Source organism: Daphnia pulex, chromosome 12, assembly GCF_021134715.1.
Source record: "Daphnia pulex isolate KAP4 chromosome 12, ASM2113471v1".
NCBI classification, from domain to species: domain Eukaryota; kingdom Metazoa; phylum Arthropoda; class Branchiopoda; order Diplostraca; family Daphniidae; genus Daphnia; species Daphnia pulex.
In genome coordinates, this window is record NC_060028.1 from 6841918 (window position 1) to 6979304 (window position 137387).

General features: G+C 38.3%; 15 protein-coding genes and 2 long non-coding RNA genes across 24 annotated transcripts; 6 read left to right on the plus strand and 11 right to left on the minus strand.

The window, feature by feature from the left end:
* Positions 1–21938: 21938 nt before the first annotated feature.
* Positions 21939–22710, minus strand: LOC124209878. The gene is made up of 3 exons (XM_046608110.1): positions 22604–22710; positions 22371–22542; positions 21939–22297 (listed from the first exon to the last, which is right to left on the minus strand). Exons 1-3 carry the CDS (start codon positions 22673–22675, stop codon positions 22083–22085), a joined length of 459 nt encoding a protein of 152 aa, XP_046464066.1. The 5' UTR covers positions 22676–22710; the 3' UTR covers positions 21939–22082.
* Positions 22707–23754, minus strand: LOC124209879. Its single transcript, XR_006881094.1, has 4 exons — positions 23647–23754; positions 23202–23560; positions 23010–23136; positions 22707–22852 (listed from the first exon to the last, which is right to left on the minus strand). It is a non-coding gene; the product is annotated as an uncharacterized LOC124209879 (long non-coding RNA).
* A 1057-nt stretch (positions 23755–24811) lies between these two features.
* On the plus strand, positions 24812–25466 carry LOC124209880. The gene is made up of 4 exons (XR_006881095.1): positions 24812–24964; positions 25046–25138; positions 25227–25343; positions 25416–25466. It is a non-coding gene; the product is annotated as an uncharacterized LOC124209880 (long non-coding RNA).
* Positions 25467–33681: 8215 nt separating this feature from the next.
* LOC124209881 lies at positions 33682–37538 on the minus strand. Of its 4 annotated transcripts, XR_006881097.1 has the most exons (6): positions 36759–37538; positions 35066–35278; positions 34819–34995; positions 34378–34751; positions 34049–34312; positions 33682–33987 (listed from the first exon to the last, which is right to left on the minus strand). XR_006881097.1 is itself a non-coding variant. In XM_046608113.1 (5 exons), exons 2-5 carry the CDS (start codon positions 35804–35806, stop codon positions 34660–34662), a joined length of 501 nt encoding a protein of 166 aa, XP_046464069.1. In that variant the 5' UTR covers positions 35807–36699; positions 36759–37538; the 3' UTR covers positions 34596–34659. The 4 variants fall into 4 exon arrangements, 2 of the variants coding, with proteins under 2 accessions (XP_046464069.1, XP_046464068.1); XR_006881096.1 differs by having other exon boundaries at positions 35066–37538; XM_046608113.1 differs by lacking the exons at positions 33682–33987; positions 34049–34312 and adding an exon at positions 35788–36699 and having other exon boundaries at positions 34596–34751.
* Positions 37539–40015: 2477 nt separating this feature from the next.
* LOC124209883 lies at positions 40016–42355 on the minus strand. The gene is made up of 7 exons (XM_046608116.1): positions 42253–42355; positions 41848–42187; positions 41421–41774; positions 41211–41357; positions 40800–41119; positions 40553–40733; positions 40016–40488 (listed from the first exon to the last, which is right to left on the minus strand). The coding sequence occupies exons 1-7, from the start codon at positions 42340–42342 to the stop codon at positions 40247–40249; spliced, it is 1674 nt and encodes a 557-aa protein (XP_046464072.1). The 5' UTR covers positions 42343–42355; the 3' UTR covers positions 40016–40246.
* Positions 42356–42580: 225 nt separating this feature from the next.
* On the plus strand, positions 42581–46029 carry LOC124209882. The gene is made up of 6 exons (XM_046608115.1): positions 42581–42737; positions 42809–43161; positions 43229–43334; positions 43424–43718; positions 43777–43984; positions 44127–46029. The coding sequence occupies exons 1-6, from the start codon at positions 42596–42598 to the stop codon at positions 45924–45926; spliced, it is 2904 nt and encodes a 967-aa protein (XP_046464071.1). The 5' UTR covers positions 42581–42595; the 3' UTR covers positions 45927–46029.
* An 11742-nt stretch (positions 46030–57771) lies between these two features.
* LOC124209885 (transmembrane protein 223-like) lies at positions 57772–58875 on the plus strand. The gene is made up of 3 exons (XM_046608118.1): positions 57772–58350; positions 58408–58549; positions 58640–58875. The coding sequence occupies exons 1-3, from the start codon at positions 57960–57962 to the stop codon at positions 58641–58643; spliced, it is 537 nt and encodes a 178-aa protein (XP_046464074.1). The 5' UTR covers positions 57772–57959; the 3' UTR covers positions 58644–58875.
* A 236-nt stretch (positions 58876–59111) lies between these two features.
* LOC124209887 (helix-loop-helix protein 1-like) lies at positions 59112–60922 on the minus strand. Of its 2 annotated transcripts, XM_046608120.1 has the most exons (3): positions 60715–60922; positions 59544–59719; positions 59112–59474 (listed from the first exon to the last, which is right to left on the minus strand). In XM_046608120.1, the coding sequence occupies exons 2-3, from the start codon at positions 59684–59686 to the stop codon at positions 59225–59227; spliced, it is 393 nt and encodes a 130-aa protein (XP_046464076.1). In that variant the 5' UTR covers positions 59687–59719; positions 60715–60922; the 3' UTR covers positions 59112–59224. The 2 variants fall into 2 exon arrangements, with proteins under 2 accessions (XP_046464076.1, XP_046464077.1); XM_046608121.1 differs by lacking the exon at positions 60715–60922 and having other exon boundaries at positions 59544–60468.
* A 41-nt stretch (positions 60923–60963) lies between these two features.
* Positions 60964–64145, minus strand: LOC124209884. The gene is made up of 3 exons (XM_046608117.1): positions 63959–64145; positions 63200–63379; positions 60964–63131 (listed from the first exon to the last, which is right to left on the minus strand). The coding sequence occupies exons 1-3, from the start codon at positions 63983–63985 to the stop codon at positions 61347–61349; spliced, it is 1992 nt and encodes a 663-aa protein (XP_046464073.1). The 5' UTR covers positions 63986–64145; the 3' UTR covers positions 60964–61346.
* Positions 64146–64293: 148 nt separating this feature from the next.
* LOC124209886 (ubiquitin-fold modifier-conjugating enzyme 1) lies at positions 64294–66341 on the minus strand. The gene is made up of 4 exons (XM_046608119.1): positions 66199–66341; positions 64884–66135; positions 64601–64768; positions 64294–64513 (listed from the first exon to the last, which is right to left on the minus strand). Exons 2-4 carry the CDS (start codon positions 65136–65138, stop codon positions 64430–64432), a joined length of 507 nt encoding a protein of 168 aa, XP_046464075.1. The 5' UTR covers positions 65139–66135; positions 66199–66341; the 3' UTR covers positions 64294–64429.
* Positions 66342–67354: 1013 nt separating this feature from the next.
* On the plus strand, positions 67355–70436 carry LOC124209888 (kynurenine 3-monooxygenase-like). Of its 2 annotated transcripts, none has more exons than XM_046608123.1 (13): positions 67355–67488; positions 67566–67650; positions 68217–68286; positions 68372–68562; positions 68639–68687; positions 68758–68845; positions 68915–69026; positions 69091–69147; positions 69224–69475; positions 69554–69640; positions 69717–69860; positions 69949–70110; positions 70190–70436. In XM_046608123.1, the coding sequence occupies exons 2-13, from the start codon at positions 67594–67596 to the stop codon at positions 70286–70288; spliced, it is 1368 nt and encodes a 455-aa protein (XP_046464079.1). In that variant the 5' UTR covers positions 67355–67488; positions 67566–67593; the 3' UTR covers positions 70289–70436. The 2 variants fall into 2 exon arrangements, with proteins under 2 accessions (XP_046464079.1, XP_046464080.1); XM_046608124.1 differs by having other exon boundaries at positions 67392–67488; positions 67580–67650.
* LOC124209889 (battenin-like) lies at positions 70330–72887 on the minus strand. Of its 3 annotated transcripts, none has more exons than XM_046608125.1 (11): positions 72424–72887; positions 72166–72326; positions 71964–72103; positions 71738–71896; positions 71467–71661; positions 71242–71407; positions 71020–71169; positions 70865–70947; positions 70738–70795; positions 70473–70651; positions 70330–70403 (listed from the first exon to the last, which is right to left on the minus strand). In XM_046608125.1, exons 1-10 carry the CDS (start codon positions 72470–72472, stop codon positions 70508–70510), a joined length of 1305 nt encoding a protein of 434 aa, XP_046464081.1. In that variant the 5' UTR covers positions 72473–72887; the 3' UTR covers positions 70330–70403; positions 70473–70507. The 3 variants fall into 3 exon arrangements, with proteins under 3 accessions (XP_046464081.1, XP_046464083.1, XP_046464082.1); XM_046608127.1 differs by having other exon boundaries at positions 72166–72305; positions 72424–72885; XM_046608126.1 differs by having other exon boundaries at positions 70330–70651; positions 72166–72305; positions 72424–72885.
* A 2344-nt stretch (positions 72888–75231) lies between these two features.
* On the minus strand, positions 75232–77333 carry LOC124209890. Its single transcript, XM_046608128.1, has 4 exons — positions 77138–77333; positions 76542–76690; positions 76282–76457; positions 75232–76185 (listed from the first exon to the last, which is right to left on the minus strand). Exons 1-4 carry the CDS (start codon positions 77234–77236, stop codon positions 75791–75793), a joined length of 819 nt encoding a protein of 272 aa, XP_046464084.1. The 5' UTR covers positions 77237–77333; the 3' UTR covers positions 75232–75790.
* A 352-nt stretch (positions 77334–77685) lies between these two features.
* On the plus strand, positions 77686–81336 carry LOC124209891. Its single transcript, XM_046608129.1, has 7 exons — positions 77686–78000; positions 78530–78615; positions 78807–79110; positions 79182–79899; positions 79965–80334; positions 80423–80617; positions 80746–81336. The coding sequence occupies exons 1-7, from the start codon at positions 77807–77809 to the stop codon at positions 81090–81092; spliced, it is 2214 nt and encodes a 737-aa protein (XP_046464085.1). The 5' UTR covers positions 77686–77806; the 3' UTR covers positions 81093–81336.
* A 29368-nt stretch (positions 81337–110704) lies between these two features.
* On the minus strand, positions 110705–112399 carry LOC124209893 (2-acylglycerol O-acyltransferase 2-A-like). Its single transcript, XM_046608132.1, has 4 exons — positions 111873–112399; positions 111353–111799; positions 111080–111279; positions 110705–111018 (listed from the first exon to the last, which is right to left on the minus strand). The coding sequence occupies exons 1-4, from the start codon at positions 112094–112096 to the stop codon at positions 110867–110869; spliced, it is 1023 nt and encodes a 340-aa protein (XP_046464088.1). The 5' UTR covers positions 112097–112399; the 3' UTR covers positions 110705–110866.
* Positions 112400–113213: 814 nt separating this feature from the next.
* Positions 113214–125583, plus strand: LOC124209892 (neurofibromin-like). Its single transcript, XM_046608130.1, has 31 exons — positions 113214–113374; positions 113621–113764; positions 113848–114007; positions 114071–114182; positions 114249–114355; positions 114429–114547; positions 114609–114816; positions 114900–115063; positions 115121–115311; positions 115369–115513; positions 115789–115923; positions 115984–116177; positions 116270–116453; positions 116519–116705; positions 116844–116885; positions 117037–117110; positions 117170–117325; positions 117388–117525; positions 117589–117968; positions 118055–118270; positions 118366–118654; positions 118725–118991; positions 119049–119189; positions 119251–119593; positions 119669–119819; positions 119885–120151; positions 120221–120651; positions 120718–122330; positions 122403–122744; positions 122818–122922; positions 122991–125583. Exons 1-31 carry the CDS (start codon positions 113315–113317, stop codon positions 124581–124583), a joined length of 8658 nt encoding a protein of 2885 aa, XP_046464086.1. The 5' UTR covers positions 113214–113314; the 3' UTR covers positions 124584–125583.
* A 76-nt stretch (positions 125584–125659) lies between these two features.
* On the minus strand, positions 125660–126778 carry LOC124209978 (zinc finger protein 90 homolog). The gene has a single exon (XM_046608230.1). The coding sequence runs from the start codon at positions 126776–126778 to the stop codon at positions 125660–125662; it is 1119 nt and encodes a 372-aa protein (XP_046464186.1).
* Between the last annotated feature and the right edge of the window lie 10609 nt (positions 126779–137387).

Below are 137387 nucleotides of genomic sequence, written 5' to 3' on the forward strand. Positions count from 1 at the left end.
TTGGTGTGATCGAAGTAATTTTCATCCCATCTGGAAAAAAGCCACTAAAAAGAGACAGGTTGATGATTCGTGATTGAAAAAGCCAGGAATTCAACAAATTCCTTGAGGGGGGGAGTTCGAAGTGGGTTAAGTGGTGATGACTTAGCAGGAAATAAAATATTCAGAGCTACTGTCTGACTAACTGCAATGGGTAGGAACAGAGAAAAATCACTTTTTGAATTTACAGTTTTATCATTACTAGGAAATTCATCATTTAAAGGCCTTGTAAGACCCCTAGCACGATATTTTTGTTCCCAACTCCTAAGCTCCACCGGCAGGCACCTTTATCTTCATAGTCCAAGGGATTGTAAGGTTTTACTGTAAGAAGCTTACTGATCAGGAGAGATCAGAATGAGCAACCTCATATCCCCATACATAGGTTGCTCTTAAAATAAAACTTATTTTAAAATTGTAAATTGTTGGAGCAACTCAAGGATGTAGTTGCTATGGACAACAGCCATTCTATCAAGTACATGAAGGTATGCATTCATTCTAGTTTTATTTTAACTAGAATAGAAATAATATTAAATGGTTTGTTAATTTCTAGGTTGTAAGTTTGTAACATGGAGGGTTCAGTAGCCCCAACACCTGCATTGCCGGTCGAGCATGTTCCATATCCTGTTATGTTTGGATTTGACCCAGAGATAATCATTTTTCCACCAAATTTGAGCTGGTACCCAGTTTTAATGTTTTTGGGTTTTCAGACTGACCCCATACTATTGTCACAAGGAATGGAATGGTGCGATTATCGCTTATTTTCGTTGATTTTAGCTTTGTTACTTTAATGTGAAATTGTCAACGAGTGTTTGTGAAAAGCAACTGGCTTTGAAATATTTCAAAGGTAATTCCTCGATAATTCAATACTATTACTTGTTCTATTCTGTTAAGTTTTCTCTTCCCTTTGTCTTGAAGAAAGAAAAACCACAAGGAAACACAGACCTGAGGTCGACAAGTTTATAGCGAATGTTCTCGATGGTAGTCATCACCAAAGTATTCAATACCTCCTCCTTATATTTAAAATGGTGCACTCATTCTCTCATGCATCGACATTTTTATCAATGTGTAAGAAATTTTGATTTCATTAACGTTTCAGAACGGTGTATTATATGTCCTCCCTCCAACACGAGCAATTCCATTGGCTCAGTGGGGTATGGTGCTTACTCACTCTCAGCTGCCAACAAGTCGGCTCCAGCCAGTAAGCAGCTGTTGACTAGCCATCATCAACCAATCAATGCAACATTTATGTAATGAATTACATGTAATTATTTATATTTAAATTTAATTTAAATTAATTTTGTTGAATTATATGTAATGAATTATTATGTAATGATGACATCGCATCAATCGTTGGTTTTCTGTGCCTGTATTTATATGGGCAATTCGCCATCACAGCTTCGGACAACGGAGAATTACACATATACGATTTAAAATACAACACAATCTGCTTATCAATAACTGGTCATCCCAAGTCCATTACTTGGCTGTTTTTAATCCCCTCTGAAAAGACTACCAATGCCACTGGAATTTCGCTTATACACCTTTGCCTTTTGCTGGTGGATTAGACTTGTGTAAATGACATTATGGTTTTCGAAACCTTGAGTTACTGCGACAACAAACGAAATGTGATCACATTTTGTCGTGTGTGGCTGGGTAGCTCGACGAAAACCCTCCAATCTTGTACGTTGGTACTGCAAGTGGATATGTTTTGTCACATGGCCTATCTACTGTATCTCACATCTACTGTAAAACATTTCGAAGTTAGTTTATTCATTTTGATTTATGTGTCGCTAAAAATAAATTCACTCTTAATCATAGTCGCGTAGTGAAGTTCTTTTTTGGATCTTATTTTGTATTGCTTGGAGACCAAAGCTGTACTTTTCAATTCCAAACTCTCCAAGTTTTCCATTGTACCAAATGGAGCATAACCCGTTAGATTTGTTGACTGTACTTCACTGGTTTTACTGCGATGACTACTAGTATGTGTCCAAAATCGATATCAGAAGTGATCTGTTTATTATTACGATCGTAATAAATGTTTTAATAAATTGCATTGACTATATTTTTTAAAAGATTTTTCTCTTTCAGTTCCTTCGTCATCGGTTAGATGTGTTGTGTACGGTGACTGCTACTTAGTTCTTAACTGTGAAGATGGCCTGGTACGTGTGTTGGACGCTTCCCGAAAACGTACATTCCCCATCCACACTTGCAAAAATTTAGATCGTTAAGCACCGATTTCAGTGCTATTCATTTCAGTTGAGTAAAGGTAATACATTTAAAGAGTCTTTTCACCAGATATAAATATAAGTAAGTTCCCTTTTCTTTCTAGGTTCTTTTCGGATTAAGCAACGGTGCTGTGACACTGTTTCGATTTCCAAATTTGTATGATCTGATTCACCTTTCCCATAAATGTGCCTAGTACGATCTGTTTGCTACGTGTTGTTAAAGGTATTTTAAGGTTTTGTGGACCCTTTCCTGTTTCGTCCCAGTCGATGGCATATAAGTTGAAATTTGAAATTTGAAAAGGAGATATATTATAAGTAAATTATTATTTTTTTTTCGTAAAACGCTGTTATTTAACATTTTGGATCGTAATTTCATTGTGAAATGACTACCTTAACAATTTAATTAAAGAATGCATTGCATAAGAATTGATTTTATTTGCCTTTTTTATTATTATTAAAATAAAAAAAAACGTTAGGGCACACTTAAACTTGTTTTATTTTCATGGTCAGTACCAGTAGTGTTCGTCTTGACTTCCTTTAGTCTTCGAAGATCTGCGCTTTCCTAAGCTGCTGTACCGAAGTTCCTTAATACCATGCTGATTCTACGTTTCACAGCATGATTATACCCTCAGTTTGACACTTAGTCCATACACCTTTACAGTTTATCCATGGCTTCCTTACATAAAATTTTTTCTTTACGTACTTTTTTATAATTTTTTTTTGCAGATATTACATATTAATACGAAAATGGTTGTCAAAGAAGAGATTAACAGTAGAAAATTATTGTTAAAATTCAAAATTTGCATTGAGGTTTTGGTTTTGTAATTACATCTGGGCAAGAAGTAGCTATGGTTTGAAATTAAACTGGCTTAGTTTAGTTTGTTATTCTGCTGGTACACTAGCTTTAAAAGATCAAAATTTCCATTTGACTCGTTTTAACGCTGCACTCGTTTCTACTCGCCAGTTACTAATTTAATAGTTCTCATTTCTTCGTTTGAGATGGCCATAGTCAAGTTTTTGCCACTACATGAATATAACCTATGCTTGCTTGTAGGTTTTTTGAATCCTGGTGAAGAAAGAAAAAGTAGACTTCCATTATTTTTTAGACCTATTCTATTGACAAATAGGTCAACTTCGACTTGGCTTTCTTTTGAGTACTTTTTTCTGTATTTAGCATTTATTTAAAAAGCCAAGTTGAATCGTTCAATATTACCGCCTTGGCATCTGGAGTCTTTAAGTCGGCATATCTTTGGCCAAATGCCAATAATGACGATGGTTTGCCTGATAATAAAAGTCGCCTGTGCAGTGTAGCCGGAATCATAGATCAACTTAAAGATCTGTTATCCTGATGGCGAGCATTTATGTCTTTATTATTAGTTTAAGTTTTTCTTTACAACATTTCAATAGTTTGAAATTTAGGGCACTCTTTTATGGCCATGAACCAAATTTGAGAGGTTAAAGGAAATTCGCTTAAAAAACATGCCTTTCACTTGTCATGAATGCCCAAAACAATGGTTGGCTGATTTTCCAGTTCAGGTAGAAAACATTCAATTAAGTCTCCTTGTTTATATTTAATAGAACACTGTTTTAGATGACTGGGTTATTCATGAAAAAAAATATCTATTCTTGTAGGGCATGTTTATTCCGGCACAATATGGAAAGGTGTTCTTATTATTGGATCTTTTAAATTGCAAAGTCCAGCCCATGCCAATCAGTGAGGGAAAATAGAGAAGTTCTGTAAGATAACTGTAAAACAGTTGTTGGTCGGCAACAGAACAATCTGAAAGCTGCCATGTTTTAGAATTGGGCTAATAAAGTTATCCTAAACCACAAGTTTATTTTTAAACAGCTTCCTGGACATTCTGATTTATATGTTGAAGAGTTGGTCACCAAAATATATTACCAGAGCTGCTCAGCCTTCTTTGTCAGCAGAAAAAACAGCACGAATAACGACATCAGAGCAGTGTCGGCCACTACGACGGCCAAATTCGTCGACCAGTATGATTCAATTGATTCAAATATTATACACCACAGTCAGAGTATTTTGATTTAGTCGCTCGTTTTCTATTGCCGATGATCAAACGATTGCTACTATTACGAGATGAATTCTATCTCTTGAATTTTGATAGCCGGCGATATCAACAAAACGGCAGACTTGGAGAAGAGATTGCCAAGTGTTGGCTCTTTCGTCGTCGTCAGACGGGAGGATTCCCTGTCGGACTAGTATGGGCATGCGTGTCAAGATCACCAGGACATCAGTGTTTTTTTTGTGAGTAAACTCGTAGCGTGATTCGTCTTTGGTGAATAAAGGAGAAGCAAGAAGATTGAAGACGAAGGCTTTATGGACAATGATCTTTAACCTCCTTAAAAGGCATTTGATTTTTGTTTAACTCAGATGAACACACGTCGTCGTATGTGTGGATGAAAAACTTATATATGTAAGTATCGCTGCGATGGAGTAAACAAACGAAATAAAAATGAAGGACTGGATGAGAACGAAAATATTTTATATCAGTTGTTTTTGGATGCAAGTATAAAATATCCTTTTCGTTTCTAGCTTTATCGAAAAAAAATGGGGCAGTTGACAGAATGATTTGCCGGGAAATCTTAGACTACAAATAACAAACAATTTGATTATGAAAACGGTCAATCAAGTAGGCAAACAATATATTCTTAATTTTTTTTGTGACGATTTTGGATTTAGAAAAGGTAACTCTGCTTCGGTCGGTGATATAGCTTTCATGCGTGGCTGGACGATCCACTTCATCCGTAAGACGTTCCAGCACGCATCCAGCTAAAAGAAGTAAGCGCTGTACATTGGAAATTTTCAATTGCATTTCAATTCACGCGCAACACCGTCTATTGGGCTTGTTTCTCAATAAAAATTTGATATTATGAATTTTCCACAAAAATGGGTTTTCGCATTTTTGTGTGATTCATTTCGAGCAAAGTATCGAATTATGTTCCCATTAGCCTAATTTACTAGTACCTATTCTAACGTTAAATAAATTGCAGCAGTTCAATCCTTCATGGTTCTGGAGTGGGGCCACAAAAAGAATATTTGTCAAAAAAAAAAGAAAATAAGCTAAAAAGGGTGCAAAAAGGCCACAAGAACGCCAGCTGTTTTGGCCGGAATGGTTGTAAAGTCTTGCGCAAGTGATTTGGATGGACTCCTAAACCTAGGTAATTTTCTCTAATTTCACAATATAATATCATAATATAAATAAATTAAACATTTGTTTTTGGCAATAAAAATCGCAAATTTGTACATGCCGTCTTTGTATGCTACTTTCCGTGATTTTAAAAATTTTTTTCAACTTCATTGAAAAAGCGTACAAGTACGTATCTTCCATAAAAATCCGACCACCCTTTTCTAAAAGAAATGCCGCCTATCGTTTCGCGGAGGAACTAAGTTCCCAAACAGTGGAGAAACCAGACAGTAAGTTTTCCGCGGTTTTTCGAAGATTTTCTAGGGCTGAATTGTCATAGTTACGAGACAGCCCTTAAGGTATCAAACTCAGCCTTTTTGAGAAGAGGTTAGGTAACGTTGCCGCAAGTAATCGAAAACAATTTTCAACTAGACTGCCCTTTTCTCTCAAACATGACGAAAAGAAGGTGGGGTGGTTGCTATAGCAACTTAGCACCATAACACGTCTTTGATTTATTCGCGCTCGTTAGTTGGATTGTTTTTTAACATTAAAGGGAATAGGCTGACATAAATATTATAAAGTCTCAATATTTCGTCAGAATTTTTTGAAAAATGAATGCTGGTGAAAAAGGTGTGGTCGTCGTATTATGTTTTTCAGGACACATTCAATCAACCTGTGTGGCAATTTAGCTGCAACAGATATTATCTGTCTAATTAATTTTTTCAGTTACTATAACTTTATAAATTGCCGCTTGATTATTAAAATTTGTCAGTTGCCATAGCAACCGGCCCTTCCTCATTTTCAGTCGGGTTGAGCGAAAAGGGAATTCTCATTGAAATTTTGTGTCGATGGCTTGCGGCAACGAGACCCAACCTCTCCTTAGTATAGGCAATGAGATTAAGAGTTAAATGCCTTAAAGGCTGTCTCGTTGCCATGACAATTAAGCATTTGAAAATCAATAAAAAAACTACCCCCCACCCTAACTGTCTGGTTATGGAGTTAGATGGAAGAGTTATGGAATTCTTCTACGTGGTTGTTTGTTTTGCGCATTTGCATAAATATAGACGAGTTTTTTAGTCCAAATAGAGCTATTAACCCAGGTGTTTTCTACATAAATGCAAAAGGATAAAAGATCAGAATCCTCTTCCATCTCAATTTGCTCTTTAATTTTATAGAAACACTTTCTGATTTTCACAGCAGGGAGCAAATTTAAAGATAATAGTTGACGGCAGCATGTCTTAACACGAGAATCAGTTCGATAAGAAGGCCCTAATCTAAGTTCTTACAAATGTTTAAACTTAGCTTGTCGATATGAAAAGCACATACCATAAGCTTGACATTATGCATTGAGGCATTATGCTTTTAAAACCTTGCCATACAGCCGCTTCAAAGTCAATGACAAATTCTTCAACCGCAGAAAATTGTTGCCCTTCGACCATCAGTAAATCCAAAATGTGTATGAACATAACTCGATAATCGCAAGCCCTTTTTCGTGCCATAAGAAGAAAAACAAGGGGGACTTGGGTATCTAAATTGTCATGTCAAATGAATGCATGGATAGAATAAACTTAATACCAATAAGGTGATGGCGTAATGCCAAGTAGCGCCGTACCATCTTTTTGCATTGCGGAACAACTCTCGTTGAAGATCTGTTGCGAATATCAGATAGCTTGCGTAAGTACACTGAGTCTCCACCACGACATCACCACGATAGAATCCCGGTACGATGAATTCACTGTAGGTTTCTATTCTGTAGGCGGACTCTTGCAGCTATGAAAATGTCTCTCTTCTACAAAGTCTTTGAAGAAGAAGCTCTGACATTGGAAAACAACTCAACCACATCAACACTCTCTTCGACGTTTGGATCGATTTTCAGTGTTGATGGGTTTATCTTTAAGGAATCTATAGAGAAAGGGCCGATAACAAAGCATTGCCACTCGTTGAAACATCGTGTTTTCAGAGCATCAGCTCAGAATTTCTCATTTTGATGAAGAAGGTATTCAAATCTCCTATGGTCATGGACGTCTTGTGCATTCCCGGCGTCCAGTGTTCTCTTGAGTGCCTTGCAGACCTATGATGTTTAGTCACAATTTGTGAACCAATTTGAATTGTGTAAGGTGAAATTTTTCTTTTTTTCTTTAAAATGTCTCGTGACGTGGCTCGTGTCGTGGCCCGAAGTTTGGAGGAAGAACTACACAACTTTCGAACAATCAAGTCTGGTGATGATTTGCAGAAGCGTGAACTCCAAGATCAGTTGGAAGCCGAGCAATATTTCTCGACAATATACGCAAGTGACCAAGCTGCGCGAGGTGGCACACAAAAAGCCCAAGCAATTTGGCGAATAAAAGGACAAACGATTAAGTATTGCTCTATTTATTATGTGGCATCATCGATTCTGTCAAAAAATGGAATTACATTTTCTTCCAATTCTTTGTGGCATTCCATCTACACAATTAAAAAATTGAAAGAAAAATCATATTTAGGAAAACAGTAAATTTTAATTCTTATAATATTTTGGACTTGTGGTGTAGTCTCCAGGACAACACATCACGTAAGCAATCCAGTCTTCTTTGTGGTACAGCACGGCGAAGATGTCCAATAGATACGCTAGTGGCGTTTCATTTTCATTTTCATTTTCAGAAGTACAGCAACAGATGCCTTTGTGCATGGTTCGACATGTGCACTGCCATTCCCAGCAAATTCCGCAACAATTCTCAATGAAATATTGAATCCAACATAATTGTGTGTATCTCTAAACAAATAGTTAAAATAGAGAAAAACCTGATTAAGAAACTTTTAAGCGTGATGATAGATTAAAAAAGTAATTGCATTTTTTTATTGATGACAAACTCTCTTAGGCGAACGAAAATGTCACAAACAGCTATTTCTCTGAAATTCCTTGTAATTAATCTGACTAACATAACCGGATCAAATGTTAGGATACGGACTGGGCAGAAAAACAAAAAATTTCCACTAAAAGAGTTTTTTTGGTTTCCAGTGTATATACATTTTCAGCAAATATTTTGTTTAAAAAAAATATTCGTTTCCAAACCGCAAGCCTTGTTTTGACAAACTAAGCCTTTAGGTTGGGTAAAGAATTCCTTTTTTAACGACCATCGACGAATTTAGCTACATTAAATCTAGTAGTGCTGTTTTGTACGATATGATCAACTTTCCTACGATATGAACTCAACTTCAACTTTCGATATGAACTGACTGGGCAGTGCCAGCAGAGACCAATCCATGGGCACTTCTGCTGACCAGCGTCATCCAACAGTATCAGATCACTACCACTGCCCCCTCCTTCTTCTTCATCCACTTCCTCCTCGTCACCAAAAATATCGCAAAACACGTCCGCTGCTTCCTCTTCTATTGATAATTGTCCCCTGAACAATGGACACAACTTTGATGAGCCTCTTCTAATAGAAGACAACCAAAAAATTGTCGAAACTTTACAGAAAGTGAACATAAATCACGATAGAAGCATATCACCTTTCCCAGTGCAAATGCAAACAAACAAACATATATCGGCCATGACCAGAGGTAATTTTAGCTCATCATCTTTTCGTGCTATATAAGTGGAGATGCAACAGAGCCAATCACCACTCCAAACCAGACGAAAGAGTCAAGGGTCTTCTTGATCAAACGAGTACCACGCCGGAAGAAATCTACTCCCACACTCCAGCATCCACACACGATCATCAATCCAGTTTTTTAAAAAGGTTTTCATGCCAACGCCAACTCTAATTTTGCTCCTGGAAGTACGTCTAGCTCATCATTATTTCCTGCAGAGTTATCGTTCAATTGATGGCCATTAATCCTGCTCCAGTCCCGGATTACCTCCTTGGGCCACCACGATAAGCAATCCTCCCCCTGATGTAGCCGTATGTGGAAAGGGATCAAAGCCGGTCGCCAATCAGAAGGATAAGATGGACCAGGAAGAGTCGAGGGTTTCCTTTATTAAACCACTTCTTCCATCAGTACTATAACAAAAGTAATATTCACCCACACTTCTGCATCCGCAATACTCAATCGAAAACCAGTTTTTGATAATGGATTACATACAAACGCCAACTCTAATCCTGCTCCAGCGTATCTTCTCAGGCCACCATGTTAAGCATTCTTCCTCCAAATGTAGCCGTAAGTGGAGATGGATCAGAGCCGTAGCCCCTCCAAATTAGCCGGAAGAGTCAAGGGTCTTCATGGTCAAACGAGTACCACACCGAAATAAAACTACTCCCACAATTCTGCAACCTCCGTATTCGATCGAAAACGCAGTTTTTTTAAAAAAAGTTCGCAAACTTAATCTATATATTTTTTTTACTTTGCTTTTCTATAACGATTTATAATAGAAGTGATATGTGTTTCGATTCAGCCTATAAAGCAAAACTTATTGGTGCAAAATAAGCCTGAAAATATATTGCTCGTGTGGTCACTTAAAGTAACATAAAAACATACTTATGTGACGTTTAAGTCTTAAACGTCACATAAGTATGTTTTTTATTTTTTCGGGGATGCTTTGTTAAACATTAAAAGTAATTTAAATTTTACGTTGTTGGATGTCAAATTCTTTTGTGATGTATAAGACAAAAGTTTCGCAACTAAATGTTTAATGTGATTACACTAAAAAGTGCTCGCAAGGGCTCAAGAAAACAACAAATCAACAAGCATCAAACTACGCAGCAAAAAAATAAACAAGCAAGTTGCAATGCAGTAACATTGAAAAAGCTAATGTTGACCGACTTGCCCAAATCTAAAGGGATCATGCTGTCCAAAGTGTAGTGTTGCAATTGTGTCCCAATAACAACTTATAATAATTTCTGAATTTGAATGAAATATTTAACTATATTTAAAAATTGATTTACACATTAACAGGCAAATTCTTTGGCTAGAAAAGAATAATCTATTACGAATTAAAATAACCTGCTACCGATGATGAAGATAAAAATTTCTACACATCCATACAGAAACATGCATCTTGTTCAGTAATTGATAATGTTAAATAACGTAATGCTATTATTCCCTGCATTATTGTCTTTGTTTCTTGTAGCATGTTTCCGATATATTGGCTTTTGATGATCATGCCCAGAGTCCACTTTTTGGCTCTTGCCATGTTCACCTTTGTTAGAAAGAAGACAAATTCAATTTAAAAAAACTACGTTATCTAGAAGTGGTAGTGACGATAAATATTTACGTGATGAAGTTAAAATGTTGCTTATGGTTATTAAAGCCAACAGTTACCTGATCCGTTGGATTTGTCGAAGGAAACATTTGAGGCGGCACGGAAAGAACTTTATGCTGTAAAAGTTTCTGAAAAACTTCAACTTAAAAAGCAAGTTGCCAATCTGGAACAAGAGGTAACGCTTATGCACTGTAACATGTTTATCATTAAAAATTGATTTCCCAGATTACTGGCATTCCGGGTGCTGCCGTGTTGTTTCACTGTGTGACAAACCGAAGGTAGATGATCTTTTGGCGCTTTTCCAGCGCTTAGTGACGCTGCTCTAGAGTAAAGGCTTCCTCTAGGAGTTTTTTCCACTTCCAGAAAGACAACCTTACGCCGGACGGGCAATGGCTTGTTTCAGTGTCTCCGTGTCCTACCGCTGCTTGAACGGGACAAACTTTTTCCTTAGCAAAGCCTTGGGTGCAGGGATTTGGAGTAAGTTGAAGAAGGCTGCTCGAAAAGAAGTTCGAGGAGCCTCCAGCACATTCGCTTATTCTTTTTAGTTGTCATGGTTTGAACATAGTCCTTATATTCGGCTCGGGAAATTTGAGGGTTTGGGTCGGTGGGTTAATGTAATTGCGTTCGGGCGTGTTCACGATGACTGTGTGTTTCTGCGGCACTAGAGAAGAGAAGAATAGGTCAAATTCGTCACGGGGAACTGGTTCGAAGTACCATGCACGTATTTTGGCACACATAAATTTTACTTTTGACGAATTGTGAATATCAATCCAAAAAGGCTGCAGGCAAAATTTCAGCAAATAATTCCAAATTTTGAAATTGAAAACCTGTATTTGATCGTGCGACAGAGTCCTCTTTCAATGTAATACCATAAGTTCTGGTAACGTCAAGTGCAACTGGCTTCCAACCGTGGACAACCCTGATAATGTTACAATACCAAAAAGTGTTAACACAGCGATTTTCAATAATTTGTTAATTTCTTTAAAACTAACCGTCTTAGAAACGTCGTTTTTTCTCCTTCACAACGATGTTGATCCTTCCCCTAGGTCCTTCCAACACACACCAACGTATTTTTCAAAAACATGTTGCAAATCTCTTTTGTCAGAAGTGCTGCAAGTTTTTATTTTAACACGGTGAACGACACATTGATCAGTGGTAAGATGGAAGATGTCCTGATTATAATTGCCATATACTTTGGCGTTGAGAGCAGTGCTTAGTAGTGCATTTCAGTGCTACACAGAAAAATCAAAATAATGCATTGTGAAGTATGATGGGAGAGCAGATAATTCAATTGAGTTATTGAGGAACTCTTAACGATTCTTTAGGGAAAGAAGACATGCCATGTTGGCTTTTCGATATTAATCACATACCTTATGAAGCTTTTGCAGCATCTAAACGTATTATACGTATATTTGTATGATTATATACATATATTTACATGAAAAAACAAAATATGTTTAAAACGTCCAACGTAAAGTATCCTACGACAAATTTGAAGAGAAAAATTCCATTTTTGTTAGGCATTTTAGGGGTTGAATGGAATTTTTCTGTTCAAATCTTTTTGTAGGATACTGTACTTTAAAAAAAGCTGCATTCGTAATTAGAAGAAAGAGTCAGAGAGAATTTTAATCCTGTTATAGTGTTCAGCACAATTTTAATTGCCTCATCAAGCTCAATTTTGTGACGATGTTAAATTGACCAACGCCTCTTTAATTAACCGTTTGTAATGGTATCCAACATTTAGAGACGATTTGTTACGGTTTAATTCAAAATTTCCGTGATCATCGAAATATATTCAGTGTAGCGCTTACCCGGGAACAAGTAAGCAAACATATTTAAAATCAAAATTTTTAAACATTCTAATTGAATGTCTGCCTGATTAGAACCGGCGCTGCTGCGAAACACACAATCAAATACCGATCCCAAAATACAAACTCAGTCATTCTCTTTTGAAGAAGAAATAAATGCCGTTCTTTTCCACTTCTATGTTCCCATTCTCGCCTGTATCAATCTTTTCATTAAAATCTGGAAAGCTGACATAGTAACGTCCATTAATTCGATCTGTGGAAAATGCAAAAGATTCACACCATGGATGAGCAATTGGGAAGGAAATATCTAAAGTTCGTTAGCGTAAACATGAACATAGAGAGATTACATAGGAATGCATGGTTGAGGGTTTAACGGGGATATTGGTTCTTGGTAAAGCAACCGTCTTTGAATAGAAAACTTTGTTTTAATGTTTTAACGAAGAGTTTAGCATAAGCCCTTCTTGAACCTTCGATCGCAATCCACAAGAGAAAGCAAAAAAAAACCTTATTAATCTGATTGTTGAAATTCGAAAAAAGCAACCTTTCAATCCTTACTTAATTCTATATCATATATCCTAAACTGGACGAGCTAATTTACGAACCGGGTGGGCAAGTAAACGTGTCTGAGATGACCTTGCAGAAGAGAAGTGTCTTGAATTTGGTCTCACTGCCAAACTATACGGTGGTTATAATAAAAACACCTCTGATCTTATCTCAAATCTTAGTGTCGTTCACCGTCTCCAAATCAAAACGTATTACGACACAGCTTCAACTCGTCTAAAGTACATGAATGCTTTCAATAAGATATTGGGAAACCCACACTCAACTAAACAAAGCCAGAAGATCTAATGTACGACGCCCTTATTCTTAACAACCAGACCACATAATGTCCTCATAATGTCCTCATAACATCTAGAGAACCTTGGAACCGGAGTAGACCTGGCCATGGGAATAACTTCTACGCTTGACCTCACGATAGTCTCCTTGAAAATGGCAACATTGGCCACAATCCGAATCCCATCCCAATCTAGGCTATCCCATATCGACCACACAAGACAACCAGCAACCTGGATTTTAATAGGAAAAATCAAAAATTTAAACGACTGGAACCAATGCTTCCATAGCACTTTATAAGATCTGATACAGAAGAAAATTCAAATATTATGATATTCCACCATGTTTCATGGCCTGAAATTTTAATCAGAATTTTAGATTTCAAATTACAACATTTAAAAAAGAGAAACTTTATTAGCAAACAAGGTATCAAAATAAAAGTCTTAGAACGACGCGTAACCCAGCAAAGTTGATAAAATCCATCTCGGTCAAACAATAATTAAAAATTTTTTTAAACAAAAGAAACTGATTTTCCAATGTCAGACGTAAGTAATTGATTGTATCACCCCTTGATAAACCACTTTAATCAGTAACCAACCGATTATATACCCCTTGATAAGTCTATGCAATCGCTATTTACAACACTTACTCCAGAAATTTAGTATTACATCGCCACTTGGTTAGACACTTTAATCGCTAACACCAGACATTAATAGCGGTTGCAATCGCTATAAAGCCCATTGATTTAAGAAATAGTTATGTAATATATTTGTGGAATGCAGACATTATCCACTGTTACTGTCTTTTTCGAAAGAGCAAGAAACAAACTGCTTGGTAACATACTCTCATAGACATAAGACGGTGTTAGGATTCTCTATACGGATAAGTTAAGCAGCTTCCTTCATCAACATACGTTTGTAGGTCGATTAAAAAAATGCGCAAAGAGAAGACAAATTTTAAAAATATGAAAATATTGACCAGAAACTAAAAAATAAAAGGGACGATAGGGCCAAAATCTTAAATCAAACTGTAAAAGCCAAATTAATTGATCAATTCATTCTGCTGTGATGAGCTATTAGCCCAAAGAGATGATTTTGAGGTAACTATACACGTGTAGAAACATGCAACCCTCTTTGAAATTTCTATTACTTGTACCGGAGTGAAGGTCTAATATTAAACTGTCTTCATGAAACAAGTGGATGCATAAAATATTTTTTTAATCAATATGTGTATTCTGGAGTTTCTGGAGAAGAACCATGCAAACGTCTGTTTCTACTAACAGTAAAAACGAAAATCCATGCATGAACCATCTCGGAGAGCCACTCATTGCAAGTGCCCCGCGTAAAGGGCTTTTTGAATTCATCAAACAAGATGATGTGGAATCAACAGAGAGGTGACTTGGATTTTTTCGAACGATGAGATAAATGCGGGCCACAGTCATTCCATCCCAATTGAAAGCAAAATGGATTAAATGTAAAAAGATGGCATCACAACTTTATTGAGCATGGACCCATCGATCACCCGAAGAAAAATCAGCAGCGGATATGGAATAAGCTATAGCCCACTCAGCGTTTAAAATGCCGCTGGAAAAAACAACACTCTAAAAAACTACGCATACCGAAACAAGGTAAAAGATCTGGAATCTCCTTGCAACAACAGACTTCTTCTTTAAAATTTCGAGAAATATGTGTCGAGCAAAGTGGATGAAGTGGACACGGCAAAAAATGTATTGACGTGGATAGAAATCAACAAGTTCTTAATAATATACTTGAATAAGGCTTTGCACGCCTTATTCAAAGTGAATTTGATATCTAATATGCGTTCATTCTTGACGATTTTTAAGTGAATTTTTTGTTGCTTTTAGGTTTAAAGCTTGTGATTTTGAATGGATGAAGATTTTGCAGTCTTGGCTACTCCTCACATTATAAGCTTGGTGGAAGACGCCATATTTATTGAAGTCGACGTTACCTTTTCTGGAAAGAAGGCTTTTCCGTATCTGCTTAACATGGTCACTTCCAATCTGCATACAAACGAGCACCAAGTTGCAGCTCGGATTATAATGACAAAGGTTACAATGGCTGCCAAAAATCCGCCATCCAGAAGGCGCTACGTCTGATGACCAACATTCATATAGAGTTAAATTTTAGTACGCATGTAAAAGCGTGTTAAATAGATTTTAGCCTTGCACAACGAGTAGGCCTTGCGGCCACCCATGCTCAAAATGCTGGCGAAGAACGGTGTGAGGAGGTGTGAGTTTCACTACATGCGAAACCTAAAAAAAGTGGCGATAAATGTGAATTCACCTTCGGATAAAAATTTCTTGCCATACTTACTAAGATTTCCCACCCACTCCCAAATTCAAAATTGCAACCAGAAACCCAACTTGCTTTTGATATCCTTTATTACAACAGGAAGTTGCCTGAACAAAAGTGGCCATACGTTTTCCTGATTCAGAATAGACAGAAAAACATAGCACTAAAACCTTTGCAGCTGTGAACTAAAAAAAAGAAATTGACAAAATGGTTTCATTCTTCAAATTCACCAAACCCACGGACGCGAAGAAGGCGAAAGAGGGATCCGCCTGCTACGGCAGTTCAAAGCCTCGACCTGTTCTGGTTCCTTCTAGTGGTGGAGGCTACGTTGGTGGCGGATCAAATCAGCAACAAAAAGGATCTTTAGGATATGGAAGCCAGTCAACTGCTCTAATCCAAATTCCAGCGGCTCAATCAGGTGGTAATTACGGTGGGTCACAATCTTGTTCTGCCTCTTTCCCGTCTTTCGGGAAGGGGGGGTTCTCTGTAGAGGTTCCAAAATCCAAACTGCAAATGTTAAGTTCTATTTGTAATGCGGATGGAGGGATTAATTATTTAATTTTTCAAGATGTTCTCAAAGATGGTTGCATTAAGAACATGATGAAAGCATTAAGAAGTTTTCCTGTTATTGATTATATTGCAATCTCAAATGAAATAAAGAAATTGCGCGAGATTTAATATTTTGGTTGATGAGACCACAGAAAGATATGAAGGAAGAATTTAAAAAATATGATATGGAAAGGAAGTTAAAAAATTACATATTTCCATTCTTAAAAAATATATGGAGGGTTAGACAGATTATCTATCCTCCCTCTAAAAAACCCTCTCAGCTCAGCCCAGCCAAAAGAGGTAGGAGACTTCACTTTTCTTGGTGGGTCTCCCTGCCGTCTCCTCAGCCCTCTAGCGTTTTTTATACGACAAAATATGTAACGACATCTAGGGTCGTGACTGAATAAAATTTAAAGGGTATGGGAGAGTGGAGTTGATTTGGACGCGTGATGTGACTTAAGTTGATTTTTGAAACGTTAACGTTATCCCTTAAGTTAACGGAGCTTTACTTTTTGGTTTTAAGTTAACGCGTTAATTTGTATCGTCTGTTTTATGAAAATTTTCAGGAAGAAAAAAAGAGGAAGAAAAAAGGAGTGGATGAGTACGCTTGTATACTTACCTCCAATATACTTTATTTTCACCATCTTCTTAATCTGACTAACCAGATTCTCTGCCCAGATATCCACTCTTTCAACTTTGGTCGACTAGAAATGGGCAACCACCATACCTATTACTAGAAATAGGTGGTTGCCACTTATCCCGTCACCAAAACCACTCCAACATCCTTTTCGTTTATTCCCAATATTCGTTTGCTCAAAATTTATCATTAAAAATCCATTTCATTTCAATAATTTTTCCACATCATCACTCAAATTGGTTTAAAATCAAATCAGTTTATTATGTTCCAGCTGTTCCTTTGAACCGACAATTTGTTTCCGCACATCAAATCTAAAAAAAAATTTATTAACTGAAGAAATCTTCTTTGTCATTAAAATTTTTCTTACTGATTATCGATGATTGGTTCATGAACCAAAAGCTTTCAAGAACCAAAGCACGTTGATAAACACTTTTTTCATCTTGGGTATTTTTAATCAAAAGTCTGAGATGAAAAAATTTGAGAGTTGATGCCGGCCATTGAAGAGTTGGATAATGCTGCCGAAGTTGCTGTTGGCAAAGCTGTTTTCCGAAGCGTACAGGGACACTAGTAAACACAAAAAATATATAAAAAACAGGATAAATCCGGAATTAAAGCACACTAAAAAAAGGACAAAAGAAATAGAAAGCGTTGAAAAAAGATAACTCCCATGAGCCAGTATTTGCAACTACCCCTGTGCAGGAAATTTACGCTGGACATGTTCAAATTCTGTAAGTACCAGCCCGTGCAGCTCTAGGCTGGACCGATAATGAGCTGACATGCATTGATTCACAGCAACGTTTCGTTGGGGTCCTTGAGGTAGGGTTCGAAAGTTGCTCTTAACTTTGGCAAGTTCCTTGACATAAAAACAAAGAAATAAACAGAATGCTGAAACAAATTATAATCAAGAATCCAACGAAAAATATAAACCTTTTTACATAACCTTTTGTACTTAATGTAAAAGTGACAAAAAACAAAAACAAAAACAAGATAAAATATCTTGTTTAGAAAGCTACCCTACCAATTTGTGTTGTCTGAGGGAAACAGGGTGGTTTTTTATGTGGGAAGAGCCAAATCCTAAAGTAACAAAAAATCATCACGAAAGCAAAAAAAAACTTGATAGAAGAATCGGTAAAAGTATCCGTTAATTATTTGAATCTGTATCAGCTCTTATTGTATCCGTATCAGCTAACAATCAGAATCCGAGTCAGCTATACCCGTATTTTTATCAGAATCCGTGTCCACAGTTATATATCCGTATAAATATAATGTTTTAATACATTCTAAGTGTCTTTCTGACATTAAAGGTGCTGTAGTATCATCGTATCTTTATTCCCACTCAAGGAACTTTACTCCTGACATGATGACTGAAATTGTTTCCAGATCGCTCTGCAATGAGACTCTTGGAACCCTAACCATAAAATATGGATTTCAAAGATGTCTCAAGAGTAATTTGTCAACATGAGTGTGGACAAATATTGCTTGAAAATGGAGTAGTTCCTCCTTACAAATTATTTGAGGAACTTCCAAGTTCATAATTGGTTGGGGTAATCCGGCAAAAGTCTACTTATGTTATATTTACACATGAACTACATTGGATTGGCGGTGATTTAGGACTAAACCAAATAGGACTAGTAGAAATAGGACTACGATTTAGGACTAAGTAGAAATAGGACTGGTCGAAATAGGACTACATTTTGCAACTCAATAGTGCCAGTCCTATTTCTCCTTACGAGCAGTCCTATTTCTACCATCCACTAGTCCTATTTCTACCTGTCCTATTTCAACAGACAAAAGATCTGGCATCCTTGTCGGATTTGCCAAAAGACGAATGAACCGTAGATCCGGCACCGTTCATATACTATTCAGCCAATTAAACTATGTTAGTAATAGTCCAGTTCGTTTTTCATTTGTAACTTGTATATTTCAAAACTTTTTTAATTTTTTTTTTAATAAAAAGGTTGAATACAATCATGTTAATAAAGCCCATTTGTTAGAAATATCAATTTGATATGCAATTTAAGGTTTATTCGGAAATAAGATATTGTGTTAAAAGTTTCGATTTTTACGGGACTGACGCGCAGCCCAAGCCGGCCAGAAGGGGGGTCGGACGGGGGGGATTGCACGTACCCATGGGAGAGGGGTAAGAGAAGGGGGGTTTACCTGGGCCATACCATACGGAACCATCTTTTCCCTATTGCTAAAACGTCAACGGTGATATATGGTTAGCAATCCGTTCTATCATACCAATTGATTGAGGATCGAAGTTCGATTCTCGGTCAAGGCGAGATAAATGAAAATTTAATTTTGAAAATTTTAAATCACAACAGCTTCAGGTACTGTAATATCAATCGATCACATATTGCATTATATAAATCAATATCTATGGTAATGAATAGCAAATATAATAGAAAAAAAACTCAAATTGACGAAACTAAAATGGAGTCTACTACTCCTGCAAAAGGCTCCAATGGCGTCGAAGCTGCAGCAGGTACATCGTCAAAAAACATTTGGATTTCTTCCAGTGAGAGACTAAGTTGGTTCGACATATTTCCTTGGAGTATTTGCCGTAACTAATCTTGTTACAATTCCGCTTTCCATAAGTAAACTATTTTTGATTTAGAAAACTGCCGTTATGTGTGTGATTGTTGCGTGATTGCGTGGTTGCTGGAAGCTTTTGGACGATTTTTATTTTTCAAAAATTCGAAACTCAAATTGATTAACAATACACCATTGCTGATTTGAGAGGAAGGAAATAAATTGTTCAAATGGTAATTTGCTATTCATTACCATAGATATTGATTTATATAATGCAATTTGTGATCGATTGATATTACAGTACCTGAGGCTGTTGTAATTTAAAATTTTCAAAATTAAATTTTTATTTATCTCGCCTTGACTGAGAATCAAACCTCGATCCTCAGTCCGTTGGCATGATAGAACGGATTGCTAACCATATATCACCGTTGAAGTTTTAGCAATAGGGAAAAGATGGTGCCGTATGGTATGGCCCAGGTAAACCCCCCTTCTCTTACCCCTCTCCCATGGGTACGTGCAATCCCCCCCGTCCGACCCCCCTTCTGGCCGGCTTGGGCTGCGCGTCAGTCCCGTAAAAATCGAAACTTTTAACACAATATCTTATTTCCGAATAAACCTTAAATTGCATATCAAATTGATATTTCTAACAAATGGGCTTTATTAACATGATTGTATTCAACCTTTTTATTAAAAAAAAAGTTAAAAAAGTTTTGAAATATACAAGTTACAAATGAAAAACGAACTGGACTATTACTAACATAGTTTAATTGGCTGAATAGTATATGAACGGTGCCGGATTTACGATTCATTCGTCTTTTAGCAAATCCGACAAGGATGCCAGATCTTTTATCTGTTGAAATAGGATAGGTTGAAATAGGACTAGTGGATGGTAGAAATAGGACTGCTCGTAAGGAGAAATAGGACTGGCAATAATGAGTTGCAAAATGTAGTCCTATTTCGACCAGTCCTAATTTGACTAGTCCTAAAACGTAGTCCTATTTCTACCAGTCCTATTTCGTTTCAGTCCTATTTCACCGACTACCCTACATTGGTACTCATTGACCAACCAACTAAACTATATTTTTTTTCTGGTTATTCTACTAGCAATGTCTGACAATAGAATCGACGACTAGTAATAACAACGAAAAAAAATGGCCTTGTGGCTTGTTGTCCAAAAGAATTGGGATATTTATTTGAATCGTTGACCGGAGCCGTTCTATTTGATTCTGGAGAATCAATTGTTGTTTTGTTGAAAGTTTTTTTTACCCTTTCCTGAAAGATGTAAAATTATAATTTATTTCTTATAAAATTCTAAGCTTATTTTTCTTTACTCTTTTCTTACTTTTACATGCAATCTGCAAGAACCCGAGATCGCTCTCTCAAAAACTGAACGACAAATTCCCGGTTGCCCCCCGTTTTGACACTATTTTTGGCACTTCAATTTCCGCATTTTTGGCATCAAATTTAACCATTTTGGCACCAATTTTGCCATTTTTTACATTAATTATTTGCAAAATATTTCAATAAAAACATTTTTTTTGCTATGTTGTCTAAAGCAACAGTGCTACAATTAGAATTCAAGAGTTCTTTGATATATTTGTCCATCAAAAGGTGAAAATCAGCGTTTTGGTATTCTTCACGGGTGTTTTTGAAAGGTTGTAAGGCTATGTTGCACTGAATGTTGATCTGGTCATTATAGGATCCTGAATTAAATAACGCTTTAACTACTGAAGTGAATTCTTGGAATGTGACAGATCATTCATTCTCTGCAAGAAGATGGAATGCAGTTGTTCATGATTTATAAAATTTGTGTTGGCGCATGCTTTCAGTAAAGCTCTTATTAGCAAAAGATCTTCTTCTTGTGTACTGTAGGGGTCGGGCTTTGGTCGATAACATTAAAATGAGAATGCGCTCGACACTTGAGTTCCTCGTTCGTTAACCTGTAAGTGCTTTTCGATCATGTTGTGTAGTATAGCTTTCTGCGCTTTGGTTTCTGGTAAGGTCACAGTAATCTTCCCGACCATGATGATGACACCTGAAATATAGGCCTATTTCAATTTCTTCTCATAAATATGTCTTCGGAAAAAATTCCTGGATAGTCTCCAAATAACTGCACAGAAATCTTAGCGAAAATATCAGGCTATCAAAGGTCAGCACTGTATCTTCCTTCTTCAATTGCGATTCAAGCCATTTGCGATCCTGAAATAATTTTTCCATCTCGCCTACGATCGCCAACACTAAGTCTAGGTGTTTCAACGGAGCGCAATTGGCTAGATGTTCGAGAAGTAGTTCAAAGAAGAAAAGGATGATGGCATAAACCCTGGCATAATGAAGTTCTCGTGTGTCCCAATTCTTGAGAACAAATGTATCTACCCTAGTGGCACACGATGGCCTGTGGATGTCCACCCTTGGTTTTGTGTTGATCCCAATAGATGACATCTGGATGTATTGTGGACGTCTTAATTACCGTTCCATACCAAGTCACTGAGATGTCTTACAGACGAATTTTTCTATTTACCAGAGACGTCTTATAAATAACCCCACGACGTCTTAAAAATAACCCCGGGACTCGTTTTATGAGGTAATTGTTGCCCTAAAATTTACTTATCGAACTAGAATATCCCCTCCTCTTTCCTACATGCATATATTAAAATAAAAATTTAGTTTTATTCGAGTTCGACTATTGTGTGTATTGCTGATAAACGGTACAAAAACAGAGACATAAATACAATAAATTAAAGTAAGGTTTCTCAGTTTTTGAACAATAAATTCGTCACACATAAAATAGTCGAATGTTGATTTCCACTAATTACTTCTAGTAGTTATTACTTTCAACATTATCGTAACTGTGATCCAAGGGATGACGTGCACCGGCTGCAACATCAGCAGCATGTGCAACCATAGCTGCTTCCTCTTTCTCAGCTCTGGCTGCAGTTTGCTTGACGCGCGCTGGGGCGTGTCGGAGAAAATCCTTGGAGCCCTTCTCCATTTCAAACTTTGAAGCTTGTGGGAATCGCCGGTTGACAGCAACTAAAATTTAAATGCATCATTATTAAGGCTTCAGATTAAAAAATAAACTATTAAACAGAGTAGTATTAATTACGGTGAATTAGTTTTTGGCTTTCTGAATTGCCAAATTTTCCTTTTGCTACACCTTCCCGAGCTAATCCGTTCCAGTTCAAATCTCCAGCCATAGAATTAGTGAATAGTGCACCCATGCAACGAGTCATCATATTAGCAGCAGTTTTCCCATGAATAAAATTGAAGTAAGCCAGCTGTAAATTACAAACGGAAAAGTTAAAGATTATTGTTGTAAATGAAGTACAAAGTTATTACCAGTTTGTCTCGAACTTTGTTCTCTACACCTGGAGTAAATGCTAAAGTCCTGTTGAGTCTCTGGAATTGCATGTAGTCGTTGATCGGCAATCATTCTGGCATTTGGTCAATTGTTGCATCAGCTGATGACGCTTGTTGGTTCAGAATTAATACGTCAATTTGAGTTTGTTGCTTTGTTAACATGTTTATCAGCACTGATTGAAACTGATCCCCTCGATTTGAAGATGGCCGTTGGAGCAAGGAGCTAACCTGAACCGGGGAAGGAACACTGACAGTAAGTGGAGCGGTAGGACCGAATACCGGTTGTGTAACAGAGGGATTTCTATTAGCAGTAGGATTTCTACTAGTAGCGGGATTGTGGCTGGGACGCATCAATGGAGGGCACTCGTTAGCTGTAAGCTTAGACCTTTTGTGACGCACAGGATTCGCGGAAGGATTAGCAACATGGCACAATTTGTCATGCAACGGCATGCCAGCGAAGAGAGAAGATTGGGTTTGTTGCGGCTGTGTTTTGTCCACATTCTTTCTGGTTGCTGGAATGTGAAAAAAGGACAAATATTAATTAAGAGAACTGAAATTAAAACAATAAAATTTAGACCTCTACTACTAGTTGATTCCAATGATCCATTAATAACCCCAGTAAGAGCCTCTATAAAGACGGGGAGAGCCCGGAAATGATAGATGGAGCAGAGGGCATTGGAATATTAGGTAACTGCAGATAGTGTCTGGCAGAATAACTTCGATTGATTCTACTAGCTGCTGATTTTGAAGCAGCTTCTGCTTCTTCATCAGATTCCGATGCACTAGATGACTCATTTGAGCTTAGAGTTGGTGAGTATCTTTCTGTTGGTCTTCTGGCTCTTTTCAAGGGAATTTTTCCTGTTTCTTCGGCAGCTGATTGTTCACTCAATTCCACATTTCTTGAGTTGAAAAATAGTTCGGCATTTTCTAAGGTTTCTGTAAGGAAGGATAAATAAACTATCAGTAAATTTTAAGCGAATAAGATTGACTTACACAATTGTGTGTTTTGATTTCTAACTTACCAAAGGACTTGCGAACTTTACAGAAATAACGAATCCAAATTGATGATGGCTTTGTGTTCAAACGCAGCAGCTTTTGAAGCTTTACATGTGATGTAACCTTCATGGAAGTCGGTGGCCAAAGGCATGCAAACCCATCATCTAACAACCAGAGATCATGAACAATACAGACTTCTTTCGTAGAGCCTGCTATCCATAAGTCAGCTATGTGAAATGAATTGTATACTCCGGCCATACTAGCTATCTAGGAAAAGAAATTAGCGTTATAACGACAATGCGTGGCAGTACATGTATGGACTACATAAATATGGGGATTGAAAAACTAAAACCATTCAATAATAATAAACAACAATAGTTACCGTTATTAGCTAAGTAGTGCTGCTTTAACACTTTAAAATAACTGATCAAGAGGATAAGAGACGATTGAACGTTGAACACGTTAGTGTAAGAGATTGTAAGACGCGTCAAAATGAAAGAAGCTTCGACTGCATAGATCGGAAGTGGTACGTATGTTGCCAGTTCCCGGTTCATATAGCGCCTTCATTACATGTTAAATTAAATCATAATATTGTAATGAATGGTATTGTTAAATAGAATATAAATTTTATTAAAACCTCATACACAGTCAAAAACTTTACGCAATGAACGATGTTATTTATTTTACTATATTTTACCTAAAGCGTAATAATATTTATCAACCGGCAACGGTGCATCTTAAAGACGCGATCTCATTCTTTTCATTGTCAAATGGCTACCATTTTTTCTAACGCTCGTAAATAACTTACAGCTATTTTTGTGGTTAACTTTTAGCAACATCATCATTATTATTGATATTCTTTCAGCCGTAAGTGGAATTTTTATTAATGATCGCTTATAGTTTAATTTTATGCCATTACATTACGCCATTACAGATAATGAAGCAGCACACATGTTTATCGTGTGTTTGGTAGCTCTAACAACGTGCTTTCTCAAGAGATATTGCTCTCGTCTTGACTTCAAGATTGTTTCATCTTTATGTTGTGTTGGATATATCTCCCAACTGCTGCTAGTGCTTTCTCATCGAGTTCTTGCTCTCTTGATTTCAAGTTTGGTTAATGCTGGTAAACCTTTTCCCTATTTTATCGATAAATTTTTGTCCATTACTATATTTTCAGCTTCTCTAAATTGTCTTAATTTATGTTTTAATAGAATCCAAAACTTCACGTTGCTTTCTTGAATGACATGTAAACAACTCATGTGAACAACCTAACATATGCTGCTGTCAACAGTCAGTGATTTATCGCTGTAAGGATTTTCTCTATTGCATGATGCTTTAGCGCTGGTAAACTTAATCCCTATTTCATAATTTATTTTTGCTATGAATTATTTACAGTTTCTATAATTGTATTTTCTGACTAAATAGATGCTCGGTCTTGTGTTGGATATATCTCCCAACTGCTGCTAGTGCTTTCTCATCGAGTTCTTGCTCTCTTGATTTCAAGATTGGTTAATGCTGGTAAACCTTTTCCCTATTTTATCGATAAATTTTTGTCCATTACTATACTTTCAGCTTCTCTAAATTGTCTTAATTTATGTTTTAATAGAATCCAAAACTTCACGTTGCTTTCTTAAATCACATGTAAACAACTCATGTGAACAACCTAACATATGCTGCTGTCAACAGCCAGTGATTTTCTCTGATGCATGATTCTTTAGCGCTGGTAAACTTAATCCCTATTTCACAATTTATTTTTGCTATGAATTAATTACAGTTTCTATAATTGTATTTTCAGATTAAATAGACGCTCGGCAATCAGCAATGAGAAGAAAACAGAGAACCATTGCCAGTGAGAGACAACTGCGCAACAGAATCAGGGAAGATGCCGCTCACCTTGAAGCGGAAGGAGCACTAATTCACGGCTCAATAACACCACCTCTTCAACCGACACCGTTAGTCGAGAGTGAAGAAGAAGAACTTGGCGCATCATTTCACGATTCACCGCCACCTCCTCACGATTTTGCTGACTCATTTCTTCAAGAAACAGTCGATCTTCACCTTCTCACAGACTGCGATTCCCAATATGATAGTAGTCAAGATTCATACGACTCCTACGAATATGGAAGTGATCCCGAAGGTGAACCTGAAGGAGAAGACCGTAGAGAAGATTGGGATTTTGGAGAATGGGAAGACGAATATTGATTACCACGTTGCATCTTTGTTGTTGTCTAATAATTGTATACTATGAATTTCATTTTTCATTAAATAAACCTTTCTTTTCATTTACATCTTATTGTTTTGTTTACTGTATATTAGTTTTCCCTACGATAGTACATACTAAGTATTAACATTAAAATTCTGAGTGCGACGAGTTTCTTGTTTTATTATCTATCAGCGCATTAGTTAATAATAAATTATATATGCATAATATACGTCGGGTGGATAAACTAAAAGACAAAAAAGGGATATCTATTGGATATCGATGATAGACATCCAATAGCTATCTGCTGTTGATCCAAAATTTTCAAAATGGATGGGGATATGGCTCGGATGTACAGACGTGCCATGGACGTCCAAGAGAGGAAATGTGCCACTAGGGTAGATTGTTGGTAACAAATCGATTTGGATAGATATATAGATTGGATAGATCGCATATCCGATTTCTTTAGAATACGTCGACTGGTGAAGAATGCTTGCGTTCTCCGCAGTGCTTTCGCTGTTGCCTTGACAATGCCCGAAGATCTTAAGCCTTCTCGATTTCTCTTTTATTCCTTAAAACTAGTCTTTCGAAAAAAAAATGAAAGAATACTGCGCGACTTCGGCAGGGCAAGCCTTCTTACGGGAAATCACAATTTCATGGCCATCCTCAAACAAGACAATCCGTATTTCCGGGTGTTAGCATTTACATGTAAAATACGGGCAGCGCCAACCAACTGGAGTACATAAATCTGTTTCTCCCTGTCGGTGTCAATAGGGTGATTCACAAACTTTTCAGTTGCATGAAGCTTAAAAAATGGATATCGACCGACGAGATAATCAATCATATCCTCTTGGGTAGACACAACAGCTGTACAACATAAATGCACAACACAAAACAAGGGTTTTTTTCTATGAAAATAAAATAATAAATTCCTCTATTTAACGGAAGTTTTTCAGACCAAGTTACTATTAGGACATAAGATACTATGGAATGATTTTTCAAGAAAACGTTTGTTACAATTTTTCATCCAATATTCTTCTATTACACCAAAGTTTTCTCAGGTCCGATTGCATTCCAGTAATTCAAACGGGGGGAGGATTGAAGCAAGAAAAAAAGAAAAATTTAACGTTTTTTCTAAAAATATAATTTTTATTCCGCACTTCCGCACCGGGAAAATTCCTGTCATATACAAAAACGACTTCAACAAGATCAAGGAATCTTTTCCTCAAACCCCAAAAATCGATTGGTGACGCTTCTGGACATGATCTTCATCCACATATTATTGGAAATCCACAGGAAAACCAGCAGGAAGGCGATGAAGGGAAGTTACCTGAAGTTCGTGATTGATCTGAAAGAACTGAAAAAGAATGGAAAAGAAGAACTGTTCAGTCTCAATTAGTTAGTTTAAGAAGAGATTTCTCGAGAAGCAATGTTTGAAAATCGAATACTTTTAGACAGCAATTTACGGACATGGCAAAATAAACTGTTAATGCACAAGCAGCATTCCACATTTAAAATAAATAGGCGATGAAAACCAAAAATTAATTTTTGTAGCTTTTTTGTCTGAATTTCAAGAAAAATATATTTTTGAAAAAAAATAATTTATTATTCAAAGAACCAATGAATAATCTTAAAAATCAACAGGACGAAATTCAAGCACTGTAATGTATTCACATGCATATTCACTCCGCGCATTGATTCATCCCTCTTCATCGATTTTCCTTTCCGCAACCTCAGTTTTCTTTCCAGTACCAATCTGCAATTAATTATCTAAAACAACCCTGTCTCCACTGAGTCAATCCCTTTACTCACCCCTAGCATCATCCGTACAGATTCTTTTGTTTTTGTTTCAATCCTTTTGAGATACTTTTTCCTTTGTTTCAATAAAATTCACGACCTTAATCACGAGCAAGACCACCGTAATCTAGACGATTATAGATCACACAGAGACACAGCTAGTATATAATCAACCAGCTAGGGCAACAAATCAAGACCTCTACGAGTCAAGAAAATCTACAATGAGGTTGCTTGTCGTACTAGTTTCAATATATGCTGTGTCTCAATAAACTGCTTCATCCTTAAGATGAATCTTCTCATTCATCTAGTAAATTCTTTAGTGGACCAAGCACAAAGTGCCTGAAAATTACTACACGAAGTCAAACGAATGAGAAATATTCATTTAGTCACTTAAAGCGTCAAAATTTCCGGGGTTATTTTTTTAATTTTAAAATGGTTGATTTTTTATGGATCTTTCAGGTGAATTATTCCAAATTAATTACTGGAATAATTCCTTCTTGAATCACATCCTGACATGTGAGAACATCAATTCCTCACACAGGAAGGTATTTTTTACCTTGGGGGAGGGGGGTCTAAGTTATAGAAGTTCAATACTTGATTTTTGCCTACGCGACTAAATCACACATTATTTTTTGTCAGTTATTAGCTCATTCATTAAAACTCCATCTAAAAACTCTTTGATCGATGAAGATGATAATTTAAAAGAGATTTAAATGGTATATTTTTAATCAGAGATATATTGAATGAACATTCAACAGTAACCACACCAATAAAAAAAAAGTGTGACTATGACAACAACTATTAGTCAAACTATTACCTTTGCACAAAAGACGTGCTTGCCACCAAATCAATTCAATTTCGAAAAATGATACCAATAAAGTACAAGATACCTATTAGAACAATTAGGGGTTTTTGAGAAATTTATGGAGAATTAGACAAGCAAAGTTCCTTGAGTTCTGTCATAATAACGCGACACTAAGGTAAAATTTCGTCATAAAAAAACAACACGCGTTGAAATTCGTACAACTTTACAGTTTGATGTTTCGTACGATTATTTAGGATGAAAAACCGTACAAAGAAGAAGGCTGTTTGAAGAATTTAAGCTTGATTTCATAACTCATGAAATCACAACAACAAATGAAGAATATTTTTTCAAAGAAGCATTACTTTGTCGTCACGGAAAATGTTTGTGGATCATTGGATGTTTCAGAGGATGACAAAAATATATCAATAGATTAAATATTACCTACTCTTACTGTTTTTAGAAAGAAGTTTAGAAAGAAGACGTATCTTAGGGATGGCACTTCACTCATCCTAAATAGTCAATGGATGCCATTTTTAAAATAAATTTTTATTTCTATAATTGAAATCATTTTGTCATATTCTAAATGTTTTTATATTTTCCATGATTTGAAAAAAAAATGTTTTCTGACAACGAACTTACGGCAAGATACGATATCTGATCCCATGTTTAAGCTCCAGTGGTCAGTGAATGCTTAATAAAAATATAATAATAATGTATTTCATATTTAACAAGCGCTTTTACTAATAATATGAACAAAGGCAACACACGACAGATATGAATCTTTGGGGTGGAACTATAGTGTGCTAACATTGTAGCCGATCTCACAGAAAAAGGATGAGTTCCAGATTACTGGACCAGCATGTGAGAATGAGGTTTACGGTTAACCTCATTCTTGTTATAAAAAGCTCAGGGAATGAAGATATTCAACGAGGAGAACTGGGTGGCTTATACCACGTGACAAGAGAAGTCAGATAGCATGGTGCAATTTCATTTAGGTAATGAAACATAAGCAGTTATATCTCAAAATCTATGCTGCGGTGATGGACAGAAAGCTAATGGAGAGATTTAATATAAGGAACATTGTGTACTTGAACCTTTTGAAGCACACCTAACTTGGATTTAAGACAAAAAACAAGAATAGAGTTGTTGCAGTTGAGGGTAGAGAGAACAAATGCGTGGAGAAATTGAGCCAAGTTGGGTTTCGATAGGGAACTTTTCATTTAAGATCCCGGCTGAGGTGAAATAGAACCTTCTTAAAAATTGCAAAAATTTGGACTTTCAGAACATTGTGCTTATTATCAATTTCGTTAATTGGCGCAGTGTACAGGATGTAAAGGATGGGGGCCCAATACTGATTCTTTAGGAACGTCATATCGAAAAGGTTTAGTAGTGGATGAGACACCTCAGAGTCTAGCAAACTGATAACGGCTTGTAAGCAATTCCTTAAACGGGTGCAGTATACAGGATGTAAAAGATGGGCCCAAGTACCAATCCTTGAGGAATGCTACATCTAAGAGGCTTATAGGAGTAGATGCGACACCTTGGAGGCTAACAGATATATAACGGTCCGACAGATATAGGATGAGATCCAAAAAAGCTCAACTCTTGTTACTCCATACCTTACGAACAGGCGAATGAATAAGATGGAGTGAACGATAGTGTCGAAGATAGAGCTTTGATCTAGCAACAAAAGTAGCGCAACATCACCAGCATCAACAGCCGTTTCCAAGCCGTTGACAACCCTAAGGAGTGTCTTTCCTGGAGAATGATGTCGCCGATAGGCAGACTTTACCGGGACGAGGAGATTGAAGAAATCATGGTTAGTGGTGAATTGCTTCACACGCTCAACAAGCTGAGACAGAAAAAAACAGGTTTTACATTGGCCGGTGATTTGACAGATTGTCGAAGCAAAGCCTAGATTTCTTGAGTAGTGGTGTGATCGAAGTCATTTTCATCCCATCTGGAAAAACGCCACTAAAAAGAGATAGGTTGATGATCCTTAATTGAAAAGCCTGGAATTCAACAAATTATTTGAGGAGGGAAGTTGGAATTGGGTCAAGTGGTGATGACTTAGCAGGACATGACATATTTAGAGCTACTTTCTGACTAACTGCGATGGGTAGGAACAGAGAAAAATCATTTTTTGAATTTAAAGTTTCATCATTACTAGGAAATTCATCATTTAAAGGCCTCGTTAGACCCCTAGCACGATTTTATTGTTCACAACTCCTAAGCTCCGCCGGCAGGCACCGTGGTGCAATTATCGCTCCGTTGATGGCAAGATTTGTTACTTTAATGTGAAATCGTCAACGAGAGTCAAAAGCCACAGGCTTTGAAAGTTTTCGAAGGTAATTCCTCGATAATTCAATACTATTACTTGTTCTATGCTGTATAAGTTTTCTCTTTATTTTGCCTTCGCCGCATCAGCCGGGGACTATGCTACTCCCTATGTCCTAAAGAAAGAAAAGCCACAAGATTGGAAACACAGATCTGATGTCGACAAGTTGTTAGCGAATGTCCCCGATGGCAGTCATCACCAAGGTATTCAATACTTCCTCCTTATATTAAAAAACGGTGCAGTCGTTCTCTCGTGTATCGACATTTTTATCAATATGTAAGAAATCATTTATTAATTAACGTTTCAGAACGGTGTATTATAAGTCCTCCCGACACAAGTTATTCAATCGCTTAGTGAAGTATGGTGCTTTTTTACTCTCAGCTGCCACCATGTCGGCTCAAGCCAGTACGCAGCTGTTGACTAGACCATCATGAACCAACCAATGCAACACTTATGTAATGATGACTTCGCATCGATCGTCGGTTTCCTGTGCCTATATTTTTGGGCAATTCGCAATCACAGCTTCAAACTACGAGGAACTACACATATACGATTTAAAATACAACACAATCTGCTTAGGAATAACTGGTTATCCAAGTCTATAACTTGGCTGTTTGTTATGCCCTCTAAAACACCTACCAGTTCTAATGAAATTTCGCTTGAACACCTGTGCCTTTCACTAGTGGCTCAGATTATAAATATATAAACGACATTATGATTTTGGAAACCTAGAGTTACTGCGAGAACAAACGAAATGTGATCACTTTTTGTCGTGTGTGGCTGGGTGGCTAGACGGAAACCCTCCAATTTTGTACTTTGGTATTTCAAGTGGATCTGTTTTGTCACATTACCTATCAACAGATCTCACATCTACTGTAAAACAATTCGAAGTTTATTCACTTTGATTTACGTGTCACTAAAAATTTATCATCTCTTAATCATGGGCGAGTGGTGAAGTTTTTTCTTTGGAGATTCTTCGCTTTGAAGGGAAAATTTGCCATTGCCGTAACGGGGAAAAAATCTGATCTTATTTTGTATTGCTTGGAGACGAAAGCAGTTCTTTTCGATTGAAATCCAAACTCTCCAGGTTTTCCATTGTACCAAATGGAACACAACCCGTTTAGATGCTGTGCTGGCTGTACTTAACTGAGATTGTTTCGCTGCGATGACCACAAGCATGTCTCCAAAATCGATACCAGAAGTGAGCTTTTTGCATGTTGTGCATGTGCATGTTTATTATTTCGATCGTAAGAAATCTTTTAATAAATTGCATTGACTACATTTTTTTTTTAAAGATTTTCTCTCTCAATTCCCTCGTCATCTTTTAGATGTGTTGTGTACGGTGACTGCTACTTTATTTCTTGCCTGTGAAGACGGCCTGCTAGGTGTGTTGGACGCTTCCGAAAAACGTAGATTCCCCATCCACACTTTGAAAAAATTTAGATCGTTAAGCACCGATTTAAGTGCTGTTCATTTCAGTCAAGGAAAGTTTTAAAGAATTAAAAGAGTCTTTTCACCAGAAATAAATATAAGTAAGTTCCCTTTTCTTTCTTGGTTATTTTCGGATCAAGCAACGATGCTGTGACACTGTTTAGATTTCCAAATTGTTTGATCTGATTCGCCATCCCCAAAAAAGTGCCAGTTCCCAGTTGATGGCATATAAGTTGAAAGGGTTGATGAAGTTAAAAGTAAATTATTCTTTTATTTTCGTACAACACTGTTATTTAAAATTATCCTTTATGCCCCCTTGGTGCATACAGCCACAGCCCTTCCGCATCCATAAGTCCTGACCGACCTGATTGGCTAAATCCTCACTTAAATTCACCTGACGAGTGGAAACATTTCTTCAGTCATTCAATAAAATTTCAACAATCATAAGGTTTTTTTAAATGAACTTTGACATATGATGATATTGCGAACTCGACCCCGAATCCTTAACTGAAATGTCTTGTACGTGTTAATATTTTGACGCCATTAATGTACTTTTTGTTCATCATAAGTTTAACTTATTAAGTTTGGTAATCGTGTGAATTTGAACGCTATACATATACCAGCTCTTTAACCGACTAGATGTCGTAACAGGAATATTATTTATTCTTCAAATTGTTCAACGAAGGTAATCGAATGAATCAAGCGTTACGACAAGCTAATATAAACAACAATTTCCCAGACTGTTGTAAAGTAATAAATAATAATAAAATATATATTTATTTGGGGTATTCTTGTTCATGGCTGACTGACAAAATCTATCATGGTTGAAAAGTAATCCGAATCATCAACCAAATTACATTAGCGATCTTATCAACTCTTACCACCCCATATCCAGTTGACCGGCATTGTTCGTTATTGAAAAATTCAATTTTCCCGACTGACGAAAATGATATTAAGTTCCTTAAAATGCCGCTTGGATCGCGGGCGTAGCTTGGCCACCAGCTGTTGTGTGTTGCAAAGTCTCCCTCTCCCCCCTCCTTCTATATATTCGTGGAATCCCACCCCAAGCCGCCAGCGGCAATTGGCGACAATGTCAGCATTGAAGAGTTCTGACCAAGCTACGCCCACTATCCAAGTGGCATTTTAAGGAAGCTTTTAAGTCCCTTGATTATTCTGCTGCCATGGCGTTTGGCTACCTCTCCTGGTAGACCGTGGTTCTGTCATCAGCTGTAAAGCTTGCAGACGACACTGGGCGCCAAGCAAGAAGCAACCAACAAATTGACGTTTGCTTTTGACAAGCCAACAAAAAAGAGCAGACCAATGAACCAACGCGCAAGCCATGGCAACCTCGCGGCGGGCTATATTTAGGATCACATCATTATTGTACTTTGTGCAGTTCTAATGGATTTTTTAGAGTTCCTTAGGTTAAATTCTGTAGTTTTATTCCACTGGAATAAATCTGTTCTACTCATAAAAAGGGAATTGCACAGGAAATTTTGTAATGTATTTGTCTTTTTTTCTGAATTCCAGTTTACTTAAAAACAATCTTGGAAAAGTGTTGTTTACGTTTTTCGGGGAATAATCCACAGAGTAATTCGTCCGAGGGAAGAATGGGAAGAATAGGAAATATGGGTTTGCTTTATTCATATACGGGACTTGCAGTTCAATTTAGCTTCACATTTTTCTATAAGTTTTTCTTTGGGCACACATCGTTTCTTTGCTCTCCCTTTTGAAGATGTTTCTCCAGGCCGCCTGAACCCATAAACATTGAATGGCAAAATTCACAGGAAAATGATCTTGAACAAATTGTAAAAATTAAATAAAAAAATTAATTGTAAAACTTAATTGAAAAATTACTGGTGCATCTCTTCATTGTGCAAGCGTAATTCATTTTTTGCTTTGAAGTCTTTCTTACAACGTCTGCAAGTACAAATTTCTTTTTCTGTGTGCTTTATTAACCATTTGTTGCTGTGCAACTTGTAGAATTAACAGGAAGTTGTAACTTCTCGCGAAAAATGAAACGAGTAACTTTTCCACGTCGATAAAGGAGTTCAAACATCTTTTGGTAGGCATCCGTGATAGCGTAGTCCTTAATGCAATCAATTATTGTGACCTTGTGTTCTGAAGAAAAAAAAATTATTAAAAAAAATATTTTAAAAAAATAAAAAAAAAATTTCAAAACTTACTTAAGCCTGGTAAATACACCAGCAATGTACAAGCATACTCATTTCCCTTAGGATAAGTATACTCTTTTTTAACCCAGAATTTTTTCTTGGTGATCTTGTCTAATTCAATTTGGACAACGCAACAGATTTCATCTTCTCTTCTTGAAGTTTCGCTATCTCACTTTTGATTTTGGACTGTTGAACTCCCAAAAGATCAAACTGCTGCCTTTAATCATTGATTTCAATCTTTTTCTTGTCTTCTTTTTTTCTTGCCTCTTCTGACTCGGCCGATTTCTTGAAACTTTACATTTTGTCTGTGGCGCCCTGAAAAAACACTACATATCCCTCCATTGGTCGGTTCTTGTAGCGTACGTCGCTACTTGAATATTCAACACCTGAAAAAAATGAAAAAAATAAATTATTTTCAATTTCTAATATCAATTAAATTAGTTAAAATGTTACCATTTGTTGCTGTGAAAGAACTGACAGGTAGCTGCTCAGCAGCAACTGGAATTTCTTCCTTTTGGCGGAAAATGTATCCAGTAACTTTTTCGCTACGATAGAGGGTTTCAAACATTTTCATATAAGCATCTGTGACGGCGTAGTCCTTTATCGAATTTATGATGGTGATGTTGTATTCTGTAAAATAAAAATAAGATATTAATACCAAAAATGTAAAAATAAATAAAAAAAAAATATTTGAACATACTTAATCCATTTTGGAGGAACACCAGCAGTGTACATGCATGTTGGTATCCTTTGGGATACGTATTCTCTCTTTTTTTCCACTTGTTTTTTGTGATGAGTTTGTCTAATTCCACTTGAGCACCGTGGGGGTAAACCCCACCCCCCCCCCCCCGGTTGTAGTGTTTCCTGGACGAAATTTTGGTAATTTGCAAAATTTGTTCCCGGTAGATAATCCCTAAATGTAAATGACTAGAATAAATACACGATAAATACACGACAAAATACTTATGACTAAATTGACTAGAATTGGAGAATTAAAAAAAATATGACTAGAATGACTAGAATTGGAGAATTTAATCTTAATTAATTAATCAGCATCTATCATCGCTTGTTGCAAAACCATGGCCGGATCTAAGACGGTAGGCTGTAAATGAGGTAAATTTTCTTCGTGTAAATAGCATTTGAAAATGCGTGGAATTGTCTAGCTAACGGATTAACATAATGTAAATTTTAAATACATAAAGAATCGTTCGAAATCACCTCAAACTCCTCCACTTCGTCCCGCCCTTAGGTTTCGTAGAACGTCTCTCTTTATGCTGACAAAACGGGCTTATCAATAATAATCCCATAATCTATCATCTCTTCTCATCATCTATAATCTCATGTCATAATCTCATCATATTACCATCTCTTTTCCTCATCATCTAAATTATACAATTATTCCTGTAACTATGGAATAAATACCTGCCTGAAGTTGCCTCATGGGAAGGAGACCAAGTCATAGCGATGGATCGTGTAAGAAAGTTGATTGCCCATCGCATGGTTGGATCTGAAAGAATAGCTCCCCGTGTGACCTCTTTTATACGGTTAGATGTAACCGATATAGTGGCTTATTGGAGAAAACAAGTTAAAGAGGCTTTCAAAATTCAATGTTATCTGAACTTAACCTATTTTCCTATTTGTATGGCTGTAACGGCACGTGCTTTGCAAGCCTTTCCATTACTCAATACCATCGTTGAAGACGATTATTGGTTTTGCGGTAGCTCTACAATATGGTAAAATGATCGTTCCTGTAGTCAATCAGGTAGAATCATTGGATTTCGTTGCCCTAGCAAGACAAATAGATGCCTTAATTAAAAGAGCACAGAGTGGTAGCCTTACGGGCGATGAGCTAAATGGAGGTAGTTATACCCTTTTTCCAATATTGGCTCTTTCGATAACCTAAGGGGTACATCCATTATCGTTCAACCACAAGTGGCCATTTAAGTCTATTGAAAGCTATTGAAAGGAGGCCCGCTGTAGTCGATGTTCAAGGGAAAGAGACCATAGCCATTCGTGATGAAATGTTTTTATCCCATACCTATGATCACCGCATCATAGATGGGGCCATTGGGGGAAACTTTTTAAAATACCTGGCAAAAACATTGAATCGTTCTACTTTTAAAGACTATTATACCCAAAAAAGAAAAAAATATACTATTTAAGGCTATTTGATTATTTTTTCGTATCTAGTATCCCAGAGAGGGTATGTTGTAATAACTTCTCCTCTATACAGTTTCTTGTTTTTCAGTTATGAAAGACTTTTTGCAGCATTTTTTTCTGTAAGGCAAGTTTTGAAACCCAAATTATAAGCAGAGGTAGAATGATGCAAAAAATCTAATGATTAAACAGGTATGTATATGGCACATATAAATCGAAAAGTTCTAGCTTTTTACCCGTCTGGTTTGTTCCATCCTTTTTTGGTAGCCTCTTGTAAGAAGAACTATTTCTAATACAAATTCTCCACCTTTCAATGTACAAGAGGATTGTTCTGCCGTTCCATCATCTGTTTATAAAAGAATGGATGCACAACCCAATCAACAATGTAGCAGTTGTTGTCAAATATTTCCTAGGAGTGACCCTAATGAGCAACTGATTTACAAAGAACATGAAAACTATTTTAAATGTTCACTGCTGCATATGGCTTCTAGGGAAGGGTATACAAAATTGGTAAAACTACTTGAAATCGCTTCTTTATAAGCCCGGATTGATGTTGTTGATCAGCAATAGTATACGCTTTTGCATTATGCCTTATTACAAGGTCATTTGGATGTAATGGATTTGTTTATCCAATCTAAACAAATAGATATCAACTATAGGGATAATATGAAAATAGCCTACCTACCTGCATATTGCGTCGTTGCTTTATCGACTACAGGTAGTGAAATTTCTGCTCAATGTTCATGGTATATGGTAACCAACTATGGTCAATCGCAAAAGAATTAGTCCCGTTGAGCTGGTTGCATTTTGAGGCCTACTCAGATGCTATTCTTATGGTCTATAAGCCACCGGGTTTTACTTCTTTTGATGTAGTATAAAAGGTCCGTTCTCTGTTAAAGCTAAAAAAGATAGGTCATGTAGGTACATTATATCCTTTGGCCTCAGGCTTACTGTTGCTTTTTATCGACAGGGCCACTAAATAAATTAGTAGCCATCACGCCCATCAGGAACTCAATAAGGTCCGTCGTACTTTGGATAAGGTGACTTCAACGCCGCACTTTTCGCAAACGACGCCCCAACTATTTCCTGCCGTGAAAAAAATCTCCGAAAAAGGCGGCATAATCCGTTCCCTTACATTGACACAGGGAAATGAAGCCGAGATCGCTCACAATAAAATCGCTAAACATTTCCGTTTTAGGAGAGATCTTCCCCTTCTCTGGATTCTTGGCGCAGCGTCTCGACCGTCTCCACACCCTTTTGGGAACCTCTCTGATTGTTCTCGGAATCATTATCGCGACAAGAAGCTATATATACCGACCATATTGTACTGGGTAAGACCACTTTCTCTATGGATTTAGAGACGCCTTTTGATAGCCACTGTAGCTATAGCCACATCGATAGAAGCATGGTAGAGGTTGCAGCAGCTTCTATTGTGGGCACTATAGCTCAGATACCCCCAATGCATTTAGCTGTTAAGGTGAAAGGAGCAAGAGCTTATGCATTGGCTAGAAAAGGCGATAGACCTGAACTGCATCCTCGTTCTATTGTGATTCATTCTTTTTTCAGTTTTTGACATCAACTTACCTTTTATTGCGTTGAATTATGAACAACAATTTCCGAAGTTTTCGAAGATGCGATTGAATATCTAGAAAATTCAGATTTAGCTGTGCCAAATGATCTGGTATGAATGGTTCGGGATGAATGGTTAGGGTTCTGATTCTGGTTCCAGTGTGCGTACTCAGCATAAACCAGTGCTTGTTTCAGATCCAACAAATCAAGTGAAAATTTAAACCGTTCTACCTATACCTGTTTTACTATCATGTTAGCCATTATAGTAAAACATCCACAAGTAGCCATAGATTGGGAGATGCTGTTATCGTATATTTCACAGATGTAGAAACGTCCATGCGACTGTATGCAAGTTTGAAAAGGGGGATTGGTCTAGCACGTGCTACTAGAAAAAGTATTTTACTGGCCCGTCTAGCGCAAGGTGATCTGAATCAGCTTATTATAGATACAAGCCAATTCACGGAAGAAAGTATGAAAAAATTACCCGGGATCATTTTTTTCTTTTCTTACAAGTGAGCATCCATTGTTTAATTATACAAGCAGTAGCCTTCCCCTAGAAATTCCCTATAATCATCGGCCTATATGTCTTTATCAGCTGAGATGGTTGGTGGAAAGGTAGTGTTTTTTTGAAAAAAATGAAGGTGTTTACAGGTAGCATAGAAGAAGATGTATTGCCGATCCCCAACCAGGAGGAATGGAATCTGATGCGGAAGCCTTTGGTATCGAAGTTTCCTGCGGATGATTTACATATTGCTTTCATGCATCAAACTTCGATTAAAGATGATTCGCTTAACTTGATCTTTTATTATATGGTGGAAAGTCCAAATCCAAAACCCATGTTTGCTGATGAACAGGAGGTTATGGATGGCCTAGAAGCATATCTATCTCCGATCCAGCTCAAGAGGATTTGGTGTGCAGGGTTGAAGGTATCGGAGGTACCTGCTGTTTATTTATATTATTCAAGTTGTACGCAGCAGGTTACCTTTTATGCGGGTTCAGATGGGAGTGTGCCTACACAATGGGTCTATATCAAGCCAAAACATGCCGATAGAGGAATCTTAAAAAATCAGTGTTCACTATGTTGAACCGGTTGTGCCTAAAAAGAAATCTGCATTTAAAAGATGGGGATCAGCTAGATGTAAAAGAATTGGATCTAGTATTGATAACTATTTTATGAGATGTACCTGTATAAGCAGGCAAACTGATTCAGATGGTTCATCTAGTGATGTTTCTCCATGTATTAAAAGGCATAAACTTAAGCATTAAAAGAAGCCTTAAGCAGCCAGTTATAGATAGGGTTAGATGATTAAGGCCGTTGCAACATTTTTCTACTTCAATGGCTTTTTTATGTAAACTTAAACCTAAAGCCTATTTTAGACCAAATTTAGTAACTTGGTGCTATATATAAACCTTTTCTTAACCTTATCCCTAGCAAAGTTTTTGCGGGTGGGATCCCGTGTTGAACTGGTGTGGCTCTCCGGTGTAAAGTGTGATACTGGTGAGTCACACTGGTGTAACACTTCTTGTTCGCGTGATATGGAGCGAATCACACCGGTATTCGTTCTACAGTTCATTCTCTTTGTTTGTTTTTATTTGGTATAGTTTTGTAATTTTACCCGAGAACGTTCTGGGAATATACACCCGTTTAAACCTCAATTTTGAACTAGTGTTCTCTTCAGTTTTGTTACTCACGCTTCTAAAAATAAATGGTGCTCCACACCAGTACCAAACCCTTTCAATTTACTTGTTAATTATTCCAGTTTCAAACCCATCCTATATACTGGTGGGTCGTTCCAGTTTCAAACTGTTCAGTTGCACTGGTATACCACACTAGTTCTTAACCGTTGCAATCTTAAGTTGACACTTCACGGGACCCAACCTCGCAATTTGCAAGAAAACAAGTAATGTCTCATTTAACACAAACTTAGTTGAATACTGGCTAGTTTATTTTGAATCACACCGTAAAATTGAAATAATAATTGGAATGTAGTCAAACACAATAATAAATAACGCTATCGCCAGGGAGTGATGGACTGATACAGTCCATTGGGTCTCCAAAATATAAATGGAAAACAAACAAAAAATGACTTCTCGAGGTGCGAAAACCGGAAATCCGAAAACCAAGCCACATATTACATGTCAATAGTATAACACATTAAAGGGTGAAATTGTTCACTAATATTTGCAGTCGATCAATGTGTTGTTTTAGTGTAATCCCATCGTTATCTTCAATGTTCGGTCCTGTTGGAGCGTCAATTACAACCTCATCTTGTTTGTTATCGCGAGAGGTGGCACGATATTCGCGAGCGTGCGTTTTCCTAGCATCGCGTACAAGCTGCTGGATTCGGCCCTCATTTAATTTTTCTCCTTTCTTCTGAGCAAAAATCCTTGCGGCCACTAAATTGCATGGAAAATATGTAAGTTAAAATTTTCGAAACAATTCTGACAGTCATTACGTTACCTCCGAAAACAGCCAACAAATTGAAAAGGCCAGCCATTCCAGGCCTGTTATCTCTGCCCCTTGGGCTCATTTTCCACTGCAAGCTATTGCTGACATCCTTTGCTACCAGGAAGCCCAACATCTGATAGAAAAACTTGTTAACCGTTTTAACTGTTTTCAGTTTTTCGACAAAAACAAAAACCTGTATCATTGAAAATTGAGATAGTAAATGGAAATAAACGTAAGTAATTAAAACACGTATACTTACAAGGCTTACTGCCAAAGTGTTGTCTTGCAAAAGTACATCAATGGCTTCCACAGCCTTCGTCGTCGTTACTGGTAATTCTTTTAAGTACGTTTCTACCACAGATGTATGATGATCAAAATCAGTCTCTGCCATTTTGTGGATTGCAACTTTACGCATTTTTTCAATTTTTTGGTCTAATGCCTCCAACTTCTCCACGATTAATAGAAAGTTTGTCGACATTTTGGCTTCAATGGCACTAATTCCATTTTCAACACAGGTTAAGCGTTCAAGGGCTTGATGAAGAACATGCTGGAGCATCCAAGATGGCTCCCTGGGAGGACCTGAACAAAGAATGATTTTAAATAGCATTAAATGTTGTTGATATTCTCAAAGTTTCTTAGTATTAACACCACTGTAACAGATAACACTCACCTCCACTATTAGATGAAGATGTAGAAGGACACAGTTCCAGAGTGTCTAAGTCCATTATTGTTTTATCGGGGATTGGTGTTCCAACTTGTTCCATCGTTTCATCCGGTTGTTCAAGCCAAGTTTGTTCAATTGGTGCTGATAAGTCCCCTGTTACATATATAATCCAAATTTTAAAAACTTTAAGTACATGTACATTGCATATCAATATACCTTGATTACTGTTGTAATCATCATGACTGTTCCAGTTATCTGCAAGGTGAGGCAACACTACATTGTCAATGACGTTGTAGTTATCTAATTCAGAGGAACTTGATTGTAAATCTTTATCGTTGTCGGCCTTGGCCAGACTAGTTGCTGGAACGGCCATCAGTTCCTTTTCCTCAGTTGATTTTTTCACTTTTCTCTTCTTGGGCTGCTCCATTTCGGCGTCTTCTAAAACTTTTTTTCTTTTTACTCGGTTCCCCCGGCCTAATGACTCATCATTATCAGACTTGAGCAGATCTTCAAAATTCTTCATGCCTTTAGATGCTGCGGTTGCAGCCTTAAAGATCCGATCATGACTCCCTGAAAGAGGATTAATGCAACAAATTAAGAATATCACATGCAACGTAATATACTCAAGATTTTTCTGTTTTACCTGGTTTTACTAAATTGAAAATTTGCACAATGTCGTACTCAAACCAATCTTTCGTTGGATAACGAAACCTTTTAAAAACATTACTTCTCCATTGATTCGGTTCTTGATGTCTTCCGTTTGCAGAATGTGTCCCAACGGGGGGGTATAACATGAACTTCATGCACACGGAAACCCAAGTTGTTGGAACACAACTAAAGAAAGCTTTTTCTTTAAAGTCTTCGTCTGTTTCTACAGTTTTGACCAGGTAATACTTCAAAGAGTTAAGGTTGTTCTGGGCACTTTCCTCACTCGTTTGTTCCAGCCTATGCTCGCCCTTCCAGTGAAGTTGCAATCTACCCACCTATTACAGTAACACAATAACTTTAGCATATGTTTGAAAAAAAAGTTGTCATACAGTAGTAATACCTGGAAAGCACAATAACTAACGGGCGTCACGGCACTAGTTAATAACGAATCCTCTCCACCATTTTCTATCTGAGCACTTTTGCTGACCATTACTTATATCCTACTACGAACAAACAATAACTCGTTATAGCATCTTTGATTTCACTTTAAAAAAAACACGGGTACATTTCTAAAAGTAAAGGGGCAAAACGACAGGTTATAAAACTTATTATGTGTTTAATTACCAGATTATACACCAAACTAGAAAACCACGCTTCGAACTTCACTTCCATACAAAAAATATGATGAATTCTGTCTGCTCTTTCAAGTTTCACTAGACCATGCGTAAAAAAACAAAAGACGGATGGTGTGCGTATCCATCAAAGCATTAGCCCTGGTATCCATGGTTACTACGTCAAGTCGTCTGTATCTCCTGAAAACTGCGCAGTGCGAGAGTGCATGCTGGAAGCTGTTACAAGCTCTTCATTGGAAATATTTCCCCATAGGTAATAAATAACTACATACATATGTTTTTGTCTTATCTTAAATTATATCGTCTTTGTCTGTGTGAATGCAGTGTCGCTAAGAAAACATTCAGACGAAATGGAAGATATTGCAGCAAAATTAGGTGACAAGGAAGTTGACGAAATTCTTCTCGTATGTGGAAAACAGCAACGTAAAAGAAAAAGGAAATTAAACCATTTGACACCAGAATACCACAAGCGACTGAAAACAACAGCCATGAAGGAACTTCTTATTTGGATGGCTACGGGAGTTCCTGAGAAGTACATGACACACTTAGTTTCACTATCGTCTGGGTTGCCTCAGATGTTTGGACTGAAGACCCAAGTTTGTTTATCGGAAGCTAATGTTATGGAAAACCCAACAACACCTGAACATCTACATGAGCCAACTCCCATCGTGCAAATGGTATTAATATTTACAGTGATTGCCGTCTTTCTGATGACTTCTATTATGCATTTGTATTTTATACCAGGAAGAAAGCTGCATTATTGAAGAAACTGAGAGACTTATTAATTTAAGTGAATGTACTGAAGAGCCACAAACTAATAATGACCAAGCAGTGTTTCGTCTCCCTCTTGGTAACATTCACATGATTTGATTCATACCAAATTTGAGCATAATTAGTAATAAAGCATTGTTAAATTAAATATGGATTCATCCTCGACAGATAAACAGCAATCAAATGAAGATGAAGATTTATTTGAAGGGACACCGGTGATTAATATTTCTACCAGTTCTGCGCCAATTAACAACAAACCGTTGTCATTTAAAAGAGTTCTTTGTCATTGGGCAGCCAGTACCATGCAAAAGAAAAGCCACCTCACTTACTTGCTGGAGTTGCTCAAAGAGCATAGACCCCCTATAGATTACGATGCCTTGCCATCTTCCGGCCAGCAATTGATGTACATCGACGGGCGTGATGTGCCCCATTTATCTTCTACGACAGAACAGGACCCACCTAGGTAATTTTGAATGGACATATCGTGCAGTACGTATATTTAAAAAAATATTGTGTTACAGTCAAAACAGCAAGAATGGGAAAAAACACCGATTGCCACCCGTCGTTGATTTAGATAATAAAGGAAATGGGAGGTACACTCACTTCGGTCTTGAATGTGCATTGGCCGGAGACTCTCCAGGATTATATCACCGCCATGCAGATTTATTGCAATATGCTGCTATTTACAAAACAAATCCAAAAGCCCTTCCACTATCTATTCGAAGAAAGGTACATATTTGTTTAAAGTGCATGTATGCCTTCCCTCCGCATTACTTTGTAGCAATGCGAGGAAGTGGATTAAATAGATTATGGATTTCATTATTATACAGCTTAGGTTACATTATAACTGTAACTTCATTTTCCCCTCTAGATTGAGAAACTTAATCCTGAAGCGGAATTCGAAGCAGCCAAGCAGTTACTTAAAGGAGATACACAACACCCAGATGTCGATACCGCTTTGACAACGAACGTCCCACATATTGTAATTGATGCGAGCTGTGATGGCGTCCTTTTTTTTGAGAACTCCGAGCAAGCAGAATGCATTCCTCTATGTGTGATTGTACATTCAGTAAGCGAGAGTTGCGATCCATCACGAAGCAAGCCTATCTTATTACAGAAACGTTCTCCTATAATCGTTGGTGTTGCTCACTGCAAAGAGAAGCCAGATGTTAATTCGTTTTTATCTGCCTTCATTGAAGAACTGACAAGACTGGATCCGAATAACGACGGCGATACTACCTTAGGCCGCCAATTCACCGTTTCCATTCGTTGTGTCATCGCTGACTGGCCAATGCGGTCGTATTTAAAAAGGGTAAAAGGTCATACAGGATACTGGAGCTGCGAGCGGTGTGTGCAGTGTGGTGTTGCGTGTGACAATCATTCGAATCAGAGAAATTCAAAAAAGAAGAAGAAAAAAACAATTCAGTTTTTAGAAGTGAACGCCCCTCGTAGAACTAACGAAGACTTTCTGACTTATATGAAATCTGACGACTGCCTTGACGAACATCTTAATGGACTTCACGATCTCAGTCCATTTCTGAAATGGAATTTTCCGATGGTGTCCGGTTTTGTTGTAGAATCCATGCATACATTTTACGCTGGGTGTGTAGGCGGAAGACTCAAGGGTATTGCCGGAAAAGCAAACGAAGGTAAATTGAGCGCATCACAACTTCTTCAAGTTGATCAACGGTTAAAACTCTTTGAAAAATGTAAACCTTGTGAATTTGATAGGCATGTCAGAAGCCTTAGCAAGTGCGCTAAGAAGTACAAGCATCACGAAATAAGAGATATGCTTATGTACATTTTGATTCCGGCATTTTGTGGGATCTTGCAGGATGAGCACTTAGAAAACCTTTTATTGCTTCAGTATTCCATGTTGTTGATCGGTGGTTTTGCCAACGATCCAGTCTCCCACGACAATATAATGGAAGCGTCTCGAGTTTTGAAGATGTATGTTGAGCAACTGAAACATTTCAAGTACCCGATCCGACCGACTACTCACTTATCGTCACACTTACCGGAAGATGCGTTGAATCATGGGTGTGGGGTGGAATCATTAAGTGCGTTTGTATTCGAAAACTTCTACAGATTTTTCCGGAATATTCTCGCTTCGGGAAACCTGCCGTTACAACAGATAAGAAATAGGCTTGTTGAAAGATCAAAGTACTTGCTGCCAACTTCTGCTGACGGAATGATCATAAATTCTTCAAAACAATTTGAAATTGAAGTGAAAAAATTAGAAGCAAAGCACAGTGGCCAAAAGATAGTAGTAAAGTTTGCTCAATGGAAAGGACTGAAGAAAATTGTGTTCCCTGATTTTGTGCTGACTAATCAATATCCGAACAATGTCTGTTTATTAAAAAATGGAAGTGTTATTGTTTGCTGCGATTTCATTGAGTTTCCGAAGCATAGCAATAATTTTCTGATTGTTGGTTTCTCATTTAAAATAAAAGAAAATGCTTGCGTGCAGCCCTACGTATCAAGCAGATACAACACATTTATTGTATCGCAGTTGGACAATCGCATTAATGAATGGAATTTAAATAACTTACTTTGCAAAATGTATACTATTCCTTATAAGTTGATAGACTATTCCAAGTTACCTGACATTACCCTGCCGAATGTGCGCAACAGATGGTTTGCTACTCCTATCCGACACACAATCTCATAGCCACAAAAGTAAAAAAATGTCTCCGTAAGTGAATTGCCGTGTACATTTCGTCATTGGTTGATGTGTATGACACATTTGGAAATAAAAGAACACAATTTCTTCCTGTAATGTAGTTTCTCTGCTATCTCCAGTATTAAAAAGCATTCACTTTACATCTGCACATGAATCATTTAAATTTGCGCGCCTTTCAATAGACGACATAAGAGCAATAAAATAGACAGTCGGAAACACAACATGTGTAAAGCGTATTAAAAGCATTATTTAACGTGAATTTGAAGTGAACGTGTGTGCGTCGAGGCTCACGCGAGTTCCATTCCGGTGTAAATATAGCTATGCCAACCACAAACACAAATCCAGGAAAATGAATTTCAGCGTACAAAACCAGTTTTCAACGCAGATGACAGTTTCCGTGATAGCTTTACGGCCTGTTATTTTGATGCCATATTATTAAATCGTCATCGCGGAAAATGTGGGTTTAAACTAGAATTTCCCCCGTATGAGCACGGCGTTATACACAAAGAAATGCGTAACGGTTGCTCAATGTGCGACACCGGTATGAAACTCCTATTTCCCCAATAAAATTCTTACACATTCTTATACGGATATTAACAGTTTTTCAATCCAATTTAGTACGCAAATAGTTCTAGTGTCACACACCTTAAAAAATCTCTAGAAAAAAGTTTAAAATTCCTGTTTCATGGTGCACTGCACTTGTGTATAACGCTGTTCAACCTGGTTTAAAAAAGGGACATGGACGAAAGAAAAAAACACGTGCTTCAAGCTGTGTACTGCGGGGATAGTAACAGTATAAAACGCAGTTTTAACACGACAACTGTCGAACACATTTTCAGCGAGGATTTCTATTACCAATTGACCGGTTCGTGAAGAACACCCACTTTGAACCAGGAATTAAGGGTTTCAAATAAGTGTTTTGCACCATCCCAGGTTAACACCGAAAATCTTTGCTAGGATTATGTACCCAATTGCAGTATGAAAATCAACCATATGCTTATTGCTAAGGACATATGTAAAACGTATGATCATGCTCCTATTATTCAAAACCTGAGCTTATCCATTCAACCAGGAGAAATGGTCGCCATTGTAGGGCCTTCTGGTGCTGGAAAGACTACGTTGCTATATCTGTTGTCTATCTTGGATCAGCCAGATAGTGGCTCCATAGTATATGAGGTTATAGAGGTAACCCAGCTAAAAGGTAGGCGTTGGCTAAATTTAGGAAAATAGGTTTTGTATTTCAATTTCATAACTTGTTGCCAGAATTTACACTTTTTGAAAATGTTTGTCTGCCTTGTTATCTGGGCAATTTCCATAAAAAGGAAGTAGACCAAAAAGCAGGTGAAATATTGACTTTACTTGGGTTGCACCACCTGAATCATCGTTTTCCAGCCGATGTGTCTGGGGGAGAACTCCAACGTATAGCTGTAGCTCGGGCGTTGATCAATAATCCGGCTATTGTTTTTTCCGATGAACCGAGTGGTAGCTCGGATGCCAAAAATGCATCCCGGTAACACGATCTTTTTTTCCGAATGTTCTAAGGTTTTCAAACAATTTTTGTAGTCATAACCCACAATCACACTTTAACCACCAAGGCAGATAGGGTTTTGTGGCTTAAAGATGCTGATGTAAAACATCCCACATAAACAGAGTAAAGCTATGTCCAAATCCGCTGAAACGGTCTTAAAAGAACTAAAAAAAAGCGAGATAAAAGCCCTTTTACTTTAGACAAGGAGAGGAGACCTATTATATAGATGAAATTATAAAATACTTTAACATACAACTAAAGAATTTCTGGAAGCACTAGCTAACCAAATTGTCACACACGTAAAGTACCTTCCCCTGGTGCTGCTAACGTTCGAATGCATCCTACCCGAACGAGTCAAGATGGTGTTCTTGTGTACAAATGTATGTAACCAACTCATAAAGGTGTCACAAATGCTGGCAATTAGTCCACACCACACCAAGATGTGAATCCCCTCCCTCACAACAAATCCAATAAATGGGGCACACCACACCACAAAGAACAGGAATATACCACGAGATGCGTAAACTATGGAAACAAGTCACACGAAACACACAGCAACGACTGGCCAGCCTTCCTGAAAAAAAAGACTTACAAAATGGCCTACGTGGAAGGCATAACTGTCAGAGAACTCTTCAAAAGAATCGCCCACGCCCAGCTGAACAACGCCCCTCCCCCCCATCCACACGGAGATGATGAAAGAACTGCTACAGACCTTACAACAAGAATTAAGGCGACATAGAGAATCAATGATTTCCAAGATCAACAAGGGCATCAAAGAGCTAACGGAAGACCTTAACGTGTTCTATTTCAGTTAAAAGTAAGCATTTTTAAACACAATTTTTGGACCGACTAAAATTACACTGATTTTTTATTCTATTTTTTAAATTAAATCTGGTATTGCCGGAAATGAAAAAAAACGAAAAAAAAACTCCTTTTTAGGCGTTTTTTATATTTCAGGGTTTAGTTCAAAGATATTCATCTTGTCATATTAACTGTATAGTGTAGACCAATTAAGTTTGTCCCTCTAGAAACGAGATGATTGTAAAAATGAGGAGGAAGTAGAGAAAAACAAGTATCACAGCTAAGAAACATGGGCAACCTTCATTGTAAGACTTGGACAACACGATCAACAATCCGAAACAAAAGTGGTCATTCCATTGCTGAAGCCAGCAAAACTTTCCGATGGCCCTAACGGATACCGAACAGAAGTTGCATTATAACCTGTCTAGGTAAAAACTTTGAAAGACTACAGACTCCACTTATTTTCTTCAAGTCCAGAGGCATCACAAGAACACGCAGGCTTCCGGAGAAGATGCGAACTCGGATGTGAAAGGATGTGAAATTCACTATTTCCATTACTACACTAGGGAAGGAAGCCTGCAGCGCGAGGCCTAGTTACGATACCTAGTTGGGGAATCATATCACATCCAATGCGTGCACGGAATGATTAATGAAAAATATTTATAATTTATAATATTATTATATTAATAAGTACATTTATAATTTACTTTATAATTTATCCTAATGAATGTGTCATTTATGTTCAACAATTATAATTATTTATGGATGTTTTTTTAACCCATTGCCGATGATCATCATGCCATACGCATTTGGATCTGTAATTCTGCGGTCTTACCCCAGTCCATAGACGGCGTGAAACATCCTATGGCTTAACGCGAGTTGTCTTCTTTTTACAGCAGAAGTAAATTATTCTATAACCAAAAAGAATGCTTTGCACTCGTCTGGAGTTAAAGCTCTTCATCGTTCCCGATAATTAGGTTCTATTTTGATTACGAAACAAAAAGAATACAGTCCGTGTGTCGGCAATTATAAATCGTTTGGGGAAGTTTGGGGGTTCGACAAAACAACAGGGAGGGACATAGAAGAAAGCCTATCCTCTTCATGTCTTCATGCACTATTATTTTTAAAGAAAAGAAATACTGGTGATTTATTCAGTATGTATCTCATTTATCTTTCCTTTTGCGAATTTTTTGGGGCGAATACGAAAATTTGTGGGGGGGGGGGGGACTGCCGAGAAAAACGCATTTTTCCATAAGGTTCTCTTGCTCATTCAGTGAGGGTTTGGTTCACCTTTTGAGATTTCTTCGGGCTTTGGGATATTTTAGGAGTAGGGGGGGGACGGTACCAATATCTCTTCCACGAGGGAAAGTTTGGAGCCGCTGAAGTCGTCTAATTGGTTCTCTAGCACAACTCGGTAAACTACTAGTAGATGTCTTTCTCGTAACACCAAACACAAAAAATTATAGTGGGAAAATGTTGTTTGTTGTATGTGATTACCAATATCAAAAGGTATGTTACCCTTCCGGTCTAGTTATTCAAATTCTTTGTATCCTCATATTCAGTTTAGTTTTCCCCCTCCATTGCAGTTCATTGTAGCTTATAAAAAGACCAGACACAGTCAGGGACTTTCTCACATTCTTGCCAACGCTTGTAGTAAATACAAGTCGTGCCATGCAGTCTTGCATTGGTGTCAGAACAGGTTCGACCACGCAGTAACAAAGTAAGTTCAAATGTCTAAAGATGATTTAAATAATTCATTTTTTTGGGGGGGGCCTGATATCTTTATCGGAACAAGAGACGATTGGGCCGTCGAAAATGTCCCTGTAGCCACAAGAAAAGCACAGGGAAAAAAGTTTGCGGAAGCTTGTACAGTTCTAATTATTTTACGAATACATTATCAACCAATATATTTGTTTTAAAAATGTTTTGAATCTATCCCCATTACTTGCGTCGCAAATCAGCGAGACAGTTAACTAAAAACTAACTTAACTTAACTTAATTTTAAAACACGGCGGCCTTATGGGTCTTTGAACATTTTCGAATACTTGTGTTGTTTACTGTAGGTATTCAAATGAAAGTAAAGCCAGGTCTTGATTGTTATAGCCTATATTTGCATAGCTTATTATTAAAGGGGAAAAATTAGTAAACTTCAAATGCAAACCTTTAAAAAGAATCATTTCTTATCGGAGTGGTTTGGGACGGAACAACGGGTTCAAGGGACCACCCGAGTTGTGGCACCATCTAATAGTCAGATAAGAAGGTAACTCATTAGCTTGGCTCTGGCTTAACGTAAAAACAAGTTGCCATCGAATTCGTTATAAATTGATCCCCTTGAGCAGCTTTTAGGGTCACCACATCACGTGTAAAAGCCAGCTATTGTCATTAAACGTAAGTGGACGAAAAAATGTAAAACTTCTCGATAAATTTAAAAAAAAAGTGCCTCAACCTGATTCTTAACCCGGGAAATAACCCGGCCTGGGTTATTTTTTTATGACCATCAAAACCATTTAAGGAAAAAAACTTAATTGTAAAATTAAAAAAAAATGTCCCATAAGGTCATGGCACAGCGCTGTGCATGAATATTAAATTTTTTTTTTCCTACGTGATGAACGAATGTGGTTGAATTATCTTGAAATTTCAGTGATAGTGAACCTTTAGGTTTTATACTTGCATTATATATTTGTTTGCTTAGATTTCTAAGTGCCAATTTGCGGGGTTTTCCCCCTGATATGCTTGTATATCAGGGAGACAACCCTATTTAAGTGTTGCCAATGCATCTCGTACTCTCCTTGGTGCGGTTTGCTGGTCTATATTCTATAAGGCCGGCTATACTCCACAGACATCGACTGCCGGTAGACTTGGGTTCGTTTACATCTTATTGTCTTGAATCTGATGATCTGAAATGTTTGTTGCTGACCACCTCATCATTGAAAGTGACATCGCTTTGCAGCCAGATGCTACTTCCTATGCTCAAGCCTCAAAAAGGCCAGTTAAAGTAACGGAGAAGAAACAGTTTATGGATGCTGCAAACAAAGGGAAGAATCCAGCACCCCACACCAAGCGAGTACAAAACCCAAAAAGCTTGAAAGTATTACGCATCAAAATACTATGAAGAAAATAGAAGAACAGGAGCAGCTGGAAGGTGAAAGCAGATAGAAGATCACAACGAAACAACATCTGATAGCAGAGCTGTTTCTGCTTCCATGCCAGATCTTGAAGGCAGCACCAGACCACCAGTGAAGATTAAGCTGAAGATGATTTTGAACATGACAATGTCTTTCCTCCTGGCAGCAGCAATACTCTTTGTACTACAAATAAGAAATCTTTGCGATACTGTCAGAAAATACTTATGTGCAGATTGTTATTCTATTTTTTTGTTTCTATTCCATGACAATATTCATTGTGTCAATATGCTGCGAATACAAAACTCATCTTCTGGAGCTGCTGCAAGCTGAGTTTAATTTGTACAAGAGTAAGTTTTAACATTAATAAATGAAAAAAATCATGCTTCCGAGTCTAAAAAGTTCAGTGTAAGTTTAAAATTACTACTTTTTAAATTAATTATCTAACTATTTTCATCATTCAGGATTATGATGGTCTATTTATAGAAGAAAAGATTCTAATCCGATGCGTCGACGTTAACATGTCCGTTTGGACTGGGAATGTTCTCTCTATAGTGTTCGGAAAAGAATACTTATTAAAAACACACAAAATGACAAGTAAGGAAGACACGCGGGGATAAGAATTTGATCTTTTGATTAATATGTTGTTTGCTGGATTACAATTCTAATTTTTATTTCAGACCACGTCAAACAGAAGTGATCTGATATTCGTTCCTGCCCCCAAACTAATAAAATCCGCCGAGAAATCACAGTCACAGAAGTTTAATTATACTGCTGGTTCTTGAAAATAAATATCCTTATCATTTTTTATTATCAGATCAAGAATAATCTTGACATAATACATCTTATCTTACAATTGTGTTTATGTATTTTATTTTCACGAAGCACGCTTGTTAACACTAAAATGAAATTGTTTTAAGTATGCTCTTATTACTTTTGTCACTTTATATGCTGTACATATTTAGAGCGAAGATAATAAGCATGTAATAAGATATTTCAATAACATAGTTATATTGATACGTCGTATTTAGTACAACATAATTATGTGTTGACGATGCAAGCAAAGATAGTATTCACAAGACAAAACAACATGGTACTCACAAGTTAACACAAGATAATTACATGATTATGACATCTTAACGATGAACCAAAAACGTGTTACCTACTACATGTTTATTACATACTACAAAGTTAAGTACAGTATCCTAAAAAAAATCCAAACAGGAGTAATATGCTGAATTAGCCACTAGCCATGCCATGGTGAATTCTAGCTATAAGTTTAATCGTTATTACAAATCATCATTCTTACATTTTCCTTTACTATAGAATTACTTACTGGTGCCCCACAAACAAGCTACAAACTCCATAAATAGTCCGATAACCTTGTAAATATGAAATCGAATCTATGGCTGGAATTCAGACAGGAGAAAAAACTTGTCAGGCTAAGAAATGGAGGTATAGTTAAAAAATAAAAAATAAATTTCTTTAATATCAAGTTTTCTCATCAACTTTCTATCGGACCAGAATACTCAGTTGAAAATGGATTGGATAATTTGTTCTCATAATGCTGAGAAAAGATAAGGAGGATATTGATTCTGGAGTTGGTTTGACACAAGCTCGCTTGAAATCCATAATTCAAGATTTAGTCCGTTTATGCGGAATATATCTCAAAGTGAAATCCTTCTTATTAACTAAGGGGATAAAATGTTAAAATTTCAATTAAAAGTCGATTAACTAGATCAAATAAATAATAAAAATTTTAGGGCTACTGAATTTCTTCTGAACGGAAAACTAATCGCGTTTGCGGGGCATCGTAAATTGTCTATAGAACTTCATATACAGAAAATCCTAACATGGATGAAATAAAGAAAATTGATTCTGAAATTTAAAAAAAATGAGGGCAAAAAGACAAATCTGGACGTCCAACTCCAATAGAACCCCAATATCACCATTTATCATGGCAGATGAAGCAGTAAATGCATACAACATAAATCATCCGGCTTTGCAGCCAATGTCTTTCACCCATAAAGTGTTGCGGGATGTGTCATCAAAGTTTTGGAAACATGTAAATTTTAAATTTAACTTCCGTTTTTAGAAGCTTCGTTTATGATATTTAACTTACACTTTAACAGGATAAGTACTGGCACGAAGTGCATTTCAAGCCATTAACAAAATGGAACGATTGGATATTGATACGCTTACCGTCCCCCACGTGAATTCCATTTTGAGGACAATCGAAGAAAAGGGAAAGTTGATTGGTATTGTAATTTTTATTTATTATTATTATTATTATTTATTAGTAAGATCGTTTCTAGCAAATCGTTTCCTTACAAATTTTTTTAGAATTGGAAAAATTGGATCGGTAACAGAAAAAAGTCGACCAAAGGCAAAAAAATGGATGAACGATTTTACCACATTATCCCAAACGTAACATCAAATAAAATAAAAATCAGTGTTGATACTATGGAAAAAGTGGACGTGTAGGAGACCGGGGCTGTGTGGGACATGGGGCTACATGGGACATCGCAGTTTTGAGCATGTTCCCGTAATTTTTTTTAAATAATTTTTTTACCCAACATGGGGCATGGTAAATACTCAAATATAGTAAAAAAATTATTTAAAAAAAATTACGGGAACATGCTCAAAACTGCGATGTCCCATGTAGCCCCATGTCCCACACAGCCCCGGTCTCCCCTACTTCCTCGAAAAGGTTGAAACAATCGACGAAAGAAGTTTATGTATAGTACCATATACTAAGTTTTTACATCAGAACTTTTGAAGATTCATTTTGGAATCTGCTACGGTCTCAATACAATATTGTTATTATTGACGAATCCTACAAGGATTTGGAGTATTCCGTGTCGAAACAAGTCTTGCTGAACTCAAATGCAGCTACATGTACTCCAGAACTATCGGACTCCATTGCATACGACATCTCACCTCAGTAATATTGTTAATGCTATTTTAGTTTAGTATGTCAAATATTGATACATTTGTTTTTCTTCTTCAGCCGTCATGTTGGATTCCAGGAAATGGGGTTTGGCAGGGACGCAGGTTTAATCTCACTTTTGATTTTTCCCTTCAAGCAAAGAATTTTCGGAAAATTACATTTCTGAACGTTTTCCAAAGAATTGTCACAACAAAGAAAAAATCTTTGAAAGAATATCCTCAAAGAAAAATTGTCTGTAAAAATTTGATTTTAAATTTTTACTTTTTTATTACAATTCGGTTGTAGTGTTCAGAACACTTTGAATTGCCTTACCACCCAATTTTGTGACGATGTTTGAATTGGTGGGAATCAGAGTTTGTATCACTTGTTTTAGTCTTTTGAGTTGGTGTCGTCTCACTTAGGCTGAGCATGTTCAACTAAACCCATGCTGGTCTCTTTAGCAAATGAAAGTGGAATAAACAACTTTGTTTCAACGACGAACAGTTTAGTACAAATCCTTGTTGAATAACACTTCCCCGATCGGAATTCGCAAGAGAAAGCCGAAAAATAACCCTCATTAATCTGATTGAAGACCTCGGAAAAAATTAACCTTTTAATCCTTTGGGTGAGGTGGGTGAGCATATTTATGAATTGGGCGGACCGGAAAGGGTGGCTGATATGACTCAACAGAAGAGAAGTATCTTGCAGTTCTGCTCTCAGTGCTAAACTATACGGTGGTTAGTTTCAGGAGACCATCAATTTTACCTCTGATCTAAGTTTCGTTCACCATGTCCAAATCAAAACTTACTACGATACTTCTGCTACTCGTTTAAAGTAAATGTATGCATTCAGTAAAATATTGAGAGACGGACACTCAACAAAGCTGAATGATAGATCAATTTACGATGCCCTTCTTAACAGTTAGACCACATTCCTCATAACCCCAGTGGACCTCGGAACCAAAATATACTTGACCAAGGGAAAAACTTCTACACTTAACCTCATAATAGCCTCCTCAGAAATGGCAATATCGACCAGTATCCAAATCAGTCCATATCTAAGCAGCGACCACCAACCCCTCAAAATCTTACTAAACACTATAGCATCAATGAACACTGGAAAATTCCAGCAACCTGGATGCGGATGTTGGAACAACACTGTACAAGATCTAATACAGGAGACATTTCAATTATTTTGATATTTTTCTGTTTAAGTCAAGTCAATAATTCACACCAATTAGACGTAACATTTCAGATACTCGTGAAGGAAAGATTTTACAGCTAGGACAGCAGGCTGCGTAGTAATATCTTTTGGAGGTTTTAATTTTTTTTTCATTGAAAAGAAAGGTTTGTTTCTAGCATTCGTTCTAACTAGGCCTACAGTACCAACCCGAATAATCTCACCTTCCCTAACATGACCTCCCTTTTTTTAAGTTTACGGATAGCCTTAACTCTTATAGAAATAAAAAAAAAACAGCAGCTCATCGATGAGTTTGCTTTCGACTTGTCGCTTGTGGCCGTGTGGTGCATCTATGTCTACGCACATATACCGTTCAGGTGTATACATTCCCCCCCCCTTTCCCCGTTTCGCTCCGCCATTTGCTTTGTTAATGTACAGTATCCTGCACGGAAACTGGGACAGCCGCTAGGGGTTTTACACAGGATACTCGTAACATGGACTACTCAATATTAAGGACGGGACTCTTCGGCCTTTACTATGCCGGCCATGTAAAAAAAATTTCCGGGAGAATCGGAATCGAAATTTAAAATTATTTATTGTTTTACCTGATGTCTCTATACCTAAAATGTACGGTTATAGAGATATTGCAAATTACTGTACGGAAAATTTGAAAAAAGACAAAACACCGGTGCCATCTAGGAACCAAACCTCCTAAGCTCTTGAAAGTCTGCAAGCAGATGCCCATTCGTGCATACCAAGAGAAAGAGACACCACTCTTATCTCTATTGCTTTGACATAGCTGCCTAACTCTCTTTTACCTTGTGGCATATATTCTTGAGAGCTTAGGGTGCTTGGCTGCTAGATGGCACCGGTGTTTTGTCTTTTTACCCCCACTCCTGGAAGTAAAATTAGAATACCTCATTAATTAGTTTTTTTTACTAAGATTTATAAACAAAGTTGGAATCAGCGATAAAAACTGTGTTTATTGATGTTTTCCATTAATTATCTCCTGAACAAACCCAACCCGACTAGCTTCAACACGGCGACAAAGCAAAGAATCCCGTCCTTATTATTGAATAGTCCATGCTCGTAAGAACCACCTAGCGGCTGTCCCAGTTTCCGTGCAGGATACTGTACTCTCTCCCCTCACTAAAATGGCGCTTTTCTATTTCGTGCATAACTTTAAAAAAAAAAGTCCCACAAACTTCTAGTTTTTTCCTCCGTAACAAGAAGAAATTGAACTTTATTTTTATGTGGTCATATATTTTGTAATTCCCTATTTTCCCCCATGATTTTTGTGTTTTCTGCAAGTTAAAATTTTTTTGTGGAAATCCAAATACATTTTTTCTCGATAGACGGAGTTATTTTTTTGTTTTCTTCCACTCAAGGGGAAGTCATAAAAACAGAAGTTTTTGGTAGGATTATACGGGGGAATTAAAAATATTTGACTACATAAAAAACAAAGTTCAATTTCTTCTTGTTACGGGTGGGAAAACTAGAAGATTGTGCAATGTTATTTATATCTAATTGTCAATTTGCGAGATTTTTTCCCTGATATGCTCATATGCTATGCTAGTATCAAGTACTACTGCGTCGTCAGATGGCTCTGGGCGACAACCATATTAAAGTGTTTTCCAATGCCAATGCGTCTCGTACTCTCTTCGCGCGGTTTGCTGTTTATATTCTATAAGGCCGGCTATACCATGGACTACTCTAATTAAGGACGGGACTCTTCGCCTATCTCACCGTGTTAAAGCTAGTCGGGTGGGCTATTTTCATGAGAAAATTAATGAAATACATCAATAAATTCAGTTTTTTTCGCTTATTCTAACTATGAATATAAATCTTAGTGAAATAAACTAATCAATAAGATATTTTAATTTTACTTTCAGCAGTAAGGGTAAAAGTGGGAAACACCGCTGCCCTCTAGCAACAAAGCACCCTAATCTCTTGCCAATATAACCTACAAGGTAAAGGAGAGATAGGCAGCTATTTCAGAGGAATAGAGATAAGAGAGTGGTCTCTCTTATACGCAATGGGTATCTGCTTTTAAACTTACAAGAGCTTACGAGGTTTGGTTCCTAGATGGCACCGGTGTTTCCCACTATTTCAATTTTCCAATAAAGAATATCAAAATATCTCCATAAAGATAAATTTTAGGTATAGGAACATTAGGTAATTAAATATTTATTTTCTAATTCCGATTCCGATTCTCCCGAAAAAAAAATTTACAGTGCCGACATAGGAAATGCCGAAGAGTCCCGTCCTTAATTAGAGTAGTCCATGGCTATACTCTACAGACATCGGCTGCCCGCTGCGACTTGGGTTTGTTTACATCTAGAGTTTAACCGGTTACTGTATCAAGATTTCCACGTGTGTTTTTTTAGTAGGCCAAGTAGTGTTATGAATTACATGTCCAAAAACTATTCTAATTAAAGCTGTAAATCACTATATGAAGAATTATGTCACAATTGATAAAGCTATCGGCTATTTTTCGGCAATGGCCATCATTCCTGATTCGTGCTGAACGTTGCGAAGCCAAAAGTGCAGTTAAAAATCTAACCAACACGTCGAAATTTTCTACAAAACATGCTTGGGAAATTGATACAAATGTGGGCAGAGATGTAGTTCTATATGCCCACCATAATCCCCGGTTTCATAGGTTACTCAACCTCTTTGCACTGACACAGCTTGGATTCTGGTTCTACCTTGCAGAGTTCTCTGTGTCCACATTAAGAAATGTTCCAGTCCCTAAGGAAGAATCTTCCAATTCAAATCTACCATGGTACCGTTCAATAAATTTAGGAGAGAACAAATACAGAAGAGGCATAACAGCTATGTGTGTGGCTCTTGGTATGTAACTTACATATTATTTCTGTTAATCACTTGAATCATATATTTTGTTTACAGGAGTTCTAATTCTGGGAGGTAGCTGGATGTTTTCCTTAAAATCTGTCAAAAATATTATATTGAGGAAGGGAGGCAATAATGTAACAATCATTACTTATGCTCCATTCAATAAAATGAGATATGTGGAGGCGCCGCTCAAAACGTAAGATAGTTCAAGAGTAATGAAAATGCCTTTTAAAAAATTCCAAAATGAAAAAAAGATAAAATATGCAAATAAATTACTTTAATCTAGATGAGTGCAGCGCAGTCGCGAAGCCGAGCAACCGTCTCGTTACCGCTGAAAGTCAAAGGCAATATGGGCTATTTCGTGATCGACATGAAGGGGGAATTTAAAAACATCCCCCTTTTTGACGCTACAGTAGGACTGAAACGTATATTAAGTAAGTGATTAAAACCGCATCACTCCCTCTCCTGTGTTGTTATAGTCGCCACCAGAGTAATAAACAACAGCCTCCTTCTCCACCGCAAGAGTCGCCGGATACATTTTTTTTTTTATGCAAATGCATCCGTGATCGTTTGCATTGATCAACTGACTTTTCCGTCCCCATGACAATGTTTGTCGCCTCCCTACCAGTTTCACTCCCCTCTTGTGAGTAAGCTCCACCGTAACATCATTAAGCTTCCTCAAAATCCAGTCGACGATACCATCTGCGGTCGGTTGGTTGCGGGGGTAATGGTAATTGGCGGAAAATCGCAATCGATACATTCTTTTGTATTTGAAGTCACGACACCCAACCTTGCATTGTTGAATCTTACACGGCGCTGTATATTTACAGAGACGAAAAAAAAGGTAATTTAGCAGAGCCTAGCGGTTGATCTAGACGTCGAGGACGTGGTTGAGATATCCAATGTAACAGATTGCCAACCGGAGGATCTCGATCTTGGAGAGTTTCTTGTCCGGTGGAAGAGTGGGAAGTAATTTTCTTAGATCTGCGAAAGCTGAATTGAAGGCCTCTACGCGAACACGCTCCCGAGATGCGTGAGCTGAACGATATTTAGGTGTAGCCCTCCGTCGGCGTCTTCGCTCTTCTCGACTTAGCGTCACTCCACCTGTCGCCCTTAGACCCCTGTGTTTGATAAGTAATTGATTAAGAAAAACATTTTGTTCATTGCACTTTGGTAAGAGGCAATGTTACTTCTTTTTTAATGGTTTTTCGTCTTGATGGAATTGAACGTAAGTATTGGATGGCGGGATAGAAGATGACGTCACGGTGTTAGTCTGCAACTGGACTTGAAGCCCTGGGTCCGGCCCCAGATGATGGTGAGACATGTAGCTCATGCTTTTTAGTCACCCTTATCCGTATGTCCAGGGCTTTAATGTAAATAAAGAGAGTGTTAGCCCGTTTATTCCAGTCACCCGGTTCCTATTCCCTAATGAGCCGTATAGAAAGAGAATAATTGATATTCTATTCGGAGGGGTTCAATCAAGCACATTGACATTAACTAACTCCATCTCATCCATTCGTTGGTGTTGTTACTCTTTAAATAAGTTGGGACAAACAATCCATCAGGCGACTCGACTATAGAACAAACACACAATCCATCGTTTTAGTTTGAGGTAGACTTTTTGGCATGTTTGCTCAAATCCCCTCCCCCAATAAAAAAAGAGTACGCATTCCAGTGTTCAGGCTACTTATTTGAGAAGTTTGAATCGAGAATTTCCATGCCGTTAGATATTAGCTGTTGTAACATTCATTCTCTTTGACACGATTTTAAAAAGTCCGGTACTTTTCAGTTACGCAATAGAAAACTTTGTAACGCATACTTTTCTTTTTCCGGCGCCGTATGGTTTCGTAAGTATTATCGATTAAGTCACGGTAGTTGCCTTTGTTGGCGGATTCTTATTATACAATCAATTTCTGAAAATAACAACATCAGAACAGACTGAACGAAAGGGGTGATTGTGCGTCGAGCAACGGAGTGTATAGGAGTGCTCCACTGGGAAATAACACTGACACGGCTGGGTAACACCCCTTGATATTATTTCCCCTTTATTCCCACCCCCTTCTACTATCAGTCCCTCCCAACACCCATTACGTTTTTACAGGCCCTATCACTCTTGTTCTTTTTTTTTTCTTTCTTTTTTCGATTTTTATGTAACACATTCAACACTCTGCAAGGGTTTCCCGTCATGTCGGAATCCATCGCGAAATTATAGCAAAAATCTAGTAAAATTGTACTCAATGGAAAGCGGAAAATATCCCGAGCGAAAAATTGCGCTTCTAAATTCTAGACCTTCCGTTTAGAAAAAAAAACTCACTAAAATTAGAAAAGATCTAACAAAAATAAATTTTTATCGAATAGTACCTTTTTTCCACAAAACTGTTTGAAACTTGGATGATGGGGACCTGGAAACGTCTTTGATGATCAGAAGTTGAAAGAATTTTGGGTCTACTTCACGCGATACACGCAGATAGATATCTAGATCATCACGTATCAGTCAAGGGCAAAAGAAGCGAACCAATCCGGGTAGGTTAGAACAGAAAATCCGTGGCCGGTTCACCAATCACCGCGAGAGATATCAGTGCGAGGGAGGAAAAGATCCAGCATCTTCCGCGCATGACAATTTGAGACCACGTTGTATTTGTTTTTCTTCCCGTTCGAGAACACGGATAGGCCAACAAAATGCGTTTTAAGTTAAAAAAAAAAACGAAAATGGAGAGGCAACAAGATAGAATCATTGAGCTAAAATAGTGGAATTGCGAGAAAACACCGAGAAAAAGTTACGAATAATCCAAAAAGGACGAAACATTGTGCACGGAAGTTTTTGATATCGAATTTAAATTTAAAAAAAAAAAAAGTGTACGTATTCAAATATAGAGAGTTGGACAAGAGAGGACAATACAAATAAAAATGGAGTGGCAGTGATGACAATGTATACTCGGGGATCGACTAGAAATGTTGAGGGGGTGATTTCCTCCACTACAATTGGGATATTTTTACGACCTCCATTGCCGGCAATTCTTTTCGTTCAATAACGCCGTCAATGTCTTCGGACGTCGACGTTGGGTTTGCGTGTGGGCGCCGTAGGACAATCGGTAGGTTGAGTCCAGTCGTTTGAAATCGGGATAATCGACAATCGGTTCATTCCCGATGCCGGCAGACAGCGGAGGAGCCAGAGTGCCGCGGATATGACGTGCGTGCGAGCTCAATGGGGCCGGTTTGGGAGCCCGGTAGCTTTGTCTCCGCTGGATTACCTTCTCCAATTCCGTCTGGCTTTTGACGCAAGGATTTCCCGCTTTCATGGCCTGCTTGTATGGTGTTTTCCCGTGGGTCTTGACTCGGCTGGCCTTGTTATTTGTTGGCGGTGGCGAATGACAAGCCAAACAAGGTCGGGAGCGGCTGCGATGGAGTTGACCCGAAGCGGCCAACTCTCTTTCCTCGTTGTCATATTCTTCTTCTTCTTCCTCTTCTATTTCCGCTCGATCGTGCACATCTCCAATACCGGAATCGTGATCGCACTGGTGATGCTGAGACGGTTGGTGATGGTGGACGTGCTGGGGTTCTCGAGTCCGGTAATGGGCCGAAGTGGTGGACTCCATGTGCTGTGGCGGATATTCGTTCAAGGGAAACGTAGCCGGCTGGACCCTTTGTTTAGGCTCGATCAGAAGTGGTTTGGAAGTTATAGACTGGAGGACAGGAGATCGCCGTTGAAGTGGATATTCGGGCAACATGACCGGATCGTCATGGTTGTTTGTGTTGTCGAAAGCGGAAGTCGAAACAAGGAAGTGATTTTTGGGTGGATTTGCGGAAGAAACTGCGGATCTGTACGTGGTCTTGATGGGTTCTTCAAGGCCAGCCAGCGCCACCTTATTAGTCTCTCTCGCCCAGCGCGGACTATTGTATCCCGATTCGGGATCGGATGCGAATTCGGTCCGGTTTCGGGAGTCTACGGCCGTCTCGGCGTTCTCCAGAGGACACTGGCGACTTCTGACCGAAGCCAAACTGTCCTTAGATCGAGCACTTCCATTGCCTGAATCGGATGAAGGCGGAGGTCTTTGAGCTTGCTGAGCCACCACCGGATTGTTGGCAGGTTGGCGTCTCATATCGGGTCGACCGGCCCGATAGTTGATCGGAGGCTCGTACAGCCATTCAAGGGTCTTTTCTACTGGTTTGGCATTAGCGGCTGCCAGCTCAGCCATCTTCTTTCTCGTTCGGGCGCTGGATGGCGGACTGTTCACATCCCATTTGATGGCCAATTCCATGACATTTGGATGGTGATCCAAAACCGATTCACCCTCTGGGAGCAAACGGACAACCGTCCGTTTGGTGCAAGAGGTTGGTCCCTTGGCTTTGGTCGTCTCTACAGTCATGGCCGACGCTTCCGGACCTTTCCAGTTGCGCGGAATGAGCACATCCCTTGACTCCAGCATCAAATCCGGCAGTGGTCGGTGGTTTTTCTGCCGGGCGGCCAGCACGATGGCCGCCTTTCGCGGATTATCCGGAAGCATTGATGACGGAAGGCTTAGCGGTTTCAAAACTTGCAGATGATTTTGGTCACCTCCACTCGTCACGTCGTTTTCTCCGCTCTCCTCATCTTCTTCGCGTAGCTCCTGCTCGATCCCGACTAGCGGCTGGATTTTTCGGGACGATGTCGCTTCGTTAATGGCACCCGTTGACTGGTTGGCCGGCTGGTTACCTTTAATGCTTACCCTGATTGGTTTGGTCGTATTTACTGCCGATCCAGCGATGAAAAGCTGATTGGATTTCGGCAGGGGTGCGCTCTACCAAAATCAGAAATATGTAATTTCTTAATTAATTACCTTTTTTCATCTCATTATCTTAATTTTACCTGGAATCTTAGATGGTGGTTGTTGTTCTTCCGACCGCTGGATGGGTGGCCATTGGCTATAAAGTGTCCGCTATCATCAGCAACCGTCCGCGTACCGCCCAGCCGAATCCGCGGCCGTTCTTGAAAATTTTTCGGAATTTGCCAATTGCCCAGTCGCTGCGGTGCGTAGGCATCTTCAAACTACACGTAGATGTAAGGACATTTTTTTTTTTAAGTTTTCTTCTTCACAGTAATAAATAAAAGGGGGTATCTCTTTTTGCACGAGAATGGATTTCGGAAACGTCTGGTCGGCACGACTGTAACGGTCACAAAGTTCTAGGACCCGGATACCGGCACCTGCGACTCGCTTTTTTAGCTGACAAATTCAATCGAGATATCCCATCTGTCTCTCTGCTATCCGGCTAGGAGGGGAGAGAAAAGGAGTACAAGACGAAGAAAAATGTGCCCCATGAGACGCGATGGATTTTCCATCCACCCATCGTAACTACAACAAAAAGGCGGGAATCGAGTGAGACAAAAAAAATATACTGTTATCCACTTAATCCCTTCAATCGCTCGCATAAATGCCCCGAGAAATTACTCAAACTGGTCGAACGAGGGACACTTCTACCTACTGGATATCCTTACTAAAAGTAATAGCTATAATCAACTACGGTCGTCGCGTGGGCTGCTGCTTGCTACCGTTGAAGCTTTCTACAACTTGCCTAAAACCTAGAAATTTGTTTTAAGTTACTCGAATAGTGAAAAGTAAATTTTTACCTGATTCGCACTGAAGTGCAGCGACATGAGCGTTTCTCCGGCTGGCCGAATGTGAATTAAAACACCAAATGCATACAACTAGTGTGCGGTGAAGAACAACTTCGATCTATTGGACCCATCAAGCGTTCCGTTGTCATGGAGACATAAAGCAGGCGGTAAATGGGGGGGGGGGAGGGTTGAACGTATGAACAAGACAGACGGTTTTTTGTGTAGAGGGTGGAATATGTATATGTATATATATATATCTAAGGTAGGGGGAAGAGCTGGGATTTTATTTTACAATTGCATGCCTATGCAACGCAGTTAGTTGAATCGATAAAATTAATCAATGCATATGACCCATCGCGTAACAAAACGCCACTGGATTGTATTCTTTTTCCGTGGCTCTTTCATGGAGTACAGTACATTCATAAATTCGTTCATTTTGTTTTTCTCGAATATTTTTTTTGCAATAAAAATCTGAAATAAAGATTATGTTGCTCTACTTTTGTCGTTATACACGATGATACCTTTCTGGATAAGATCTGGAATTTCTACCGCCAACCAGGGTCCCAACTGTAACAAGATAAGAACACATTAGAATGTTAAACAATATAGCTTTTTAACTGGAATTTTAAATTTCTAAATTATAATTGTACTCACCCCAAGAGCCATAGCATGAGCAATTCCAAATTTGGGTACATTTCTCGCCCACAGTGGTTTGAAGTGATCTGTCAGGCAAATTTTTCCTCCTCGATACATCTTGGCAGTTTTACCATCTAGTTCTGGCAAAGCGATTTCTGGTGCTGTAGTAGGGTATGTGACTGGAATCTTCAATTGAGAAAAACTGTTATTGTTACATTGCAAGTACTGTCAACACATTTTATTGATGCTGATTTACACAGCACAACATAGTGGATTGGCTTCGAAAAAAGATAGAACTTACATCAAATTCCACATCGAACTCATATTTCAGCAGGTCTTGAATGTACCAGCATTTTCCAAACCACCTGGTGCCTTCTTTATTAGATTCGAGTCGGAACCAGTCATTATCCTGGTGCTTGTTCGTCTCGACATACTTGATGAGGGCCTGGAATTCTTCTTTCAACCGCTGAACCCAAAGCTCTTTATCACGAGGGCCAGCTTTGGTTTTGAGTAGAGGGATCCCGCTCAAACTTTTGCGAGTTGCTTCGTCAACCATTTCTAAAGATTTCGTTCAATGTATTGCTCGCTGCGTTAGTATACTTTCACCATTTCCATGCGTTCAATGTGACACTTTTTCGTCTGTAATCTGACACGTCAATATTAGTTTTCGCCATCTCTTGGAGATGTTATGAAATACATTAAACTTGAGCGATTGAAATTTAAATCGCGTTGAAATGTCAGCTACCTGGGCTGCGTTAGCAAGGGCTGTTAGCCTGTAACTGTTAGTGATTTGTTTTCCATTTAAAAAAAAATAGAATATGTCCTATCTCCTACTGCAATTAGGATGACTCTGATTTCGTTGAGAATAAATTCTAACCTATTTATGGTTTCGCTTCTACTTTAATTTTCTTGTAGGGCAAGGGCAACCTCGATTCTTAGCAGTGAAGCGAAAATAATTGAAGTAGTGAATGCAACAAACTCTTCGACGGGAATCGAACCCTGGACTCTTGCGTACTATTTCAAGACTTTACCACTAGGCTACTAGGTAATGAGAAATATAAATGACATATTTTCAGATATTCTCAACCAATACTTTTTTAGGATATGATCTACTTCCGGATATAGTTTGATCAGGATATGCGACCATGGTATAATGGTTATAGCATCTAGCGTTGTACGTAGATGTCCCGTGTTCGATTCCCACTTCCGCCACAATGTCTACCACTAATGTTCCCCATGTCGCCCTGTATAAAACTATATATGTACTAACTCAACTAACAACTAACAACTAACTACTAACTTACTAAAACTAACCAACAACTAATTACTAACTGCTAACTTACTAAAACTAAACAACTTCTAACTCTACTACTAACCAACACCAACTACTAACAACTGATATGCGCGGCATATATAAAAAAAAAAAACCTTGAGATACATTCGTTGGGGCAGGTCAGATCGATTATCATCGTAAGACGTGGGACATTCTTGTACGCAGTAGTACTCGAAGGTTGGCTACTGCTGTAATAGACCGGTATGAGAGACGGCGAACCCTGAACGAAAAAACCTTTTGAATTCCAATTTTTTTTTAACCACATTAATGCCCTTTAACTAACTTGGCAGAGGAGATGCGCTGCGAAGAGTTTAATGATGAATAAACGACGCTAAAGGCTGGCGAAAGAAGAGTTCGACACCTTGTCCCATCAATTTCTTCGGGGAAAATACGAACAAGCCCGAACAAGATACATATCTCGAACACAAAAGAGCAACAAGTTAGGCTATAGGTCTTCTCTTCTGTCTGCTTGGGAGCGCTTGGGAGAGAGACGAGGAGGGCGACATACCTGTGGGAAGTGGGATATATTCGACTGAAGTCAGGTCGTTATTATCAAAATCGGAGAGAAAAGAGCACGACGGGAGCACGGCAATAAAAATAGCTGAAACCTACATTTAAACCTTTTTAAATTTAATAACCAATTCTAATTTAAACCAACAAGTGTTGTCCGGTGTTGTCTGGGTGGCAAGTTTTTAAATCCACTCATTACAATGGACTTTTTCGGTACGCCACTGTGTGACCCATACGCGGTGCCCTATCGTATGGCGATAGTGCATGGCGACTTGGATAACTAACTCTTTTTATGCCTTTAACATTAAAGACATTTTATTTTATTTTTGCTTGAATGACCAATTAGCGCTAGATGGCTATAGTTGTAAAGATCATCTAGTGAGACTATCGACAACTAATCCATCCTATTAAACCCTTCGGAATTGAAAAACCACTTTTCACGCAACAGGAGTATGAGTCTTGACTCTTGAGTTTTGATAAATAAATTGATTGAAATTGTATTGGTAGGGGAACAATTTAATGAAAAAAATATTTAAATGAATAATCCAATTTTAATTAGGAGAAAACTTCGAAAGTAGGCTACTGTCCTATCTATCCTACTAAAGCCTAGTAGAATTAGATATCTCAGTTGCATGTTGCCCAAAGCTAACATTACCAAGTTAAGAGTCTATACGTATAGTAATCTTTAAGTAGCTAGTAGTCTTATACCAGCTACCTTTCCTCATGTCACCATAAAATAATAGTATTGAAGATCACATTTCATACATCAAGAATAGGAGCACTTTTCCGACTTCTTATTTCCGTATTTTACGTGTATATGTTTTCTCATTTTCTGTTGCATCCTAAAATGTTTGTATTCTTTTTAAAAAAAAAGCTTTTCATAAATATTGTTTTACGCCCTTGGGCTATTTTTCTGGAAAAAAGCGACAGAATAAATACAAGTTGCTACGCAGTCGGCCTTGCGCAGTCGTCGTTCGATCGCAGCTCGCTACACGTTAGACTAGTGAGTGTCTGCTACTCTGCTTTCATCAAAAAAAGTTCTCTTTCTTGTCAATTCATTGAAGTAAGCAGTTGATTACAAAATTTGCCATTTTAATTATTTCTAAAACCTTAGAGAATTCCGATTTGATTACAATTTAGTTATAACCGAAAAGGGATTTGAATCAAAATGACCAGCCAAGATCCGCAGAAGAAACTGAAAATTGCCGTCGTCGGCGGCGGATTGGTAAGTTCCCGTGCAATGCTTGCTTATGTAACAGCGTGATAAGAAACCTGAGTGCCGCTACATTTACTCAAAAATATTTGTTGTGTCTGTAGATTTGTTCTCTGTTGTAGTTTAAGGGCAAAGCCGTCTTCTCTTTTTAAAGGTTTTTAAAAACAAATAGCTTTGCCATTTAGAGAACGACCTTGCATCTCGGTCTGTAGCTAACGTGTACCCTGGAGGTTTCTCTGCGAAAAACTTTCGAAGATCCTAAAATGTTCTAGCTACTTTCCTTCGCCAGTAATAGCCCCGAATTTTTAAATTCGATAAGTTAAAAATATTTTAAACAAACGTAAAGTTCTAAGGGACAAATTACCTGTATTCTACGGCAAGCGGAAATATGTCATCCGAGGCGTGGCATTTGAACGGATTCTTCCGGCTAGACAGTCGGATAGAATAAAGTAGACGATAACACAGCGGCCGTAAGGCTTCGCTGTTTCTCTTTCATCGCTATTATTACTAAAAAAAAGGCAAATGTTGTTTGTAGATTGAATTGATCAAATTATTCAAATACCTTTAAAATGTCAAAGGTGGGATCACTGCAAGCATGTTACATGGCCAAAAGAGGACATCAGGTCGAACTCTACGAACTGCGAGATGGTAACCAGTTATTTTCACATCGCCCAGAAAACATCATTAAGAACCCATTAAGAAACTTGGTATTTTCTCAACTGTTTTTTGGTAGACATTAGGACGATGGAGCACGTTCCAGGTAAGAGTATCAATTTGGCCATGTCGATTCGAGGCCGATCAGCGTTGAGAGAAGTTGGACTAGAAGATGAGATTATCAAGAACCATGGACTGCCTATGGAAGCGCGCATGATTCATCGATTGGACGGCTCCACCTATCAAATCCCGTACGGAAAGAAAGGACAGGTAGGACAACTTTATTTTTTCCCGTGTTTTTATTGAAATGTGGAATCATTCAGTATGTTTTCATTAATTTTTGCAGTGCATTTACTCTGTCGGTCGTCGATTCGTCAACGAGGTTCTCCTCAATGGTAATTTCTTTACAATAATTTTCTAATTGTTTCCAAATTATTCTGACTGATTTTTTCATTTGAATTGCAGCCGCAGAAAAGTTGCCGAATGTTAGTTTCAACTTTAGCCATAAATTGGTCAACTCTGACTTAGACAAAGGCACCATGACATTTACAAAGTAGACTTATTTTTTATTTGTTTAACCAAAAAAAAAAAAAAAAACATTTCAAAATTTTTCTTTTTGTAGCAAATCCGGAGAACTTGTGGAAGCTCAAGCGGATCTAATTCTGGGCACAGATGGAGCCTACTCCGCCGTTCGAAAGCAGTTTATGAAAAGACCGCGTTTTAATTACCAACAGGTACGGAGCTTTCCTCATGTGAAACCTGACATTTTCTTGACAAGAAAATTATTATTTTGTTTAGGAATATATTCCGTGTTATTATCTGGAACTCTGCATTCCACCCACAGCTTCTGGAAACGTAAGTTTTAAATTTCGCTGATTTTTTATTTCTAGAGAGTCAAATTATTTAAAGTAAATATTAAACAATAAAATAGTTCGCTATGAATCCGAAATGTTTACACATTTGGCCCCGAGGATCCTTCATGATGATTGCACTGCCAAACCAAGATGCTTCGTGGACTGTGACACTATTCATGCCCCACGATAAGTTCGAGGCTCTAACAACCCCCGAAGAATTGCTGGCATTCTTCAAAACTCACTACCCCGACGCGATTCCTTTAATCGGCAAGGACAGGCTAGTCAAAGATTTCTTCGCCATAAAACCTTCGGGACTTATTTCCGTTAAAGTAGGTCGTCATTTTATTAAATCAACTTTGGGCAATTCCCTGAAAAATGTTCCCTAACGCTTCTGATTATTCGATAAGTGCTATCCACATCATGCCGGAAAAGCCTTACTTTTGGGCGATGCAGCTCACGCTATGGTACCTTTCTACGGACAAGGAATGAACTGCGTAAGTCATTTAGATTTCAAGTCCAACACGTCAACAATTGAAATTCGGGAATTTCAAAAACTATGTATATGTCTAGGGTTTCGAGGACTGCCTGGTTCTTAACGAGTTCCTGAATCAGCTGGGGGACCATAATTTGGAAAAAGTCTTACCAGCTTATACGGAGCATCGTCACGTTGACGCACACGCCATCTGCGACTTAGCTCTGTATAACTTTATAGAGGTATGAAATCTGATTCCATTCCTGGTTGGTCGAGTCACTTTAAGACGAAAAACGATATTTTACAACTTTTGTTTTTTACGGTGTGTAGATGCGAGATTTGGTGAACCGATTCTCGTTTCTGGCGAGGAAACGCTTTGATAACACCATGCATTGGCTTTTCCCCAACTGGTGGGTTCCGCTGTACACCTCGGTGACTTTCTCCAGGATGCGCTACCACTTGTGCATCGAAAATAAAAAATGGCAGGATCGCGTAAGACAAAATTTACATTTTGTTTTGGGTTCTACGGATAAAAATATGTTTTTTTTTATTGGTTTTGTTTTCCTGGCAGGGGGTTCGCAAGCTGCTTTGGAGTACAGGAACTGCCGTCGTTGCCACAGCCGTCGTTGTCGGGTTCAATTTTCGATCTTATTTGCAGAAGTTCATCTGAATCACCTTTTGCATTGTCCAACTCAAATAGTCTTTAGTAGCTCTCGTTCGACAGGTATATTTTTGTCACGCATTTTTATTACTGGGTGAAAGACTTTTGCGGTACGACAAAATCTCTGTATTGTGAAAATAAATGAAATGAAAGTCAATTTGTCTTTTATCGTTCGAAATTAAAAAGAACTGACAATAAAATTTCCGGATAAATGGAAAATCCTTTCATTCACCATTTGGTGGTTCGATGAATTATCGGCAAAGAACAGAGATATTGATGAAAAGGCACAGCTAAAGCTCCGGCGGTTGAAACTCCGACACTTCCAGCGAGCGAGGTGATTCCCATGGCAAACGCTTTTTCTTGGGGAATGGTCTGAAGTGGATGTGAGACAAAATTGGTAGCAAAAACAGATTGAATTTAGTAAAAGAAAATAAGTACTTTAAAATTTAAAATTTTACCTCGAAGGCCACTCGGTAAAATGTATTTACATAGGCAGCTCCAGCCAGGAGTCCTTCCCTATAAAATGAAAATAATTAAAAGAAGTTATTTTTTTTTTTAATTATTATTATCCAACGCGCAACAAACCAAAAAACTATTGTAAAGACAATCCAAATGGAAGGTATATACAAGAAAACAGCTTCTGTCGTCAACAGGATTACATTTACAAACTGGAAATTATTTAAAAAATAAATAAATATTTTTGTGGCGATTATTGAACGTAACATTAATTAAAATTTTACTTGCAAGACAGCTAAGAACCAAACAGCATTAATTCGGAATAGGTTTACGGAAGAGCGAGATAGGAAAACACCGAGCTGATAATCCACTTGAAGCCATCTGTATTGGCTGTGGTGATCCAACCATATGTTTTCAAAATATATCAATTCAAACTGATGGTAAATGCAAATAAGAAGAATGTAGTAGTTATAAGAAGTAAATTATTATTTTTCCCTAATAATTACCACTCCTTGGTTGATAAAATATTCAAACAGATAAACTGATCCCAGAGGAACAATAAAACGAGCCATCCGTGGTAACATTCGACATTTGGACCGCATGCTTATAGGAGCAATATGACCCTTAAAACTAGGTTGATTCTCCTCCATCAAGGGTTCGGTATCAGCATCACTAGAAGAGAAAACAAAAATTAAAATCGATTTTAAAGGTTACTTGAAAATGATAGAAACCTGTCATTTGTTTTAACTCGTCGTTTCTCATGGTCTAATATAAAGAAAAACGTGATTGCCATCAACGCAGGAATTACCAACATCAAGAGGACAGTTTTTCGAGCGCTAAGGCCGGCGGTAGTTAAGGCAGCAAATGATAATGCACCAAACAGTCCGGATCCACCTGTACCGGACGACCAAGTTGAAACTACATCCCTATAACAAAAAAAAAAAAACAATTCACAGGTTAAACAAGATGAATATGCTAGTATGCTGGATGAAAGACATTTACTTATCATAGTGAGAAGAGTACTGCAAAAATGTAACCTCTCCAAGTCCACCACTAATGGCAGCAAATACAACCCCCAAAAAGGCTTGCCATTGTGCAGTGCTGAATGAAACCATCAGGAAACTTGCACTGCTTAATAGTATGACAATTAAGACCCTTAGTCTGTAAATAACACAAAACAAACAGAATTACTTCTTTAGTTTTCTGTAGTGAACTTATTCATCTGAACCTGATGTGTGTTAAGAGGAATGGCATAGTAAGTTTCATTGCAAGACTGGGTAGGACATCAGCAAGTAAAATGGCTCCTGTCGAAACAGGATTGCAGTCCCTCGTGTTATTTGTTACAGGACTTGGAGTGGGAACAGTACTCTATAATTTTTAAGAAAAATTACACATCCTTTTATTTAACAAGTGAAAAAGTGAAAATTTACATTTCCCTGGAAGTCTTCACTGAGAATGTCATGAGCAGCGCTCAACATTATGACATAGGCATAATTGTTGCATAGACCCAAGAGCCAGTATGCAATCAGATTACGGGGTTTTTCCTTTGGACTGGATATTTCAGCTTCATCTAAAACAAAGCAATCAAAAACTGAAATAATAACTAAAAGATGAATTCAAAAGGTTTGTGGTAAATGGTAATGCGTAAATAAGAACCACAGGAACGAAGTGAACTTTTAAATATGAACCTTCATACGGCGTACTCTGTTCTATTTCATCGGCATATGCGACACTCATTGGAAATAACTTTGGACAAAATTATAAGAGTGTGTTAACGGAAATGTTCAGATTTACAACTAATAAGATCACAGATTTCAATTAGGATGTGGCGAACTGGAGCTGGGGGAGTGAAAATTCGGATGGGAGAGGAGTGAAATCAAAACATAAACATTGCGGGGTTGCCATCTATCGTCGTTGCGCAAACCACAAAAGAGAGACTGAATTTTGCAATCGCATCTCGTTTAGCGTTTAGGCTTTTTAACTTTTGATCTTTGAGAAATATTTGAGATTATATAGCATGTTGCACAGCTAATTTGCATGACACGGTATATCGATTATTACAAGATAAATAGTCGGGTACAGCTCTGAACTGAACATAAGCTTGTTGATAGCGTTGATAGCGGTTGATAGTTACACTGGTTACATGCTTGAATTTTTTGTTGCATCCGGCAGTAAAGCTCAAACGGAAGCTCTAAATATTTATTTTTACCAGTTCATAAAACACATAATTTCTTCTTGAACAATGTTCTTAAAATATGACTCAATAAAACTTTAGCGATTTTTCAATTATTTTGGTAGTTGGAAATATCAAAATACACTAAATAGAAAGAAAATTTGTGATTGCAAATTATGTCATGGTAGCCAAATAGCATATAAGGACACGATATTTCTCCAACATCTGTCAATTATCGAGAAAGTGAACCACCACTGTAAAAATCGATAAATCTAAGAGATCTAAAGACTACATAGAAAAGCCAGAAGTAAAAATGGAAGAAGCTAAGAAAAAAACTTGTTTCTGTGTTTTGGCTGGAGCAATTGTGGCTCTTTTGCTAATCGCTACCGTGTCTCTCCTAGTGGCATTGGCTTTACCCCGAATGCTTAACGATGGTGAATACGGCGATATACCCGACTATCAAACCGATGAAGTGTACGCACTACTTCATGTACCTCATCTAATATTCAACGCTGCCAGAATGAAAGATGCCTTAGCTTTGACACCCGAAAATGATTCCGACAAAGTCCCAACGTTAGCGACCGATACGTCGATGACTGTAAAACCGAAACTAACCAATTCGGCAGTCAAACCGTCTGATGTCACAGATTTGATTCCCCGTTTGAATGAATTTTATCTGACTCTACCGGACGTCGGAAACACTTTTGATACATCGATAATTAATTTGCCAGAGAAATCCGATGAGGTCACAGAGCCCTTAGCGCCCACTACAGAAAATGAGGATAAAGAAATCATTAGTGCCCAAACAGTTTCGCCACCACCACTCGTGACAAACTCAGTAAGCACAGTTCCATTGGTTACCTTACCGGATTTTGTGTTTCCCGAAAGTCAAAAGCGTCCAAATCGACCGGCTGTCGTTGTCGAAAAAGTTTCGAGCCAACACAGTTACGACTTTTTCATGGAAAACGTCAATTTCGCCACGAGCGTTGAAATTTGCCGCCAAATCAACCGAGGCTCTCGTCTAATTTCCATCGAATCGTCCTATGAAAAACGCATCGTTGACAATTACGTGAGATCTCACCAGCTAGACATTTTCGGATACAAGGAAGATTACCTACGATACGTTTGGACGGGTGGCTATTTTGACCTGGATTCCAATCAGCCACACGCGTTGCGCTGGGTCGATCATCCAACGCCAATGGAGGCTTTTGAGTACCAGCCATTTTGTCCAGAGTCTAAAGACATCCACTCCATCATCGACCAGGCTTTATCCGAACTGAAAACGCAAACTTTCGGTTTGACGAATTTGAGTCCCTACAATCGACGCTGGGCCCACGTCGTTATCGACTTCACAGGTCGTCGAATCGGTGGGAGTTGTTGGCAGGTGTATGTGAGAGACGTTCTATCACCTGACGGTTTGAGATTGCCATTCATTTGTAAAAGGTAGCGCGATCTTTTTCTTCACACTTTCGCAATAAACCAATAAAATAAGAGTTGCTGTTTGTAAGCATGCATACAATGAAATGAATACAACGCCATTTGGAAAGCACCCTCATGGGAGACCTCCATCAGTCTTTGAAAAATTAATAATGCATAATGATTTTATTAGGATAATAACCAGGGTTGTTAATATCGCCGCGATGAACGATGAAATCGTCATCGGAAATGAAATTTTTTGTTCGAGCGATTATCGCGCGATAGGTTTCAAAATGAGTATCGATCGATAATCGCGTTTTCATCGCCGATGACGCGATAGCGATAGTTTTTTTTTTTACTGCAGACTGCTTAAAAGCAGCATTAAGTTACAGCTGAAAATGGATGAGCACTACAGTGGTGTATTCGCTCATCCAAGTTTTTTTTAATACCACGTCCGAACTGGAAAACAAAGGATATTGTTAATATAGTTTTTCTTCTTTTGAAAAAAATCTGCAGAAAAATATTTTATAAATTTTTTTTTTAATTTTGCAACGTTGTAAAAAGTATCGGCGACTATCGGCGATTATCGCACCGATACTTTTTTGAAACTTCATCGTTCGATAGTCGGCAATAAAAAAAAACACCAATATCGCTATCGCAATCGGAAATACTTATTTTTTGCGATATTAACAACCCTGATAATAACAGACTTGAAAACTCGTGTGCGTATGCAAGGGATCGGATTTCCAGGGTTTCTCAACTAAAAGGTAATCCCAACATTATTAGATAAACAGAACAGATAGGGATCACCACTGTTCAGCCTAATAATGTCATTTTGAAGTATGAATTAAAAAAAATTAATAAAAGGGGATGCGTAGTGCGTACACAGTACAAATAAAGGTCTGCATAAATCGAACGTTATTTATTATGCTTTTATTTTATAAAAACAGCAACACAATTCTACAGATTATAGTTTATACTTAATAGTTGAAGTAAAGTGATTGTTGACCATCACAGATATACTGATTAAAAGAATAGCATATTTAGGGAGTTCTTTGACTGACTATCCATCACTACACCGGTCAGCAGGAGTTGACTGGGTTGACTTACAATCAATTACAAAGAAGATTTAATATGGAGTTACATTGTTTTTAAAAATTAAGCTTGTTAGTAAATCACCGAGACACGAACGGATAATGTGCAACGGATAAACAACTTAAAGAATATAAAATGTAACGCGACTAGGTCTATACTGCCAATTTTGCACGGTTTGTGAAAATAGCGATAGGCCTTTTAAAAAACAAGAGGTTCCCTCCGGGTTCGCCTTAGAATGCAAAAACCCTTGAAAAGAACCCAGAAAAAATTTTGCATCACTATAAGGTATGGTAAAAAACAAACAATTATAATTAATACTAATTTTTTTTATCATTATATAAGATTATGTAGTGACCTCTTTTAGGTCTTTATTAATTAGTTTTAGTTACGACGATCGCGAAACTAACATTGCCTTCATCTTCGTTATATGAATCAATGCTAATGGAAGAAAACTGCGCTCCTGGCGAACCTTCAATATTGATACTGCTTTCACTTCTCCGGAATTCAGAAAGATCAATTTCAACACCTTGATAAATCCCTGGATTAGCGTTGCTGATGTTTACTGTTTCTCCTGGGTGCAAAAGCCGATTCGAAGCTGATGACGGGTCAGTAGAATCGTCTGATTCCCCATCTGAAGAGTAATCAGGGGCGGTAGACGACCCAACAACGTGATTTATCGCTTCCGGAAATCCGGGTGTCTGATTAAAATTTGGATTGAAGGGAGGAGGGTTGTCGTTACTGGTAGACTTTTGACGGCGAAAAAAATCTAAAATAAAACAATAAAAACATACTCACGATATAAAGATATGCCATATGCCAGTCTTTTATTATATACACAATCCCAAATAGTGAACGTACGTACCTCGAAGATGTTTTCTTTTCCAAAAAGCGCCCACAGCCGCGGCCACAATCACAATGGTGGTGATCGCCGTTATCACCCAGTAGGTGACAGAAGTTTCGATTACAGGAGTCGACAAATTGCCAATTGGTTTGCAATAAATGGATTTCCCCCCTCCTACTAGGTCTTCTGCTTCCGTTCTAATTAAAAAACAAAAACAAAAAAACAATCACATCATGATTAGCAAACAAAGAAATAAAAATTAAAATAAGCTTGTGACTTACCCCGGAAGACAGGGACCACAGTTTTTTATTTCTTTGACGCAGCTGTTAGCAGATTCCTCTCGTCGGAATAACTGGCACTTAACGCAATCTCCTTCGCAAAATCCGTTAGAGCAGAAAGTACTGAAAGAGCAATCGGCATCTTCAAGGCACTATAGCAGCAATTCAGCGTCAATTGAAAATAACAAAGACAAAATGGAGGTTATTGCAATAAAAACAAACACAAATTTTTTTTAAAATAAGGCTTTTCTGGTTGCATTTGATTTAATTTTTTTTTCTGACTAGACAACGTTAGAAACAACTTGAATAAGCTCTGAAATTTGGTTAGTTGAGTCGTCTGGCTCATGCCTCCATATCTCTGGCCGTTTTTGGCTATGACGCATCGATAAAATTATTTGTGTTGCATTGCACCACGATTGAATTGCATCAGTATTTCGAAATTTCGATACGAAATTCAAAGATACGTATGTGAATGTGAATGTCTCAGAATATCGAATTTGAAATAATTCGAGTTTTGAATTAGGAATTACAGTCTCAGTTAAATCTTACAATGATTTGTTATATTTGTATTATTAAATGCCAATTTTTAAAAAGCCTACCTTTTCACGCCCGTTGGCGTTTCCAAGAACAACGAGGACCAAAACCAGAATTACACGAAGCTTGGCGAAAGATCTCCTCTGCTGTTTTCGTGAATACATTTCACGTGGATAATCGGTCAGCGCAATTTATGAGTCAAGGTGAATCTTAGTTACAACACACAAAATGGTCGGTGTCGGTGTCGGCCCGCTGAACTGCAGCTGGAGGATTTGTAATCGTGGCCTAATATCGTGCCTATCTTGATCAAAGGCTGTCCCATGTTATCATCCATTCATTTGACAATCAAAGAAACTCTGTTGATCATTAAAAAAACTGTTCATTAATGTGTCTCGGAAATTTTTTTAAAATATTGCACATATAGTAGAATATATTATTCTTTATATTTTCTAAATAATGTCATGCGTATTTTCACCTGCTGGTTTATTTTTGTTTCGGAATATCGTTTTATTTATTTCGATCTAACTACTACATAAATAGATATGATCGCATTACGTCGCATTACGTATAGATAAGTGGGGGTCTGTACAAGCCACTCATTCCTTCTCACACTCCGCGACGTCGCTTAGATAAGCAGTCGACATTTTGATTTCGAACGTTTCAAATTGAATGCGACCATTTTAAGGTTTTCCTAGTCTTTTTAGTGCAGATCAGGACGACAGAAAGACAATAAAATGACACTGTCTCTGTTGGTTGATATAAACGCATCTTCAAGTGCCGATTCCGCTTTAGGTTCGATAGAATTGGGTAGCAGTAACACCACGAAGGAAAGCGCAAGTAACGTTTCCAATGATGTGTTATCCGAAGGAAACAAGACTCCTTGTCGTCAAATACGGATTACTATAACAGCCCCCGACGAAGTTTACAGGTATTAATGAAAAACCTCAATTTTCTGAATAAGGGAGAGCGAACCCAGAGTCCCAGATTAAACCAAAACATTCTTTTTTTTTCCAAAACTCCAAAATAATAACAATTGGGAAAAACAGTTTTGATTCCCAATTTCCCAATTTTTGCTAAATGCAAATAAATGCATGTAAAAGCCAATAGCAATCCTTCTTAAAAAAAAAAAAAAAAACGTTATTTTTAAGCTCCGTATTTCCCACAATTTGGCCAGGTGGCCGCAAGAGCGGGAATAGGGAATAGCCTATTAACATTTCTTCCATCTTTATTTCTTGTTATAAACTTTACGCACTACTTACCCTAAAAAATATTATTGGCAATCATTTATAACTGATGGGCAGGTTTGATAAGATGCCCGTCACTGTTGAAGAAAAATGTTTTTGTTACTTCTCTAGTAGCTGCGGTTTTCCGTTACACGCGCATTTCTGGGTTCGTTCTCCCTTAATCCTAATTCCTAATTCCTTTTGTATCTACTGTTTAACCATTTCAATATTCAGTCAACTTTGGCAGGCGACCCAGAAGCATCCGGCTCTAAATGTAGTGGAACTCAAGATTGTCCCGAATGAGATTGCCTCTAAGAGTGGTATGTATACAACTACACATAACAGTTAACATATGTTACTCTATTACCATGCTGAGTGAAACACAAAAAACTAACACGATAAGAAAAATATAACAATTACATTAGCTAATAAATTCGAAAAAAAAAATGTGTTTAAAAGTTCACAAATCGTTATTCATTTTATTTCGTTTTTTACAAAAACTCTTTCACAGGTAGGGCTTGGGTTCGAAGAGGAGGTAAATTGAGTTATGATTGCAAATGGTCCCAAGAGAAGGGAGTTCGTAAGTGTGAGCCCAGAACTCTTTTAAACTCTCCGCGACAGGCGTCCAACAATAAGCGAAAAATTTTCCAAGGATTTCACGAATATAACATTGACGTGGCCATTGAAAAAATAGAAATGAGGGACGATCTAATTATTGAAATAGAACGCGAGTTTCGAATCCTCCGAGAACTGGATATCCACGAAAATTTCATTCGCTATTTCAGCTACGAAACGGACGAAAGAAATGATTTTGTGTAAGAGACAGCAGAATTTAATAAAATTTTTATCAAAGACATATTTTAATTATAATACAAATAATTGACAGGTACATAGCAACAGAGCTCTGCCTGTGTTCGGTTGCTGACCTATTCCAGCAAAACTCCGAAGATCATAAGACTAAAGCGGCAGAGATATTATCATCCTTATCGGCAAAAGGAATCCTGTTCCAGGCGACAAGGGGACTTGACTACCTCCACCAAAATCATTTCGTCCACCGCAACGTCAAGCCAAGCAGTTTCCTTATCAAGGAAATTCAATCAAGCAACAGTTCCAATCGTTACGCAGTCAAAATAACTGATTTTCGACTCAGCCGACAGCTCGATCAGGGAAAAGATTTATCTGGAACTGTCGCATCGGAAGGCTGGGAAGCTCCTGAAAGTCGTCGTGAGAAGCAACCACTTCACCAATCGCTCGACGTATTCATTCTCGGTTGCTTCTACCATTACGTCTTGACTGGAACGGATGACGGCGTCGATTCCAGCCCAACTCATCCGTTTGGCAATACCGAAATGGCGCGTCTCGTAAACATCCCCAATACCAAAAATGAGGTTTATCAAAAGACTTGGATTCCAAAGGGCATAAGTAATAGAAAGGCTACTGATCTAATCAAGCGAATGATTCAATTCAACGAAAAAGATCGACCGACCCTGTCACAAATCCTAGAAGATGCTTATTTTCAACCGGCGACAAAGGAGGTCTATCCCATATACACGTACGATAAGCCCGGCCTCTGCGTTATTTTTAATCAGGAGTTGTTCACAAAGGTATATAATAAATCGTCGAAAAAATTTATTTTAACTTAATAATAATATATTTTATTTTGTATTAGCTATCGCATCGTGCAGGAACTGCACAGGATTGGAAGCGACTCAGATTTGTCTTCGAGAAATTGGGTTTCCAAGTTGTGATTCATCATAACTTAATGTCATTCGATATCCGAGGCGAAATGAAAAAACTGGCAAACGAAGATTTTTCAAAGTACGGCTGTCTGGTCGTTTGTCTCTTGTCGCACGGCATCGAAAACGCCATCGCCGGTGCGGATGGTCTCTATGTCAACGTCAACAAACTCAAGTACAAGTTCTCATACAACAACTGTCCCAGCCTCTACGGGAAACCCAAAATCTTTATCGTCCAAGCTTGCCAGGGAGTGCTGGAACAAAATGAGAGAAACATTGTACCGCTTACCCTCTTATCACCAGGTGCTGTTTGAATTTTCTTTAGAAAATAAATTCAACTTCTTGCTCTAAGTTTTAGGAATAATAAATTACGTTTGACTTTTTCTTGCAGATAAAAGTACCGGTGAAAGCAAAGAATCCACAGTGCAACTAAGCACGTCTTCAGCAGCGATTAAATACATGACGAATTGTTTTCATTCTCTAAATTATAAAGACGGCGCGCCTAACCGAAATCCCCCGATTATGGATTTCATAACCATCAAATCAACAATTCCAGGATTCGTTTCTATGCGAAATGCTCAAACAGGCAAGTAAAAGTATATAGGCTCACAATTAAGAGCTTCCAAGCACGAAAATAACCTGCATGTCTGATGGATCTTTATTTTTTCAAACTCTTAAAATCATGTCGTGCTTCGTTTTGCTGTCAACATTCAGGTACATATTTTATTCAAGCGCTATGTCAGAAAATGGAGGAAGAATATTTAATCAACACGAAGGCCAGCTCAGAGATGAATGGCGAGAACAAATGTGATTTGGAGGAGATTCTAAGAGGAGAAAATGGTGTCCAGTCCATTATGAACAACAAAATACAGAACAGAGAATACAGACAAACTGTATCCTGGGAAACTTATCTAGGCAAATATGTCGTATTTCGCAGTTGCAGCAACCAAGACATACTTCCTTACCGTGATGAGACAGACGTCGATGATGGATCAAACGCCCACTGTTTGGCGGAAAAATACAATTTCTTTGTTAGCCCTACTGACGACCATCACGAGTAAGAAGCATTATTGAAAGACCCCGTTCCCCAACCCATCTCATTCTGAGCCAAACTGAGAAATAATTAAATGTTTTTATTTGTTCAATTCAAGCCCTAATTTAGTCCACGAACAAATTTATAGCAAAACTTATAGTATGTATAACTTCGGTTTGAAACCTTTTAATGGCACATCTTTCATAAAATTTCTTTTCTTTGTAACATTCAGTTCAGACCCATGGAATACAATGAATCTTAAAAAAGTGAAATTATTTGATTATTTGTTGATCGTAAGATGACTATGAAAAGTGGTCGAATTGAAAGAATAGCAATATTTTAAAAATTAATCAAAACTAAAATATTTGAAAGAGATAAGAGTTGCAGATTCGCACCTTTTCTGCAAAGCGAATTTTTTGTCCCACTCAATCGCGCGCTAAAAATGGGAAAATTTAGCCGGGTATTTAAATAATTTTAACCGTAAAATAAACATTCAGCACGTGACAATCAGCGCATTTGTAAAACTTATAGAAATACTTGACGCGCATTTCCCCCCGATCCTCGCGCATTTAAGCAAATTCACGCGCACCCACGCAAAAAATAAATAAAAATGTAAGCACTTTTTAGTTTTATGCGCGCAAACGTGGTTCTGAGTAACACGCCCGAGCTGCTCTGATAACATTCTGAATTAAACGTTCATGGTCCTCGGGGTACTAGCATTCGGAAAAATTCTATAAAACTAAAATGATAAAACTAAACAAATTTTATTACTAAGAAAACTTGATTGGTCTTATACCCTGCACTGTGTATTGTTACGATGACTTGAAAATCACACATCAATTTACTGATTGTTTAACTTTTTATAAACAAATGTCATACCCCATATTTGTAACAGTAATAAAGGCTTGAATAAAGGGGAACATTAGATAGACTATTGACTGGTTTGAAACTTCAAAAAACTGCTGCCGGGTCTACTGAATTGCTTACTCTCCCCCGTCAGTCCCTACTACCAGAGCCATAGATGTATGGTTTAACCACTTATATGGAAAGGCCTTCCATTGCCTTTTCCCCCTGGAAGTGTTCTGGCCAGACCTTAGTTGCAGAGCCACAGCGGGTGTGTTGGGAAACACATTGTTTTTTTCCAGTACCAAAATGAACAAAGTTTCAGTAGATGGCCGCTGTTGGCGCTGACAATAAGGTCTAAATCGATACTTAAGCCCATTTTCCCACTTTCGATTCGCGATATTGGCTGCAACTTTGGGAAAAATTTCCGAGAGGAAAATTTAACAGGCAGTGGTTCTACCATACATCTATAACTCTGCTACTACCCCTTTGTTTCAGAAAAACGTGGGGGTAGAGTAAGCAATTCCGTAGACCCGGCAGCAGTGCATGGCTCTCATAATCGGAGATGTGAACGAAATCAATTTTGAGGGTGGGTAGGGCAGAGATAAGGAGATGGGTCACTCTGTGTAGAGTCCAGCAGTCGACATTTTGCCCCCTCCCCCTCCTCAGACGACGAATTCGACTGCGCTGCTCCTTTCGGCGAGCTCCGGAAGCTTTGCCTTACTTGACGGTAGGAGAACTGAAGGGGGAGAACTACTGGGTAATGCTTCCGGAGCTCACCGAAAGGAGCATTTAAAATTCAATAAAAAATTAGGGTTGTTCCTGGCACCCGAGAGAACCTACGAAAAAATTTTCATTCAAATCGAATGAAAATATTACCACTTTTTCGCCTTGCGAAAACAGCGGTTTCCCATAAGGTTTTCTTGGGTGTCCGGACACTTTTGGTGCCCACTGTATCTTTCTACTAGGACAACTGGGGTCCCAAGATGAGTTGGTAATTTAACCCCAACAAGCAAAAGGAAACGCAAAAATTTGGGGAAAAAATGTTACCTTGGTTAATTTCCAAATTTTTTAGCAAGAAATTTCAATAAAACACAATGTTTAAACTATCTTATTTGAAGTAAAACGCGCATATACTAGGGATGTTCGACATCTTTCTTGAAATTTGTTGCCATCACGGCAACGCAGCATTTTGGTTAAGATGATGTCTGCTACAATTAGCCTTATCTGACCAATTGACGTAGGTCACATGACGTCAGATTTTGTCTGACTTTGCCTGACGTCATCTGACCCTCGTCAGTTGGTCAGACAAAGCCAGACAAGGCAGGGCGGACAATTGTAGCAGACATAATCTTGTGCCAATGGGCAAACGAAATAGTATGGATCGCCCAAGCTGAATTCCCTCAAACTTTCTATACCTCCCTTAATGAGATATCGACGGTCAAACGTGCTTTACATAAAATCTCTATGATTTATTCTACTTTTTTGGAGCATAGAGACGGACATCTTCTTGGAATTAAACAAAAACCCAAGAAATTCTCTTTTCAGCGCGGCCACACCCACCGATTTCTCCCAGTTAATCAAAAACCAAATTTTCTTGTATTTCTACTACATGCACAAAATAGCGCTCTGTCTCCTCCTTGGCTTGGTTAAGGATGAGAAAATCATCCAAGTAGACAACGATTCGGATCCCCCGCTTTCTTAGCAAGGCCACCACCAGTTTAAGGATCTTTGTGATGGTCCATGGGTCAGACAAAAAGCCGAAACAAAGGCGTGATAATTGCAAAAGTGACCCCTCCCACATGAACAGGAAAACTTCCTATCGTTCAAATGGATGGAAATGGTAAGATAGGCGTCTAAAAAGGTCTATTTTTGTAAAATAAACCTTCCTCCTTCATTACCTTCATTACGCTGACACCCTCCATTTGAAAATGTAACTATTCTACAAATTATTTAACCCTTTTAGATTAAATATTGGCCTAAAGCCATCGAATCTTTTTGGGATCACAAAAATGCCGTTGCAAAAATGCCGCATCGGTTCTCGAGCGGAAGTCTTTCCACTGTCCCTTTTTCTACCAACGAATTAAATGCGCCTGACAGATCACTGCTGCCAACAACTACGGGCTAAAGGACATATTCTTCCCGGAGCGGCCCTGAAATAGGATTCTGGTAAAAATAATTCTAACCCCCACCGAAATGGTAAAAAGGAAGCAAATTGTCACACTCTTCCCCCAACCATACTGAGTACCACGGGTGGGCGTACAAAAAATGGCGTAGCAAGTATTTTCGAAGAAACTGACATTGAATTCCTGTTGAAAGAACCCTTGGCGCCTCTTTTGTTGAAACTGCCGTGCAGGTTGAAGCCGGAATCGGATCCTGATCTCCCGCCTTTCACGCCATGGATGCTGACCTTGCCGTGTCTGATAGATGTGGTAGTGAACGGCTGTCCTCCAGGACGTCCTAAGGCTAAAACTTCTGGTAATCGGAAGCGTCCTTCACCATGCCTCTGTGAAAGGTACGGCCGAAGAGAAGGGCACATTCCTTCGGTTTGAATAGGGTGGATTCCGGCAACAGCAACTCAAAACTTCCGTCTGTCGCAAGATGTTCTCTCTCCTCTGAATGGTGATGTTGTGGAAGGCGTGGCCCCAAGCAAGGCAAGGCTGATTAGACCACGTTTACCATAAGGGGGTCGACTACGGCTGCTGTATCTACACTTCCCCACACGTACAGGAGCGGCTTGCGATGTCCAAAATCTTGTATTGAGCCGTGGCCAGGGACTTCTCTTTCGCCTCCACTTTTTCTGGCCTCTCCTCCTCTTACTTCTTTTGGTCTTCGAGCCATGGATGGGTCCAGTCTTGGAACTTGCAAGTCAAACGAGCTCTTCTCAAAGGAAGGAATACTATTCTGTATTCTCTCGTTTCGACCTGTTTCGACTTCGCCGATTTCTGAGGTGTAGTAAGTAATAAATGTCCTGAGTTCCTTTGAGCGACATTTGTGGAAACTCTTCAGTAGAAGTGGCTCCTGCTAAATAGGTATAGAAATAACAGTCGTATCACTTGCCTCTTGATCCGACTCGGCGCTTTCAGGGAGCGCCGGATCTTCTCGCTAACTTCGGCCGCGGACTGCTGAACGACTTCGAGTGCTGTCCACTTAACGGCTACGGTTGTGACTCACCGAACAGCTGCGTTTCCGGTAGCAACTGCGGTTATTTCCCAAATCTGCTAAATTTTCCCGGCCACGTGTCGCTGAAGTGCTACGCGAGTCGCTACGGCTATCGCTTCCACACCGTCCTTGGTGGTCCAAATCACGTTCCGCGTTTCTTCCTCTTTCCTGGGGGTAGCTACGCGGGCTGTGCCGACGATACGGGTGGATGCCCTCAAATCAGAATCTGAATTTGATGAACTAAAAGACGAAGACTTGTTGTCACTTTGAAAACTGAAAAAGGTATTAGGGCGTTGGCTTTAGTTGGTTGTCTCTATTTCGTTTTTCTTGTTTTTTCTTTGAAAATCAGCAGATGCCATCCAAGGGCAACGCCGTTTAGATACAGGTAGAGTCACTTTTACAACAATTGTGCGTTACATAAGCACATGGTGCTCTTTGCTGTTGTTGTTTTTATATGTTTCAACCAGCTTCCCATCATCAGAGGAATTTGATAGGCATTCTCACATCGATGAAGATTATTTTGCAGAGCAGGAACAACTAGATTTGGCTTCAATAGCCGATACAAATTTCAAAGCTGCTACAGATATGCTTACAGGTATGATAAAAATTACCCTTCATGGCCCCAAATCTATGTGAAAAAAGTCAGTTGTTTTGTCAATCTTAACATACTACATGCATGTATTATGGACTCCCATTGTGCTCTTACTCTTAATCCAAACTTGGTTTGGCCTAAAAATATAGAAGATGGGCGCAAAGGTAATACAAATCTGAAACAATTAAAGTTAACAAAAGTAAATTTCCTTCGTTTTACATTCAGAGTTTTAGGTAATTTGGAGCAGGCAGCCCACGACCTTCGTTTGGCATGCCAAATACACCATGATAAGGAAGCTGGCGACTGGTTACGAGAAGTAACTAAGATATAAGGTTCTTACTAGCTTAGAGCTAACATACTCAACGAAGAAAGCAGTATTTCGCCCTTGTTACCAGCGTTTTGGACATCTAGAGGACGCTTTTCTCGGTATTCAATTGAAATTAATTTTAAACACTACCTAGTAACTTAACTATAACTTATAAATTGGGAACATAACATATGAGGCTTGGCGGCTGAGATGTCTTTCGACGCTTCTCCGTTCCGTCCTCCGAGCACCTTGTCAGAACTTAAAAGCGTCTTAGTCTGTAATAACTCCCTTGGTGTGTGGAATACAAGTTTCACAAGTTCCTAAAAATTTTTCCAAGAGAATTGCAAACCCTTGTCGACGCCTTCGCCAAAAAACAAAAGGCAAATGGACACTAGTTTCCTTTGGCAGTAAGTTACTTTTTTCATGGCTATAACTTAAAACTTATGTATTATTAGGTTAGCAGAATTTAATTAAATACCATTTCTTTACTAGTACTACGAGATAGTGAAATTGAGGAACCCCCCCGAAGAATATGCTACAACAAATATTCCCCATTCTTCTTCATACTCCCGATGTCATAGGAGACTTTTTCGAGTCGATATTAGTGGGATTCAACAACAACAAGTCAACATGGATTCAGAATTTTCGATTAGAACTTTCCGATCTATTATGACCCCGTTCATGAACTAAACATTTGGTTAGAATAACTTTCGAAATTTTACAAGCATTTAAGTAACTGTGCTTTACTTTAGTCAACGCAAGGATTGGGGCTTCCGAAGTCTTAAAGCAAATCGAAGATGTCGTAATTGAAGGACCTGAACCGTTAGAAAAAATGTTCCAAACAACCGTAAAGTTTAAGGCATTAACTTTTAAATGAGTCAGTGTTACGAATAACGCGTCCGTTAATGTAGCTGCATTATTTGCATTTACAAAAATGAAATAATTCTTAAGTCGTATTAATAAGAAAATCTCCGTTCACGTTTTTCCTACAGATGATCATCCTTTTCGAAATTTACTTATCTTTTTAGAAATCGTCTTTTGAAAGAATTACATACAAGTCAAATGCGTTGTAGAAATATTCATAAAACTAATGCTCATGCAGCTTTTATATAAATAAATATGGCTACCAAAAGAGTATAGTTCTGATTTCAATTTCTGCTTCATATTCATAAAACTCTAACTTTTTTGGAAACGTGTGTTAGGTAAGATAAGTGTAACCAAAAGAAAAAAATCAATCTGTTTTTACCTTTTGACAAAATTTAATCTTTGAGGTGGCATGTCCGAAGCAGTTGTATGAAGAATAAATTGTCAAAAACAAAAACAAAGCAGTTTATAAAAAATTAAAGAAGTACTTAAAAATATAAGAAAATGGAGCAAAGACGCAACCATTAACTTTAAATGAATGACTTATGAACACACAGATGAATTACATATTCCATGAAAAATAAAACATCAACGATGGATTGAAATGGGAGTCTTGATAAGGCAACTTTAGCATAAACTAAGCAAACTTCTGATTGTGGACTGCCGTAGACTCAGAGGACAGCTGAGACTTGGGACTAGCTCACCTCAGCAGTTCAGAGACCAAATAAAAACTCGACGTGCCAAGAGTGATGAACCATTTAATGTCAACGGTTTTTCTTTTGATGTAGAAAGAGTTCCACGAGGCTATGTGTACCAAATAGCTCGCCAAATAGCCTGTCGGGAAAACGAATCAAATATACTTCCACCCTACCCCATTATGCAATCGAGGCTTTTTGCCTTTTTTAACCTCAACATTTTCGAAATTAGAATTCCAAATAGAACAGTTCGAGCGTTTTAAACGTAACACAGTTGGTTTCTCTATAATGAACTGTGACGATCAAAAGAGGCAATGGTTTTGCAAATAAGTTCGATTACATTTTTAAAAATTACTAACACGGGTACCAACATAACGATCATGCTTTAATAAAATTAACAGCTACCCGAACTTAAAAAAAAATTACCAAAATGTTACAGAATAGTCTGCATAAAACCAGCTAAGGATGGGAGAGAAACGCGGTCGAGAAAAAAATGTTGGGGTCTCTTCCTTTCGCTAAAAGAGTGAAAAACTCGAAAAACCTAATTTGCATACTTGTAAAGGAAAAATATGTAGCCCGAAAAAGGATGAAAGTGTAGGAATGTGTTCGGACGCCATAACAACTAGGTCATTGACATCTGTTGATAAACGAAAACTGTAGAAATGAACTTTCTAGCTGTCCTAACCAAATCAGTTGTACTGTGTTATTAGCGTGACTTGGTTTTTACTCTGAAAAATAATCATATTAATTTTCTAAAAAAAATTACTAAAAAAAATCCAATTTCATAATACAGGCCTTTAAATTTTTTGAGTGTTATGGCGAGTAGGTTAGCAATAAATAAGATTTTTTTTTAAATTCTGAATTATGTACTACATGATTTCGTAATAATAAAAGACGGAAGACCTTCGTGAAAATCTAACCTTTCTTTTCCGTCAGTTTCTTACCATTAACGACACTGATTAACTCAAGACTCAAGATCTCGAATTTGGAATAAAGTGAAGAAAAGTTTAAGATTGTCATATTTATCACCAATATTTCAATGCTGAAAGACGCGGATTCAATATTCAACATCTTACGATTGCAACTTATCGTACAATAAAAATACACAATTTATTACCTATAGACATGAATAGCGTTATGGATGTGATCGTTCAACGTATCCTGCTTTGCTATTTTCTGTCTCGAATCTTTCGGTGGATGCTTTGCTGGACAAGTGGTCATTTCATTGTGCCAAGAATGAATCCATAAACGATTTTTTGTACCTATAGATGATATTCAGGTGAAGCATACAACAAAAAATAAACAAACAATCTTAATATGTACATATTTTTTTATCAACTGTTGCAACAGCTTGTTTTTAATGTTTTGTCATTAAATATAATGGCATCTAACACGATCTAAACAGACTAGATCATTGGTGAATAGACAGGTTACTTTTCACGAATTCATACTTTACTAGTAGTTACTAAATTTGAGAATCCCCATATTCTATTCAGCCTAATGTGAAGAAGAAATCAGCCTTCAAAAAGAAATCGCCATCACTTATAGTGAGCCAACTGTAACGACAAGGCTCTTTAGTCGGAGAGCAAAGGGGGAAGAATTAGCACAATGTGTTTAATTGACTATACCTTTGATGAATAGTGTCTATTGTTGCAATAGCTCCCACTTCCGAAAAAAAAGAAGCAGAAATAAACATTTTACGATCTGTATAGCGGGTGAAATGGTAACAGAAATAGGACCTGCTATATAGTTTCAAAGGAACTCGAGGTAGATTCTAAAGTCCAAGAGTCCTAGAGCGATGTCTGATACAAGAGCTAATTTCAGACAAGTTAAGTTCATACCCAAAAGGATCCACATTGTTGAAATCAATTCGGCTAGGTGAAACGGGTGAGATGGAAACTCCTTCAGATTTGACTGTAGAACAATTGGTAGGCATACTTGACCTGACCGCATCAAAAGTGGAAAGGCTCACACTTGAACGAACCCAAACAGACGGTGGTGGATTTACCTTTTTCTCAAAAGGAGAATGGTCCGTTCAACTATTAATTTTGTATGCATTATTTATGAGATTCTTGTATGCATTACTATTCATTTGTGTATGCATTATTTCTTGGAAATCACATTGCTCTTTTACTCAAAGACTATTCTAAGACAAAGACTATTATTTGGAGAGAACAGATTCCAGAATTACGGTAGTAGGCGGGGATTTTTACTCCCTACAACCATCACATCCAAATTGCAACATTGGAACACGATAAATTTGTATGTCTGATGGTTAAAAAAAACTTTTGTTAAAATTCGTTGGAAATTTTAAAAACAGTTTTCCATTTTGTTGTTATTTAGGGAAAAGAGGGGACCTTATCATCAAACGAACCTTATCATCACGTCGATCGACCCTTGCATCAGAGATGTCGAACAGTGATGAAGAGTGATCCATTGAACACGTTGTAAATAGCATCCATCAGAAATATTCCAGAAAGAGATGTTTATCGAAAAGTAATGGTCGAAAACAGGGTGGAAGTGTTTCTTTACATCAAACTGGAAGTCTGGGACATCAGCAAGGTGGAAAAATTGGTCGATAACCCGTCAACTTTTACGCAGATGGAGTAAATAACAAATTCGGTGAGGTGCCTAGCGAAAACTTCTTGCTAAATGAACGGCAATGTACACATGTTTGGAAACCCACAATTTAAAATTGATTTGCGTCCAGGCGGATGAGTAAGTATTTTAGAAATTGATAATTTATTTCCTGAAAATTCAACATTTTTATTTTTATGTTCAGAAATGGTTTATCGCATCAAGTATACGGACACTTGAATTACCACATTTCCGCAAGACAACTTATTGCAAACTATATAGAGGAGAATGATGATTTCTTCAAAGATAATTGAAATTTTTAAAAATTGTATTTGCAATCAATTTAAACAATTTTGAACAAACCTAGCTTACATTTCACCTTTTGGTGTAGAAAAATATTCTCTTCTCGAGTTACAATCACCATCGGCACAATTTGTTGTGATCTAATGATTTAATTTGTGTTAATATAATTCTAAGAGCCCAGCTCCAAAAGTAGGGTGATCCATGACCATGGAAGAAATTTACGTTCATGATTGTTTATTTAATTGATTGTTCTTTTTGTCCAATCAAATCATTTCCTACTATAAATTCTATCCCCAATTACTGTTCTATTTTGTTTTGTCTTTTTTCTTCGTGACCTCGGTCCCTTTTTCTTAACGGGCCGATGTGAACCGTGTTTGAGCATTATGAAAACTCTGATTTCTTTGTCTTTGGCACGATGTGAAGTTTTGGCGGCCGACGAGCCAATAATAAAACATGCAAAGCCAAGCTACAAGCAAGAGAGCTCTTTACATTTGTCTTTTTTTTTCTATTTCTTGGAAACGCAGCAGCCGATGTCACTACGCAAGACAGAAGGAGAAGTGCACGAAGTTCCTCCCCCTAACGGTTGTCAACCTTGCTGTCCCCTTTCGCGTAATTTTCATTGGCTGACAGCTTCGTGCTGTGGCATTGGCAGCTGCGTTACCAAGTATCTGGTAAATAGAAAAACAACTGTAAATATCCCTATTAGCACGGTTATAAGGGCTGTAACCCAGGCCATGATTACCCAGTCCACTGCCCGATTTCAAGGAAAAAAAAACAAAAATGTGAACAAACAGGGGTATTTTTTTACGAGGCGTATCGCTGGGTCCGCGGGCTAACTGGAGCTGTATCGCCGTCTAGTATTCACACAGAGAAGCTCGTTTTGCAATATGACTGTGGCCTCAAGAAAGACGAAAAAATGAACAACTAAAAAAATTGTCATTGACAAAGACGTCCAGGAGTGTTAAGAAAACAGCATTGACGTCTGACGTCTCACTGCTAGAAGAAGAAGATTATTAAAAATTTTGGGAATTTTTTAAAGTTATTTCAATGCTCTTGTTCAATGAGATAAAAGTTGAGGAGGATTTTTTAAATTTCAATAACATTTTCAAGTTTCTTTTATCAATACTCTTTTGACTAAGTATAGAAATACAATTTGTAAACGTTATGCATGATCGATTTAGAAATAGTAGCCTGGTATACTTTTTGTGTTCCGTTGGGATGACCATGAAAGGGTCACTTTTCGCTTTTTGCACATACCGATCAAACCCATGCTTTAAAAAACCCATCTATTCAACCCATGTAAAAAAACCCGTTCATTAAGCTTTGCGTTACAGCCCTAACGGTTATTATTTTATTATTGTATTACCATGCTATTAGAGTTTTCTGTGGGTATTTTGCAAACATGTGCAACTATTTCGTTCGTTTCTCACTCCATCGCATCACTCCTAAGACCATCTATCCAGTAACAGATAGCTAAATAGGCAGCACTAAAAAAAATCCCTCTCGGTTTTTTCTCTCACATTAAATTTCACATCTTGATTAGCAGCCTTTCGAACGTCAATAGAAAACAACTCTAGGGTGAACTTATCCATCGTTACTTTTTTACACTAATTATCGATAATGTTTCACGCTTATTCACTGTTTGGCTCAGTCTAAAGTCCGTCTACTTCATCGATACCTAACGACTTTGATCCCAACAGAAACGATAACGTTTCCCGTTTATTTGGTGTTTCGATTCACTACCTTTTGTAAGTGGAACCTTTGTGCAACAGGAACAATTATATCGTAGTTGATCGTTAGCTTTCTTTTGCCTTTTATGGTTTCTCAAACACAAATTTTTGATGGATGCCTTAGATTGTTCCAAAGCCACATGCACCAGTTTTTGAAAGAGGCTATCTCAAATTAGGAAACAAAACAAATTTAGGAAGTTATTTAAAGTCGTCGTTGTTATTTATGGAGTAGAGCTTTGAGATATTGGGGTGATTTCATTATTTTGAAAGCGTCTTAAGAAGTTCGTCAGAATCAAAATCTTTGGAAAAAAATCTCGATTATACGAAAATGTTTAACTTTTAAAGTAGAAAATACAGAAAATCAGTTCGTGAATAACAGACCTGGTGTAGAACTGTACCTAACGCAATTAGATAGATTGACACCATTTCCGGGCCTCCGTAGCTACAGCATCTGATTAGAGTGATTTCAATCCAAACTTTTGACGTTCAATTGTAAATGTTTTTAACTTACTTTGCAAGTCCGAAAGATTTTTACCAAACGCTGAGATAACTCCGGATGTAATATGTATTTGTCTTTATTGGTCCGTGGCATGAAGTGGATGCAAGTTTTGGTGTCCATGAAGATGTAAAAACGACGTCGTGGAAGGGTCGGTGGATAGGGTTATGGATATAAGTGTGTATCCATTGATAAATTTAGTAGAGAACGGCGTTGTGGATTGGAGATTGCGTTGAGGAGACCGAGCAAATCTATCAAAACCCAGCTAAGAAAAGAAATTGGAGTGGATATTAAAGAATACCACCACTCAAGAAAATCCAGAATCAGAAATTGTGCTGCTGATGGATTACTAATAGGAGGGTTCTGATGTCAACATGTAATTTTGTAGAAGGTGATTGTCGACTAACGTAGAAAGAAGTAATTTTATTTTTTGTTGTTGAATCCTAACATGTTAGTGTATATCTACCATGTACATCTTGTATATCTTGGTAGATCTTGTATATCTTGTGTATATCTTACCATTTGCCATTTCTCTTTTCGAGTTCAACCTTGGAATCTTCTTTGACTTATCTCCAATTTTCCTTCCATTGACAGTCTTCTTATTGATTTCTTCATCATTCATTCGTTTATTTGTTCTCCTTCCCTTTTTTATGGGGTTTTGTAATCGTCACAAAAGTTTTCATTCACTTGGTCATGTTTTTGACACATGCTGGACGGAGTAATGGAAAGCTCACATGAAGTGCTTCCAAATAATCCACCAGAGTTTGAAAAATCACTCACTTTATGAGGAACAAGACATTGACACGTTGATGTAATAACAGTGTCTTGTGACGAAATTCTGTGTGGTTTATCTAAAATTGGTTTTCGTTCCATAAGTTTTGAATTATTAGAAAACTTAGTTTCCATTGTTTACCTGGCTTCAGCTTGCTCAATTTTGTAGATTTAGGAACGGTGGGTTTTGATAGCTTTTTTTTTTACTGCATTGTTGTCACTTGTTGATAATGTATCATCATTACTTTCAGCATAATTTATCACTTTTTACTACTTATAGTTTGAAGAACATTATCCATGGAATTGATTCGAAGATCTAAAAATTAAATGTTCTTTTCTAATTTCATCTTAATTATGCAAGACGAAAAAAGTTTCAATTTTAAAACGACGAAAGAATTCCTACTTACCTTAGTCTACCAAGGTTTTCACAAAATTCAATATTATTTGATTTTAATTTATTATTTTACAGATCGCCATCGAGATATCAGTCAAATTCTGAGTGCTGCCGTTCAGGACATAGTGAATGACGTCATGCATGAAGTTGTTCATGATGCCGCGCATGATAATGTGCGTTACTTGTGTGGTGCAAACTTCAAAGGTGGATGATGCCGTGGAAAAGAAGGTTATTACCCCAATTAAAAAGGTTAAACTGTTGTTTTTCTTGGTGATTATCCATTCGAGAATAAATGTTGTATTAAAGAAATCTATTCAATATGAGGTTTCATTAAAAAAGCCTTCAAAATACAAAACAGAATTTTTGAAGGCTTGGTTGAAGTTTAAAAAGGTTACGAGAAAAATCTGTTCTTTCAAAGACAGTAAAAAGGCAACTTGGCTAAAAGTAAATGCAGATTAATAGAAATAAATAGCATTAAAAACTTTCGAACAAAGTTTAAAAGGAATATTTGCATTTTGATTGAGATGTGCTATTGTTGGGGTACTTGTCATGCAACGCGAATCCTATTTGGACGACGCAAGACGATTTTTCAACAAAATGTTACAGAGGGATTATTCTGATAGGAGTGGCTCCACATCGCCTGGGAAAATAATTGCCACGTTTCCTCGTCGTTCAACCACAAAAGGCACTTCACGATGTTGGATGTATTTTGTGTTGTATTAGGCGTCGTCGATTTCCGAAAAATTTTTTTGGCTGAAGACAGTTTTGCATATGGTTCGAAACCATGCCATCAGAGGGGGGAAATCTTTAATGCTCGGACTGTTTTTGGATTCGTTTCTGTAGATGACCAAGATAAGATGAATTTCAATGGGGATGGGTAACTTGGATAAGAATGGATGGAATTCTTGAACGATACTTTTTTGCTGTGGATAAAACCGATTATTTTCGCTTAAGATGAAAAATTTTCAGCATCTGCACATCTTGTCAAGTAAATGAATCTCTCTTTATTGTCAATAATGTCATTCCTTCCCCTGAGGCAGATATCATCATCGCCTAAAAAATTTGCTCCACCAACTCCTCCATTCCTCCTGCATGCGTGAAGTAACCCCGAAAGCCGAAAGTTAGATTGACCAAGCAATTTACAATGGCGGACTGGCTGGCAAGGAAAAGTAAGCCACATAATCCCGATGTATATTCCGTGCAGATATCTGTTCATCAGTACGTTTTACTGAGGCCCCATGAGTTCATCGGGTCAGTTCAGCCTGTTAAAGAAGTTTCGGCAAAAAAATGGATTTGCCGAATTGGATTTGCCGAATCGACATAATGCCGAAATGGTATTGTCGATTCGGCAAAACTTGCCGAAGATTTTTCGTATAAATGCCCGTAGTATGCCTCGAATTTCTATCATTCTAATCTGTATCACTCAAATCATCCTTATCGTCATCAAAATTAAAAGCATCATTCAATTCATTATTGTTACTATACACTTCCGCAACTTCTTTTAATAATTTTTTACAACTGATTTTATCTGGGCATGACTCCCACAATTCGATTAACTTTGCATTGACACAAGCCGTAATTTTACGACAACGTTTTTTTATCTTATTCTGGCACAGCAATTTGTTATTTAGGGGAATCATTTTAGCTTCTTGGTGTAACATAGGTACTAAGACATAAAAATTCTTTTGGCATTCATTCTGCCATTGACCCTGTTATGCCAACCTTCGGCGTCATTATTCGTTCTTATAGGCTGATGAAAAACTGACCACTTAATTGGTGGCCAGACAGAGCCTACTATCCAATTATTACTTAGCCTACCACCTAACTGTACTTTTTAGACACTTCATTTGATTCATTTGATTGCTCTTCTGTCATAAAAATTAAGTGACGCTTGCTTCCCACCTTTACTTCCCCTCTAAAAAAAATTTCCATTGCACAAATAACACAGATATTTCCCGCCATTGCAAGAAAAAAGGAATAACAGCAAGAATAACCTTCTTAAGTGAAAGCAGAGAAACAACTGACTGAAATACCGCTAAAAATTACATAGTTGCCGAATCGACATATAAATTTGCCGAAATGACTTAATTTAGGTACCATTTCGGCGATGTTGCCGAATCGACAATCAGTGATTCGCCGAAACGGCAATTTGCCGAATCGACATGGAATCCATGTGGGTCTATGAGGAAAATCCTGGAATGATCCAGAGAGAAATTACTTACGTACCCGGAATGTACAAAATATTTGACAGCATTATTGTCAATGCTGCAGACAACAAAGTCAGAGATCCCAAGATGAATGTCATTAAAGTCTACATTGATGAGTAAGCTTGGGAATTTACTGCATGGTGTGTTATCAGTTTTCTAAAACATGGTTTTTGCTTCTCACAGGGAGAATAATGTAATTACGATCTACAATAATGGAAAAAGCATTCCTGTTGTAGAAGACACAGTAGAAAAGGAGTATGTCCCCTCTCTGATCTTTGGACATGTTTTTCTTGACAGCAACTTTAATGAAAAACAGAACAAATTAACTGATTTTGGGGGGAAGATGTGCAACACCTTCAGCACTTCATTTCATTTGGAAACAGCATCTGAAGAGGGGCGGCTAAAGTTCAAGCAGACCTGGACTGCTAACATGACAAAAGCTGGAACTCTCAAGATCGTAAACTACACAAAAAAGGATTTCACACAAATTACTTTCTCGCCTGATCTGGCAAGATTCAAAGTAAACATCTTTGCAAAATTTTATTCCTGTAAAAAAAATACATTCAATGTGTTTTGCTAGATGGATTCGCTGGATAAGGACGCAGTTGCTCTTCTGTCTCGCCGTGCTTTCGATATTGCCGCTTCAACTCGTGGCGTTAAAGTTTTCCTAAACGGCAAGCGTATTCCTATCAATAATTTCAAGGACTACGTTGATCTCTGTCTGAAGGTGTTGTTGATTCATCTTTATTGATTATTTAAAAAAACAAGCTTATGGTAATTTTCAATCTAGGGTAAAGAAGATGATGATGGAGCTCAGCTTAAATGCGTTTATGAAGCAGTAAGTGAAAACTGGGAAATCGCTGTTGCTTTTTCTGATGATGGATTTCAACAAGTTTCATTCGTAAACTCAATCGCAACTACTAGAGGAGGTCTACATGTCAACTATGTTACTAAAAAAGTAACAAAAACATTTGCAAGAATCTCTGAAGAGACAAAACATCAAAATGAAATTTCGTGATATAAAAAATCACCTGTGGATTTTCGTCAACTGTTTAATCGTCAACTGTTTAATCGTCAACTCAACTTTCGATTCTCAAACAAAGGAAAACATGACTCTCCAGGCCAAAAGCTTTGGTTCCACTTGCAAACCTAGCAAAAAAAAATTTTCCGAGGTATGTTTCAATAATAATTGAAGTTATTTCTCTTAACATATAATTTGTTAATATTCGTTGCAGCTCAAAAATTCTGGTGTGATTGAAAGTCTAATTACTCGGGCAAAGTTTAAGGCGCAAACTGAATTGAACAAGATTGAATTGAAAAGAATCCTCACACTAGTTTTCATTATAATTCCGTCAACCAATTCATCACCTTTGCTAGGCCCTTTTTTGTATTTATAGTCGTTGTTTGGTTGTGGTTTGTTTTCATACAAAATTTTTGGAAAACTTGTTAAACAAAGAGCAATTGGATTTTGATATCGCAATAATGTACTGCGTAAAAGCACAAAAATTTGTTTTTCTATGTAACAAAATTCCACCACCCCCACTCCTCTTCCGCGATTTCATCTGTTACCGCTGTGTAGAGGAAGTATTCGTATTTTGCCGTCTCGATGTATCTTTGCTTCATGTGTTCTTTTAAAGATGTCCATTTCTTTATGGCGTCCCGTATTAATTGTGGAATGATAGTGCGCCACGGAAATTCAACAAGTATGTGGACATCCCCTCTGAAATCAGCGCACATAGACCTAAAAGAAACATTTATGTAAACGTTAAGTTTTTTTGAGTTTTTAGACGTCTATGCTAAAAAATTCATAAAATGCTATCTAAAGAAAACTGTGCTTTCTGGTGTTTTGATACTGTATCACCAATACATTCTCTGTCTTTTTCGTATCGTGAGCCGATACGATACGCCGATACGTTCTTATAACTTGTTCATTGACGAAGTTCATTAACGAAGTTCATTAACTTCATTCATTGACGAGCCGATGGCACCCGCCAATAAGTGGAGCATTCCAAGAACAAATGTATACAAGACTCGGCCAAAAAGAGATGAGAGTATATAACCTGCATAACCCCCATCAATTAAATATAAGATTAGAAAAAAGGACATGAACTTGTGCACTGTTGAAAAGAAAAACTTTAACTGAGCATACAGTAATCATCAAGTCAGGCGTAAAATCGATATAGATTGTATGGCGCAATAACTGGGATGTTTTAAAGTGGGGGCATCTTTTATAACGCTTCTTGTTCCTTAACCTTTTTGCGTTCCAACTTTTTTTTAATCTTTGGAAAGTGATACATCTTTTCCTTAAGTAGGTCACCACATTCTACTCATCGCAGCCAAAGTACGTATGTAAAACCCTTAGAACTATAAACACTCCTGGAGGTGCACATAAAGCTTACATGTGAAAAGAAAATTGGAACTACTGAAATTGGATATTGCTTTCATAAGCGAATACAAGAGCGCCAATGAAAAGGTTAAGAGACATTCAGATTTGACTGTGTAAATATAGATTTCCAGAGCTGAACGGGGGAGAACTATTTCTATGTAATTGGAAAAGTCAAGAAATTTAGGTTGTGAACCTAACATGCTGTCTTTATCTTCCCCAAAAATGGCCTTTCTTATTTCCGAATCGATTGTCTTAGCGAAGTTGTGGGATCATCAGAAGGACCATCTGCTTTAGGAGAACAATTTTCAACGACATTTCGTGAACGACCCCGTCCTCCTCCTCCTAAGGTGGTTTTAAGCAACAGTTTTCGGTTGTTTAAGGGATTTTTTCTTGCTATTCGTCTTTTCTTTCGACGTAAATAATGGAAATTGGTCAAATGGCGTCTATCTCTTTCTTCACTGAAACACTCCTTTGTTTACCTTTTGGTGAGAACGTTGCTATTTTTATTTCAAGGTTTCCCTTTAGATTAAATGGATTTAGTGTGCCTAGTAGTTATGAAAAAATTATTATTGCTGTGGCGAGGATAAATAAGGAAAGCCAACTGATAGGAGGCCTCGGGAAAAAATAGCTTCAACTAACAGGCAAAGGATTGCGTTTTTCGTATTTTTTACATCTTCACATAAAACTATCAACGAACGAATAACGACCTGCAGTAAGCGACTTCCAAAAGAATTTCAGTAAAAAAGCCAAAGTTTGAATTATTTAGAAGATTAGAACTGTCGAGTTTAGAACATTTCTGTTATACACTGGACCAGTCTTGAAAGGCGTTCTTCCTGAGGAGCAGTCTGAAAAACTTTTTAGATTTTGACACGGCTATTAGAATTCTTTGTTCACCTTCGTCCACGGAAAGTCAGATTAATTATGCCGATCAATGCTTAAAATGCTTTTCTTAACAATTCGTTATTCTTTACGGGCGATACCAATTAATTTATAACGTCCACACCCTGAGTCACTGGAAAAATGAATGTAGAAAGTTAAAAGGTTAAAATTCCATTTGTAAATTTTTTCGGAAAATTAAAGTTCTGATGCGCGGAACCAGAAGGCCATTGGCTCAATTTAAAAAAATGTTTGTCCGAAATCGATAATTTTGACAATTTCGTTCAGGGTGATGTTACAAAACATCATTATGGCCCATATTCAATTCATTTTGAATCAATTAAACCAATGCCAGCTTACTCTTTTGTTATTAGTATAACGAATGTCGGGTCCTGAAGATGGAGGCAAAGACAAAATAATTTATTTATTTAAAAGAATATCGCTTGAAAGACGAACGCGTCAATTTCATTAATTTGTATGAATTTCCAATTAAGGCTCATAAACTTCTACATGAATTTTTATGCCAATGGCTGATTGTAGGGATGTTGTGAAATGTTTTTTGTTCAAATTACGAAAACAGCCTTTTTTTCCACATATTCACAGCCTATGATTTCATTTTGAACACTTTTTTTTAATTCACGCAACGAAATTGTTTTAAATTATTATCTCAGATGGGTTCGCTTTTGGTAACAATATTCTACTAGAGCAGCACTTTTAAAAAATGATGTACACTATGAATACACCATGGTTCATTTCACGTTAGTTTTAAATTTTTTAGGCAATTATGTATGGTGTGTCCATTTGACATGTGAATAATTATGTTAAACAAAAGTATATTATTTATTAGATGTATATTTTCTATTTGAAACTGATGTTATGTCAAAAATAGTATATAAATTAAATGTCAACTATTTTAAAGAGGAAATCGATGTCAATTTTTATTCTAAAAATGATATAAAAATATAATATCAAAAGCATGTTCTTTTCTTATTGGAAATATAATGTCAATATTAGTATACCAAATTTATGTCAATTCAACATTATGAAAACTATATTGGAAAACGGTATATCATAAACGGTAATATGTTTTCATGAAAATTGATATCGAATTTTACACTTCATTTTTACATGTTTTTAATTATCGCCAAATTATTCAATGTCAAATTCAAATGATTTGCATAAAAATTGATGTCAATTTTTTTACACTAAATAATAGGAGGAGCCTACATAAAAAATTTCAGAAAAAAGATAAGAATTTTTCATCAAATAATGTTATTATATACATCATTCATTATATCATATACCTAATCCATTTCGTATCACCCATTGGATGTCAACTAATTTATGAAAAATTCATATCAATTTCTTGTCAACAAAATGACAAAAATGTCAAAATGACGTAGAAATATCAAATCGAAATCTCAATGACATCCAATGCTACCTGGGATGTCAAGTTGTCCAACCCATCTTACTGCATTGCATTTCTAATGAAATTGTTCGAACTGCTTCTAGATCTTGATCATAAGCCTGCCTGTGACTGAAACGACAGTCCTTCATGTCAAAATCTTTCGACCCACTCCACTGCCCTGGAGGTGTGTCTCTTCCCTAATCTTCCATATTTAAAGACTACGGAGCAGCCAAAGTTAAAATTAGACGGCAAAATATTTATCCCGATCCCGTGGTTAAAACTACTTCGCCGGCTAGTGGAACCCCGCCCGATGTGTGGTACAGACTTTTTTTTACCTGAAGAGACTATAAAAAACTGGTCGTATTCTGCTCTGCAGCTACAGACTATAAATTTTTGCTATCAGCAGCATGAATGATTTTTGCCAGATGGCTCACGTTCTGGTTTCCTCATCGGAGACGGAGCTTGTATAGGAAAAAGACGGTTGATGGCTGGAATAATTCTTGGGAATGATCTGCAAGGGCGGAAAAGGCTATTTGGATCTCAGTCTCGAGTTAACTTAAAAACGACGTCGAACGTGACTTAAGAAACTTCGGAGCTGGAGCTATCCCCGTTCATGCCCTAAACAAAACCAAGTATATCAAAGTTTCGTCGGATGCCATCAGCTGAAAATGTTTGCTTCGTACTTTTCTCTGAGTGGAGAGTCATTCGTGGATGGGACAAACAGGACAAGTCTAAATCAACTACTTCGATTGTGTAGTACTGATTTTTATTGTGTATTTGACGAATCCATCGCGCTAAGAATCTTGTTCCTGTTGGCTCCACAAAACCATAATCCAAAACGGCAAAACATGATAAAACATTCTAGAACTCCAAAATAAATTGCCGAATGCGAGAATTGTATACGTTTCGGCAACCTTTGCAACAGAACCCCGCATTACGGCTTACATGATACGATAAGAACTATGGGGACAAGGGACCTCATAAAAAGGTAAAGGACTTCTTTTGGTTGGTTTTGGTTTTTATTTGGGTTATTTATTAAAATTTTTTGTCTAATTATTTTATCTGTGTTTATTAAGATTTCCCCATTTTCCAGTCTTTAATGGAAGAGAGGGGACTTGTCCAAATTGAACTTCTGTCGCTGGAGATGAAATCGCGTGGTTTTCTATGTGGCACGCCAATTAAGTTTTGAAAATGTGACAGTTGAAGTAAAAAAAGTTCTCCTTTCCCCAAACTTTTTCCAATAATATAACTATTCCATTAGTTTGTGGATAAAGCTACGTAGTGCCTTTACCAACGCCAAGGCAATGGTTGATTTTTTAGGGAAGGATGCAGTTATTATTTAGGAGTTTGATTGTTGCCTCGAAAGTCAAATTCGCAGCCAAGGTAACCGGTAACCCGCGAGGCTCTTCGGCATTGATCATTCGTTTTAATTGCTCTGCAATCCACAGGAGAGACAGGGCAACTCAACTTCTTTGAAAACGAAGGTGAAATGAATAACTTTTTTTCAACAACTTAAGGTTTAGTACAATCCCTTGTTGCAAAATATTTCCTGTTCGGAATCCCCGAGAGGAAAACAAAGAAGTATCTCTTCTTAATCTGAACGAAGAACTCGAGAAAAAGCTTCCCTTAAAATCCTTTGGATGAGATAACTCGCGAATTGGGCAGGTTGGAAAAGGTGGCTTATTTGACTGGTAGAAAGAAAAGTGTCATTAAAACTGAAGAGGGAAAGGTATCCAAGCTCTAAATCATAAATATTTATTACATTTTCTCATTTTCTTTTTATCCCAACCATTTATTTTTAGGTCAAATATGGGAATCGCTTAGAAGTTGGTTCGTTTGAGGATCTAATTCTTCGCGAGAGAACACATAGCTGGAAATAAACTTGTGGCTTTAATTTCTGAAGTTTCAAGTACTGGCATTTCTCTCCAGGTTTTTCAAACCTAAAAACAAATATTTAACGAAATCTAGTTAATATTTCTTTAACAATTTTGTTTCAAGGCTGATCAAGGATGCGGAAATCATCGAATACGGGTTCATATAAACTTATATATTATATATATTAACCTTGAATTCACATATCCTGCTACTGATCGGACCCGTTTCCAGATAAGCGCTCCTGCCTACATCTTGATGATCTCGGAGTTAGCCGGAGAGCAAAAAATTTTGTCTACCGTCGCAAACCGTCTTGAAATCTTGAGTGCCAAACACACGGTGATGAAAGAGTTGGTACCACGTCAGATCTCCGTCAATTTAGCATTGATTCAAATTTGAGTAAAAAGGCCATTGAAAATGTGCTGAACATTATCACCGGAGTTAAACTCTCTTCAACACTTCCTTCTAATGATGAAGGTAACTTTATCAAAGGTACATTTGAACGTTTTCTATGTTTGTTTGTTGTTTTAAATTATTTTCATGCTATATCTTTGGCAAATATATGTTTAGATACTGCTAATGCAATCGAAAGTAATTTGACTAATCTAGAAGAAGAAAACTGTCGTGTTATCTTTCCTTAAAGAATAGCTAAGTGTTCCTCGATTCCTGGATAGAATGCTGTGCATTCCTATCCAACTTCAAAATACATTGCTTGATTTTTCTCTGCAACACTGAAAAGCACTACTTCTCTCAATGCTAATCTATACAGCGATTATGATCAGAACGACGTCGATCTTACCTCTGATCTAGGTGCCGTTCGTTTCGTTCAAACCAAAACTTATAGCGATTCTGTCAAAAGAGTTGTGCTGCATGTTTTCGGAAAAGACCCTGCTGTTGGTTGGGATGAAGTCCTTGAAAGGGAAAAGGTTTTTTAAAAAAACATAAAGGGTTCTACGTTTCTAAAAAGACTTTTGACAACTAAATATTATCGGTAATCGCTGTAATAAGTCACTTTTTTGTATTTTCATATTTCTTAGATCCACCTGTGAAGCCGGTTTCGCTTTTCTTCGCCAGAACTGATGGTGATTTCTCGAAACTCTATACGTCTTAAGACCTAATACAGGTTTTCAGTTTCACAAATTAAAATTGGCTCAAGTGGTGAAGGAATGTAACAAGGTGGAAGCACAGAATATTAATCAAATTTGATCGACATTTAAAACTCATTGAAGTAAAAATGCGTGCATTCCATAAGATATCCAAAGTGCAGCTTTGCCAATGCTGGGGAACAATGTAGCAGAAAAAAAAAGGAATCAATCCAGCCGAAATCAACCAATCGTTGGCGCGCTCATATTTTATAATTTAGCGAAATTTGGACAGTAGGTTTATACTGTCGAAAATAACTTATGTTCCACATTTCGTCCATTTTGGACGATTAGTTTTTAAACTAAGGCAAAATGAAAATTAGTTTTTTTTCATTTTGCCGTAGTCCATTTTTCCCGTGCGTTTTTTGTTTTTTCAATTTGTAGACCCATTGTTTGCAAAACTATGTTTTTTAAATACATCATTTTTAATCAGTTTTTCACGGGCTATCTTTTGGTTTTATTTTTATTTTTTTTAATTTTAGTTTAAGGTTACTATTTTCAGGGCAAAGTTTTTATACCCTCCCCTCTTCAAAAATCAATATCTCCCCTGGCTGCAAAAATTTTAACAAGCCGTTTTGACAATTATATAGAGGAGATATTCTTTTATATTATATATACAAATGAGAGAGGTGTTATCTCTCGTTGCTTTGATTTAATTAGTTTAGTTTTAAGGTTTTTGACGAAAAATGGCGTCATTTCAGTCCCTTTCGACCTTGAGGGGCGGAGCTTCAGCTCTTTCCTGTCGCCGCTCTCAACCCCTTTATTCCCCCAGGCTAACGAGGGGAGCTTTCCTCTCCGCGCGACTTTCAAGCACTCAGTTTCATTTATAGATCATAGTGTTACGCATTCATTAAGAAAAATGGCAGTGAATAGTTCAAACAAGTGCTCGGTTGGCATTTTTATTCAGGACGAGTGCTTTCTTTCTTCTTTTGTGCCAGTTAATTGCTCTATCAAATCTATTGATAGCTTAAGCGAAGATTTAAGAAAAACCATTTGTTACAGAACTAACATGACGACAATACCCTCGATATGTAGACATCATTTAGTGGCGTTCTCATCGCGTTTTTCTAAATTCAGACAATCAACAAAGTGCTCAAATCCTTTAAGTATTCATTGCGTCGACGGTGTTAAATCTCGAAATATTCCCAAGGCTGGGAAAAAATCAATTTCTCTGGAATCATGTGAGGCTATAAAGTGTCATCGTCCTGACCTTCACGTTTATCCTGGACAAAAACTTTGCACTACATGTATTAAAGAGTTAGTGACATTAAAAACCAAGGAAATTATGAAGAAATCTAACAACTCAGAGTCTGAGTTAGAGGACATGGAAGAGGCATTTGCTAACGAATTCAGTGATAACAACGATGTTTTTTCACCGATGAGACCCATGTCTCGGTCACTTCAAGTTACATCTACGCTAGAAGTAACACCCGTCAACCTCGATCAACAAAAGATCCAAAAAAAGGCAATCAGATGTGATTATTCAGAAGGCAGAAAAAGTTAAAAATGCGTTTCTCCAACTTCACGAACCTCTTATAGGTGAAGAACTGTTGCTTAGTTCGAATTCCAACATTGGTAATTGCGATTTTAGATCGGCTGATTATGAAAAACTCATGGATGGCATAAAGCAAAAATGTCAAGACCTGAAAATGAAACCGGAGTCTTCTATTGAGATCATTTCTCTTTTAACCCTTGCACCAGTTTCGTGGAGCCGGCAACAAATATCTACCTTCTTTGGCGTATCAGATCATCTAGTCAGAAGATCATTAATATTGAAAAGGAAAAAAGGACTGCTGGCGAAACCGGATAAAAAGCAAGGTCGACCAATAACAGAAGATGAAAAAGAAATTGTGTGTGATTTTTACTTGTGTGACGAAAATTCAAGACAACTACCTGGAATGAAAGACTACATCTCTGTTCGTACAAGAAAAGGTGAAAAAACCTAAAAGTGCAAAAACAATTTCTTCTAATGAACATCAATGAACTTTACGTGAAGTATAAAGAATACTGTGAGCATACTTTATATTTAAAATCCTGTGGACGTTCAACATTTTTCATGCTTAGACCCTGTAATGTGATTGAGGTTGGTGCTAGCGGATCGCACAATGTTTGTTGTTTGTGAGAAACATCAGAATGTTCATTTAATGGTCGACACAATTTGTGGCAGCAACAAAGAAAAACTGTTATTGGTGGATAAAGTTGTTTGTGATATTTTAAATCAAGAATGTATGTTGAAGCGTTGCCCTAGATGTCCCGGTACGGAACCACTTAAAACCTTTTTAACAAACACTGTTGCAAACATTCCTGTTATAAAGTTTAATCAGTGGGAGACCACAGACCGTTCTATGCTTGTACAAAAAGAGTTGCGGAATAATGATTTTGTTGAAGAACTTGCTAAAAAATTTGACACCCTTACTAGCCATCATATCATTTCAAAGAAGCAAGGGAAATACTGTAAAGAGTTGAAGGCTAGATTGTTGGAAAATGAGTGTATCTTACAGGGTGATTTTTCACAAAATTACTCGATGATAGCGCAAGATTCAACACAATCTTCTTACTTCAATCCTGCTTCTCAGGCAACCATCCACACTTATCTTGCAATTTTAAATGTTGCTGGTAAAATCAGTAATCATAGTATTTGCGTAATTTCGGACTACATGGGGCATAATACTGTTGCTGTATTTTCATTTTTAAAAATTGTGATTAACTACATCAAAGAAATTAATCCAAATGTCAACAAGATCATTCATTTCACAGATGGTGCCGCTAGCCAGTATAAAAATTACAAAAATTTCCTTAACTTGGCTTATCATAAAAATGACTTTGGTATTTCTGCGGAGTGGCATTTTTTCGCCACCAGTCATGGCAAAGGCCCGTGTGATGGCATTGGGGGTACTCTTAAAAGATTGGCTAGACGTGCAAGTTTGCAGAATAGGATAGGTGGCGTAGTAATTCAAACCCCTGAATCGTTGTACGATTGGTGTTCTCGCAACGTCCATAACATTAAATCGTTTTTTGTTTCTCAAATTGATGTTCAAAGAAATGAGGATATGCTTGAAGAGCGATTTAAGTTTGGTAAACGGATTCCAGGCACTCAGTCATTTCATTCATTCATTCCCATTGACGGAAATAGAGTAGAAGCAAGGTTTCTATCAATTAGTAATGAATCGAAGATATTTACTGTAAATTCCCAAATCGCTCAAACCGCAAATTATGTTGAATATAATGATTGTGTGATTGGTTCCAAAATTGCATGTGTATATGATTTTGATGGATTGTGGTATATTGGTGAAATTGTTGAAAAAATTGATATTGATTGTGATTTGAAAATTGAGTTTCTCAAACCAGATGGTTATGAGGCTCAAAAAAGAGGTTTTATGTCATCTAACAAAGATGTTGCTTTTGTTAATATTTCTCATGTAATCAAAATTGTAAAAACTTTGAAAAGTAAATCAAAAGCTGGGAGAAACTTTCAAATAAATCTTTCTGAAAGAAAGGAAATTGAAAAAATATACAGCGCAATGATGTCGTAATACACTGTCAAACTTCGAAATTCACACATCGATTAATATCGTATACATTTTACATTTTAATGGGTTTATTTATTTAATTTTGAAGCTTTAGCTATCCTAAACTGTTTTGAAAGTCGCGCGGAGAGGAAAGCTCCCCTCGTTAGCCTGGGGGAATAAAGGGGTTGAGAGCGGCGACAGGAAAGAGCTGAAGCTCCGCCCCTCAAGGTCGAAAGGGACTGAAATGACGCCATTTTTCGTCAAAAACCTTAAAACTAAACTAATTAAATCAAAGCAACGAGAGATAACACCTCTCTCATTTGTATATATAATATAAAAGAATATCTCCTCTATATAATTGTCAAAACGGCTTGTTAAAATTTTTGCAGCCGGGGGAGATATTGATTTTTGAAGAGGGGAGGGTATAAAAACTTTGCCCTGAAAATAGTAACCTTAAACTAAAATTAAAAAAAATAAAAATAAAACCAAAAGATAGCCCGTGAAAAACTGATTAAAAATGATGTATTTAAAAAACATAGTTTTGCAAACAATGGGTCTACAAATTGAAAAAACAAAAAACGCACGGGAAAAATGGACTACGGCAAAATGAAAAAAACGAATTTTCATTTTGCCGTAGTTTAAAAACTAATCGTCCAAAATGGACGAAATTTGGAACATAAGTTATTTTCGACAGTATAAACCTACTGTCCAAATTTCGCTAAATTATAAAATATGAGCGCGCCAACGATTGGTTGATTTCGGCTGGATTGACCCGGTTATATAGGTTCCACATTCTAACAGGATGCCTTTCTTCCTTCCTTGGGGAGAATGGAGGCTCCTAAAGAAAAATTGCAGGTATATTGGTTGAGACCTTCTAACTATAACTGATTGTGTAACAATTTTATTATCAACGGTAGGTTATTATACGGAGGACGAATAGTGAAGTACTTGTGGCTGGTGTACTACTTCCCAGTAATGACTTAGGACATTATTTAAAAGAGCTGGAAACACCTCATGCGTATTAATGATACCCAGTCATCGTTTTCTTTTTTGCTTCGATATCGCTCTTTTTTCGTCCCCCACAGTTTATGAGTCTCCATAGTTTCGGGTTCGGCCACGGAGGAAGAGATGAAGGAGGAACATCGACTAGTTACAAAAGTGACTACCCCAGTGTCCCTTTCTAAAAAGTTGCCAGATTTCGGGAACTGGACCTGAGACCCCACATTGCGAGTTATAAGAAACGACGTTTTGGTGAAAGTCCCCGAACATCACAAAGCAGACGATTGTCGTCATGGAAACATTAAAGTCCTTAAAATGTGATAAATTTTGCTCTTTTTCCCCCCCTTTTCACCCTTTTTCGTGCTGCCTATACCCCCTCTTTTGCCCTTAGGGCCGAAAGGCGAAAGACGAAAAGGGTGAAAAGGGGGGAAATTTATCACATTTTAAGGACCGCCCACCAAAAATGGCGTGGGGTCCGTTTTAAAATAGGGGGAAAACTCAACTTTGAAGTGAGATAACGGGGGGAAATTATTATTTTAAAAATATAAAAATATACCATGAGAATCAGCGTGAAAAACTGATTCTAATGATATTTTTTTTCAATAGAATCCCTTATTCATACAAGGACGCTATTATTATCTTAAGTATTTATGTAGATAAATATAAAAATTTTAGGACAACCCCATTACTAGATCTAATGAATTTACGGAGGGACTATTCTATCCGCCATAAGGTCCCTTGTAAACACCTTTTGGTGACTCGATGAAATTTAAGGTCATTTTCATGCAAAAAAATATCAAACATTTTGCCGTGAATTTAAAAGAACGACGACTTTCTTACTTTTTGCATTTTCTGGAATTAATTATTTGTTTCTACTGAAGCTAGAGTTACCATCTTTGGTGTACTAGATATGTAAGACTATAATAATCCGTAAAGGGCTGTTCGACATCTTTTTTAACATTTGTATTTTAACAATTGCGGCAACGCAGCAGTCGTTGGAATTCATCATCTGCTAGAGAGCCTCACGCATTGTGCCCCACTTTGTCTGACCCATCCGATCCAACCCCCCACCCATCTCATCCTCAACCTCCATTCAAAACACACCCAGACAAAGCGAGGAAGAATATGCCTCAGGCTCTCTAGCACATAATAAATTCCAACGACGGCTCAGTTGCCTGATGAAAACAAATGTCAAAAAAGATGTCGAACAGCCCTATTAACAAGCGATTCGCCACTCAAAGAGACCGTTTTGGGGTTTTTTGATTTAGCGGAAATCGTCGCTGGGGGTTCTAAAAATTAAAAAGTAGATGGGTTTTGTGCAAAATTTTTCGCTAAGTCGATTGGTAAAAACCACAATTGCCTAGCTTTTGTCATTTGGGAGGTATTTAAAAAAACTGAGAGGGGGTAGCCGAAATTTGGACTTTTTTTCGGTTATTTTGCAGCAGTTTTCTCGTCAACTGCTGCACCTAGAAATATTCTAATTGTTTCAAAATGATGGGATAGCCCACCTCTTCAAACCATTTTCATGTTTTTTCGATACTCGGCTCAGAAGCCGAGATATTAACAATTGAAATTTTGGAAAAAATTCCTACAAATTTCTTCGTTTTTTTGGCCATGCCGGGCTTCATCCTATAAGCCACCTAGCGCTCGCGAAAACAACATTTCCCCCTCTTTGCCTTTAGGGTCTGTTGGGGGTGGTCTCCCTCATAACGTCAGCCTACACCTATCGAGAGGGGGTGGACAGGCAGACGGTTCTCGAACAAAGGATTGGGCCTACGCTAAGTGTCAAGCGTAATAACAATCTTAGTTCTGCCATGGTAGAAGAGGGGATGGTATGTTCACGCACTAGAATTTTCCCATAAGGCTTGATCCCAGGTTGCCCCGGTATATGGAGTGACAAGCGGATTTTCTCCAGAACTATGTCTGAACACTTTTTTTTTCTATGTCCTAGCGAAAGAAAACCAATTAGGATTTTGTTTAAAAAAATGTGAAAAAACTCGCATTTTTTACAGAATCTATGTATTCTATCAATTTCGCTTTAAAAATATAGAAAAAAGGGAAAAAAAATATGAATGCTGATTTGAATCTGCGTCGTCTCACATGGGTAATCGACGCTCTTTCAACTTGGCTACCAATTGCTTACAGTTTTTAAAAAATGCCAATAATAATAAACCCTTTTTGGAAGCACAATTCAAGAAAACACGATTCAGTAACGCTACGCTAGGTGGCAGCACAATTTACCAGGGCCAAGGACTTTGAAAAAAAACTGAAAAACCGAGGATCTACCGATCTAGCCTTGTGGGAAAATTCTAGTGCGTGAAGATACCACCCCCTCTTCTACCATGGTTCTGCTATCGGCCGCTGTGGTGCGCATCGGCGTAAACTGCGCACGACTTTTTGGCATGTTACTACTTTTTCATCGGAATAACATCTATACCAGCATTCGGAAAAATTCTATAAAACTAAAATGATAAAACTAAACAAATTTTATTACTAAGAAAACTTGATTAGTTTTATACCCTGCACTGTGTATTGTTACGATGACTTGAAAATCACACATCAATTAACTGACTGTTTAACTTTTTATAAACAAATGGCATACCCCATATTTGTAACAGTAATAAAGGGGAACATTAGATAGTAGATAGACTATTGACTGGTTTGAAACTTCAAAAAATTTTCAACTTGATATTGGATGGGTAGTATTTATTTTTGTGTCGATCAAAGAGAGCCACTAGTTCTTCCATATATCTTGCGTGTAACTCATCGACTTGCTCTTCCGTAGGATTACCTGTCCTCTCCACTAGAATGGGTTTACCCACTAAAATTTTTAAAAAAGGGAGAATGAAGATGAAGGTACTATTTTTTGACACTTCACTCACCAACAGTTGTGATCGGTCTGCGGTATGGAATGATTCCAAAGGAATACTGAAATATTCCTCTTCCCTTAATTATAACTGGTGCTAGTCCAATCATCTTCTGAAGGTAATCTTGAATATTTCTTAGTCTGGATCCGCGAGGGTTGTCAACTTGATCGTAGACTTCACTTTCCCCAAAAGAAAATGATGGAACTAAGTGAGCACTACAATGGCATGCAGAGATGATACTAGAATCGATCCAGCAATATCTTAATTTACATATTAATAACTGCTAACCCATGTTTCAGTGCCAGCCGAATAAAACCCTTCCTTGGTTTCAGAATCAGAGAGATGTTTTCAAGATTGGGATGAGTGTCTAGAGATTCTGGTGCCCCTCCAACAACCAGCACTACAGCATTTCCTCCACTACTACTTCCTAAGATGTAATTAATGCTATTTTTGGAAGCAGTGACTGCTCCACTAGTCATGAAAAATTCCCTGTAGAAGGGCATCACAAATTGGCAGCTCAAAGTGGTAAGTGTAAAGGTAATCCCAGGGAAGACTTGTGAGACATTTGTCCCTTCCGTAGCAAAGTTGCAAAAGGCTCCAGAACACAAAATTCCATGGGGATGAGAACCAACAAAGTAGTTAAACTGAGGATCTAGCTCTGCTTCTTTCACCAACGTAACAGGAAAATAGGATGCATAATCTTTCCACAGTGACCATTTTCGTACCCAATTCCATCTATGGTAGGAAAAACATCACTTTATTAAATCATAAACAAGGGATCTTCTAAAATTTAGTTAAGTTAAGTTACCTCCTGCCTCCAGTCTCAGCTGTTTTCCAGTCAGCTACATACCAGGCAATGTATAGTAAGGGGAAAAAGTAGAAACTTGTGTAAAAGAACATGTATAAGAGACCCAAAACACCAATAGGTCCCATGAAGAAGAAGGATCCAATCCAAACAAACACGGCCCATGTTTGTTTTCGTCTTTCCAAAGGAACCAACAACGGGGCATATTCAATGCCGAAAATTCTCATTACAATTTTATGTCTGGTCTAGTCAACGTGCTCAACTCGTACTAAAGGCTATCTAATTATGGACTCGTTAGTAGAGAAAGTCCAATATGTTTTGTGTTCAAAATACGACTTAGATTTTTGGGCTGCGGCAAACAACAACAAATCAGTAGGAGTATTTTTTTACAATCAAGTTCAAGATATTGCGATTGATTAGAGTCTTTCGAGATAATAAGATTGTTACCTCGTGCCTTTTTCCTATACCCCCTTCATACCCGTTCGATACGATAGAAGCACTGGTGTTCGGTGGTAGTGGTTTTATCGTAAACAACACCGTTCAGAGTCATCTGTTAGTCAAATTGTCACCTCGTCAATTGCCATCAGTAAAATCCATGTGCCGCGATGGGCGACTCCTGACTCGGTGACTGACAACAATAATAACTTAAAAGATAAGTTATATGACTGTTCAAGCGAATTTCTGTTTATTGTTAATACTAATATTGGACTATTGGTGATACTGTTACCCAGCTGTAACCTGTTTCTTGTACATTGTTCTTTCTTTTTCAAAATGAAATAATTCGAAAATTTTCTGCTTTTTTAAGTAACCTCTTGCAGCGAAAACATATTTTCATTCCAGAAAATGTTTTCATCGGATTTTTCAAAAAGATTTCCTCCAATTGAATCAGAAAAATATGAAAGAGTATGATCAACAACTTTTAAAAAGACCGCCATCAGAATGCCATATGATTCGAACAGCCTGAAGCGTCCATCAGACTCCAGAGTCCAGACTCAATGTATTCTTATTTTAAAATGTTTAAAACAGACAATGCGAGTGAAACAATAACATTCAGACTATTATCACCTTGTTATATTTGCTGATAAATAATAATATGCTAAACATAAATGATAATGTAGCGTCAATAAGCTTTACAAAAACACCCGCCCAAAATTTTCTTCGACATGGACCAACCTTTAAGTTAACTTCTTAAAAACGAGATGTGTTAATTGCACTTATGTATTTTTTTTATATCTTTATTTTTTTTTTCATCCGTTTTCTGTCTGTGTGGGCATTTAAGTATTTAACTACTGAACGGGTAGCGAAAGCGCCGCACAACAAGCAGGACTCGCGTTTCCATGGAATGCTATGTTGTTGACGATACCTCCGATAGGTGGCTGCTATTGGAAGAAAGATGGTTTGACAAGACAATTGTGTTGTGGAAAGAAAAAAAAATTTCAACGGAAATGGCTACCCAAAAGCCCGTAGAATGGGTTTCTTCGTTGATTATTCGTTTTGAAGAACAGGTAAGTTCAATTTTTGCATTATTAAGCTTATTTACTCGACTTGGAATCGAGACATTGTCCCGATCAGCGGTGAGGATCTCTGCCCATTCATACATTCGCCATGGGATTCTGTAGCTGTGCGTAGGCGCATACTAGTGTATTGATTGCGGCTCGTTCAGTTTCATTCAGAATGGATATGTTTACATTCAATTCAAAATATAACTTCATATGTGTCTACCATATTGACATTCTTTCTTTTCCAACAAGTTACCTTACCGAACAGGACCACAAACATCACATGCACGTCAAATGGTGGAACAAAATAAGGAGTGTCTCATCCAAATCAGCAAATATAAATTTTCCCTAGTGATATCAGGACTTACGAAGATTTTACAGAGGGTCAATGAATCAGTAAGTTTGACAGAATTCTAGTTTATCTCTAGGCTCAGTAAACAAACAAAGGCATTAATGTTATTGTCTTTATTCCCAAATAGAGAACACATGGACCTGACTATGAGAAAAATTATTATGAATCATTACTAATTGTATTAGACACTTTAGAGAAATGTCTCAGTGGTCAACCTAAGGATACAACAAGATTTGATGAAGCCATGAATGTAAAACTGTTACTACGAGAAATCTGCCAATTTATTGGTAAACAAATTTACAACAGTTTTTGTTTTTAATAATTAAATCATGCTTTCATTATTGATACAGATTTGCCAAATGAAAATCCAATGGTTAACCAGCTTAAAGCTTTAGCTTCAAAAGTTTTATTTGCTCTTAGTCTCAACAATTTCAATGCCGTTTTCAGTCGGATATCATCAAGGTAATAATAGTTTGTTAGTAAAATGGTACATGTTAATATTTTCGATTCGCCTTTTATAATGTATAGATTGCAAGAGTTAAGTTCATCCAACGAAGAGAATCCTGACTTAAGTGACATCGAACTCATCCAACACATAAATGTAGATACGATACGACTAATAAAATTGTTGAATGGTGAGGGAAAGCGTTAGCAACATTCCGATGAATGCTTACAGGTTGAATTTTAATATATCCTTTTGTTTTACAGAGACAATATCAAAAAGTAAATTATTAAGAAAATCGGTGCATTTAGTTTTGATCGCCTCTTTAGAAAAAGCTATTTGGAATTGGATGGATACTTACCCACACGAGTTTACTGAAATTCAAGTATGTAATGTCATTCTTAAAAAGAAAACATTTAACAGTTGCATTATTCCAATTGTTGTAGAAATGTCCTAATGCAGACTTGTCAAAGTGTTGCGAGCAGCTTTTTGACATACTTGATTCGTTTGCGGAAAACAACAAACGGCGCGCGGCAGTATGGCCATTACAGATCATGTTGTTGGTTATATCGCCTAAAGTGTTGGAAGAAATTGTAAACGCGGATTCTGGAGCTCCTTGCTCACCTCGGCATTCACGTAAAAAGACATTTCTAGGTAAGAAGGAGTTAGATTCTAGGTTAACAAAAACAGTTACTTTTATGTACTGCTATTATTATTGATGTTGTTGTTTCTGTCAGATTCCCTAAAAAAAGCCCTGGCGCCCCACAGCTCTAGTCGACAACTGACAGAAGCGGCTGCCGTCACTGCCGTCAAGCTTTGTAAGGTCTCTACTTACATTCATTTCTTGGATTCCGGAAATGTTGTTTTTGCTCTTGTTCAGTCTGTGCTCAACGACTTGAAAGTAAGTGCATTCATAAATCTAAGATTTGCTACATCGTTGACGTCATTGCTTGGACAGGTGTTACTGTTCAATCCGGGCAAGCCATTTTCCCGCGGACAGGCCTACATGAATCAGGACATCGACTTGATGATTGACTGTTTCGTATCTTGTTTCCGCATAAATCCCCACAACAACGAAGCTCTTAAAGTATGCCTCAATCCACATTCACCTCCAACTTTTCACTATGTCCTCGTTGCCTCCCTCTACAGGTGAGCCCTACCTTCTAAGTTTCTAATTTTCAAAAATATATCGCATCTCTTCTTTAGAATTATCACACAGCAACTCTTGTCGTGGTGGCCACATATTGACCTAATGTACAACAAGTCAGCCGAACTGCGGGCCATGTTTATCGATACGTTAACGAAAGTCACGCAAGGCTGTATCTCACACACTCCACTTAGAATGATTCAGGTACATTCAAAAATTTTAATGGATAAATGTTTAGCCCTGTAATATTTGGTCGAATTTCAAATGTGGTATTGGTAAGCTTTCTATCGTTCCTTATTATAACGGTTGATTTATTTGTGAATCATGCCTCTATGGACATATGTGCAGTTATGCCAGGTAACCTGCTTACTGTTGGATTTCGTTTTGTGCATATTACAAAAAATTTTGATGCAGATACATTTTGTTCAGCCCGCATTATTCATTGTTTGATAACAATATTTTTTGGTGTTCTCTTACAGAGTCTGACACTAAAAGAAAAAGTGAATCCGCTTAAGAACTTCAAGGAGAAAGCGTCGGAAGAGGGTCCTTCTTACAAAAACTTGCTATTGTCGATGGTCCGATTGATTCATGCCAATCCGCTGCTCATGTTAAACGTAACTTCCTTTTTCTAAACTTGACTAAAAAAAAAATATCTCAATTGTGTTATTTTTTAGAACCAAGGGAAAGCTGGACACGAGATTCAAAGCTCTACACTGGAATTAATCAATGGTTTAGTTTCGCTGGTTCATCAACCCAATATGGCTGACATGGCACAGGAGGCCATGGACGCCTTACTCGTGCTTCATCAACCAGAAAAAATTGAGATGTGGAATCCTGAAGCCCCGATTAACACCTTTTGGGACGTCAGGTAATTTCCCGATTACTAGATTAGATAAGTCTAGATTTTGCATTAAAAATTATGTAATATCTTTCATTTCCTCTCGCTCGTGGACGATACAGTTCACAAGTCCTATTCAGTATATCGCAAAAGCTGATCCAACACCAGATTGTCAATTATACCGATATATTGCGTTGGCTACGTGAAGTGCTGACCTGCCGGAATTCCTTCTTACTTCGACATCGAGATTACGCTAACGTGGGTAGTCAAGTCAGCGTTGCTAAGCAAGCGCACATCAAACTTGAGGTAGGCTGATAGTCATAGTTTATTTTGAAAAATATCGGCAACAACTAACTCGTATTGTATACAAGGTGGTGTTTTTCCTCTATTTGTGGAGTATTGACATGGATGCCGTCCTTGTTTCGATGAGCTGTTTCAACCTACTATGCGAAGAGGCCGATATCCGCTGTGGAAGTGACGACGTAACGGTCACGTATCTGCTACCCAATTACCACGTCTACCAGGAACTTGCCGCTGCTTCCACTGTTCTCACAACCGGTAAAATCATCACTTATCCTCTCCTTTGTCTCTTCTCGTCTTCTCCGTCTTTGCGCATCTTAGTCATCCATGTAATCACGGGACTTAAGCGCATTTTGTAAATGAATCTGTCTTCCATTTCACAATTCACCATTACAGCCGGCTTGGATTCTCGTGCTCCCTGCCAACAACTACAGCACGGTAATTTGCGGTCTACCATTAGTAGACTGTTCTCACCTGGGTTTTGTTCTTCAGTTTATTTTATTTCATTTTCAAATTATTTTGACATTTGTTGTTATTTTTCTTCTCAATTCATGAGAGAATCCAATATTAACTTTTTTCATGTTTTCAGGGCGTGCTGCCTTACAGAAGCGAATCATGACATTGCTGCGTAAAATTGAACATTGTACGCCTGGGTGCCTACAGGTTAAATTCCATTGTATTATTTATAGTTCACTAGATCCAATTTTTAACATTTTTCTTAGGCATGGGAAGATACATTCAAAAATTGGGATATTGCCACTAAGCAGTTACAGTCTTATCCAAAAGCTCGCGTGGAAGAAGGGCAAACCAATGAATCTTTTCACCGATCAGCCGGCAAACGGAGAGCATCTCATCAGAGCACGGAACATGAACTAGAGGTTTTTTTTTTTTTTGTGGGGAAAATACCCAGGCATGTTTATTACATTGCTACTCAAACTAGGATCAAGTCAACGAGTGGGCTAACATGACGGGCTTCCTTTGTGCGCTCGGAGGTGTTTGTCTGCAGCGACGCTCTCCCCGACCGATTTTATCATCGACGTCTACCCCTTCAGGCGGAGTAATTGATCGGAAATCCAACGTAATTTGTTTAAAGTTCGCATCTAATTTAAACGATGTTGATTAACTCTTGTTTTTAATGCAGCTTGTGGCAAACAATTTAAGTCAAATGCAAGATAATAATCAGTACTGCCCGGTAACTTCATTCGTGGGACACCTTCTGCGGCTGTTGTTGTGCGCCAACGAAAAATTTGGTGCTCAAATCCAGAAACATGTCAAGGAACTAGTGGGCCACGAAATGGCCCCCGCTCTGTACCCTATCCTCTTTGACCAAATTAAGGCACTCGTGGAAAAGTTTTTTGATCATACTGGTCAGGTCGTGGTTAACGAATCACATACGCAGTTCATCGAGCACGTCATTTTCATCATGAAGAATGTGTTAGAAAACAGTAATAACAAGAACGACACACCTGCAGAGCATTTGGGTGTAACCAGTATTGAAGGAATGATGCTTGCAATTGTCCGGTGAGTTTCAACAGAAGTTCTTTAAAAAATTTTGTTTTTTAAAGGTTTTATTATTTCATTTCTTTCTCTGTCACTTTGTTCAACAGATATGTACGCCATTTGGATACTACAGTTCACGCCATACACATCAAAACAAAATTGTGCCAACTAGTGGAGACGATGATGGCCCGTCGCGATGATTTAGCCTTCCGCCAGGAGATGAAGTTCCGAAATAAGCTAGTCGAATACCTCACTGACTGGGTCATGGGTAATTCTCATCAAATTGCCCCGCCTAGTTCCGGTGACGTTAGCTCCATAACTAGGTAAAACATGATTCTTTGTCTAATTATTCGAATTTTAATTTTTATATTAATTTCGTGAGTGTCCTTTAACCTTAAAACTTTGCCATTTCTGTTAGGGATCTGGACCAGGCATGCATGGATGCGGTTGCGGCTTTATTGCGTGGCTTGCCTCTTCAACCGGAAGAGTCAGATCGAGGTGATTTGATGGAAGCCAAGTCGCAGCTGTTCCTGAAATACTTCACCCTTTTCATGAACCTTCTGAATGACTGCACCGATGTGTCAGAAATTGAAAAAGAGGTTGGTGCTCGCTCTCGAGTGGGCGTTGCTGTTGGGGTAGGAGTTGGTGTTGGTGCTGTGGCAGTAGCAGCATCCCGGCTCGCCAATCTGCGCAACTCCACCATTCAGGTTTTGGATATTTTTTTATTATTCAATGCGGCTCAAAAATTCAATCGATATTTGCCAAATTTTTCTTTAGGCCATGTCGAATCTCCTGAGTGCCAATATTGACTCTGGCCTGATGCATTCAATCGGACTTGGCTACCACAAAGATCTTCAGACTCGTGCAGCTTTTATCGAGGTGTTGACGAAAATTCTCCAACAAGGCACAGAATTCGACACCCTGGCTGAGACGGTACTTGCAGACCGCTTTGAGCAGCTAGTTCAGCTTGTTACGATGATTGGAGACAAAGGCGAATTACCCATTGCCATGGCTTTGGCTTCCGTCGTTGTCACTCCTCAAATGGTAATTTTTTTTTGCGTCAACCACGAAATATGGATCTTATCGAAAAATTTTGCACAGGATGAGTTAGCTAGGGTGTTTGTGACCCTTTTTGATGCCAAACATTTGTTAGCCCCATTATTATGGAATATGTTTTACAAGGAGGTCGAAGTCTCTGATTGTATGCAAACTCTTTTTCGGGGCAACAGCTTAGCATCTAAGGTAAGTTTGATTAACATGTCAAAGGAGACGACCTTAATTAATCTTTTCTTCTTTCAATTAGATCATGGCATTCTGCTTCAAAATCTATGGCGCTTCATATCTTCATAATTTATTACAACCCCTCTTGAAGCCGCTGTTGGAGAATCCATCAATGAGTTTTGAAGTTGATCCAGCGCGATTAGACACCAAAGATGATATTAATGAAAATCGAAACAATCTAGTGACGTTAACCGAACGCGTTTTCTGTGCCATTGTCTCATCTGCAGACAAGTTTCCAACACAGTTGCGTAGCATGTGCCATTGCCTTTATCAAGTGTTGAGTAAGCGGTATCCACAATTCCCTCAAAACAATATCGGAGCTGTAGGCACAGTGATATTTCTGCGCTTCATCAATCCAGCAATTGGTACGTTATTACTTTACGAGTTCAGTTTTGACACATCAAACTGAATAAATCGTTTTTTTTTTTTTTATTTTTTAGTGTCCCCTTATGAGATGGGTATCCTTGATCGGCAGCCACCACATACCATTAAAAGAGGTTTAATGCTTATGTCGAAGACGCTACAAAATATTGCCAATCACGTTGAATTCTCAAAGGAACAGCATATGCTCTACTTCAACGATTTGCTAAGGTGAGTCTTCAAAGTTGATGCAATCAGTTTTTAGTCGATTGAGATTCATTACTTTTGGTTTTAAGGTCACATTTCGATGCCGGACGGAGATTCTTCATTCAAATCGCCTCTGATTTCGAGACGGCTGAACAGGGCAGTAGTCATTCAATGGCTTTCATAAGCGATGCTAATGTGCTGGCTCTTCACCGGCTGTTGTGGAACCACCAGGAAAAGATTGGCGATTATTTATCTTCGAGCCGAGATCACAAAGCCGTTGGTCGAAGACCTTTCGACAAGATGGCCACTCTTTTAGCGTATTTAGGACCACCAGAGCACAAACCTGTTGATTCTCAGTAAGAAATAGAACTATTTTTTCTCATTCTTCTAAAAATTTTAATGACGCCCGTATTTTTACCTTAAAGGTGGAGTAGTATGGACATGACGAGCACAAAATTCGAAGAAATCATGTCCAAGCACAATATGCACGAGAAAGATGAATTCAAATCCATTAAATCGCTCAACATCTTCTACCAGGCAGGCACTTCCAAGGCTGGCAATCCTGTCTTTTATTATATTGCTCGGCGCTACAAGATCGGCGAGACGAACGGCGATTTGCTCATTTATCACGTGATCCTAACACTGAAGCCCTTCTGCAGCAAGCCATTTGAATTGGTGGTCGACTTTACTCACACATGTTCCGATAACCGCTTTCGTACCGAATTCCTTCAAAAATGGTTTGTCGTCCTGCCCGAAATTGCCTACGAAAACATCCATGCGTGCTACATCTATAATTGCAACTCGTGGGTTCGTGAGTATACAAAATACCATGACCGCATCCTAGCTCCGCTTAAAGGTACGTAGATGAGTTACGTGACCTTGTTTTATACAGATTCTTCAAAAAAAAATTCTCTTTTTATAGGCAACCGAAAACTTTATTTTTTGGATGGGCCTCAGCGGCTCAGCGAATTTGTTGACGTGGAGCAACAGAAACTGCCAGGAGCTACCCTCTCGCTTGACGAAGATCTCAAAGTGTTCAACAACGCACTGAAGCTATCGCACAAAGACACCAAAGTGGCCATCAAGGTAGGCCCGACTGCCATTCAAGTAACGGCTGCCGAGAAGACGAAGGTCCTGTCGCACTCTGTTCTCTTGAACGACGTGTATTATGCGTCTGAAATCGAGGAAGTGTGTCTTGTTGATGACAATCAATTCACCTTGACTATAGCCAATGAATCTGGACCGCTATCTTTTATTCATAACGATTGCGACAGCATAGTTCAAGCCATCATTCACATAAGAACGCGCTGGGAACTTTCACAACCCGACTCGGTCACCGTTCATCAGAAAATCCGACCCAAAGATGTTCCCGGTACTCTACTGAACATGGCACTTCTCAATCTTGGTTCCTCTGATCCAAACTTGAGAACGGCCGCTTACAATTTACTATGCGCCCTGACGGGCACATTCGACTTGAAGATCGAAGGACAACTTTTGGAAACATCTGGTTTATGCATTCCCAGCAACAATACGCTTTTCATCAAGTCCGTCAGTGAGAAATTGGGCCACAACGAGCCTCACCTGACGCTGGAATTTTTGGAAGAGTGCATCCAAGGTTTCCGAGCTTCTACCATTGAACTGAAACATCTTTGCCTCGAATACATGACGCCCTGGCTGCCTAATCTGGTGCGCTTCTGCAAGCACTCTGATGAGACCAAACGCCAAAAAGTTGCCATCATCCTGGATAAGCTCATCACTTTGACGATCGAAGAAGTGGAAATGTACCCATCCATCCAAGCCAAAATCTGGGGAAATTTAGGAATCGTCTCAGAACTTATCGACATGATCCTTGATAGCTTTATCAAGCGATCGGTGACCGGTGGACTCGGTTCAGCTCAGGCCGAGATCATGGCTGACACGGCAGTAGCACTGGCTTCAGCTAATGTTCAGCTCGTGGCACGCAAAGTTATTGGCCGTCTTTGTCGTGTCTTGGAAAAGACATGCACCAGCCCAACGGCGAACCTGGAACAACACTTGATGTGGGACGATATTGCCATCTTGGCCCGTTACTTGCTCATGTTGTCGTTCAACAACTGTCTGGACGTGGCTCGCCATCTACCCTATCTCTTTCACTCTATCACTTTGCTCGTGTGTACCGGTCCGCTGAGCCTTCGAGCCTCACTTCATGGCTTGGTGATTAACATCATTCATTCACTGTGCACTTGCACCAAACCTTCGTTTTCAGAAGAGACGCGTCGTGTCTTGAATCTGTCGCTGGATGAATTTTCACTGCCCAAATTTTACTTGCTCTTCGGTATCAGCAAAGTCAAGTCTGCAGCTGTAACAGCTTTCCGTTCCAGCTACAGACACGGCCCTGGTGAGCGTTCATGGCACAACGTGGAACGAAGCTTTTCTGGATCGGCCGCTTCCGACCGTGAAAGGCTCTCGTTGACTTCTCTTGAAATCATTACGGATGCTTTGCTGGAAATGCTTGAGGCTTGTGCCCGTGACATCCCCGAATGTGATTGGGTTCAAGTATGATTATATTTATATGTTGCTTATTTATGACCTGCTTCTTAAATATCGATTGTATTTTTCATTATACAGGTATGGACCACTCTTGCGAAAAGTTTTGCCTTCCGCTATAATCCAGCGCTGCAGCCGAGGGCTTTGATAGTTTATGGCTGTATCAGCAAAGTGATTACAGATCGTGATGTAAAACAATTGTTGCGTATTTTGGTTAAAGCTCTGGAGAGTTTTACCGACACGACACTGATCGATGCTATCGTCATGTGTTTGACTCGAGTCCTTCCTCTTCTCCGACCGGAATCGCCCATCCATCCAGCAGTCTTTTGGGTGGCTATCTCTGTGTTGCAGCTGGACGAGGTCTCGTTGTACGCTTCTGGATTAGCACTTCTAGAACAGAACTTGCACACACTCGATTCCCAAGTAAGACAAAATTTTTATTTTACTTCTTAATATAATAACTCTTACCATTATATAACTGTTGTCTCATTTATAGGGATTATTCGAGTCACGATCGCTAGAACAGGTTATTATGGCGGCTAGGGAACCTCTCGAATGGCATTTTAAGCAGCTAGATCACACTGTCGGTCTTAGTTTCAAGGTACAATATCATTTAAGTTATTTAAGCTCTGAATTATTGACGTTTAATCATGTGAATTTTATTTGCAGACAAGTTTCCATTTTGCATTGGTGGGCCACCTCCTGAAAGGTTTCCGACATTTGACGCCGACAACAGTCTCTCGAACAACACGCATTCTCAACATGTTGCTAGCCATCGTGGCCAAACCTAACAAACGCGACAAATTCGAAGTGACTCCGCAGTCAGTTGCCTACCTGGCCGCGTTAGTTTCCGTCTCGGAGGAGGTTCGTGGCCGTTGTCATGCCCGGCAGCCGCGATTACGCAGCAACAACAGTTCTGGATCGGGATCAGGTTCCGGTTCAGGATCGGTTTCTGGTTCAGCGATGGGTTCCAACGATCCGTTCAACGTCAGCGACCTTCGCCTTGATCTCCACACTGCAGGGATTCGGCATAACTCTACCACCTTGGGTGGAGGTAACCATCAAGCTGGTGGAACTGGAGTGACAACGACTACTGGTACTGGAAGTCTTAGTCCAATCAGTAATTACAGCTGCGCCAGCACGGCCCTGCTGCACACATCGGCCAGCCACAACGCCCTTTCTAGCATCCAAGGCTCAACGCTCAACAGTCCGATTTCGTCGGGTTCCAATAACTCGAGCACCACCCATCTTTTGGTACCTGTCGGTGGCGGTTCATGTAGCTCTCAGACGGCGCTCATTCCCAGTCTAGTGGATTCCGATTCGCCTCCTTCTGGCCGAAGGCAAACGTCGTGGGATCTTCTGGACCAGAATGCCATCAGCCAGGCCAAACAGCAGCAACAGAAACAACAAAACCAATCGCAGCTTCAAAACCAGTCGACCCAAGCTCAGCAACAAGCAGACGGATCTGGTGCCAAAGCCCTGTTCAAAACCCAGCGATCTTTCTCCGTTCCGACTACACGTGATCAGCGGTCACTCGAACGCAATTCCAGCAATTGTCAGAAAGGTGGCGAGCGCAGTCAATCTCCCAATTCCAACAACACTGTCGCTTGCACTACAGCAAACAGCAGTGCCGGTACGACAACGCCCACGCCACCGGCCAGTTGCACTCGCCGACCTGAGCGAGGATCCGTCTCGGGCGAATCTAATTGCCTCTTGGATCCCGAAATTCTAACCAACTTTCCGACCCAAGCCCTAGTGTTGACGGTGTTGGCAACGTTGGTCAAGTACACGACGGACGAGAACGAAATGCGAGTCTTGTACGAATACCTTGCCGAGGCGTCGGTAGTCTTCCCCCGCGTCTTCCCCATCATTCATTCGCTGTTGGATGCCAAAATCACCAATGTTCTCTCGCTCTGTCACGACCAGGGCATCCTTGCTGCTGTCCAGAGTATTATTCAGAACATGATCGCCCTCGAAGGGGCAGCAGGTGAGCAGCAGCAGCAATTGCACTACTTGCAAAGTTGTGGCTTTGGTGGACTTTGGCGCTTTGCTGGACCGTTCACCAAGTCGAACTGCACTGCGGAAAGTGCTGAGCTTTTCGTCAACTGCTTGGAAGCTCTAGTGGAGACATGTTTGCCGGCGGAAGAGGGTGAAGCTGACCTTGCGCCATTCCCTTCCATGCTCAGCGTCTCCTCTAATATGAACCTGTCTTCTTCGCTGTCCTCCATCACCTTGGGATCTCCCACCGATAAAGCAAAGTAATGGAACATTTTATCAAAAGAAAAGAAACCCTAGCTCGCCAAAAATGCCAACGAAAAAGAAGTAAACTCAAACACGTTTGCCACTTCCGCCAATCGATTGTTCTCAGTCTATATACCTTTCCTTCGCTCTCTGATGGAAACGATTCCAGCATTTCACCACGTTCAAAAGTCAGTGTTACAAAAGACATTGTGGGTCCCCCGATGTGTGCGTGTTTGCCCTTATTATTGTACAGTCTTTCTTAATTGACCGTTCCTTCTTTTCTCTGTGTTTCACGGCTTGGCTGTGTGTATGTATCATTGTATCCCACTCCCACCTCCGTCTCTTTCTAGCCAGCTTTGATGCATCCTTCGTTACTCGTTGATTTGTTTCGTTTTCAACAAAAATAATAAGAAAAAAAAACAAGAAAAAAAAGTAGGGAAGAATAACATCAACAAACCCACAAATGAAAATCCTCACATTTGATTGCAAAGTTGAGGCAGGGTCCGTGGCGTGTTTCCCGCGCTTCCGATACATATACAGAGGTTATGTATACATGTATGAACAATTCTGTTGTGTGTGAGTGATGCGAATCGAGGCTAGAAGAGGTGATTGTTTCGACGTACAGCTATTGTTATATTTACGAATTGTGCTGGAAAATAGGGAAGGGTGATCGGAAGAATCCGAATATCGCACGCATTCACACACACGTACACATGCGCGCACGCTACTGTTGTCCGTTTGATCTCGCTGTTTGAAGGAAAACAAAATTTATTTATAAACAAAACTCCCCTGTACACTCACACAACCACGTACACATGAAGACGTCGAATGTTTTCTTTCTTTTTTTTACGGGAAAAACAATTCCTTTTCCAAATGCGCTCTCTTTCGTCCGCCCCCCCCCCCATTTTATTTTTGGTTTTTATTCCCCTCTAGTATCTCGTCTTCGATATTTAACTCTCCGTCTTTCGTCATTGTAAAGTCGTTGGTTTAAATATAATCACAGTGCTACTTAAAACATGAACGTGCGTTTATTAACTATTAATTAAGTGTCTTTTTTAGTACAAAGTAACGTCAGCCATAGTAGAAATAATACAAATTCATTTGCGTTTATGGGTACGAATGTGTCGTTGGAGATCGTGCTTCTGGGCGAATTTCTTCTCGCACATCTCGCATTGATATGGCCGTGAATTTGCGTGCGTTGCTTTGACGTGGCGGTTCAATGTGCCGACTTTCATGAACCGCATGCCGCACTGGTCGCAAGCGAAAGGTTTGGCATTTAAGTGAGTGTCTCGGTGAGCTATCAATTCCTGTGTCGTGACGAAATGTTCGGCGCAAAGCGCACACATATACCGCTTTTCTTCGACTGCGACCTGTTGAGCTACAGCTGTAGTGCTTACTGTCGATACGCAGCTGTTTTTTTGCAAATCTAGAGCTGTATATTGTTGACTGCTGCAGGATGTTGGAGTTAGAGATTGTGTTATTGACAAGGGTAGAGGCAGAGAAGATGCTGGTGGCAAGGGCTGTTGCTGCTGGTGAAGCATAGCCAGATCTATCATGTTGGATGTCTCAGATTCAGATCCCCCTTGATGGCAGGTCAAGTTCAATATATCACATCCTGTACAAGCATCCAGGTTGAGACTGTGGGAAGCTGAGAGGTCAACAGTTGAATTGTCATACTGCAATTCTTGTCCTGTAAGTGACAGATCAAGACTCTGAGCTGATAAATCCAAGGTCTGGGGACAGTAAGTCAAATTTAAGGAAGTAGCATCATCCATGTAAATGTGAGTTCTCAGATCCTGAAGTTCATGCATTCCAAGGAAATCTGGTGCAACAAAAACTTGAGAAGATCTTGGTGGATCACTAAATGGGTAAGAGTAGTTGCAGAATTGCTGTCTCTGTCGTAATCTTCTATTAATTTCATCTTCTCTGGCTTTCCCAGTTAAATTAAGAGGAAGTTCATCTTCAATTTGTTGTCGATCACAAGCTTTTGAAGACGAAAGAAGTAAACTTAGATCCATACAGGTGACATCTTGGTCTTCGTTAGCAGGCACATTCTGTTCTTGCATACACTGAGCGGAATAAGACAAATCTTGAACTCCTTCGAAATCGGGGTAGGTATCGGTGTTTCGGTTATTTCCGTAATAACTACAGCTAGAAGAATTCATCCTTGAAGAAAAATTTGAAGCTAAATTGAACTGCAAGTCGCGTTGCTCCATTTTTTGTTTGTTTACTATATGGACAAGTAAACGTCAGTTGGGTTTGTTGCTAGGCGACCAGCCGTCTGCAAGCTTCACACAGAGCTGGTACCACCACTCATATGGCCAGGGGTATGGAGAGGCATGGACTACTCAATATTAAGGACGGGACTCTTCGGCGTTTCCTATGTCGGCCATGTAAATTTTTTGTGGGAGAATCGGAAACAGAATCAGAATTTAAAAATTACCATAGAATTACCATATGTTCCCATACCTAACATTTATTTTTATAGAGATATTTCCAATTCCTTAACGGAAAATTTGAAATAGGGCAAAACACCGGTGCCATCTAGGAACCAAACCTCCTAAGCTCTTGTTAGTTTGCAAGCAGATTGCCCATGCATGCATATCGAGAGAAAGAGAGACCACTCTCTTATCTCTAGTCCTCTGACATAGCTGCCTACCTATCTTTTACCTTGTAGCGTATATTCTTAAGAGCTTAGGGTGTTTGGTTGCCAGATGGCACCGGTGTTTTGTCCTTTTATCCCTACTCTGTAAATTTATAATATCTTAATGATTAGTTTATTTCACTAAGATTTATATCCATAGTGGGAATCAGCGAAAAAAACTGAATTTATTAATGTTTTTTATTAATGTTTTCATGAAAATGCCCCACCCGACTAGCTTTAACACGGCGACATAGCAAAGAATCCCGTCCTTAATATTGAGTAGTCCATGGGAGAGGTGGTTCCCAATGACAGTGTTAAATTTCCCATAAGGGGATTCGACGGGAAGCTACTTTTTTACTAACGACTTTTACATGGAGGCATAAGGAGTCCCGACAGTGGCGCCATCTAGGCTCTCGGTGCATACGGACATACCGAGACACCTTTTAGTTAAAAAAGCGGACAACCCCTTATGGGAAATTTAACATGGAGACTGGAAACCATCTCTCATGCCCATGATATGGCGAGCCCTTCCATTGTTTTTTTTTCTGGAAGTTACCGAGAAGCACCGCTTACTAAAGATCACGTGCTTGTCTGTGATTTGTCGTCCCCCAAATTTTACTCTGCCTCGATTGGCAGTTTCAAAAATATTTAAAATTTTTTTTTGAAAACTGCAACCAAGGCTATGTGTGGAATAAGGGCTATAGACTCCTGGTATCTTCTCGGCTGTGTTGGCTTCCCTATCCCGGTTTTAAGGAAAAGTAAAAAAAGCATAAAAAGTAACAAATTCATAAAGAAAATACCGTGTCCAGTAAAGGAATGTTCGGGCTCGTTGAAATCTTCGAAGAAATCTTTATTCTCCTCCATATAGTCTGCAATAAGTTGTTACGGAAATGTGGTATTCCACGTATCGGTATTCTTGATGCGACAAAGCATAAAATAAACAATTTCTGAACATAAAACAAAATTTTAAATTTTCAGGAAATAAATTATCAATTTTATCAATACTTACCCATTGACTGGGACGAAAATCAATTTTAAATTTTTGGTTTCCAAACATGTGTACAATTGCCGTTCATGTAGCAATTTTTTTTTGCCGGGCACGTCACCGAATTTGTGATTCACTCCATCTGCGTAAAATGTTACGAGTTGTCGACCAATACTTCCACCTTGCTGTTGTCCCAGACTTCCACTTTGATGTAAATAAACACTTTTGCCTTGCAGGCCATCAACACCTCTACCCTGTTGTCGACCCTTATTTTTCGATGAACATCTTCTCTTTCTGAAATATTGCTTGTGTACACTTTCTATAAGCAACAGAGCACTCTTCTTCATTGTTCGACATCGCTGATGAAACGCTTTCTTTTGATGATAAGGTCCCCTCTTTTCCTTTATTATCAACACATTGAAAAATTGTTTTAAAATTCCCATCGATATATTTCAACAATTTTTTTTTCTTACCATCTGAATTTGTCATGTTCTATTGATGCTATTCGTATGTGATGGTTATTTGCAGTCATAATACCCGACTGCAAACGTAACTCAGCAATACGTTATTCTCTCCAATTAACAAAAAATTCTTTGCTATTATACCATGTAACACAGCAATGTGATTCCTAAGAAGTTAAGCATAAAAAAATGTAAAGTTTGGTCTAAATATACGTTTTTTTACCTTATTTTATACACCAAAACATTGGGTCTTCTGGCTGAATTTTTTTATTACACCTTTACCGTCCAAAATTTTTTTGTTTAAAGCAGTATCATTCATAAAGTACAGCTAGAAATGCACCAACTGGAGTTTGGGCAAAAAACTTTTCTTCTAATTTTATCAAAAAAGACACCTTAACGTGTCTGTACCTTGAAGTGTTCTAACTAAGTCCCTTTAATTACAAATTGTTTATCGGAGTACGTTAGAAAAATAAGAAACTGTAGTGTTTGACATACTTAAAAAAATAATTTGTAAATTAAAGGTGTTTAACGCAATATTAAAAAATGAAATAAAGTTGTTTACGCTAACAAGGTCCACGACACAACTTATAAAACATATTCTATGAAAATAGAGCGGTGTGTGATTCTCTAGCTTTTCTGTAAAATGAAATAGCGGTTGCAAAAGAGTGCATTGTCAAAACGTTAAAAAACTCGATGATTGTAGAAAATTTAACCAAAATATTTGTGAAGTGGTGTGGGGAGGAGATTTTGACATGGGGGTCAGTCTCAGTCACAGGAAGGCTTATGATCAAGATCTAGAAGCAGTTCGAACTATTTTCATTACAATATAAATGAATTGATATGGGTTGGAGAACTTTACATAGTGGTCAGTTCTTGCTAGGCTTACAGAAAGTTGTCTTTCTATCAATCCTTCCGAGAACATGCAACATTCCCCTTACTTATGAGTAAGACGAACTCATTTCGTTTGTTGATAATTATGTCCCTTCGGAAGAGAGCGTCAACGTTGCTCTTTTTCTTGTTTCTCTCTCACTATCTGATCTACCTTCCAATACTTGTGTATCCTATTGACGCGTCACCTGATTATTATCATAAGGTAACATGGTGTTCTCTTCTAACTAAGAAAGTAGAAGCCATGTGTAGACAGATGGCTGACTATATCTAATACAAAGACATCCCTCATAATTATGATAAGGAAAAACCCAGACTTATGCCCTTTGTTAATTAATTCAACAGGTTATTGGCCCAGTACAGCTGAACCTGCAACAACCCAATGACAAAGGAGGGCAAGCCTAAGTCTCAATGAGGAGACGGTTCTCAAAACTGTGAATTTCGATAGTCAGAATTATCCTGTCTGGAAAATCAGTGTATTCCTTCGTGGAAGGAACGCGACTTAGCCCCAGTTGTGAATGGCACTCAGTTAAGACCTGCAGCAACTGACAAAGGTGACCTAATGTATCAAAGATGACATCATGGCCGAGCGTTTTCAGTTTGACACATGCAACGAGGAATAACAACAGTCTTTTTGTCATGCGGTCATTTGTCAATCACTTTGAACATGCGAGTCATCCAATGCCATGCGGTTCTCCATCACGAGCCAGTTTCAGCAAGGAACCACTGAAAAAGGCAGTCTTTGAACCAGGCTTTCCTCAACTACAAGTTCAGGGCAGATCATTCTGTCAGAACTCAGAACACATATCGATGCAATTAAGTTGCTCGTCAAGAATTACAAAGACGCCGATGGCCAGACTAAAGAGAACTTGATCATCAACAGAGTCCTCACATCATTGCCTCCAAGTTACGACAACTTCATCACCAAAGGAGAGCCCTGCCATGGCTGAAAGGCCTCTTGCACATCTCACAACTAGACTTTGCAATCAAGAAGAGAAAGAATCTGAGGAATGGCGAACAGAAAAGCCCAGATGACAATGGAGAGACGTCAGAGCAGTCGTCACGCTCGGCTTCAAACCCAAACTCTCATCAAGGAACTGATAGACGATTTGGACACTACCCAAGAGGAAAGGGGAGAGGAAGGGGATCTGGAAATCGCAAAGTCAGGTTCGCTGAGACCAACGGCACGTCACCACGAAGACAAGGAAAATGCTCGAAATGCAATGGCACTGGTCACTGGCTGAACGAATACTGGAACGAAAAGTTCGAAAATCCGGAAGCTGAGTCCGCCAAGGCAGAAGACACAGGGGGCGTACACGGCAGGGCCACAGCAAACCAATCCATTCCAACCAGGTCTCACGAAAAGTTTTTTCTAGACTCAGGCGCAACCAAGGAGATTCAACCTGAAACACTGCATCGGACATCACCGCATTGAAATTCTAGGACAAGGAGAGATTCGTGCTCTCACTCATGTCAACGGCACGATCAATCCAATAACGTTCCATGATGTCTTCTTTGCCCCAGGTTTAGGCATGAATCTCATATTCGTTGCAGCCCTTACAAAAGAAAACTCAAATGTGATATTCTCCCGCTCGTAGAAATACATCGTCCACGCTCAAGCCAATCAATTCACAGACCCATACAGTTCCAACAGACGTTGCGTCGATTGTGTGCCCCATAGAATCGCCAAATTCGATTGAAAAAGGCAGGCATCGGATCTTTGTGCACATCAGCTATTCCACAGTCACCAAGATGGCCAACATCAGGGCTGTTGATGGACTCGGCCTGTCCCAAGGATCGCAACCCCCACTCGAACGATACAGAAAAGATGAGTAGGAGGTAGTTCCAAACCAGCATCTCCCCAAAATCTACCAGATCGGGATTTGATATTCAGCGATGTATATGGACCCGTGCAAGTTAACAGCCTGTGTGGAGCCCGGTACTATCTCCTATCCAGGTATGAATACAGGAACTATGGAGCCGTCTACTTCATCAAGAAGAAATCGGAAGTCCCAGAGCACTGCAAGGGGTTTAAAGCTCTGATCCATACTCAAACGGGCGAACTAGTAACAGAGTTTTGCAGCGACGGAGGAACCAAATATCTGCTACTCGATCCATGGCTGAAGAGCAAGGGAATCCGGCACCAAACGACCTGCCGCTACTCTCCTCAGCAAAATGCTATAGAAAGAGATAACCACACCGTCGTACAACTAGTCCATGTCCTCCTCTACTCCAACAAGAATCCCACTCACTCTCTGGGCCGAAGCAACTTTCTCCGTCGTCTACACTCTCAACCGCGTCCTCTCTTCCGCAAACCTTACCAAAACACCATTCGAGCTATGGTACGGACGCAATCCGGATGTCTCCAACCTGCGAGCCTTTGTATCAGAGCTCTACGTCTTCATCCCGAGCCAACTGCGACAGAAGTTCGACGTTAGGGCCCACTTGTGCATCTTTGACGGCAACTCGGACACACAGAAAGGCGATCGATACTGGGTCCCGTCCCTTCAACTGGAAAATTGAACGTCAGTTGAGACGTCTCCCCGATCGATCACTACTATACACCTCGTCTCCCGACTACCGATGTTCAAATGGGCGTCGATGTGTTCTCAACCTCAACCTGTAAAGATATCGGGGCCTAACGACGACGAGGAGGAAGTCGGTACCGATCGAGTTGAGGATCGACCAACAAAACCAACACCAGCAACCAACAACCCTCCACACTCAATGAATGAGCTTGAAGCCGCACCAATCGATGCTGAATTGGACTCGTCACGATCATCACCCTTCCTTCGTGACCAATCCATCCACATTACGGGTCACCCACGCCTCCAATCATCGGACTTCATCGATCCGTTCGCATTCGAACACAGCGAGAGGATGAACAACACAAAGCACTCCCGTCCATTCCCCCGTATCACCTACCCCAAAGAGAACGTAAGAAAACAGATACCATCGGTATGCTGACTGCTCATCTTGGCCTGGGAGATGAGTCAAATCCTTTCAGAGACGCCGTCCTCCTATCTAGTGAAGCATCCCGAATGGATGGCAGCCTGCACAAAGGAATGCGATTCCCTATTCGGCTTGTCTCTCTAAGAAGAAAATTCCCAATCGATCAAAGTGTGACACAGAAAAAATGACCAATTTAAACTGCAACACAAAAAAGGGAAGACAAACAAATTTAATCATATTTCTGCACAAGCAACGCTGAAAGCGGGTTCGGATTAGGCCGTCAAAAATAAGAATACGCAAATGGAAATCTACGCACCTGTAAAATGTTTTGGGTTGAGCAACTGAGTAAACAAAAGAAGGAAAACGGGTTCTTATCTCTTTTTCTCATTCATCTTGATAATTTGTTGATAACGTGTTGAAATGCTACTGACTGAAAAAGGGTAAGGGGAATAAGGTTTCAGGTTTCTCCTGAAAAGAACGGCGGCAATCATGGATTCATTCTAGCCTTCACCCCTCGTCTTGAAGTTCCCGAAAGACCGAACCCCTTTCTTGAAATTCAAATAATGAGCGGGAAAAAGTATTCACGTAATGGGAGATAAATTAATATATAAAAAGAACACTCTGCGGGTTCATTGCATTGGCATTTTTGTGTCTCAGATGCTATACAGCTCAAGCTACTCAAATGAAGAAACTGAAGCTCAAAATTGAAGTGAAAGAATCACTTTGGAAAGCCCTGCATGTTAGAGCACAGATAAAGATCACAGTGGTCTTTATCTGTGGTAATAGTGTGTTCCAGGACAGACCCTAGATTGGATGACCACAAATATGCAGCAGATGACGTTTCTTTCGGATAAGAAAAGCAAATTTTACCTAAATCCTGCTAGGTACTAAACTACAATGGACACACATCACGCGGAATGTACTCCATTTTGCTGGAAAAATTCAAAGGAAAGATTTTTTGTAATTTTTGTAAGCCAGTAGAGACTCCAGAAGGATATTGGTTTAGGCCGGTACAATCTAAAAACTAAATAACATATTCCAAAAGATAACAGATTAAAAAAATTGACTAGATTATACGCTGACATCTTCATATTATCACTCCGTGTACTTTTATTTTTGTACTTTTAGTTTTTGGATGATGATTCGGGTAAATTGGTTTTCTTGTATTTGAATTTTGATATCTTCATCATTAAATGTATATTCAGAAATAGATGAGCAATCGAGTGGCGCCGAGGGCACGAGTGAAGAGAAAACAAAAAACGATGCCACCCCCATGTTCAACGAGTAGTGTAGTAGTGTATTTTCATCCATCACTTGTTGACAAAATGATGTCCAAAAGGGTACCATATGACCCAATCCAGTTTCTGGATGATGATTCGGATAAATTTGTTTTCTTGTATTTGAATTTTGATGTCTTCATCATTAAATGTATATTCAGAAATAGATGAGCAATCGAGTGGTGCCGAGGGCCCGAGTGAAGAGAAAACAAAGAACGATGCCACATCCATGTTCAACGAGTAGTGTAGTAGTGTATTTTCATGTGTCACAGTGTTCAATGTGTTGCACTATTACCAGCTTCTAAATAATTAAAATCGTTTTTAGTTTATTTTTAATTATTTGAAAACGATTGAAAGAATTCACTTACCGGTTTCGAGATATAGAAACCATCCTTTTCCCCATTGAAAACGGCGGATTTTTGGAGTGCTGCCCTCCAAGACATTCCTTTGTCTATAAGAAATCTTTGTCAGCAAGTGTCAATGTAATTCACTTTGGAATAACATTGCTCTTTTAAACAAAGACTATTGTAACAATTGGAGAGAAAGTATTACAGAATTACGTTTGCAGTAGAGATAGTGCAGCCTCAATTTCCTCGCGGTCGTCTTTATAACCATAGAGAGTGGATTGTTGAGCCATTACTGCCGAGGGTTCAAAGCTGCAACGACGGCGACACTTTTCCCTGAAACGGACCAAAGACTAATCACTAAAATCTTAGGGACATATTTAGACAACAAATTTGGAATGTATGTGGTGGTTAGGTGCATGAATAGTGATTTCATTTTATTCAACAGGTACAAAAAACTGGAACCCAAAGTGTTCGAAGAATTGGCACAATCGATTATGGCTTACTTCCCCGTAACACAAGGCAGCAACAGTTTTTATGGATAAGATTACAACTTTAATTTTTTAGAGTAAATATTTTGAATCAGCCGCTGTTTATTCTTGACAGGAAGCCTGGTATGATGTGTCTACTGGACGTGGAAGACTCTGGGAGTATACAGGTGACTCCAGAAGAAAACCGGGTGTCAAAAGGAAAAACGAGAAGAAGACACAGTGTGAAGCTACCGTGAATGAAAACGACGCCGAGGCATTTATTAAGGCATCTGAAGTCGCCGAATCGAATGAAAATGTCACTATTTCAACGTTCAAATCTTCTTTTACTGTGAGGGGAAAATGGATTCTGATCACAGCCGTCAAAAAGTAAATGGCCGCTACTCACTTTTTAAATACATTTAAAAGGTTGAAAGAGTTAGATAGTTTCATGTTTAAGGCTATGCAGTGTCTAATAGGCTCTATACCTAACTTTTTCATGGGTTATAATTAAAAACTTTACCTTAAAAATACCCTAAATCGTGTTTTTCAGATTTCCTCGATTCTGATTGGTCGAGAAAATTCCCAATAAAGACTTTCGGGGTGCCTCTCTCAGCATACTACTGTAATTTGTGCTGCTTTAAGAGCCCCTAAACCTTCGGTAATTTAGTAAACTAAATTCCTCAGGGATAAATACAACGGATAATGTTGAAAAAATTATTCTTTCTTCTTCCTTCAAATGTTTTGTAGAATGTCCATCTGTATCTTTTTCTGATCACTCTGCTTTTGAAACTTTAAGTATTTATTCTTATCCTTATTGTAAATTCTTTGACAACTTTTAAATTAGTTGAAATGACGTTAAAGATCAAACGTCCAGAAATAATTCTGCTCATGTTTTCGTAATAAAAATGATTAATAATTTGAATTGCAAAATTGTTAATCAAATTCCTCAAAATAAATAGTCTAAAAATATGTATACGATGTTCATTAGAACAAAAGAATACGTGTCATTAAATGACCAATCTGTTTGCGATAGATTTTGTCTTTGTTACGGCACAATATGCAAACTGGCTGTATGTATATTTCCCTTGCAGTATCGTTGATTGTGTAGTGAGAAAAAATGCATTTATGGAAATATGTAAGATAATCTCAAATAATTAGCTTGAAAGCTATACAACTGCTTGAAACTATCGACTTGTATTAAGGTGAATACTACAAATTATTCTTTATCGATATAAATACGTTGGATTAATTGTTTTACTCTTTCTACAGATGGATCTTTTTCGTCAGCTACTACAAGTTCAAATCCACCGTCTACCTGCATTGACGCCATCATAGATGCAACAGTACCGCCACTACGCAATTGAAATTTGTTTCCATTGAGTCCATCTTTTAGTGGAACTAACATCATTTGGAGTAGAATCTCTACTTTTTCTAGCAATTGTAACTGTAATGACACCTCCATCAATTTTAACCCTTGATGCTTCATACCAAGAAAAATCAGTTTTTGTGTTACAACGTCGGCTCCAATACACATCTCCTTCTTGTACAACAGATTCTCCAGATACAGGAGGTACATTATTAGATACATGAATATGACGACCCATTGATGGGATAACAAGTTCTCCGTGACATTTTTTTTTCTAGCGTCAAATGTTTTGTAGAATCAACACTACCTAGGTATGATCCAAATGGTTTTTAATTTTCAATCACATCCATAGTTCCTGTACCAAATAGTGGTGCAAAACATTTAGTCAAGTCATAAACTTCAACAAACCAAACATCAATAGAATAGTCAGGATTCATATCCTCTCCTCTTCTGTATTCGACAATAGGGTACACGCAGGTAAAATAAAATTTTTTTGTTTTTATCTAGTCTAGAGTAATTTTTTACATGGATCATTTTTTCGAGAGGGTTGTTACCTCGAAAAAATTTATTTCGCGAGATATTTAAGTTTAAAGTTGTATTAGGCTCCTCCTTCTCAAATTTGGTTGTTTAGCCATCTTTGGTAGGAGGAGCCTAATTAAGGCACCAAACCATGCAGACGAACAGCTGTTGAGTCAGTTTTAGCTGTTCCTTTAATAATCGATCGAGATGTTGATCGATATTCTATCAATCGATTAGTGTAGGAAGTTTTCTGTGCAGCCATGGACTACTCTAATAAAGGACGGTACTCTTAGCCTATCTCGCCGTGTAAAAGCTAGTCAGGTGGGCTATTTTCATGAAAAATTAATAAAAAATATCAAAAATATTCAGTTTTTTTTGCTGATTTTAACTATGTAGATAAATCTAAGTAAAATTAACTAATCAATAAGATATTCTAATTTTACTTTCAGCAGTAAGGGTAAAAGTGGGAAACACCGGTGCCCTCTAGCAACAAAGCACCCTAAGCTCTTGCCAATAAAACCTACAAGGTAAAGGAGAGTTAGGAGAGGAGGTGGTGTCTCTTGCACGCAATGGGTATCTGCTTGTAAACTTACAAGAGCTTATGAGGTTTGGTTCCTAGATGGCACCGGTGTTTCTTACTATTTAAAATTTTCAGAATAAAATATTGAAATATCTCCACGAAGATAAATTTTAGGTATAAGAACATTAGGTAATTAAATACTTTTTTTTTATTCTGATTCCGATTCTCCGGGAAAAAATATTTACATGGCCGACATAGGAAATGCCGAATAGTCCCGTCCTTAATTAGAGTAGTCCATGGTGCAGCACGCCGTAATGTAATAAGCGTCACAATCGCTTACTCCGTCGTCATCTTCAGTCATAATTGAATTTTTTTATGCCTTTGTTTACAAAGTCCATA

What these genes read in the sequence shown, in the direction of transcription:
- LOC124209883 (XM_046608116.1), bottom strand. Translation starts at nt 42,342, where the DNA reads ATGGTCAGCAAAAGTGCTCAGATAGAAAATGGTGGAGAGGATTCGTTA. An exon ending in TTTCAATTTAGTAAAACCAG is followed by an intron (nt 41,775 to 41,847) that starts GTAAAACAGAAA and finishes ATCCTCTTTCAG; the next exon opens with GGAGTCATGATCGGATCTTT. An exon ending in ATCTTCATCTAATAGTGGAG is followed by an intron (nt 41,120 to 41,210) that starts GTGAGTGTTATC and finishes TTCTTTGTTCAG; the next exon opens with GTCCTCCCAGGGAGCCATCT.
- LOC124209890 (XM_046608128.1), bottom strand. Translation starts at nt 77,236, where the DNA reads ATGTATTCACGAAAACAGCAGAGGAGATCTTTCGCCAAGCTTCGTGTA. An exon ending in ACGCCAACGGGCGTGAAAAG is followed by an intron (nt 76,691 to 77,137) that starts GTAGGCTTTTTA and finishes TTGCTGCTATAG; the next exon opens with TGCCTTGAAGATGCCGATTG. An exon ending in GAAAAGAAAACATCTTCGAG is followed by an intron (nt 76,186 to 76,281) that starts GTACGTACGTTC and finishes GTTTTATTTTAG; the next exon opens with ATTTTTTTCGCCGTCAAAAG.
- LOC124209887 (XM_046608120.1), bottom strand. Translation starts at nt 59,686, where the DNA reads ATGAGCTACATGTCTCACCATCATCTGGGGCCGGACCCAGGGCTTCAA. An exon ending in GAAAAACCATTAAAAAAGAA is followed by an intron (nt 59,475 to 59,543) that starts GTAACATTGCCT and finishes TATCAAACACAG; the next exon opens with GGGTCTAAGGGCGACAGGTG.
- LOC124209886 (XM_046608119.1), bottom strand. Translation starts at nt 65,138, where the DNA reads ATGGTTGACGAAGCAACTCGCAAAAGTTTGAGCGGGATCCCTCTACTC. An exon ending in AGTTCGATGTGGAATTTGAT is followed by an intron (nt 64,769 to 64,883) that starts GTAAGTTCTATC and finishes TCTCAATTGAAG; the next exon opens with ATTCCAGTCACATACCCTAC. An exon ending in CTCATGCTATGGCTCTTGGG is followed by an intron (nt 64,514 to 64,600) that starts GTGAGTACAATT and finishes ATCTTGTTACAG; the next exon opens with TTGGGACCCTGGTTGGCGGT.
- LOC124209884 (XM_046608117.1), bottom strand. Translation starts at nt 63,985, where the DNA reads ATGTCGCTGCACTTCAGTGCGAATCAG. An exon ending in TGCACTTCAGTGCGAATCAG is followed by an intron (nt 63,380 to 63,958) that starts GTAAAAATTTAC and finishes ATCTACGTGTAG; the next exon opens with TTTGAAGATGCCTACGCACC. An exon ending in ACCACCATCTAAGATTCCAG is followed by an intron (nt 63,132 to 63,199) that starts GTAAAATTAAGA and finishes TGATTTTGGTAG; the next exon opens with AGCGCACCCCTGCCGAAATC.
- LOC124209891 (XM_046608129.1), top strand. Translation starts at nt 77,807, where the DNA reads ATGACACTGTCTCTGTTGGTTGATATAAACGCATCTTCAAGTGCCGAT. An exon ending in GCCCCCGACGAAGTTTACAG is followed by an intron (nt 78,001 to 78,529) that starts GTATTAATGAAA and finishes TTCAATATTCAG; the next exon opens with TCAACTTTGGCAGGCGACCC. An exon ending in GCTTACCCTCTTATCACCAG is followed by an intron (nt 80,335 to 80,422) that starts GTGCTGTTTGAA and finishes TTTTTCTTGCAG; the next exon opens with ATAAAAGTACCGGTGAAAGC.
- LOC124209889 (XM_046608125.1), bottom strand. Translation starts at nt 72,472, where the DNA reads ATGAGTGTCGCATATGCCGATGAAATAGAACAGAGTACGCCGTATGAA. An exon ending in TACTCTTCTCACTATGATAA is followed by an intron (nt 71,662 to 71,737) that starts GTAAATGTCTTT and finishes TTTTTGTTATAG; the next exon opens with GGATGTAGTTTCAACTTGGT. An exon ending in CGAGTTAAAACAAATGACAG is followed by an intron (nt 71,408 to 71,466) that starts GTTTCTATCATT and finishes TTTCTCTTCTAG; the next exon opens with TGATGCTGATACCGAACCCT.
- LOC124209892 (XM_046608130.1), top strand. Translation starts at nt 113,315, where the DNA reads ATGGCTACCCAAAAGCCCGTAGAATGGGTTTCTTCGTTGATTATTCGT. An exon ending in TACAGAGGGTCAATGAATCA is followed by an intron (nt 113,765 to 113,847) that starts GTAAGTTTGACA and finishes ATTCCCAAATAG; the next exon opens with AGAACACATGGACCTGACTA. An exon ending in CATCCTAGCTCCGCTTAAAG is followed by an intron (nt 120,652 to 120,717) that starts GTACGTAGATGA and finishes CTCTTTTTATAG; the next exon opens with GCAACCGAAAACTTTATTTT.
- LOC124209882 (XM_046608115.1), top strand. Translation starts at nt 42,596, where the DNA reads ATGGTGTGCGTATCCATCAAAGCATTAGCCCTGGTATCCATGGTTACT. An exon ending in TTGGAAATATTTCCCCATAG is followed by an intron (nt 42,738 to 42,808) that starts GTAATAAATAAC and finishes GTGTGAATGCAG; the next exon opens with TGTCGCTAAGAAAACATTCA. An exon ending in CACTATCTATTCGAAGAAAG is followed by an intron (nt 43,985 to 44,126) that starts GTACATATTTGT and finishes TTTCCCCTCTAG; the next exon opens with ATTGAGAAACTTAATCCTGA.
- LOC124209978 (XM_046608230.1), bottom strand. Translation starts at nt 126,778, where the DNA reads ATGGAGCAACGCGACTTGCAGTTCAATTTAGCTTCAAATTTTTCTTCA.
- LOC124209885 (XM_046608118.1), top strand. Translation starts at nt 57,960, where the DNA reads ATGTCACAATTGATAAAGCTATCGGCTATTTTTCGGCAATGGCCATCA. An exon ending in AGCTATGTGTGTGGCTCTTG is followed by an intron (nt 58,351 to 58,407) that starts GTATGTAACTTA and finishes TTTTGTTTACAG; the next exon opens with GAGTTCTAATTCTGGGAGGT.
- LOC124209878 (XM_046608110.1), bottom strand. Translation starts at nt 22,675, where the DNA reads ATGCAATTCCAGAGACTCAACAGGACTTTAGCATTTACTCCAGGTGTA. An exon ending in ACAAAGTTCGAGACAAACTG is followed by an intron (nt 22,543 to 22,603) that starts GTAATAACTTTG and finishes TGTAATTTACAG; the next exon opens with CTGGCTTACTTCAATTTTAT. An exon ending in AAGCCAAAAACTAATTCACC is followed by an intron (nt 22,298 to 22,370) that starts GTAATTAATACT and finishes TTTAAATTTTAG; the next exon opens with TTGCTGTCAACCGGCGATTC.
- LOC124209881 (XM_046608113.1), bottom strand. An exon ending in GTTCCTCCAAAATGGATTAA is followed by an intron (nt 34,996 to 35,065) that starts GTATGTTCAAAT and finishes TTTATTTTACAG; the next exon opens with AATACAACATCACCATCATA. An exon ending in TTCTTTCACAGCAACAAATG is followed by an intron (nt 34,752 to 34,818) that starts GTAACATTTTAA and finishes CATTTTTTTCAG; the next exon opens with GTGTTGAATATTCAAGTAGC.
- LOC124209893 (XM_046608132.1), bottom strand. Translation starts at nt 112,096, where the DNA reads ATGAGAATTTTCGGCATTGAATATGCCCCGTTGTTGGTTCCTTTGGAA. An exon ending in GCTGAGACTGGAGGCAGGAG is followed by an intron (nt 111,800 to 111,872) that starts GTAACTTAACTT and finishes TTCCTACCATAG; the next exon opens with ATGGAATTGGGTACGAAAAT. An exon ending in CAGACCGATCACAACTGTTG is followed by an intron (nt 111,019 to 111,079) that starts GTGAGTGAAGTG and finishes TAAAAATTTTAG; the next exon opens with TGGGTAAACCCATTCTAGTG.
- LOC124209888 (XM_046608123.1), top strand. Translation starts at nt 67,594, where the DNA reads ATGACCAGCCAAGATCCGCAGAAGAAACTGAAAATTGCCGTCGTCGGC. An exon ending in CGTACGGAAAGAAAGGACAG is followed by an intron (nt 68,563 to 68,638) that starts GTAGGACAACTT and finishes TAATTTTTGCAG; the next exon opens with TGCATTTACTCTGTCGGTCG. An exon ending in CAACGAGGTTCTCCTCAATG is followed by an intron (nt 68,688 to 68,757) that starts GTAATTTCTTTA and finishes TTTGAATTGCAG; the next exon opens with CCGCAGAAAAGTTGCCGAAT.